This window comes from Maniola jurtina, chromosome 2 (assembly GCF_905333055.1).
Source record: "Maniola jurtina chromosome 2, ilManJurt1.1, whole genome shotgun sequence".
Taxonomy (NCBI): Eukaryota; Metazoa; Arthropoda; class Insecta; order Lepidoptera; family Nymphalidae; genus Maniola; species Maniola jurtina.
In genome coordinates this window covers 5,916,663-6,031,904 of record NC_060030.1, presented here as the reverse complement: position 1 = coordinate 6,031,904, position 115,242 = coordinate 5,916,663, and the positions used below count along the sequence as shown (strand labels likewise).

Below are 115,242 nucleotides of genomic sequence, written 5' to 3'. Positions count from 1 at the left end.
ATGCAAGTTAATACAGACGTAAACTGCCCATAATGCCAATGTATTGTACTTGCTGCAATTTGTGTCAAACGATTGTTTTTTTTTTAAGTCTTCAGTTACTAGGTAAAAAAAAGCTTCAGCATACAACGCATTTCACATGCGGTAGTGAAACGAAAGACTTATTACGAAAACAGTATCTTCCAGTGATGATTTTCAAAATGTCAAAATCCCAATTCCAGTGATAAATCCCAATTTCTAATTAAATTAGTTACCTAACTTTAGGTGGTACCTAATTTTCGTTTTTAGATCTAAGCTGTACATTATATTCCGAAACTGGAACTGATCAAAACCAATTATAATTTTAAGAACAACATTTAACATACTTATCTAGGTAAGTAGAGTCCAGTATGCTCATTTGTTATGTTGTCATGAAATACATAAATTAACATACGAATGTGTGTCAGACTGTCTGATAGCTTTTTACGATCCATCCGTTTAACCGATGAGATTGTGTACAGTACATCCCTGGGACGGACATTTACCTACAGGCCGGGCTACTTTTTATCCCAGAAAATCAAAGATTTCCACGGGAGCTTTGGCGTTCATCGACTAGAAACGACACCGACGACCTAATTAGGAAACTTAAATGGAAATTTTAAGAAGCAGTGAGGAAAGATCTCCTCAGAAAAGCTTTGAAGAAAGATCTTAGTTAAAGGAAAACAGGATAGTTGACAACTTGGTTATATTAAGTCTTAAATCCTAATTACAAGTAGAATCTTAAAAGGTTTCTTGAAAGAGATAAAATATTAAAAGGTCTCAAACATGGATTTTCTCAGTTTACATATTATGTAATCACGTAATAATTAAAAACCCTAAATAATTACCCGCTTTTTATTCATATATGAATAATTGAAATCCGAGTGACTAAAGCCCCGGCTTCAGTCACTCGGATTTCTAGGAAACTACTTTCGGTAGATTTCTAATCAAATGATATGATGATGATTTTTTACTGTATTCAGCGTATACCTACGTATTTTAAATCATTTCCCTGATGTAATAAGAATTAAAAAAAACGTATTATGTTTCTATTAATTATGTTATTATAGATAAATTGATATTACATACTATAGGTATTATTGAATGAGCCTTATCAGTTGTCATATCCCTGTAAATTTTTAATTTCCATGCTGAGAGTTGTACTGTAAGAAAAATATGTGAATGTTAGTAAATATTATATTTTAATTGTGTTTTAATGATTTATGTATAAGATGATATTTCGGTATAAAAAGAGACGTATAAAAAATTAAAAAATCATTTAATTTATCATAAAACCATTTATTTTACCCAACGTTGAGATAATGAACGAATACTCAAAAGTAATAAACAAAAGCCTAACAAACATTTAAGTATGTCCAGTTCTTAACGCCCTTGTTAACTCGTCATTTCATAATTAATTATTGTAACATTAACATTAATTAAAATACTAATTTATATACAATTTTTTTTGGCTATTCAATTTTTAACTCAATTTCGTTTTCCTATCCATGTACTTTTCTGCGGCTGAGGCGATTGCGTTGGTTACTTTTTTCGTTAATCCCTGAAGGTTTTCATGTGAGAGGTACTCGTCTACTGACCTTTTTGCAAAGAAAGTTGCCGTCGTTGTGTTTGGTCTCCAACTATTAGGATAAACAATTTTGTGTCGCAAGACAGCCTTAATTATTAAAGCTCCTACGTAAATAATGAAGTATACGCTAAAATATAATGGCAGATAATACAATTTCTTTCCTAAATAGTAGTAACTGAAACGGTTAACTCGAGGCGTTTCCGTCGTTGTCGTGGGATGTTCAACAATGTGGTAATGTTCATGTTCGTGATCATGATAATGGTCGTCAAAATCTGGAGGGAATTTGAAATCCGTGGGAAAATCGCTGGGAAATCCGTGATCGTTGGGTGAGGGTCCGTAAGCGCCTGGTTTGTTGTCAGATTGAAACGATGGCGGCGAAGGTGGCTTCATTCCCATATCATAGCTTTTCATATCATCTTCCCCTTTTATAGGGCCATATGGTTTATCGTAAGTCATATCTTCATCAGGATCATGAATATGAGGAGGAGAGTCATCATGTTCTCCTATATGTGGCGGAGTATCGTCGTGTTCGTAGACATGTGGAGGAGAATCGTCATGTTCGTATATGTCAGGAGGAAAATCATCGTGACCATAAGAAGGTGGAGATCGGCTCGGTGGTTTACTGTCGGCAGGTGGTTTATGATATACTGGCTTGCTGTAGTGATATCCTTGAAATTCTGGCTTATCAGCTACTGGAGAGGTGTCTGCGGTCATGCTGGGCTTATTGTATGAATAGCCTTGAAATGGTTTACTCGGTGGTACAGGCGTAGGATAGAACTGAGATGTCGGACCTGAAGGTTGTTTGTAGTGATATACTGTATTCATTACAGGAGCACCATTATCACTATCTCCATTATCAGATGGTGCTTTATAACGATAGCCTGTATCCATTATAAGGCCATCATCACTGGGACTTGGACCAGATGTCTCAAAATCGCTAGTAAAATCTGCACTTTTTGAAGGTATCATTGATACAGAGACAGGTGGCGACGGCCGTGGTGCAGGCGCAGGTGCAGGACTAAAGTCAGGCGCAGACGGTGCGTATGGAGGAAAAGCTTCATAACTAGTTGGAACCGGGAAATCATTTCCAGTAAGTGGTGGCGGAGGAGGTGGCACTAAGCTTGCTGTTGCTTTCGGTGGGCTTGACTGTTGTGACAAATTATTACCGTATTTCTGTTGCGGTAAGTATGGTTGGGCTGGATTGTAACGATCAATGGCTGGAGATGAAGGTACGACATCTTGAGCTTCACCTCTTACGGGATTTTTTAAGTCGTAGAAATTATCTACATTTGTATATACGTTACTCTTTTTACCGTTCGATATATTATTTACTGCTGGTTTCTTCGATGACTTTATTTGAAACGGTTTTAAATTAATGTACGGAAATCTTATGTTTTGTTCAGTTCGTATAGCTCTTGACTCATTTTCAGCTCCGTTTCCAGGATTTGTGGCAAATCTGCAAAGAAAATGATAACATTATAGCTGTTCATTTGTAAAATTAATAAGAAATTATTTCCTAATAAGTTTTAAGTAAATTAATATGTAATTGAAAAATGTCCTAAGAGTGAAATTTGGTAAAGCAGAATTTGAAATCAAAATGCTAGATAATTACCCTGGTAAAGCAAAATTGTCGTCGATCGTTACATCGTCAGAGTCATATTCTTGTTTGAAGCTATCGCTGTCTGGACGGTGATTCTTTTCATCTCCGCTTTCATCATTTGTGATTTCTTCTTTTTTAGAATCAAGTGATATTTCTTCCCATTTATTCGAATACTGATCAGATTTTTCGCTATTAATTATATGCCATATATTTTGTATATCGTTATGATTGGTTGGTATTATATTGATTGGAGAAAGAGTAGTTGTCGTAATTTTTGGTGTTGTGGTAGGTAAAGTCGTTGGCGGAATTGTAACATACGTTGGCGCAGGCAAGTTATTGTAATAATCATCATGAGATATATAAGAATATTTATTTTCAGTGGAATTTTCGTTATGGTTTATTGTATTCACTGGCAAACCATAATTAACCACACGAGTGATTTTGTTATCCTCTTCATCGGGTACGTATATGGGCCTCAGAGTAGTTATTGTTTCCTTTTCTAATAATTTTCTTATTGATTTCTGCTTAGAATCATCGGAATCAAATTCCGCAAATATTAAATCGGGTGTCTTTACTTCTGATATGGTTTTCTCTGTGGTCGTGGTTGAAGTTGAATCCGATCCTGTGTCCATCCTTCTCATCCAGTTATGATAATAGAACGAAGATGGCTTCCCTTCATCTTTTTTCAATATTCGTGCCGATGGAGTAACTACATACACTCGAGGTCCAGGAAAACTTAACGTGCTAGCACTGTATTCACATAAAACTGCATACAACGTAAATATAACTATTTTTGATTTCATCTTAAATTTTATCTATGCATTTGTAAACTGCACTTGTCTCAAGTGTCCCACTCGAATTCTAATAAGAAAATGTTAGATGTTACTCAAAGCACCCGTTTGCGTTAGTTTTTGAATTGACAAGTCGGTACAAAATTGTGCTAATTTATAGCGGTACTGCAGTAGGTATGTAGAACGCCTGAAGCACGATTTAGATGACCCAAGTCTGAGTAAAATTTACACTATTAGCGGGATAATCAATGTCACTCGCCACCATCACGAAGTGTCTGTAGAAAGTGTCACATATTTTGGTAGACGAGTCGAAAAGAGGGTAATGATGGATAATATAGGTTTTTACGTCAATGCATTTCTCACATTTCTAGTGTTCTATTTATCGAAGAGCCTTCATCTACCTACCTATTCATCATCAATTCATATATAGTACGTACCTTCATTCATACTTATCTAATAATATTATAAAAGCGATCTGTCTGTTTTCACAGCTCAACTGCTACATCGATTTTGATGATATAGAAATAGCTTAGGTAAATCGTGGAATCTCGCAAAAAATGCTTTTTATACCGGAAAACGAAATAATTAAAATTGATATTTTTAAAAACCAACAACCTCGTGCGGTCAAGCCATGAGCTTCAGGTGAGTGGTTTTAATAAAACCAAAATCCATCTTTTAGAAAGTTCTTTAATAATAATAAATATAAACATACGATTTATACAATATTTTACACTTATGATATCTCAGTAAGCTAATTAATTGTAGTCCTAACATAATACTTATTTATCACATGATATCAAACACTAGGTTTGTCGTTTTTTTTAACGTCATCCACAGAATTTTCGCTATCGTTCTCATTATACGCAGGATTATCAAATCCAGAGTCGCTACTGCCATCTGTACTTTCCGGTACTATCAGAAGTTTAGGGCTTTTAGGCTTATTTGAGTCGACGTTTGTTTCAGTGTCACAATTCTTAACTTCAGTCTTAGTGGCGACATCTAGCGGCGTATTCATTTTTTCAGTCTCCTTGTTTGTAATTTCATGACTTGCATCGCGACCCTCAATGTCTAACGAAGGCTTCTTTTTACAGATGTCGCTCTCGTCGATCAGTTTAGTTCTCTTTCGGATATAAAACTGATTGAATAGGTAGTAGAGACAACCGGTGACAAACATTGCAGCAGCGAAAAGTTGATATGTAGGTCTTGTTCCGAAGAATTTCATCAAGTAACCCCCGATAAGACTGCCTGATCCTTTGCCTGGAATGAATAAAAGTTAAAGTTAGAAACTTGCATATTAATATTATAAACTGCTATTCGAATTTTCAAGAATGTCTAAACCAATTTTGATAAAATTTTAATGATGCTTCAAGATCGAGACTCATTAGGGTACCTATATCGACCTGGAAATCTGTGGATTTAGTTTTAAATCTGAATCTATGGACCTGCTTTTTAAAGACACGTTTGGTTTTTGGTTTTAGAATAATGGAAGCGTTAGGTGAAAGGAAGAAAGTCTCCCTTTGGTTAGTTTTTCATTTTTAGGGTTCCGTACCTCAAAAGGAAAAAAGAAACCCTTATAGGATCACTTCGTTGTCTGGCTGTCTGTCTGCCTGTCGTGGCAGTCAAGAAACCTATTATATATGGCACTTCCCGTTGACGTAGAATTATGAAATTTAGCAGATAGGTACTGGGTACATAGATCTTATAGCGAAAAATCCGAAAACCGTGAATTTGTGTTACATCACAAAAAAAATGTATATTTTTTGTAGTATGGTACGGAATCCTCGAGTCCGACGCACACTTGACCAGATTTTTGCCCTTTAGGTTCCCGTCTAAAAGCTTCATTTCAAAAAGAATCATGAGAGTAATAAGTTGTGGGGCTCGTCTCGCCGACCTGATGATTTGCTTAAATTCTGGAGTAATCCAAAGAGTCGATGTCGGGATACTGCAGGAGCGGCCTATTCTGTATGTCTAAGCGCTGAATTATGGTGAGAGCTCGGCTAAATAAAATGATCAGGCAGGGAGTTTGATACAAAGAACGATAATCTCCAAGTGCGGAAAAGAACCAGAATAGAACAAGAAGACGTAAAGGAACTCACCAACTCCGTAGTATATTCCTCCCAGTAGTCCTTGTACGGAGGTGTCAGTGGTGGTGGACGACAGGCTTGCTGCGTATGTGACGGCCGCCGTAAAAGACAGCGATGACGTCACGGACTCCAACGCCTCGAACACCAGACACAGCCACGGGTTGTAGATCAGCGAGTAGCCTGTCATAATGGTCCAAGGTATCATAATGGCAGTGAATAAAAGGCGATTGACTGCACAAATTCAAATTCTATATGAGTAACAACTAGGCCTTCTGCCACAGGTATATTTATCATCTTACTACTTCTTACCTACTTACTTACCTATAAGAAGGCCTCAGATTCACAAACAAAATCACACATTGTAAATGAATGCATTAACAAAGAAACAGTGATTTTTGGAAGAGAACTAAAATAACTACAGGAAAACGAAATTGTACAGATTTGTCTGTTTCAGCGGAGTATAGCAAAAAAGATTCCAAGAATTTACAAAACCCTGATTCGTTCAGTGACTGACTCGTGAACGCCCAGCCCAAAGAAAAATCGCATGCTCCCTATCGCATGGCTTAAAGGGGATTTATATTTTAGGCGAGCGATAGGTATGGCTAGAAGTCGCTAGTGTTGAAAAACGAAAAATCTATATGAGAGCCAATAAAAGAAGAAAGATATTGGATATCTTCAGTTTACGTGACAACAAAATTACATAACGGTACTTCTGTTAATAAAGAATTTTATTAATCACAATTTTTTACGGGCTACATTTTTGTCTGTATAAAGAGCATGCCACTGTCCATACTCCATAACCTTTTGTATCAGTGACTGATCTTTATGATTTAGACTCAACTATTAAGTTTTGAGTTTTGCATATAACCAAATTAATACCAATACGTAGTTTCTATCAAAAATATATTACATAGGTACAAAATTTCTTCATTAATTACTTACCAAGAAGTCTAATAGCATAAAAGAGAAAACCGATGAACAGAACATTAGCATGGCCAAGTTTTTTAATGATTGGTCCAGAAAGCACCAACAGAGGCAAGCCAGCGATTCCTGCCACTGTGATGGTGATGCCCATCAAGGAGCGAGACGCTCCCAGGTCCTGAAGCAACCAGAACAGGAAGCTTTCGATGTAGCCCCACGCGGTACCTGGAATTGATAAATATGAATACTGACTAGACTATGAAAATATAATGATGACCTCGGTTATCCGGATTCGCGATTATCCGCATTGCAAACAGCCTCGAAGTTATTTAGTAAACTTAGTAACTTGAAAAACAAATATTTTAAACTAAATTAAAGATAATTGAGTTTGAAATATTTTAAAGAGAATGTGTTTAAGTAGATACATAATATGTACCAGATTTTCGATTATCCTAATGCCTTACGACAACAATTAGTCCGGTTAATTGAGTCTCTACTGTAGATGGATAAATTGAATCGATATTTGGTGGTCAAAATATTTAAAAATTAAAGATCTTTGATTATAAAGTTCTGATACATTTAAAACTACCGATAGACTACGTAAGTGAGATTTTGAAATTATATAAAAGAAACCTAACAAGTAACAACATAGTGGCATTAGTAACCTTTAGAAGGATGGCCCTCCGTTCTGGCGGAAGATATGAGGATAGAAATAACGAGGTTGAGTTCTTAGCTCAAACTACGCGGGATAGCGCAACCCTATAGCTCTATGCGCCCCAGGGAAGACAGACTTTAACATATGTAGGCAATGACTAACGAAGTTTCCATTCAAAATTAAAAGTCGATTCCGCTACTAGGTATGAATAAAATTAATGAAAAGACTATAACTTACCCATAAGAAAGCAAGCAATAAAGAGCGCCACAAGTTCAACATTTCGAAACACAGAAATAAAATCGTCCAGCAGATTCTGTGCGGGCTGTTTGAACTCAAGATCGATACTCAGCATCAAAACACCGGAGAGGACTTTCAGAACTGCATACAGGTAAAAAGCGGGCCTGAAATATAAACAAGTAGATTTTAAATCTGATATATTTGTAATTGTATCTAGATATTACAAGCACGCGATATCCGATATCTCCGGTTACGGATGACATAATGATACCGATTTGGTACCTATATATTATATCTAATTTTTAACCGACTTCAAAAACGCCTTTCCTTGTAGTTTTGTCACACCTCACAGGTCGATAATGTTAATAGAATTTTTATGGTACGAACGGCAGTAAACAAGTTAAAAGTGACAATAATCTACCTGAATCATATTTCCATCAACAAAAGAACGATCTCCTTCCACCTAGATGCCATAATTATGAAGAAACATGTGCTTACCTAAAAATATAATATTAATAAAATTATTTCAAGTAAAGAGGTACGTACCTGAAATCTGTATACCCTTTCCCTCTACTAGCATAATCAATAAGTAATCCGGAGAGCGGCGAAGAAATCATGCCGCCTATACTGCCATAGACTCTCTGAAGGCCGTAGTCTGCCTTCTGATCCCTCACGATCGCAATCACTGCTCCCTCAAACATAGCGAATGCTGTGCCGCCGATGATTCCGATGAATACACGAACCTGCAAGATTTAATAGGAATGGTCATTATTGTTGCAGCACCTTCACCGTATAGTAAAATACCTATTTAGGTATAAGTAAAGGGTATGTAGGTATTAATGTAATATAGTCAGCAATGCTGACAATCGTTGCTAAGTATAGTACTCGTAAGATGAACGTGGGTACTCCTAAGATGAATGGCATTGTGCACAGAACGTGGGAGAGTAATACTTGTAAGATGATTAAAGAATGATCAATTTTGCAATTGCGTAACACTGGACGCAATTAAAGCTTTTCCCCTGTAAATATAATTTACAAGAATATTTACGATTATTTGAGTAGAGGTGCTGTCTTGCAGGTATGAGGTAAGTGTACAGTATCTAATTTGTAGCAGCAGATCTCCAAATTATTAGGTATTTATTTATTAGAAAAACTAGATACTTAAAAGACTATTGAGGAGACTTCATCTTTACTAAAATGCAGTTTACTATGAGTGAATACTGAATAATATCGAATAAAAATAATTATTGTTCGTAAACGCAGTATTTAACTTAGAATGTGTGCCTGTAACTTGGTATAAACGATCACAGACGAGGCAAGCTCTCATACATCGGGTACAAGGTCAGTGTAGATCACGTCTCGTACATACGATTATGAAACACCTGACATATACGGCCTTAAGCCACTCAAGCTGTATGTGAGCTTACAGGCTACAGCTTCGATTTATTATGTCGAATGACACGCAATGTACGCAACCAATGACATAACAGAAAGTACAAATAAAATGATTAAAATCGACGCCAGCCAAGTTTGCTAGGTCAGATTACCTATAGATACCTAATTAGGCAATATTAACTGTTGCAAGACGTTGCTAGACGATGTTGTACTTGACGAGTACAATCTCTGCTTACAAATAGGTACTTAATTGCTCAATAAAGCTTCAAAAGTAAACTGAAAGTACGCAGAAAATTCTATGTAAGATTATATAAAGTGTAAGTTCGTTAAACCGTAGACGGCAGGGAGTACAGAACGGGGACAGAGCGGCAATGGGTCAGGCCGCAGCGTTGAGTATCAAGTTCGCGATTACGCAGTTAGTGACGATTATCCGGCAATCTTCCTATCAAGATATCCGCTTCCTAATCTGCATGTGTTTTCTTCACGTGACTTTACCAAATTTTCATACTACATTATTATACTAGGACCTAGGTACAACTTACAAGCTGTTGTGAGGACAACCATTGCGTTGTACCTACCTAGTTTATTAGTAGGTGGAGTAGTCATCACACTGACTCACCTCTACGCACAGGTCTACTCCCAGAATGAGAAGGGCTTGGCCATAGTCTACCACGCTTGCCAAGTGCGAATTGGCAAACTTTACACACCTTTGAGAACATTATGGAGAATTCCTAGCCATGCAGATTACCTCACGATGTTTTCCTGCACCACTAAAGCAAGTGATACATTGCAACGCACATACCACCGAAAAGAAAGAAGTGCGTGCCAAGGATAGAACCCTGGAGCCCCCGACTAGGAGGACAACACCTTAACCACTAGGCTATCACAGCTTTCAGCTACTTCAGACTTTTAAGAAAGAAAAATAAATCAGCACCTTCATTTACATTTAACGAAAGTGTGGGATGACCTCCAACCTGCTAGACTGGCGACCTCAAGAAGATAGCGAGAAGTGGGCGAATGACGAAGGCGGCGGATCGTGTATGATGGCGCTCTCTTGGGAAGCCCTATGTCCAGCACTGGACGCAAACAGCCTGATTGATTGATTGATTTACATTTAACTTAACTTTAACTTTGAAATAGCTATAAGTTCTTTATTTGATAACGTGCATTTAAAATGCATAATAAAGTTACCCCCTACTTACCAGTAAACGTAGACAGTAATAGTGTAAAGGTGACGGTTGCGCTTTTTACATTAGGTAAATAGAGCAATTATATTTTTTAACTTACAGCCAAGTAAGCCCAAAAGGTTAATGATGGGTCCAACTCAATCTGCTGTTCATGGTTATCACAAAGGCTTTTTCTAGGTGCCGTCGCTGCACAAGCGACCGAACACTTGGTCAGAGTCTTCAATGCTGCGTTTACCCAGACAGTGTCACCCTCGACTTTCTGAAAAAATTTAACCTCTGATGACATAAACTCATACAAAGCAGGTATAAAAAAGTTAAAACTTTAAAAAGGAAGCCCTTTTTAACCGACTTCCAAAAGCACTACGAAGTAAAAAATATTTTTTTGTTTCTACACGTGTTTGTATGTAATATACTATAAAGTCGGGCGAGCCTCACGTTAGATTTCTAGTTCCTTTTATTATCCCATATCGGTTTTTAAATATATTTTGTGGTTACGAAGGAAACATTGATATCTCGAAGGAATTTACATATATGCATCTGCATCATGGACCCATCTAGATTGTTGAAGATTAAGCTCTACAAAGATGAAATACTTTCTATTAAAAAGGCAACTTTTTCAAAAGAATAAATAAGATAAATAAATACCCACCCTACAGATCTTACCTACGAGTATGTGCGTCGTTGACATTCCATCTACACGCACGAAACGCTTTGCGTCATCATTCCTCATACGCATGGCTAGAGTTTGGAATACTGTTCCGCGATCTGTGTTTTCTACTATCAACTACAATCCAATCCAGTATCTTTATAAAAAATAAGAGTGAATAAGCATCTTCCAGGAAAAGGCGTCCCAACTCAGGCCATATCACTTCACTTCCCATCAGAGTTCAGACCGTGTTACTGTGGTCAAGTGTGTGCCTGTATTAAATAATAAAAAAACTATTCCTTAACACAAAAGATTATTATAAGTACTCGTACCTCATCAAAATTGTTTTTACACACTGTTGAGTCAATTCCTTCGTAGTCTTCATCTAATTTTGTATCATTGCTTAGAGATATAGCATTCACCCAATAATTTCGAACTTCCGCAGCATTTTTCTGAGCGTCGTGAGTTATTCGAATACGAAACATCTTCATTTCTTTGATTTCTTCGATAGAATCATTGATGTAGTTCTTTTTTCCAAATAAACACGTGGCATTGTTTCCCTCATGATAACAATCTATTTGATACAGTTGCGGCGAAGGAAAGAATATTCTATTACCAGCCGCTTTAGTCGCAGTGGAGTTAAAATAGGGATCATTAATCATAATTCGCGATGTACTCTGGTCTGTTATCGGCCTTTCTTTCCGAGCTAACAATGAGGAAACCGTGTTGCGGTACACAAGGCGCTGTGACTCAGTTTGTGATTTCAAATGCACGTCGTACGAGTTTGCATGGACAATAGCCTCTATTTCTTCTGAAGAAATTCCATGTGGTAACTCGCAAACAAAACCGCACGATAACACTCTGTGAAAACATGATATGGCACGTTAACGCAATTAGAAATTTCAAAACAGTTTTTCTTATCTCAATTTTTTTACTAACTTTCTATCTTTTCAGAACTTTTGATACAATATTACAACTTAAAATCCATGAATCTGAACAGCTATCTTATTTTATTGAAAACTAGATGATGCCCGCGACTTCGTCTGTGCGGATTTAGTTTTTTTAAAGTCCTGTGGGAACTCTTTGATTTCCCAGGATAAAAAGTTGCTAATGTCAATTTCCGGAGTGCAAGCTACCTCTGTACCAAACATCAAAATCGGTTAAACTGTTGCACCGTGAAAAGGTAGCAGACAGACAGACAGACACACTTTCTCATTCATAATATTAGTATGGATAGTAAGAATAATATAATTAGAGCGGATCCATTTATTGAGACAATACTTACGTAAGGTTGACATCGTACGCAAAAGGATGAAGGGGGCTGCAAGGATGGTCTCGAACTTGTTGCAGACGTAGGGAGCCACTGTCACACGACGCCAGCAAGTCAACGTTAAGGGGAAACGTCACGGTGATGCGCCCCACTGGAACAGCTAGCAGGAATAGCGCTGAAGCCCCGCCGAGTGCAGAGAATAATGCTAAGAGTAACTAGAAAAAATAGCATATCATACTTCTGATATAAAAAATCAATTTCCAAATGATGGTGCTATAAAATACCATTTTGTCAACGATCACGATCACAAAATGGTGCTTTTAAAATTACATACCTACCAAAAATTGAAAATACTCGATATAAAAATACAGATATTTAATAGCGTTTTCGATATACTGGATAGGTATGCCTCATAATAATGATTTACCTACCGGTAGTGGTGGATAGTGAAAGTTCAGGATAAACTATCCCAAGTAGGCTTCTATTTATTATGTATATATTTATTTTGGGGTCCAGGATGGTTTTTAGTTTAAAAATTATATATTTTCTTTTGGAACAAGTACGATTATTACTACTATCAGGTTTAAAATATTATTAAAACACAAAAATTTAACTAAATAGGTAAGAGACTGAAAGCATTCTTATAACAGTCAAACTGTATAAACAGTTTGGAGGCTCTTATTTGTAAGTACATACCTATTAATGTACCTGCCTAATTGTTTTTAAGATATTATTAAATAAGTATCTACATAATTTATTTTTCCAGTGAATTTCAAAGGTTTATTATCCATTGATAAAAACCATATAACAACTTAAATTGCAAAATTATTTTCAATTTTTTTATAAGCAATAATAAATTTAGTGACCAATCCATGTTCAGTTGCATAACATTCAGGAAAATAAAACAGCATCTGAATAAGCTTATTAATGGCTAAAAGAATAACAGGATGTAGCGTTTAAGAAGCATGATCAGCGTAAACGATTGAACCGTCATTTTGTGCGGCAATTGAAGGTGTCCAGCAATGACAGCCGTGAATAAAGACGTGGACGACGATGTGCAAACACCGTGGTTCGCGGAAAAAATTAATTGCGCACCTAACATGTGTCGTTATGCAATACAATAGTTATTATCATTGCGATCAAGTGTTAATAATTATACAATAGCTGCAATAGATTCTTTGAAAATATTTTTGTAGAACAAAGGTCACCCTTTGTATAATAGTAATTTCATATAGGCATGTAAATGTTAAGTAAGTAGGTATGTTATGTAAGTAAGTACCTAGTTGAATAAGAATTGGTCATGGACCTAGCGGCCTATTATTTGCTCGTGCAGACTACGAGTTGATATACTATTGTTATAAAGTATGGGTATGATACCGAGTATAAAAGCAATGATCCCTAGCCAATGTAGGTATACGCCAATAAAAGTCAGAGTCGCTTCCGGCACTGTGACAGTGTGGTGACGCAAACGCATCGTCCGTCGACTCTCGACTCGCTCTGATACCAACAGTACGGGCCCTAATATGAGTTTAATATTTTGTAAACTTATATGGCTTCGTGAGTTTTGATAACAGATATAACGTCAGAGTAAAATAAATCTAAGAAACTCGCCCCGGTTGCGCCCGGTCGACGATTTTTCCGATTGTATAATTATATCAATATCAATTATATCAATCAATTGCACCTAGATGTATCTGAAAAAGTATATTCAACACCGAATTGCGTTTTCAAACACTATAAAAACCTGTACTAGCGGTACCTACCTACAGCTGATGCATAGGATAACATTCGACATTGGAATCATACGAACACAATACAAGGTAATGGCTATTGTAATCAGAATTGGACAAAATTCCCGTCATTGAGGATTAGCTTCAATTAACCAGGCCTTTTGAATCGTAGAATGTGCATCCATCTGGATTCAACTACCTAAGTACCTACCTATCACGAGTTTATTTTTAAATTGATTAAAAATATTAGTGAATTTTTCATTACATTAACCAATTTCTGAAAGCAACAGCAGATTATAGGTAGGTATGTATTAGGTAATAGGACTGTGTCTGATTACAAAAGTAGTTAAAACATTTATATAAACCCTAATATAAGCTCATTTAACTCGGGCTATAACGAATTTTACCTTCTGGACCCTCTAGAGTCTAGACTGTAGGCATTTAGTCAGAAAAATTCAGCCCTGCACAGGTCCGTAAAAAACTTCACTTCAAAAAATTTGGAGTCGTTCTATGGTAAGTATTATTATTATGTGGTTGTATCTACCTCGAAAGTAATAACTTTTGACTAACCCTGAAGTTTCCGATCTTGTCAGCCAGCATGCCGGCGAGAGGGGGCATCACTATAGAGACGACCGGAGTCACTGCAGACATGATGGCCGTCTCTTCCACATTGATGCCAAGCTCTCGCATATGTATTGTGAGGTACGGGTACAAGACGAGCAAAGCTAAAAATATATACCAATGTTTACTATAAGTAACTCTGGGAACCCTTCCGGGGCAATATTGAGGATAGGCTATGCTCGATTTGTGTATCGGTGTGGCATCCACATGCCTACAACTTGCTTTCTCGTCGAACATTCTAACCATCTAGTGGAAACGCAGCTTTGTACACCCGCAATAACTAGTGAATGCCAAATAAAATGGAAGATTAGGTCCATCTGTTAGAAGAAGGCGGACTTCTCTTGCTCTACATAAAAGTAACATTCATGTACTTGGAGCAAAAAATGCCCTAATTGTTCATTAGGTATCTTGTAGCTTAATAATATAAATAGTAATAGTAATATAATAATATAAATATAATTAAATTCAAAATTATTATAGCATTAATATTATAATTCTAATATGTTGAGCAACGTATATAGGTTAACTGGTAACATTAAAGCATTAAAAATGTGCATTCTTAGAATCGGTTAAACTTAAATAACTAAATAACCTTTGATACTTTCAAGGTAACGTGTGCCAGTTGCAAAAGCTAAGTAAATCCAAATTATACTTACTTGAAGCGTGAACGAAAAATAGTATTTTAAGAGGTATAAGCTTCTTTTGTTTGAGATCATCTGTGATCCTTTTGAAGAAGGAGCGTACGAACTGCATTTTGCCGTGTTATGTTGCTGCAGTTCAAAATAAATCTGTTTTTCCACACGAGGGCGAGTCCTACGTGGGAAAATGTTTTGTTATCCAATCCCCCGCATGTATTCTCACTAGTTGATTTTCGTGATGCATGGAAATGTTCTTTTACCTGAAAGAAAAATTTTATTTTTCCGTTTTAAATTCAGTTATGCTTATCATCCATTACTACCCATTTTACAAACGCGAAAGTATGTTTATTTGTTGGTTTTGGTTTATCTTTCAATCACGTCGCAACGGACCGGTCCGTTGCGACGGTCTCTCTGTCTGTATATCTGTTAGCGGAATATATCTCATGAACTGTAATATGTAGAGAGTTGAAATTATTTGTGTGTTTAACAAAATGGCTGCCATGCAAATTAGAAAAAAATAAAAGTACATTAAGTACTTGAAGAAGAATTAGGAATACTAGGCTCTACCAATGGGCTTCACCGCTGAAGTTTTGACAGCTCCACCTCGTACAACGCAATGATTACACAGACTGGCTGACACTCTTTCACTATTTGCACAGTTGTTGTAGCAATGATTAATAAGTATCCCATTTTAGCCAATGACAACCAAATTGCGATTGCAAAATGCAATAGCAATACCTAATTAAAATACAAGTACTTAGTTTGTTAGAGATATCTCGTAAACTACTTATAAAATCAAATGCAATCCATGGCCTTCAGTCAATCTTATCTTAAACCAAACCAATTTTTGACCTACATTTCTACCTCTATGGGTCAAACAAGTCGTACTTAATTAAAAAAAATAAAAACACGAGTGTCATGCCAAAAAACGAACTAAAAAGAAAATGTTTCATAATTGAAAATGGCGAAATACAGCCGCTATATTAATTCGTTCCGTTGAAATTTGTTCAGGGCATATAAAAGTTATGGTGGAATTAAGAAACTCGCATATGTATGCGAATCCTCATCCCTTCATATGAACCCTAAAAACATTAAATTTCTTTTTTTGAGCGTCGTATAAAAATGGCATTTTATATTATAATAAGTAGGTAATTTTCCGATAAAAGTAATCATTAACCGTATGGTGCGTGCTCGCATTGCTGGTGTCTAATAGCAACCTGTACAGGAAGCATGGGTTAGTCTACCGACTCTGATAGGCGGAACACGATTATTTAAAACATGGCCTGTGGGCTAACTCGACACCACTGCAAGTTGCATAGTAATTCCAGAACCTGGCATAGTGTTTACTATGTGCACGATACAGAGAAAAGGCGGGGGACGTAGAAGGCAAGAGACCATGAGAAAGATCTTCGATCCGGTGGTCAGCCCAACTAAAGAAAATTGGCGCGCTCACCTTTTACGACACTGTACAGATTCCTAAAAATCGATCCAAGCGTTTAGTCACTAGAGCGCCACAAAGGAACAAAAAGGAATCATAACATAATATAGACTGATGAACATTTAACCACTTCTTCGTGTTACGCAGTCAGGTAAAAACATGACCCGATGGAAGGACATCATTTAGCGCAAGAAGTTAACTCGCTAGGGAGGTGATCACGATCCTCAGTTATGAATTGAGCACTTAAATATGTTTTAATCTAATTCCATTTATGAAATCAAAATATAACAATCGGACATTTTATATTAAAAGTTGTTTAAACTTTTTTATGTAAAAATATTAAGTTTTGTAAAATGTTACAAGTCAATCTCCAGTTTAACACTTCGGTGTAATGTATCGAGGTTTTGTAACTCAAACCGAAGACTCACTTATAAAGCTGGAGATTGACTTGTAACAGTGTACGTTTTAATATACAAAAACTCGATAGAGTTAATAAGAGATAAATGTTTTTGGATGAAAACACCGCACCATACTTTTAGTTTCCCATAGAAAAAAATATCTCGAGTACGTTTCCACGCTACATTTTATATTCCAAAATCTGGATAGTTTTAGGACGGACAATTATTATTAATGACAGTAATATTATGAATATTCGTGACTATTATGATAATAGTTAAAATTGAATCGTCAGTTTTATCATATGATGGAAATACAATAAAATAATGATGAGAAAAATGTTGGTCTAACAATTGCGTCGGAGTCGTTACGTCGTTGCGCAAACTCACGCTCACCGCGGTTTAAAGGTTTCATAACTTGGTACCTATTCAAATTTGAAACAACTGAATAGGTAGATACAAATTGAATTTATACTATCATCTCCTATCGTTGTTATTAACAAAACTATTTAACTTACGTCCGCGATTTTATTTGCTGGTTTAAGGGTTTCCCGCCGAAACTCTGATTTATCAGGACAAAAAATATCATGTGTCCGTCTCCAGGATGTAAGCTATCTTTGTGTTTGTGCCCACTTTTGTATCGATTGGTTTAGCAAGTCAGTCGTGAAAAGGTTAACAACAGACAGACAAACAGAATTACATGATACTTTCGCACTTCGACATGCTTTCGGTTTTTTTAATGTTAAATAAGTCAGTAGTAGTAAGTACAGGTACCAGCCTTTTGGCATATGGAGTTGAATTTTGTACGCTTTCCATGTGGAAAACACAATTAGGTGTTATCGAATTCATCTGTACTTTTCAATTCAAGCTACAGCTGTATCAAATATCGTCAGATTCGGTTAAACGAATGAGCCTTGAGAGAGTAACAGACAGACGGATAGACAAACACACTTTCGCATTGAATATGAAGTACCTAATTATTATTATTATGGATTTAGAAACAGTAAACAAGAAGCTTTGGGAGGAAAGTCTGCATGACTGAAACTTTAACACAAGTATAATATTATGAATCTTTGAAGACAGTACCTACAGGACCTAGTTACATAATGTTATGTTTTGGATAGAAGCCTCTGATTGAAGAATTATTACCTACTAGCTGATGCCCGCGACTTCGTTCGCGTGGATGTAGGTTTTTCAAAATTCCCGTGGGAACTCTTTGATTTTCCGGGATAAAAAGTAGCCTATGTGCTAATCCAGGGTATAATCTATCTCCATTTTAAATTTCAGCCCAATCCGTCCAGTAGTTTTTGCGTGAAGGAGTAACAAACATACACACACACACACACACACACACACACACACACACATACAAACTTTCGCCTTTATAATATTAGTGTGATTTGAATGCGAAATTCCGTAGGTGTAGACTGTAGGTACTTAAACCTGTCCTGTACTCGAATACTAGATTCAATTACGGGACAAGTTTGCTGAGGTACTAAGTTAGGTACAGTAAGTAACATAGACACACGCTATGCACCATATAAATATATATGCACGATATAAATGCACACACTATACACAAGAGTAGGGGACAAATCTGTCCGGTAAAATGTGACATTGGTATTGAAATGTTACAGGAACACGTCCGTTTCTACGCAGACATGACAGAAAAAATTTGGCGTAATCTAAGAATGTTAATCGTTTTAGTCTTCGTCTTTTTATTGATCAAAATCTCAAGAAACTATCGCTTAGGCACATGAGTAGATGCTTAGCTTAGTGAGGAGTCAGAAGGTCCTCACTCTGGAGCCCTGACAACCGGCAAATAGGACTCCAGCTTTTCTTCATGACAACGTTTCATCATACACATAGATATGATCATACATGATCTAGGCCCAGATAAGAGAGATGAAAGGTGGCTACAGGAACTCCCTAATTTAACATGACAGAGCAGTCATTTTTGGATTCATTTGTGTACAAATTTTAAAAGTACTTTTCACAGTTTTTTTTTTTTGCTAAATGATTTGTCTACCGCACCTATAATGAGCTAAGCTATATGAATGAAGTGATTCCGGGTTTTACACATATTCCTCGCTTCGTATCTTCGCACATCTGGTGGAAAGCCATCAATTGGTACCAAAAATGACTCATTCAGGATGCATCATTCATTTCGGCTTAATATGACGATAAGGTCATTCACATAATTATGTTACGTTAATTAGGTATATTGTTATCATAATTATGTTTACGCCTTAACTATTATCAAAATAATAACAATCCCTTTATTGAATCTTCTGTTTTTCTGTTCTATTTAACCGATTTAGTGACTATGATAGGTAGTAACTTTATAATTTCCATCAATATCTACACATAATAATTTAGTGGAAAAAGCCGTGATAACCTAGTCGTTGAGTCGCCTCCGAAGTCGGGGGTTCGAACCCGTGCACGCACCTCTAACTTTTAGGAGTTATGTGCATTTTCAGTAATTAAGTATCACTTGCTTTAACGGTGAAGGAAAATATGAGAAAATCTGCATGCCTGGGAATAATTCTCTATAATGTTCTCACAGGCGCGTGCAGTCTGCCAATCTGCATTTGGTCAGCGTGGTGGACTAAGGCTTACACCCTTCTCATCCCGAGAGGATACCCAGTGCCGGTGGCGTGTGATCATGATAATGATAACATTATGGCACCGTTTAGGTAAAACTCTTCCTTAGGTATAAAATTAGTAGTGTATTTCCTCATCACATTTTACCTGCCTATCATTTTCGCACTAGTAGAGCCTAATGTGATATTTATTTGAAAATCACCGAATTCCCTTCAAAACATCTCGCTTCTAGAATTTTTTTTGCATAAAATATCATTTTCTGGGTGACAACTTTTATCATTTACTATTTTTATTCTGAACTTATATTAAGTATTACTATACTAAAAAATTTATCGAAAGATTTGGTCAATAAAATTTCCAATCAGAGGAATCATAAAAAGAAAACCTTTTTAAATCACACTCACCGCATTCGCAAATAAACAATAAGTCTTCTCGTAAATAACTTCACTCTTAATTTACACTAAAAACTTTTATTATTTATTTGGAATTAAAAATCTAAAATTTTAAAATACAGTTCAGTTTTTTTAAGTCTTCGTCTTGTGGAGAGTTGTACTCGCGCTACTTCGCGTTTTGCACGCGTCTCGGATTCAACGAGATTTGCGCGACACTGTCGCACCCGCTGCAGCCCTGTGTACTTCCCACCATAGTAGATACCGACTTACTTGACGTCAAGCGCCATTCGTACCACGAGGCCGAAACCATTCAAAAAGCGTATCGTACCAAAGCATCGTCAAACTTCACAGCAGACACAGCAACGCTCTTTCGCGGTGAAAGCATATGAACCGACCGCAATAGTTTCCAGTCACGTACTTAGTGCGCACAGTGACCTAAAGCTATTGTTTTGTTGTTAGTCCGTACTCCGTACGCCTACATTTCTGACGAAATTCGACATGAGACGATTAGTAAAATAATTTCTTTTTTCTACTAACTATGTAGTCTACGTCTCCTCTCCAGAAATGCTACGAGGCTCGTAGCATTTTGTGTAGAGTACCGAATACCGATACGTTATTTGTAAAATAATAATTGCGTTCTTATTAGTCGAAGAATCGGGTACGTCTTCAACACAGTACCTTCCTTATGTTTGAAATAAAATTTTAATGCCACTTAAGCCATATGAGTGCCACATATGATTATGTCAAACTCTACGACCGGTTCGGAAAGAACATTCTACTGAGAAGAGCCCGCAAGAAAATTAGTTCAGTTTCTGTTATTAAATATATCTATTGGTGTTTTGTAGCATCGCGGGTCGTGACGATAGTATATTATCAATACTTACACCATGGAATATAGACATATAACTTTGCTTTTGTAGTTAAAAGTTTCCATATTTACTTTCCTATGTACCTACTTATTAGGTTTTCTCTTGCTTGAATGTAAACATCGTGAGGACACGGTCTGCAATGTCGGAAAAATACTAAGCACGGGTTTCCCCCTCAGAATAAAAAGGATTTAGGCCATAGTTTGCCACATTGCCCTAGTGCGGATTGGCAAACTTTACACACCTTGGAGAACATTAAGGAGAACTCTCAGACATGCAGGTTTCCTCGCGAATTTTAAATTTAATTTCTCAAAACGCACATAAGTCCGAAAAGTTAGGTATAGGTGCGTGCCTGGGACTTAACCCCCGACCTCCCGAATAGAAGATTGCCGCTTCCTATTCTAAAATACTTACACTAAGGCCTAGCCCGCACAGCAATTTTTACTCTCGCGATTTATTTTCTTCGTACGGAATTTTACCTGGCCCACACTGCGAATGTGTTGAGCGGCAATACAACTCTATACTGCACAAAATATTTGCGCGAATTTAATTCGCACCGCACCGTGTGTTTGTACACAGATTTTTCCCGCGCGATTTTTAAATCGCAAGTGCGGGACTCTATGATTGCAAGTGTTACAGAATTGCGAACAAGATAAAGTTGAAAACTAAAACCCGACTGCGATCGTCTTAGTAAACGCTGAAACTTACTTAGTAAAATTATTTTTCTGTCGCTTGGTATATTTTAATGTTATAGTACATTTATATCTATGAACTCAGAATTTTCTCCTCTTTCATTTGACACCCTCTCGATACAATAGCAAAAAAATTTTTGGAGAACTCCTCTTTTTTTATGTAACATCCGTTAGGTCAATTTTTTCGTATAAAATGTAGCCTATATCACCTGAACCTTTACGACGAATCGATTGACACCTAATTCATCAAAATCGGCCCAGTAGTTTAGGCGCTACGGTTGAACACACAGAATCTAAATACAAACATACACACACGCCTTCCTTTTGGCTTTGCCGTAGTTGGTTAAAAAAAAATAGCTGGATTTTTATTCGCTGTGCGGGCTAGCTCTAATAATACCTACAGAGTTATCAATGGGTGATACAAACCGTTCCGCTCGGCTTTTTTGGATAGTCATATTTTAGCCTTCACAGGTCGTGCCCCGTACCTGTGAGTCGCACCGTGAAGTGCAGAATCACAAACAATGTCATTGTTGCCAACAATCGGTGTGATTACGTCTGTATATAGCATTGATTTAACAATCTATAACCCAGACGTGTCGATACGTCCGTATGTGTCGCAACTCGCATGGCCGAGCTGGGTAGATCACGTTACCTACAAACAATATTATATTCATTCCACATTCTTATGTTCAATGGCTAGACGACAGGAAACTTACACACTGACGTAAATGTGCAACTTCTTCTTGTATAAACCAGAGTAGCCCAGTTCAAAACCTATATCTATAGTGCACGACAGGTCGAGATGGCAATCGTGGTAATCGCGCACACCTGTGCTATCCCGCACCGGGTTAGCGCGGGGGCCATGCGGGTTTGCGAAGCGTCCCGACCCTGATTGCCATTTCAACCTATGCTGTACACTCTTTAGTTCATAAAACAGGAGTTAAGTCAAGTTAACTAGTCTATATGTATAAGGACTAGATACTCATCGTCATCATCAGACATCAATCATTCTTCGGCCCACTACTGAGCACGGGTATCCTCTCAGAACGGAAAGGGTGGCCATTAGCAATGGATGGGGATTGGTAATTGATAACTTCGAAGAGGTCTCGATCAAAAGGTCCCGGGATCGAAGCCCAGACCTCCTGAATAGGAGGCCGATCGCTTAACCACTAGGCTATCACCGCTTTTTTATCACTAGTTACCTACCTAAGGAAGGTGTCTATTTAAATTATTTAGGTGGACCCTAGAAGGTAGTCCTTGAAGGCAGCTTTTCTACTATGAAGAACCTATATTACTTGTTTATTTTGCTATGAGGTACCTATACACTATAGTGCAGTGGTTTTCCAATGTGTTAGTAACTGTCTCTACTAGGTAAATAAGCAACGCCATTATTACTTAGGTAAGTATTAAAAAAGATTGATATTAAATCGTCCACCAACCAACCAAGTAATACGAACTAAGAACATTCTGCAGTATTCATAGAAATTGTGATGTGGTTATGGGCTTCTTGGGCTAGCGGGAAGAGCATTCGATCGTTGTTCGTGCAGCAAATGGCAAAATCTCATCAGACGCGTTCTGACCTAGGCAGAAGGGCAAATATCAATAAGGTCGCGACGTGCTTTAGTCAAATGCCTATGTATGCCTACATTGCCTACTATGTAAACCTACCTAAGTGCCGACCTATCTCAAGATTTATGTGATATTGTAACAACAACCATAGACATACCTACTTTGCCAAGGATAACAACTCATTATTACCTATATTGTAAGTAAATATGTATATAATAAATTAATTACAAATATCAATTACTTAGAATTAGCGTTGTAGGTATTGAAATGTAAGTAGGTACCTATTACTATAGGTAATCGCGACTGGTCGAAATGGCAATTAGGGTATGATGCGGGGGGACGCCCCGCACACCCACGTCATCCCGCAACGGGATAGCGCGACAGCTGTGCGGGTGTGCGGGGCGTCCCCACCCCGATTGCCATCTCGATCTGTCGCGTACTATACATAATATATTATAATAGTCGACCCGCCCCGGCTTCGCACGAGGTAGACTTACCGTTCTTGAATTCCACGGAGTTTAAATACCAATTTGTTTTTACCGCCTTGAGCCTATATTACCTACTGGTAATATTCCTTATTAGGAAGGAATGAAAATGTGTAAAATAATACCATGTATTATGGTTAGTCTAAAACCACACCTACCGTTAAAGTAGTTTTGGGTAAGAGCACCGCATAAGAGTTCTGACTGTAACTATCTATGGTAGCATAGATAGATATTTACATACTAAATACTTACTACGACTTGCTGTGACTTGCTACCATGACAAGAATTTTCTCAACATCATAATAATTCATTATTATAAATGTAGCTAATAACTAGCTGAACACACGTGATTAGTCAAAGTAAGCTCGACAGCGATCCGTGCGGGCCGCAGCCCGCAGTCTCATACGCGGCGTGTCACGAGCAGAGGCCCTTTGACAAAGGACCCCGGATGGGTTTGAAACTAGTCGGGCTTACTTACAAGTCCAGCCGGTTATTAGCTACATTTATAATGGCTATCCCTCACGATAGTTTACACACTATCTTGTATTGTTTAAAGTAGATTCCGCTCTGGATAAGTAAGAATAAGCCACTTAGATTATTCAAGATGTTTAATTATATTTTGTAGCTAAATAAAACAAAATATTTTGTTTAAAAAATGCCATTTATTTTCATCATGTCGGAAGTTAGAATTAAAATTTGACCAGTCTTTAATTTTATAAAAACGTAACTTTAGGCGAACAAAATCGATCGATGACTATGGTTAGACTTTGTGCAAATTATTATAAAACATCTTTCAAATCGTGAAAAAAAGCACTTGGTGCCTGAACCAGAAAAAACATATGATACAAAAATCCAGCAGTAAGTACTGTATACCTATTACAATAATTATGGATTATTCTAAATAATTTTTGAGTACATTATGTACATATCAAAACTTGCGGAACCGGCAGAATTGAAACCTGCGTCTCGTTGTCTGGGATTCGCGCCCAACGCCTTGAGTGCTAAAGCCACGGTTCACTTTGTTGCCAGTGCCGAAATTCGAGATACGTTCACTCGGTACTGAAGCGACTGTTAATGCCATCTAGTACCGGCACCGTGCATTTATCGAAACTACTTTCAAAGACCCCAATTATTACAATATGGCTGTTCTTTGAACAACAAATGACAATGCTCTCTTACTATTTTATAATTTTTATGATAGTGCTATCATAAAAATCAAACACTATCATAAAAATTATAAAATATGTAGGTATATTCTTCTTCTTTAAATATATTACCTTCGAGTAAAGATTGTTTACATGACATAATATCTGAAAATAGGTATTAAGGCTTAGACCAGCGGGCGGCAATTTTTCAACAGAATCCGAGCTCCACTTAAAATTTCTTGCCGTCGTCCCCTGGCCTAGACACATATTGCAAAGTGCGACGTTAACTGCACAGCAAGACATCCACACATTGTTTACTATTTGTTATACAATGCACAAACGAAAGGACGTGAAACTAGACTCAAAATATTACTTCTTCGGCTTCATTAGCTTCAATTATTCACACTTTCCAAAAAGAAAGTTTCCTTGAAGTGTAGGTAAAAACACTTTCATAAGAATTTTCACACTTTGACATGAACCTACTGCTCAAGAAGGGTAAGCTTTACTAATATTATAAATGCGAAAGTCTGTCTGTCATCTGCTAGCTTTTCATGGCCCATCCATTTAACCGATTTTGACGAGTACAGAGATAGCTTAAATCTTGGGGAAGGATATAGGCTTTTTATCCCGGCAAATCAAAAAGTTCCCACGGAATTTTTAAAACCAAAATCTGCGGATGAAGCGTGGGCATTATCTAGTATTTAATAAGTTAGGAATTCATGTACCATTTTGGCAAAGTTTTTTTATATAAAAAGTTTTCCATCGACCAGCGAATAAAACTTACCTACTCAGAGAAGTATTCTCCAAATACTTATACCTAAAGACAATAGAAAGATCATTCAAACCTTGAAAATAAATTAATGTAGGTATTATTTACTTAGAAGGAAATTCTGCAGTCCGGAAAACTTGTATCAATCATTATCACAATCGCAATTGTTCTGATTAGCTGAATTTATGCTATCTTGGTAGGATATTTATATTTACGGTATTTAGAGGTGTTTATGGTATTTTTTTCTTATGTTGACGCTCGCTCACTTTGAGCTTCAATGCATTGTTGTAATAAGAATACTATAAATTCAGCCAATCACAACAATTATTGCGATTGTAGTAATGATTAATGCAGGTTTTAGCAATGCATATATATTTCAGACAAATACCAGCCTAATGTAGAACTCTGTTTCGGATCAAACAGCTCTTTGTGCTTACTGCAGGTATTGTGTGATCTCCTTTACTCACATATCCATCCACAATAGAAGAATTAAGTAATCAGCCTTTAAAGATTTAAAATCTTGAAGAAATATTCTACTTCTAGCAAACCATCCTCGGCTAAGTCACTGCAATGTATTGCGTTCTGAACTTTCGTTTTTCCTAGCTTAGCTCTCAAGGTGTGGGGGCGTAGTAACCTGGCGATTTCCTGAAATGAAATGATCAAAAACAAATAATAGTATCTGACAGATATAATAGTCGTGGCATCGTTATCCACACGGAATAATGAGCAGGATAAGCACTATTCATTACTTTGAAGTTTCCACATGTTAGTGTGTATGAGATACTGCTTTTTGGCTACAAGCTGACTGCAAATTGCAGTTGGGACGCAGTTTTATTGCAGTTGACACAACTGCATCGCAACTGCCGCGTGCATAAAGCTTGCAAAAAGTAATTTTTGAGCTATCGCCAAAAATCGTTGGAATTTTAACACCGATGTTCCTAAAAAAATAATGCTACACAGTCCCAAGGATTTTAGATAGTTTTTAACCGACTTCCAAAAAAGGAGGAGGTTCTCAATTCGTCGGAATCTTTTTTTTTGTTTAATCCTACGTAGCATTTTCCAGCTTTTTTTGTTTCAGCCTTTACTTACCGGGTCTGAAGGGCCGACCAGCTTCCTGAATTCTACAGCCGTGTTCACATTCTTGTCTTTAGCAACCACCTCCATGGCTACGCAAAGACCGCTCGACAACTCTTCCACCATGCCCTAGAAACCCAATTTTTGATAAGTATTATAATCAGAATATGAAAGGTATTTGTCTATTTAGAAATAGTTCACTGTGTAACTTCCAAACTATCTTCTCACTAGATTTTATCAAATGAGCTGTTGCTTGCTCTACAGGAGTCATAAACCAAGTGATGTCAAGGCATCAGTCAGTTTACTACACATTAAAAACTGGAAAAATTGTAGCCTTTTTGAAGTTAGATAAATTTTACTATCGATAGTCTATGCTATTACCTGGTATTCCTGGACAATGCCTTTGTACACTTCATAGAATTCGGCAGCGTTAATATTCTCAACAATGAACATATTTAACGCGGTAACATGGAAGCCTCCCTCGTCAATGGCCTCCAAGGCCGCTCCCAGCTTGCCCTCGCGCACGGCGTGTGGCTTCACTATACACAGGGAGCAGTTGGATAGAGTAGCTGTCAACCGAAGCCGAATGGACGATAAAGGAGGCGGTGGAAACACATACTCTAGATCCTGAAATTTTTCATTAATGTAACAAAGAATCAAAAGCTTAATGTGCTATAATCTGGTAAAAATGCACAATTGCAAAGACTTTGTAAGATGATATAATGGTGATGATTAATTACGTTAACTGTAGACTAAAGCTATGAGGGTTCCAAACGCGCGCAGGTCTGAGAAGAGCCCACAACAAACTCAGCCAGATATTTTTTTTACACATTGTCTATTTGATACACTTTGTCTTTTTTTTGTAAGTTATTAACTTACTGTACCACCTTTGTGGAAGAATTGTTTTTTTTAGAGAAATATTAGAATTAATAATATGTAAATTGAATATAATAATCCTATAATAATAATATTAATGTATTTTTTACCGTTACTTTAGTTTTTTGTTGTTTATGTTATTTTATTTCTCTTTTGTTTCTGTTATTTTTTCTATGTTTCTGTTATTTTTTCTGTGTTTCTGTTATTTTTTCTGTTGTTTCTGTTATTTTTTCTGTGTTTCTGTTATTTTTTCTGTTGTTTTTGTTATTTTATTATTTGTTGTTTAAAAATAGGATAAAATGGGAAAAATAAATAAATGAGAGAATATTAAAAATATTGTATACCTCTATTGCAGCCTCAGCATTGGGGGAGACATGTGCACAATTTCTTACAGAATCAGTTCCATACAATGCTCTAATAGTGCCTGGTTCAGCTTTCAGTGGATCCCTATCTCCAAGGATTTTCACGCAGGCAGTTACGGATTCTTTACCTACAAGTTCCAAACAAAGCACTGGCTGTCCAGTTAGATGATCGAGGAGGAAGCTAAAAAATAGATTATCCATGCTAATACATATTATAAATTCGAAAGTATGTGTCTATCTGTCTGTTACTGTGTATTTTACTGTGTATTTAATTTTGACCATATTGACCAATGGTACAGAGATAACATGCAACCTGGAGATTGGCGTAGGCCATTTTATTCCAGAAAATCCAGAGTTCCCACATGATTTTTAAAAGCTTACATCTATGTGGATGAAATTGTCTGAACCATCTCATATTTTATAATAGGCAACTCATTACTGTAATTCCCTACATGATACAACATCATGTGTATCTCACACTGACCTCTACTTATACAAGTATGCTGGACCTAGGATTGCTGATTTGTTTTTAAACAACTCTATTTTTGCGATTTTGGCACTGATAGCAGCAATGAGTATCAAGTGAATTTAGTCAAAACTTACTGTTAGTGAAAAGAAATTTGTCAATATAGTGTCAACACAAAGACCATTTGACATAGTTTCAATTTTGATTCCCAGTATGCTGTGGGGCATTTGGAATCAGCCAAAAACTAACTTATTTTATATGGCACACCTCTTCCAGCATACTTGTATAATATGTCCATTTCATCGAATTTAACACTTACGGGAAAGTTGCATCTGTCAGTTGTTGTCTGTATATAAAGTTTATATCATCAACTGTCAAGTTTGTTTTCTTCATTTTAGTTATTTTCATACCTTTTTCATGAAGATGTGTTATAATCTTGCCTGCTATGTGGGTAGGCATTGGTTTAATCATTGCAAATGTTCTGAAATCCACCAAAATAAATATTAAAACAAATGTTTTACAGACAAGACTGTGTTCAAACTAATGAAGGGAAATCATGTCTGCCTTATATGTGACATCCTAGCTAGAAATATATTTTGATTCAACATTTTTAATATATTTTCAATGGATTTACAATATGGCAGACACAATTTTCATTTCTTAGTGCGGGCACATTATACATACTTTTAATAAAATAAGAAACAAATGTCTTACATTTGTACATCCTTGTGCAATTTATTTCTTGTGTCTTCACATGCAAAGTCAACAATTTTTACTAATCGCCCTAAAATGGGTAAAGTTGATCCAATGAAAAAATTGTCTAGAGTAACGCCAGTCACTTTAACTCTTCGCAGGAATGTCTTTCGATTCTTGAGGTCATACATCTCTACAGTGTCGTCAGTAGGGTAGTAGAAAACGTTGAACCGGCGGATCAGGCTGGCCTGATTGTCGTACCATTCCCCGATAAATGAATATTTGTCTTTATACGCACCTTCCTGATGACAACAATAATTACTTATACCTTGAAACTTAATGATAATAATTATGCACCTATATGCAATAATAAAGTTTTAATTACCATTTTAAATAGATAGCAAATTACGAAACTTTTTTAAATTAAAATGGATACGCAGAGTTTGTTCTCTATTTAAATCAATAAAATCAACTGTTGATGGTTGAAATTCTGACCACTTTGAATAAACGAATCAAAAATTCAAACTCCTATATTTTGTAATTTAAATTTTCAGATGGTTCAAGATTCAAACCCAACAGTGAGACAAACAAGTAAACAAATCAAAGAAACATTCAAATTTCAAAATACCTAGATACCTATGTAATTTTAAATCGCTGTCATCGTCAAACATGTCAAAGTCCATTGCAGCATAGATGCACATAGACTATATTATGCTTAGAAATGGGTAACATTGATAAACAGTGAGTGTTTTAACATTATTTTAAGAGCTTTGCGTATATAAATGTGCTACGTTTTAGGGAGTTTTCATTAGGGAACAATTTCAAATTCAAAAGAAAAGGTAAATAAATTAGAAGTGATTTTATGGCTGCACCTAACTGCACAGTTTGGGCTAACCTTGGCTTTCTAATCAAAGGGGCTAACTTTATAAAATAAATATGCCTTCAATCGTGCTTCAATCATAGAGATAAAATATTCAATTATTCATATTATAATGAAGAAAAAAAGCAATTGACATTTGAATGAAACAGCCAGAGGCCAGAGTACTAACTACAATCAATGAGTTGCACAGTACACAAGGTAATGTGTATGTAACTAATTACCTACCTAATACCTAAAAATAGGTACTTACTACTTACCTACTTGACATAAAAACTGGCGATGTCAATGGTCATAACTCTTATCGTTCCTTTCAGTTTTCCAGTTTCCTATTATTCAAACTACGTTAGAAACTAGTTAAAAAGACTATTCTGCACTTCTGAAGAAGTCGAAAAGTCAATTTTTTGTTCATTTTCACCACTGCATTTTCTTTAAGAAGTCACTAAGCCTACCTATACTTACCCAATACTTTTTCGTTATTATTATTATTGTGGGTCATATTTTATCCTCCGCTTACTTAGAACTTGTGAAGCCCGTTCGAGGATTAAGTACCTAGGTACTAAAAACATCGAAATGGTAAGTATTATGGTTTTAATATATACCTACATAACTATATACAAGGCAGAAGGCTTGATAACCGCGTAATTTTTAGGGTTCCGTACCTCAAAAGGAAAAAATAAACTCATAAAGGATCACTTCCTTGTATGTCTGTCGTGTCGGTCAAGAAACCTTTAGGGTAGGTAGGTAGGTAGGTAGGTAGGTAGTTAGGTACCTACTTCCCGTTGACCTAGAATCATGCAGGTAGGTAGGTCCCAAAGCACACATAAGGGTAAAAATCCGAAAACCGTAAATTTTGTGGTTACATCACAAAAAAAATTTATTAAAATATGGTCATGAACAAATAATAATTTGTTCATGTCGACCATATTCAACTTTCAAAGTACGATTACGATACCAAGTGAGGTATCACATAAAAGGACATTACGTGTACATTTTGAAACAGATTTTTTAACCCCCGACCCAAAAAGAGGGATGTTATAAGTTTGACGTGTGTATCAGCTGTGTATCTGTCTGTGGCACCGTAGCGCCTAAACTAATGAACCGATTTTAAATTAGTTTTTTTTTGTTTGAAAGGTAGCTTGATCGAGTGTTCTTAGCTATCCAAGAAAATCGGTTCAGCCGTTTGAAAGTTATCAGCTCTTTTCTAGTTACTGTAACCTTCACTTGTCGGGGGTGTTATAAATTTTTAATTTACACTTGTATTTATTGCTATGCATAATAGTTTCTGATTTATCCTGGAAAATGTCGAAAAATACCACTGTAGTGTGTACCTACCCTAGGTGCGGTTGCACCCTACCCTACCCTTGCACTTGACCGGTTGTTCACACTAATTTATATTATTGCTAAATTCTTGTAGGTTTACGATTATTTTGACAAATACACATTTCTGTGTGAAATGTTCGACGAAGAAGCGGATGAAGTAAAGGAATTAGTGTTAAACTTTTTTCCGTTTGATAATTCTGTACAAATCATCAATACTAAGGAAGCCAAAAACCTACTTAAACGGGTTCAGTTCCCACCGTTAAAACGGGAAATGCTTCAAATTGGAAATATCATCAACATTTTTTCCAAATTGTTATATATCAAAGACTGCGCACCAGCAACTCGAAATCTTCTTTATCATAACGTTCAAAGGTAAAAATATGCAAGGTACCTCACTACTCGTAGCTCGATTAAGGTGTTCTACACTAAAACTTAATTTCCTTTAGTAAACTCATTTATACACCTTCTGTATCTTAATTTCCTTAGCTGATGGAGACGTCGCTCGGCCTAATCGGAAGGGTCGCAGGTACAGTTGGCACGCACCTCTAACTTTTTGAAGTTATGTGTGTTTTCAGCAATTACGAGTACCTACAATAATAGCACTTGCTTCAACGGTGAAGGAGAACATCGCGAGGAAACCTGCACACCTGAGACAGAGTTCTTTATAGTATTCTCAAGAGTATATGAATCTGCTAATCCGCATCTGGCCAGCGCAGTCTAACTCTTCTCTTCTCTTTTTTTAGACTTTCTGCACCTAGTGGTAAGTGATGATGCAGTCTAAGATGGAAGCGGACTAACCTGGAAGGGGTATAGCAATTTTTATTAAACCCATACTCCTTTGGTTTCTACACGGCATCGTACCAGACCGCTAAATCGCTTGGCGGCAAGGTTTGCCAGTAGAGTGGTAACTAGCCACGGCCGAAGCCTCCCGCCACACCAGAAATTTAGAAATTATGAAATTCTTAACTCCCACTAATAAGACCACAGCGCTTACCTACTACTGCGCCAGGGTCATCAAATTCCTCGTTCCGAGAAATGATCCGTGGCTCAGTAGTGACAAGTGAACCGGCGATGGGTTAGTGATGAATGATGATGATGACGATCTTAATTTCAGCACTTTTGCCCTGATAAAGCCAGTTCCACCGAGTGCCCATGGCAAGATTATTACGTTCATCATGAAAAAAGGGTTCCGTATTGTACGTATGAAAAATGGAAAAATTGATAAAGATTTTGCAATGGAATTGTACCAGAATGTTGCTGGTAGTAACTTATTGCCGTAAGAAACTTGCCTGTCAATTGTTTAAAAAACAACGCAACGTCACTAAAAGCGTAGTGGTTCAACACTTCAGCCTCCTCATTTGGGGGTTCGTTCGGGGTTTGATGCCTGGTCGACTAGTAACTTTCCAGAGTTATGTGTGTTTAACAATTAAAAAATAAGAAAAGGAAACATCTGCATCGTGAGGAAACCTCTATGCCTGAGAGTTCTTTTTTTATTTTTTATTCAGATACAAGTTAGCCTTTGACTGCAATCTCATCTGGTGGTAAGTGATGATGCAGTCTAAGATGGTAGCTTTATAATGTTCTCAAAGGCGTGGGAAATCTGCTAATCCGCAATCAGTCATCGTGGTGGAATATGGTCTAAATTTTTCTCATTCTGAGTAGACCCGTACCTACTCAGCAGTGGGCCGGCACTGGGTTAAGATGATGAATGATGATGATAACAATCGCAACTGAGTAGGATTCGACTATGGATACTTTTGGGACTAAGCAAACTACAACTTCTCATTGATACAACTGCAGATGGGTTGGCTTAGTAGTTAGTATTACCCATTCGAACTTGACATTTGTGCTTCGGAGAGCACGTTAAGTCCTTGATCTCGGATAGTCATTAATCGCTAACATATTTTTTTTAAAGAATATAACTATATTAGCCATTTTAATCATGACTAACATTCCCCTGCCCCCTCCGTTTAAGCGTACCTAAAGCTCGGACTAGTAGTGGGTACGACAATAGTGCAACAGATGGGATTTGAACAGCCGACCTTTCAGATTTCAGTCTGCTCCTATAACCGTTGAACTATTAAGGCTTCTAACCAAAGGGCGAGTGTAAAAGACACAAAACCTAATCTGAAAAATGGCTGTTTCCAGAATTATAATAAATTACATAACAACTGGCGAAGTAATCGGCTTAGAACTTGTTGCGCCCGATGCTGTGAAAAAGTGGCGCGAGTGTTTGGGCACCACCGACCCGGCCACAGCAGCTCCCGGCACGCTGCGAAGACTTTATGGCGAAGACAAGCTTAGAAACGTTGCCCACGGTTGCGTTACGGTCGAAGATGCCACTGTGGTTGGCAGCTGATTTAGTATCTGTCTCTTCTGTCGAAGTTCCCTCTATAAATATTTACCTTGGAGGTTATTGTCCTGAGTCTGGTCTACGGAGTACGGACGAAGGAAAACATTTGCTTTTTAGGGTTCCGCAATATAACAAAAACCCAGACGAGTCGAACTCGCACATTAAGGTTTCCTCACAGTCATTAATTTTTTCTATCTAATTCTATAGGTTTATTTAGACTCTTTTGACAGGACGAGACAGACAGACACGGCGGTCAAGACGGACGGACGGTAGACAATTTTTGGAAGAAAATTCATCGCCGCTAAGAAAATATAACGGCCGCTATGGCGCCTGAAACCTTGATTTCCTATTTTATTACTTACCTTACCTAATTTAGCCTTGATGGTCAGTGGTACCTACTTAATCGCACGTTAACGCAAAGAGTTATATTATCGGCTTCGAGTTCTAGTTAGGAACCTCTCGAATCACACTAATATTATAAAGGCGAAAGTTTGTATGTGTGTGTGTGTGTGTATGTTTGTTACTCGTTCACGCAAAAACCACTGGACGGATTTGGCTGAAATTCAGAATGTAGATAGATAATATCCTGGATTAGCACATAGGCTACTTTTTATCCCGGAAAATCAAAGAGTTCCCACGGGATTTCGAAAGACCTAAATCCACGCGGACGAAGTCGCGGGCGTCAGCTAGTTTTCTATAAACCTTTGAGCTAAAACATTCGATATCACGCTACTAGGCATCTGCATGACGCTGTGAAGGCGTAACATAATAACTAAATTTTTTTAAACCCAACGGACGTCTTTTTAGATGCTAGACAAGTTTTTCGGTTACGAAAATGGTATTCCCAGAATCGCTTTTCGTGCAACTTTCAAAAACTGCACTTGTTGTATTATAAAGCCACATGTGATAATCGATGGCAATGTTGGAGCGATCTTGGAACAAATCGCAACATCTGAAAAGTTTTACATATCAGCCATAGCCATGTTTTCTGTAAAGCTATCCAATGCTCAGGAGTTTTTTGAAGTATATAAGGAAGTGTTACCAGAGTACGAGGTAATTTTCATTATTGCATTGTAAGTAGGTAAAATACCTGTAGGAAGATTTACGACGACACGGACGGACATAGTATGCAAAGTCTTTGGCCGTGATGTTAGGTTGTCAAATTCAGTAGGTAGGTAGATAGGTATAGTTTGACATGGCAATCGGGGTATGATGTAAGTCATGGAGGGGACACCCCGCACACCCGCACCGGGCTTGGCCATGTCGACCTGTCGCAAACTATAGATACTGTTGTATACCTTTGATTGTCAATTGTTGGATTTGGCTTGGATGAATTAAACACAGTAATGGTGATAATTAAAGTTGAATGTTGAAATACCTGTAATTCAACTAAATTCTGCTCTGGGTTTAAAGGTATGTAAGTAGTTATAAGGTACAATTAGAAATCAGTAGTGTTGCAGAGGCACGTCGCCTGCTGCTGCTGTCTGCAGATGGCTACAGACTTGTACCTTATACCACTTATCTCTAGTCTCTAGACCATGATTAGAATTTGGCTTCCTACACACAAGTCTTGCATCCAATCCTTAGAATAAGAACCCAGATCCCATCATAGATTAAAAAAATACTGCACCTAATTGAATCCATTTAACTTATTAAAACTTAAACTGTTCAATCAAAATTATTGTGTTCCAGGCCATGTGTATTCATTTGGCGGAAGGAAAATGTATCGCACTGGAGGTAAAATGCAATGATCCTAGTCTAAACTGTGTGTGTGAATTCAGGAAATTATGTGGGCCAAGAGATCCTGTGAGTATTTGCCTCCATGTTTCTAATTTGAACCACTATGATATGGAACAACATCCTTCCAACATCAGTTCTCGCCTCCGTTTTAAATATGGCCATCATTACTTGCCAGCAGGCTGATTGCAGCCAAATGCTAGTCTATAAATTAAAAAAAGTGTCAAAAGATGATGCATGCCTGAGAGTTCTTCATAATGTTCTTGTGTGTGTGAAGTATGCCAATCTGCACTGGGCCAGCGTGGCAAGCTATGGCCTCTAACCCTTGTCATTTTGAGAGATGTCTATTTAGTAGTGTGCTGTCAATGAGTTGATCATGACGATGATATATACAATATCTTTCTAGTTTAAACACATTATACAGGTACTTTGTGATACATAATGTTACTTTAAAACATTATAATTTCAAAAAGAAAACACACAGTTCTATCAGTACACAAACTTATATTAACAAGTCAAATACAAAAAACCCCAAATTTTTATTATCAATGTTTTGCAGGATCTAAGCCGTCAATTGTATCCAGATTCCATAAGAGCCCTCTATGGAAAAGATATTGTACACAATGCAGTTCATTGCACAGATCTTCCAGAAGATGGTGAACTGGAGGTTGAATACTTTTTCAAATTGCTAGCCAATGAGTGAGTTCTATTGTTTTGCCAATTTCTATATTTGCGCTTGTTATTGTGACTTAGGTCTGCTGTCTTTTCTTTCAATAAAGCAAGTTTCCATTAGTAAGTAATTCTTGATCTCTTATTTCAAATCAAACAAACATTGAATGTCCCTTTTTCTGAATTCTGGAATCACTTTTTTTTATAATCATTCTTGATGACAAAATCATTGCCTTCTATTTCAATTTTTTCCACCATCCAGTTTCTATTAACTCTAAAATACACAAACATGGTTGAGTAACTATAAATATACTATATATATTTAAAAACTTCATGAATGATAGTATTTGGTGCAAATACTACAGATACTTAAAATATTTTATTACACATGGAAAAAAGAAGTAGATATGTTACATGTGTCTAAAGACTCACTCTCTCTTCTAGTGTTTTGTTTACTAATTTATCACCAAATATGAATTTACGTACATCATATAATATGAATGTAACATGTCTATGATGTAATTTCATGTCATTGGAGGTAAACACAAAAATTTTAAGTGCCAATACCACCATCACACATTTCACGAATGCATCCAGAAGTGTGTGGCTACCTATATACTTCTGCCTTTTTATGAACTCACATACCCTTGGATGGAAAATAAAGATGATTCTTTTCTTGAAAAAGTAAGCACTATTAAACTGAAGAATGGACTAATTATTATTATTTCTTTACCTTTTTTCCACCCTATATTAAATCAAAGTTAAATACCTGCATTCATGCCCACATTTATTGGAGCTACACTTATCACAAGGATAATGGCAACCAGGACATGCTTCATCTAAGCAGTCGCATAGGTCTATTCCCGAAGCAGCTAGCAGACCTCGTTCATTGTATAGTTTTTTCGATTTGCGACTGAAATTAACAATATCGATTAAAGTAACAGTATTCCTAATAAAATGATAGTCCTAAATAGTTCCTAATAAATACCTACGATAAGAAAAATACTTACTTCATGAAATAACTTTTGCGATTTAGTTTGCGACGCTCACGGGCTGATGTTTCGGGATCAAAGTTTTCTAGAAAACGCATTTTCATGTTTTAATAGCAATTATATAATTTAATAACAAGAAAGAAGTTAATTACTTGAAAAAATAAGAGACAATCCGTTTTAATCCTCAACCAAATCACAATATAGGTGATTATTTACCTATTTATTACAGCCACAGAGTAATATACAGGTAAGCGAATTTTTTATGTTATTAGTTATTAGTCTGTGATATAGCTTTATGGTGATATGATAGCAAACATCGCGAACATAACACATTCTAGACTTCGTCTGTGTTGGTGTTGGCTGGTGGGCGCGCTTTGCTTTTTTGGAATGTTTTTTTTTTTTTTGTTGTTGAAAGTGGTTGGTTTTTGTGTTTTACTGGTGTTTTTTGGTGGTGGAACTGACTGGGAAGCGCTCTAAAGGGGCGCCGCGCATGTGTTGGCGAGCGCCGGCACAGATGAAGTCCATACTTATATAGTTTGTTGTTAGTTGTTGTTAGTTAGTGAAGTTAGTTGTAATTGTAAATAACTACAAACTTGACATTGGCTCATCTGTGTAAAGCCAGACGAGAGAAAAAAAAAGAGACCTGGCTTCATACCATAGACAATACACTAAATTGCTTAATACAAAAACGATAATATGTATGAAATGGATAGCATGCTTCCATACCAACACACTAAAGAAAAACAGCACTGCCACAACAAACAAGTACCTAGGTAGCTATGGTACCTAGCTCTGCTATTCTAGGAGCCAGAGCCAGTTAAAAAAAAAAATTGACATTTGACATCTTTTTTTTTTTTAATTTACTCTACGGCCCTGGACGTTTGATACCACTGTGATTTGACCACAGACGAGTAAGTAGAGTTCTTAGACCAAAATTCAACCGAATAAAAATCTTTGAGGACTTCGTCTGTGATGGCGTGCTGTGCTTGTTTGGAGTGTTTTTTTTGTTAAGAGTGGCTGGTTTTTGTGTTAGTTGGTGTTTTTTGGTGGTGGAATTGACTGGGAAGCGCTCTAAAGGGGCGCCGCGCGTATGTCGGCGGGCACCGGCGCAGACGGAGTCCATACTTGTATAGATTGAATAACTTGAAAATAATTACAAACTTGACATTGGCTAATCAGAGTAAAGCCAGATTTAAAGAAAAAAAAATCTTTGAGGACTTGTCTGTGGATTTGACACACATATTGGTCTGTGATCTTTAGACTGGTTTAGTGATCTGATCTGTGGTCTGTGATTTGACATTTGACATTAATTTCGTAATTTCATGAAAACTTTGTTGCTTTTTCATGTTTTTCGTTAGATTAAAGTCAATGTTTTCATGATTTTAGCTTTTAAAGCGCGCCGCTTATACTCGTTATACAGTATCTATTTCAGCGGAAGTTTTCCAAAGTGTCTAGCCGACCGATCCAAGGTTTCAGGTATTTATGTTCTGGTTGGAATAGTGAATAAATCTGTAAAACACGTGTATATAAGAAATTACTTATTTAATTTCTTCTTTTTTTTTAGATTCCTTCCAGTTTCCACGTCTTCAAGAATAGAGGCTCAATCATGGCTGACACAAGTGCTAAAGAACCGTCCGTGACTAAAGTGCCCATGATATACGTTTGTGGCGGTAATTATTATAAAAATATTATTTTAGTAGGTGATGCCCCTGACTTGGCGTGGAATAAGTTTTTAAAAATTTTGCGGGAACTTATTTTCCGGATAAAAAGTATTGTTTGCATCCCGCAAATCGGAGGTCCCACAGGAATCTGTTTCGACAAAATTGGTTAATATGTGCATTGAGAAGATACACTTTTACATATTTTATAATATTAATTTAAATATTTTTATCAGTTAATGCTCTTAGTCCGAAGTTCCTTCAAAGTCTGACACTCATTTAAGCTATTTTAGTAAACAAATAAATCATAATTTTGATGTTCCAGTAAAAGAATCTTGCCACCCTAAAGTGGATGTTAAGTTATCAATTGACTAATAGCCTTGGACACTTTCTTTTTCTTCTCTTTTATAACACAGTGGCGGATTTTCAACTTTCAGCAGTAAAAGTAAAAGGTAGTTTGGCTCTTGTTCCATTTCACATTAGTAAATGTGCAACTGAACATAGATGGCTGAATGTTATTATTATTATTTTTTATTTTCAAAATCATGCACTATAGTGCTACATAATAGGATAAGATAATTTATTTGCCAGAAGCTGGTACAAGAAAGATGGAAATTTATAATTAGTTAGAGGCCTTAAATTTCTACTAAATTAATAGTGTGCAAATATTTAGGATAAACAAAATAAATTAAATTAATGTCAAACAAAATTATGAGCCAATTACATTACGTCAAATTTCTTGATTCGTAATATTGATATTTCTCACTATTCTATAGTGATTAGCTAAACATATTTTTTGTACTGTCTGGAGTTATATCCTACCATTAAAAATACTTTTTTCAGAATGCCACAGGGAAAATGAAATTAAGCCTAGAGATCCAATCAGATGCAGAGAATGTGGTTACCGCATTATGTACAAGAAGAGAACAAAGAGATGTATCCTTTTCAACACTTTCTTTTTTTTACTCCTTTTTTATGTGCCCATCACAGTGATCCATGTAATGCTTAGTATTTTAAACTTTACTTATTATCTGAAGAACTACTTGATGCGCTTCAGCTGTCCAATTTTAAAACCTAGCAAGGGACTTTTTTCTTTAAATATCTTTTTGCGTAATATCTTACTAGATAAGAATATTCTTATAGAACTACATATTAAAATTTTAAGTAAATGCTTACAAATCAAAGTAATACATATTATTTTACATAGCAAGTATGCATATATATAAGTATGCATAATTTAACCGGTTGAGTTTGTTGTGGGCTCTTCTCAGACCTGGGCGTGTTTGGAACCCTCTAAGCTTTAGTTTTTCATATTATCACCAATATATCATCTTACAAATCTTCAGACAATCAAATGGTGTACAATAGTACCTACTTTGAATAAATGATTTTGATTTGATTTGATTTGATACTAAAAAAGATTGAAGAACCTTGCCACATTTTGAAACGATCAGTGTGCCTTTTAGGCTTCTCTGTATCTCCAGATAAAAAAAGGAACCCTTATAGGATCATTTCACTGTCTGTTAAGATCCATCCAGGGAATCAAAATGTCTTATAGCATAAATAAAGGGGAAAATCCAGAAACCGTGAATTGGTGGTTACATTATGAGAAAAATTAAGTACTGTTAATTCTTATATGTAAATATATAAATGTTGTGTGTGTATGTACTGAAGGTCAACAAACTTATGATATTCTTGGGATCTTTTGCAAAAATACAATACATATAAGTATCAAAGTATAGTGAGAACACTCTATCTTTCTCAGTTTTATAAAATTACATTCAAGCCCCTTGCTATGTTTTGAATTTGCTAACTTAAGTTACTAACCCACTAGCTTATTGGGTAGTCCATATTTATTTTAAATAATCCTGCAGATTTTAATTTATGGTGCTTAGTTTTCTGTTAATAAAAAAAAATAGATTTAATTTTCATAGTAGCTAGGTAGCCAACACTAAACATATTTATCACTTCCATAGAAGTGCACTCCATTTTAAGACATCATCATTTTACCTTCAGGTGGAATAATAAATTATTTATTAGTCAAGTGTAAGAAAACTAACATTAACCACATGCAAATTACAATTTACACCTTCATAAATACTTATTTTTGACACCATAGCTGGCTGCTAGTCTGGTTCCCTTCTAATACCATTTTGCTTGCGAATTTTCTGTATGCAATTGACAATATACCCTCCTCCCCTACTCTACTCCCTTTACAACCTCTCACACCGCCAAGGGTCACTGGTAGAGATCTCTTATAGAGATAAGTGCTTCCCTGTCCACTTTTTCTTTCTTTTTATTTATATTGTTACAACTTTCTGGTACAAATAAAAAAATATACAAGGCTGGGTTCTACCTAATTTTTTGTACAAAGCATGTGAATCTTGTTAGTTTGGATGCTCATTTTAATGGTGTAATGATAAAGCATGGCTTCAAAGGAGCAAATAATGAGGTCAGTTAAATTTCAACAGATTGAATTGGTAAGTAATCTGTAGTATGGACTCTATAATATTTTCTCCATCACATCCATACTAACTGAGACTTACTGGATAATAATAGTAGTTTTTGCTGTTCGGCTGGCACCTAAAGTCACAAGGTTTGAAAATTCTAAATTAAATTAAGTTGTCTGCCCTATTCTAAAAATGTGAATAGATACTATAAAAATTAGTTGCGGTCAGAATAGATACCATATTAGGTCACATCAATATTGGTCATGATAACCATAATAATATAAGGTTACATCAATATTGGGTTTGTTTTTAGGGTGCCCTACCAAAATGGTAAAAAAAGGAACGATATACTTCCTTCCTCCCTTGTCACAGCTGCAGCTTTGCAAATAGTGCAGGAATAGGGGAGTGGGATCGAAATTTTAAAAGTGGAGTGATGAGGTTAAGTGTGCATATGATAGCCCATTTAATATGGGCTTCACTTGCACATTCTAAAACAGATTTTCATTTAAGAATTTTAAAATTTTTAAGCTGCATAGTTTTTTACTAATCATTTAATCAAAAATCCATACCTACTAATATTATAAATGCGAAAACCTGTCGACATTAATTGAACATTTGTCTGTCTGTCTGCTGGCTTTTCACACCCCATAAGTTAAACAGATTTGACGAAATTTGGTACAGAGCTAGCTTGCATCCCGGGAATGGACATTTTTTATAACGGGAAATCAAAAGGCTCCCAAATTATTCTTAAAAAATAAATTAGTTAATTTCATAATAATAAAGTATGTAAGTTCTCGCGGGAAGAAACTAGAAGATGTCGAATGAAGTTCGGTCTTGCCTAGGTTCCTTTTATGTAACTTTTCAAAGACGTAATTGAGTACCTACTTACAAAAACAAGAGATAATATCTCAAAATATCCAACATACACCAACCTTCAAAAGAATTAGCTATATTTTTGGTTTGCAAAATTCTGAACATGCATGGCTTTGCAAAAGCATAAAATAACTTAATAACAAGGCTTGGGAATGAGTTGCTCTAACAGTTATGATAGTTGAATAAGTTTTAAGTGGTATTGTGAAATGGTGGTAGTAATAAAATACCTGGCTAACATTGTTGCGGGCTTCTTCTCAGACCAAGGCGCGCACTGTTGGAACCCTCATAGCTTTAAAATTACGTACCTCGTCTATTCTGACTTTCAAAAGTATGCAATATAACAATAATCATATTATTTTAAAATATACTTAATTGATTTAATTGTGATTTGATTAAGTTGCCGCACGTATATTAATTATAACATGAAGCATGTGTGACTTCGATGCTTTTGAAACAATTACATATTTACAAAAATACATCAAAATTTGTTCTATGTTTTTTTTTTTAAATATTAAATACTACGATATAGAATATGTATAATACAACAATTTCCTTAATAAAATTTTCAGTGGTTGTGTTTGACGCCCGATAAGAAGAAATAAAAAAATTGTATAAGTATTTCATTTTACATTTACTTTAATCTTATCATTATAAAATATCTACATAATATAATGTATAGTAAACAATAAATGGGCAAATATTTGACATGTTTGTAATTATTATTAAAATACCAGTGCCTTATCTAGATCTTGTAATATAAAAATACAATATCTAATAATTTATTTACTTACTTTTTCAGTATCATGTTATAGGCTTATAATATAGCAAATGTCAGATGATCAAATTTAGCAAACTAAATATTGTAGGTTTACCATTAATATGAGCAATTTTCTTATGTCACAGTTTATAATAAACACGGTACGCTCTATTTGCGTAACCGATTCTGACTAAAGGTACAGCGTTAGTTCGCATCCCAGAGACGAACATAAGCTATATTTGATTCTGGAAAGTCAAAGAGTTCCCACGGGTCTTTGAAAAACATAAATCAATACAGCCGAAGTCTGGGCACTATACTAGATCATTCATCTATGATTTTATAAAATCCCAAATAAAACTGTTTCCAATTAAGGCTAGGGACATAATATGTAGCGAGATTCCGCAAACGTTATAGTACAATTACAATATAACACTCGTATGAGAGCGTCACATCTGCGCAGCAAGTATTCCGAAGGAAAATTTTACGCTCGCGGAATTCCGCTAGATTTATCACTAGCCTTAACAGAAAATCGGCAACTGACCTTTTTTTTAACTTGCGCTATTACAATAAATAGGTACCTACTGCTAATACAATGTATATTTAATAGTAATAAAAATATAAAGGCAGAACTTAAAAAAAAAAAAACATGAAATCGTGACATTATCATTAGATGGTTACCTAATTATTACGTTTAATTAGAAAAGATCTGGAAATACTTCCTTGTTTAACTTAACGACATTTTTTAACCCCCGACCAAAAAAGAGGGGTGTTATAAGTTTGACGTGTGTATCTGTGTATCTGTCTGTGGCATGGTAGCTCCTAAACTAATGAACCGATTTTAATTTAGTTTTTTTTGTTTGAAAGGTGGCTTGATCGAGAGTGTTCTTAGCTACAATCCAAGAAAATCGGTTCAGCCGTTTAAAAGTTATCAGCTCTTTTCTAGTTATTACTGTAACCTTCACTTGTCGGGGGTGTTATAAATTTTTAATTTAGACTTGTTTAAATATGAGATATAAATATGCGATTTTTTAAATTAACTTTAATACATAGGTACCTATTAAATAAAAAAGTGAACATAAAAAAAATTACTGGCAATAGGGCTAAATACGAGTATGTGCAACTGTTATTTAGTATTTTATTTATGTTATATATATGTAATAATAAACGTTCATATATGTATACACTACAATAATTATAAACTAAAATTAATTTATTCGGAACGTTATCCATCTAAAATTAAAAAAATATGTAAAAGGTTAAAACATTGTCGAGAAATATCTCTTATATTGATCTTGTAATTTACTTATTTTAGATATCTTAAAATGTAAACAAGTCCTTTTAGCTCTATGAAAATGTACAATCCTCAAAATATAAAAAACCCGAAGGTACTATTATACTGCAACTGCATAAATTAATATTAGAATAATACGCCACACTAAAGACCATACGACGGCCTTACATCTGAAAATAATTTTTAGTCACTACACTCGTACTTAGGTCACTAGTCCTTTTGATAAATTAGGTGTTTATTTAGCACGCGGGAATTAATATTTATGTACCGCAGTAATTTATTATTAGGCATAACATCACACAAGTCAAATATTTACCCAATTGAAGAGTAAGTAACTAGTATTTAAAACAAATATCTAGCACAAGTACTATTTTTTCGATATGGAAGACTCTTCAAAACATCTTTAGGCTAAATTTCGTTTATGGAAGTTGATATGCCAATTACATTATGATACTATAAAAGGATTTTGGAAGTAATAGTTGTTCAGTGTAAATACATTGTTATATATTTTATAAAAATACATACAAAAGAGTAATAACTATACTACACTTTTCAATATGTAATATGTTTCAATGATATTTTATACATTCTTTAACCTTAATCATGGACCACATAATATTACTGTTTTGAAAAACTGAATGTGTTGTACCTATTGAGTTATCCTTTCTTGCCTCAAATTCAAGAAGATTTAACAAATATCGTAATATTCCTTATTTAGAGCTGTATATTATAACAATAATAACTAAGCCTAATATGGAAGCAAATATAACAACATTAAAACTACTTCAATTTAAGATATTTACATGATAGTCGCCAGAACTATACACATATTATATATAAAATAAAATAGAACCATGGATATAGTTAAAGCGCATCATTTTGTTTTCACAAATAACTGAGTTAAACCCCAGTAAGAATAATTACAGTTTAAATTAAAAAATAAAAACAAAATTGCACATTATAATAATCTACTTACATTAATTTTGGCACTAATTATCTGTGGCACTATAATTAACTCTTAGTTCGGTATCATGACCTTTATTATTTTCAATAGTCTTTATCTCACTATCATTTACACTGTCACAAGTCTTTTCTGTAATCATACCTAAATCTTCGTCTTCCGAAGAGTCCCTGCCTGTCTGAGGTAGAGCCGGTAACGAATCGCTAGGTTCTCTGTATTCCAGCTTCGTGGGATCTTTTTCGTGCAACTTCCTTGCCAGCGACTGCAGACTGGCTAGCGAACTGGCGCAATCTGTCGTGTCGATATCCGTTAAACTGAGGCCTGCTCGCTCAATTTCGGTAAAAGTACCGAACGGTAATTTAAACAAACACTCGAGACGCATCACATGCATTTTGCTTCTAAGATGTTTAGCTAAATGTCCGTGTATTCTAAATGCTATATTACAATCTGAACAGCGAAAAGGTCGCGGATTGAATGATGTCGCTGCACCGAATGTAGATGTCATTGAAACTTTATTGTGATGAGAGGCTGAACGCTCATGTTTCTGAAGATGACCTCTCGTTCGAAAACTTACAGCGCATACACTACATCTAAATGGCCTCTCCATGTAGTGTATATTCAGATGAAGTCTTAGTTGAGATGGTTTTGTGAACGTTTTGTTGCAAAAATCACAAACTCTTCGCCCATCTTCCATTAGTTTTCCTGGAGAGTAAGAAGTGCCTTCAAATTCTTTTCCTTTCGTTACTTTGAATGCTACACCTCCCACCCCAATTACTACTTTAGGTGCTACGGAGTCAAATTGGTTGCCATCGTATTCTGTTGGAGTTAATTTCATTCCGTCACCTTCCGAACTTTCATCTAATCTTGTTTTTTCTTCCAACGGAATCTTACCTGCATTGCTGTCGTCACTTGACATCTCTGGTTGAACGTGTAAAGGATCATCCAAATTTTTTATGGGATTTAATCGGGCATGTTTTAAATATTCTGAAACTACATATTTAGCGTTTTCTGAATTGGGTTTCTTTGTAACTTTATTACTATGATAGGATGAACGATCATGTTTTTGAAGATACCCTTTAGTCCGATTACTAACAGCACAAACACTACATCTAAACGGCCTCTCCATGTAATGTATATTCAAATGCAATTTTAATTGTGCCGGTTCTCGGAACATTTTGTTACAGAAATCACAGTCTCTCCAATCGTCTTCTGTTTCGATTTTTTTTCCTTCAGTAACGTCGTTAGATGCCATGGCCTCATACTCAGATAAAGGCAATTTCATTCCCTCGCCGTCCATATTATTGTCCATCCTAGTTTTTTCTTGCAAGGGTGTCTTGCTCCCATCGCATTCGTCGCTTGATATATCTCGATGATTTTGAACAGAATCATCAAGGGATATCATGGGATTTATTCTGGAATGCTTTAAATATTCCGAAACCACGTGTTTAGCATTGTCCGAATTGGGTGCCATTGAAATTTTAATATTATGGGATGCTGAACGTTCATGTACTAATAGATGACCTCTCGTACGAAAACTTACAGCACATATATTACATCTAAAGGGCCTCGGTGGTTTAGTGAATGTTTCTTTACAAAAAAAACATACACGCTGGTCATCTTCCATCAGTTTTTCAGATGAATAAGAAGTACTGTCTAAATTCGTTCCTTCAGTATCTACATTACTTGCCCCCAAATCATATTCTGATAGAGGTGGTTTTATTTCATTGACTTCACGGTGCTCGTCCGATCTTGCTTTTTCTTCTACTTGTATTTTACCCCCGTTACTTTCGTCACTTGCTATACTATCTGGATGACTTTCTAAAGAGTTATCAAACGCTTTTAAAAGTTTAATTCTACCGTGTTTTGCATGTTCAACATTGGGTTGAGCATTTTCTAAACGCAGATTACTAGGAGATTTATCTATAGTTTCATTGTTAAGGGTCATTGTCGAACTTTGTGAAATTTCCTTAATGATAGTATCGTTTTTAGTAACAGGCCCCCTGTCGATCATTTCATGAGTATTTATTTTTACTGGAAAAGTATTTAAAGTCTTTTTATGCCCTTTTTCATATCCATCGGTATTCGGAAACATGGCGCTCTCCAAATCAATTTTTCTTGTTTTAGGATTACATGTTAGTTGACTTTGTTTTATTTTAGAGTCTAATAGAGCCCGTTCTGTTAAATACGTGTGCAGCATTGGTTCTCCATTGACCCACTGGCTCTGATGTTGAGGTAGCTTAGCTGTATTTGAAGCTAACGATGCCAAAACACTGGATTCTCTCGCAGTTGGTATTTCTGGTACGTTATTGGGTGTTTTTAATTCATTTTTGCTAAGATCCATTGGCTCGTTATCAACATCCATTCTTGAGTCTACCAAGGTTTGTAGTTTCTCTGAAGTATTATCTGCTTCACTGTCTATTGAGACGGGTGTATAAGGATAAGTAGTAGGCCTGGCACTAGTTATTAACCCAGGAGTCGCCGATGTAGCCGGTCTACTGCCACCTAACGATAGTAAACAGTGAGCAGCTTCGTGTTCTGGTAGTCGAGATTTACAAATCTCTGTATCTGAAAAACGAAAAATTATGATGCTTAGTAAGTACAAAGTATTTTTATATGTATGGATTTTATATACGTCTCAATAAAAACTTATACCTATTATTGTTAATATACTAGCGATATTATTAAATTGGGATTCCTATTTCCCTTGATAGGTGAATAAATAATAAATAATAACTACTGTTAATTTGATACTAGTCACTACCAACAAATCATAATAATAAGCAGCAGTTCACATTTATTTATACTTTTCATTCGGTTTAAAGAATTTATTCTCAAAAAGAACATACTGTTCACTTACATTAAGATTACAACATACATTTCAGTACTTTTCATTAATTAGTTTAAAATCGTTTACTACGATTTATTATTGTTAGACATAAATGTTTTATAGTTCGATTATTTATTATATTAATAACGTAGTTGGCATGCCTTAAAGCAGCCTCATTAAGAAAAGATAATTAATAGATCACATACCACTTGACTCTGTTTCGCCTTCATTCCCTTCATCGCCGTCCGAATCAGTTTCGTCATCGGTTTCACCTGAGCACTGCGCCATTTCGACACCTTCGCCGTCATTCCCGTCATTTGGATTTATTCCTAACTCGCAGCATTTTTTGTAATGAGCTTTACTTTTCATGTGTTTTGTCAAGTTGCCCTTTGTTTTAAAGCTGAAATGTCTGCTATTGTTAATAATATAATAAATGATTTTTAAAACAATAACCTTTTATATAGTATATTTACCTAAAAACGCAATGAACGCATGTGTAAGGTCGGACATCAGTGTGAGTTCGAATGTGTTTCTTCAGCATAGAGGGCTTTTTACAACGAATCCCACATTCAGAACAAACGTAACGTCCTCTGCCACGACCACGTACATATGTATATTCTTCATTACTTTCGAATCCACCAGTTACTTCTTTTTTGGATGTTGCAATATTTTCAGCAATATTTCTCAATTCGTCGGACCTTCTTGTATCCATAAAAGGTATAATCTGAAATTTTAAAATTGTGTAACTTACGATTACATCCTAGCATCCCAGGTAGCACAAACGCTATCTAATAAGCATTTTCTTAATGACATAGAGTTAAAAGTTATGTAAATGTTGTCGTGATTTACGAAATTTATAATTAGGATACAGACATGATTAATAGTTTATTTTCTTTACAGCATAGCAAGCTTGATAACAGCTATATAGACGTTTATTATAACGACATTGTATAAAGCAATAATTTTAAACAAGCTACATTTATATTTTCATTATTTCTGGAGATTACCCCTACATACTAACTTTTATTTTTTTTGTGATATTAGATTAAATTAAGTCAAGCAAATCAGTTGTGTACATGTTTACAGTAAACAATGTTTTATACAGTAAACAGATGAATAGTTACAAAAGTTGCTTTTTTACGAGTACTATATATACAGATTGGAAAAATTATGGGCCCAGGATGGAAACTACCTTAAATCCTTAACTTAGATAATTTTACTTAAGGGACACACTCTCTTATTTATGAAAAGAAACAAAACTGCATTCAAATATTTTCTAAACCATCTAAAAATTCCGAAAATAAACCGATTGTAAAAGATAAAAATATTTAGTAGTTTGTCGTCTGAAAAGTAAGCTTCTAATAAATGGAATTGTTCTTGATACGCTATTATTACACAATTACTAAATGGAAGCAAAACAAAACAAAATCGATAAAAATGATCAAAATGTAAGAAGGAAATTTTGCATACAAAATTATTATTAGCATTAAACAATTTTCTTATTCAACAAGCTACTTAGTGATAATTAGCAATCTTGTACTTCAAACAATGTCTTTGGATGTTAGTTACAAGAAAATTATAACGTGTTTTTTACTTGTTGAAAGTAATCAGTTGTAGGTAGGTAATATTGATTAAAGAAATTGTATAAATACTAAATATGTATTTGATTTTATGAATATCTTTCTTATACGATAGACGAGTAGGTAGACCTAATGCTTCCTGGAGAAATAAATATCTTTAACATTGACTGTATCGACTGGTGGAATAAAATATAAGTCCTCCCTGTATATTAATGCTATAACCGTCTAGAAAGCTTATTTTAAAAACTACTATACACAGCCAATTTTCAACTACCGTAAAAAAAACAGCTTAGTCACATATCGATACTTAACACGATTTTGCCGTTAAAAAATTTAAATCGAGTGTCCTTGGGAGTGTCCCATAAAATATACGTAAAAAGTAGCAATTATTATTAGTCATAATATTACTAGCGTATTTTTATGCTATAAAGCTAATTAATTATAAATTACTATCTAACTACATAATATATTCAAGTAATTAATCGCGACAACATAACTTTTATATGACTCTATGCTATTAATAAATGCTTACATAGCGTTTGTGCTACCTCGATGCACATTTTGTGGTACACAATAAAAGTATATATTCATTCATTCATTCTGTTAACTCTGGATTTTATTATTATATTTTAATATCCATTTTTAAGAATATAGTTTTACAAAATATGATGCTCTTCTGCTATCTGACTAAATCGTTGAAGTTTTATCTTATAGAAATTACAGGAAAAAACTAAATAAAATCTAAGTCAACCGGTATAATGTTGAATACAAAACTACATTAACAAAAATGAATAATTGTAAAATATTGCAGTAGCTTATGTTTTATACCTGTTTATTGTCCTTCGGATTTTTGTTCCATTGCGATGAATGAGTCAATATGAGATCCTGTTTAATCACAGCTACAGCCACGTTTTGCGGTCGATGACGTGAGTCATATAGAGACATAGCAGACGATGCTGACAGTCCCAGCGGGTCTGGCGTCAGCTCAGATAATAACTGTAAATATAGTTACTCATTTACTACACAATCGACCAACAAACACATATTACATTCAAGATTACATTTTGTTGTAATTACCTGCCAATTACTATACATCGATAGGAAATGTTGATTCGGTACATAAGTTGGCTGTGGACGATTGATAGTGCAGTAAAAAACTTTAGTTGAGCATTTCAAACCCAAGTACGTGTAAGCATTGCCATTTAGATAGAGTTGCCCATAAGCTTTTGCTGGGCGGGGAGTTTCGGGAGATATTAATGGCATTGTATTGGCATTAGGTGTTATTCCATGGTGTTTTTTTGGAGTAAATGTGCCGGGTTTTAGAGGCAATGTTGATGGTCTTAAAAACTTAGGTTTTCTCTCATCGCTTAGTGTCTTTGCTGCTAAATTTTTTTGAAAGTAGGATGTTTCTGATCTTTCGTTCTGAATTGATGTGGCGCATGTTTCCAGAGTTTTACAATTTTTCTGGGGCTCTGAAGAATTTTGTAGTTGATTGTTATATATTTCTACTTTAGTTATCAGATTTTCGAAATTGAATTTTTTTATTTCATTTTCAGGTTTACTATCGGCATTTTTAGAAGATTGAAAATTAGAATCCTTGACTTTGCTCTTAATAAATAAATAATTTGTATTTTCTTTCAATACAGGCATTCTTGGAAACCCCTCAGCATTTCGTTTAACAGCACCTTCAGTTCGTAAAGCTACTCTGACATTATTGTTAGCTGGAAATGAAGTAGTAGGAACAGGTTCATCTACGTGTTTAATTTTTATAATTGGCACGGTTGAAATGCTTTGTAATTCTGCATTGTAACTATCTTTATTTTGGCTATGTCTCTCTATTTCGTTAGTAGAAAATTTTGTATTAGGACTTTTCGAATTAAAAATTCTGTCGTAATTTGTACTTCCTTTTCTGGGCATGTTAACTGATGAATTATCTGAAATGTTCTCTAACTTGCCCACGTTCTTAATAGACTCATTGTTTTTTATTTGTATGTTATTATTTCCGACCAGTAAGCCAGGGGTATTGGGACCAGGTATTCCTGGGACATGAGGTATCAGTTTGCCCCCGTGAAATATAGTTGTAGCGCCGTTAGGTGACGAAGAGGGACTAAGCGGAGGCAGCGTTAAGGGATTATATGCTGTAATGGCACTTAACGGTGGAAATTGGAAGTGAGTTATGTCATGAATATTTAGCAAGTTTGAACTTTGGGCGGTCGGAGTTGACGCTGAAATCCTGGAGGTTTGAATCTGAGGCGTGCTAACAGTTTCTTTTGGTGTAGGAGGATTATGGACAATTGTGCCTCCAGAATGAAGACCTGATCTTACGACAACGCTGCTTGCTTCTAAATCATTAGCGTACTTTGAAGGTGAAAGATTTTGATGTATTAAAATGGGAGATAGTTGAGTTTTACTGGGTTCAATGCGTAGAGTTGTAGTACTGCCAGAGTGATCAACAATTTTTACTTCACCTCCAAACATTTGAAGCGACGTAGAATTATGCCTTATGTGTGGTGACATTTCCTCCATTAATCTCAAAGAAGACGTATTTATTTCCATACATCTCATTTTAGGTTGAGAATATATGTCTGCAGACCGAGGTGATGAGTTATCAAGTAGACGTGGACTGTATGTTTCTGATCTGCTATCAAGTCGTCGCTTTGGACTAGATTCTTTAGGCCTTATTTTTAATGTCTCAGTCTTTTTATTGAATTCAGACGGTAATCTAGAATCCACAAGTCTCGTGTTACCAAGTAGTGGTCCTGGAGATGGTAACGGGGCAATCACGTCATTACAATCTGGCTTTAAAATCACAAGATTATCAGGTTTATTTTTTAAAGGTGGCGATTTAATCGAAATGTTAGTTCTGGAACCTGGAGTCATCGTATTTTCAGGCAATCGAACATTAATGGAATTACTTCTAAAAAATATGTTTTCTGGTCTTGCACTTTTTACTTCTTTTTGAGCATTATTTACTACTGTGGAATTGTTCGATAGGGCACCTTTGCAATAATATAACCTGTGAACGTCTAAGTTATCAGCACTTCTATATACTATTTGACATACAGGACAAACATAGAGAGGTCCCAACCCATCAACTATTTCATTTGTCACAGGGTTAAGTGCATTGGCCTTAGTTTTCAGAAGCAGATCTTTAATTATTGAACCTTCGGGATTTAGTGGATGCTTTTGATCTTCAAGGATCTGTGCAAAACTTTCTGAGTGAGACCTCTTTCGTATCAAATTGTCCGTATCGTAACAATTTTTCGTTAAATTTAATGGTGTCAGTTCTGGTGTAATTTCTATTTCATTTAAAAATTGCTTACTTTCCGCAATTTGTTTAATTTTGCCATACTTTTTTTGTAAAGGAGTTTCAATAACATCAATAATGGCCTCATTATCTGATATAATTTTAGAGATATGTTCCGTAAAAAAGTCAGCATTCTGTGAAATAGTCTTTTTTATCTTATCTTTCTCATCCATTCCATGATAAAAAGCTGCTCTGAACTTGGGTTTATAAATAGTTTTCGATTTGTTGTCATTTAAAGTAGAAAGTATGTGTAGTGTCATATTGTTACTGTCATTGGTTAACTCTGGAGAGGAAAACTCATTAGGTCTCTTTTCTGATCGAATCATTGAAGTATCCGAACTCTGATCCCTATCTGAACCTGATAAGGACGTTGGTGGAATTGAAGTGTCACTTTCGGAATCACCGGACAGCTCATCATCGTTAATTGCGCTGGCAATATCAGCACCTTGTAATCGCAAAGCATGCGTTCTTGATCTTCTATGTTTATATAAATTTGATTTTGTTTTAAAAGCAAATCCACAAGGTATACATGGAAACGGTCTCTCATTTGTATGAGCTCTGATATGTTTTTGTAGAACTGAAGGCTTGGCACATGATATCTTACAATATGGGCATATATATCGTCCTGTACCTCCACTGTAAGTTTCCTTTATAAAATCATTTTCAAGGTTTTCAGTCTTATTTAAAAATTCTTCAGAAAAACTGGTTTTACCAGGTATTTGAACAAAACTATTTACATCACTTAAGCTAAAGTTTTCATCGTTAAAATTAGTTTGTACATTTTTTTCCACATCCATGCTGCGTTTATCGTATATATTTTTAATTTTTTCTATTTCTGGGTGAGCTGCTGCAATACTTCCGTTGCTTATAGTAGAACTACTAGTAACTTGTAAAAGACTGGTTTCATGATATCCACTTTCTTCCCCCTTGATCGAACTACTCGGAAGCATTGACATAGTAGATGCCATCTTTTTGAACTTTTTATGAAGATAGCTGTGGTCATTGTTGTTAGAGAAATTATCCAAGCGTTTTTCTTGAGTTAGCGGCATCTTTTACGCGACTTTCGGACCTGTAATAGAATGCAAAAATAAATCAATAAACACAAAAGAATCCTATCTTCTACCTATACAAGGGCAAACTAACTGATTTACATATCAACGTGCAGTAGGTACAGCTCAAAACACTATGGTTCTAGAAACTAGATTTTGCATATAGGTCTTTAGGTGTAAATAGATCGTAGACCTTCACTTTAAGAATTTCCAACAGGATTTTTAAAATCACTAAATCCACTCGCATAAAGTCGTAAGTAAAAGTTAGTATTTGTGTACATTTTAGTGATTAGTAGTAACTCAGACTCAAACCATTTAGTTATCTTACTTTAAAAATTGAAAATACAAATTATTTGTTCATGAACACATTTTAATTTTTTTGTGATGTTAACTACAAGTTCACAGTTTTCGGATTCCTCCCTTTATTTGTGCTGTAAGACCTACCTACCTGCCAAATTTCATGATTCTAGGTCAAGGGGAAGTACCCTATAGGTTTCTTGACAGACATGACGATAGACAGACAGACAACGAAGTAATCCTATAAATGACGTATTTTCAGAGGTGGAATTTCCAAAAATTCTTATTGCGTGCCTAAGTTAAAAAGGAACCTATTGACAAAATATCAAGTTTATAACCCTAGCGATTTAGGCTGTGTGTTGATAGATAAGTCAGTCAGGACAAGTCTTTTATGTGGAGGATAGAAGTTCTTTCTATTGGAATATCAATTCTTTCTTATTGGAATTGGAATACCAAGAGAACCTACATGCAAAATCTAAGTTTCTGAATGCAGTGGTGAGTGCAGAGTTTGAGCTATTCGTTGATGTCAGTCAGTCGGTTTCATTTCTTAAAATTAATCAAATCAAATCATTCAAAGTAGGTAGGTACTATTGTACTCTTTTTGATGATCACAATTGTTAGATTTATAAGTTGATATAGCGGCGATAATTAATTACGTAAACTTAAAACTAAAGTTACGATAATATTATATGCTTAATAGAATATTAACTTCGCAAAATCTGATAAAATATAGCAATTGTAATTTAAGAAAATAATTATAATGTAGTTATGTTGGTATAATATATTTGCAACGATATTGTATATACGTATTTTATCATACATCATTTGAAGAACATTGCGGCGACTGTTTGACGCAAGACGCCTGTGCTATGTTATGTCCTATGTGTTTAATAGTACGTAGTGACATCATCATGACGTAAGCACGAACTTGCGTTCTACACACGAGGATATCCCCGTAACTATTTTCCTATTGCTTTTTCGTTTAGTTATTATCTTACAAAAAATAATATCGACTTTAAAACATGTTATGATTAATAATTCAGTTTGCTAAGATTACTTAATAGAAAGTAGAAACAAAATAAATACATACTTAATTAAATTTAAGAATATAAGCTAAAGGTTACTAAAGTATTGTATTTACGAGACTTTTATACCTACGTAGAAATTAACTATGACACTAAGTGCATAATAGGTACATAACACATATTACCTATATCAAATCTTAAAAAGAGCAAGATGTTAAAGAATGCTTGATTGCATGTGTGGGTGTTTAATGTTTATCTAGATACAATCCAAACGCGTGTAGTGGTAAGAATGACGACCTCGGTTTGCGCTCACTCGAGGCATTTTGTAGAGGGCTGCGTTGCTACTTGCTACGTTCTAAGAAGGCGTTACAATTTCTGAGAACCGGAGACAAGCAAGCCGCTCCACTCGTTTATAACGAACGAGCAAATAAGCGCAGTACGCATTACGCACACAGACGTAGCGAATTGTTCAAATCGGCGTAGAATACACTTGAGTCGCTTGATACTGTATAAGTGTACTTATTAACGAGACCGTATGATATCCAAGTAAAAATTATTATTGCCTGCCCTCTTTTAACCTAAGCACATATTTGTAAAATGTTGAATTAAACCTTCAAAGAATTTTAATTCTTTGTTAGTAGGTATCTAACCAGTTTCTAAATTTATAATCGAAGGAATAATAATAATAAAACGAGAATCACATTTTGATGTGTTATAGAAATCTATAGATGTGTTAGAGACAAAGGAATCCCGATGATCGGCCGCCGCCCGCCGGCCTGGCGCCAAGCCAGGCGGCCCTGGCGACGCCTGTGTCTGCCGCCAGCACGCCGCTACCAGCCTGTTTCGCCCCCTACTTAACTATCTGTGCATAGCATTAAAATATGGCCTATAGTCGGCAGACAGTGAGAAACAAAACTTTACCTGAGACTGACAAAACCTGTCATGTAAATATAAGACATAACCCCTTTTCGTTAAAATATTGAAAGTTCTATTGCAAACCACGGAATCTATGCAGAATATATAGCCTGAGTCTTATCGGACTTTTACTTCTTTGAAGATGGTCAGAGAATTAAGTTAATTTTTTTTCAATTAAGTACAGTGATGAGATATAAAATAGGCTAGCTAATGCCCGGCATGCGTTGCAAATTGCGATGCCACTTTGTATGAATGACAACCGTTGATAATGCTATATCAGTAACTTTCCGCAAGTCCCAAGAACAACTACCTAGTAATAGGAATGGATTTTTAAAAAACAAACAAAAATATACTTTCATTTAATGTACATAACGTACATTGATTTTGTACGCAGATATAGGTAGGTAGCTAACAACAGCAAGACATTTACCTAGGTATTGCTTTTGTGTCCTAGGTCTAACCATATTAGCGATTATAATATTATGTAGGTATCTGGTTAGGTATAAGTATTACATTTAATAACTTATTTATTTAAAATTTTAATAGAGCGATGCCTAAATTACTACAGAATACGACGCTTGTGTCTTATTCACTAAATACCTACATAGGTTCTGAGACCTAAAACATTATAGGTAGCCACTTCCACTGGTTATAATTTACTGAATAAATCTAATTATAATACTTTTTGTTACTACTACTAGTAGTTATAGACGTTTACATAAATCTCAATTTGTGTATCAGCTGAATTTTCGACTAAAAAATGCTAAATATATGCCAAAATAGTTACCTTTTTGTGTATTTATTACTATCAATAAGAAACATTAAGCTTGTGATTAGATAGGGGTGCCCACTTAGGTTGTATTTTGAATGAATTATAATTATTCATAGTTAAGTACCTAGGTTCCTAGTGGAATTTGGCAAACGTCATCCTTCCTAATCGTAATACATAGATAGCTCAAATATATTACAAATCTTAATAAAGATGTCTTACCGGCCGCGGGACAATGAATCAATCCACCATTATATTAGGAGTATTCTTGATATCATTTGTTTACTCCTCCTGAACATATGTCAACAAGTCCGATAGGCTGCATTTCACCCGCGCGCAAGTGAATCATCGTTAATAATTGCGCGACGATCCACGCCACGACACACACACTCGCATAGGTAGGTACACCTCTGTTAACGTCACACTTACACTCCAACTCAAATACCACTCTCTTTCGCTTATGATAATAATTATTCACACGTAAGTAATTTCCTATTTAATCTAAGAGCCGTGAATGTATTTCGGATGAACGTACATTACAGAAACGAGCGACGCACGTTACCACGCCGCGGTTGTCTGTTAAACTGTTTTTAGTTGTACTTTGTCGCTCGTATCGTTTCGTTCCGTTCGGGCATAGCTCCCCGCCCCCGCTGTCCGCGACCTCTCCGCGCGGCTCTCGGATTGTGCGAGTGTGCGCCTCGTGTGCGGCTGTTTGCTCACGGCGAAGTGATTCATGGCGCGTTCTATCTATCTCCTTCCTTCGCCGCAACCGGATCGGTCGCGCGTCCTATTCTATTTATACCTATCTATATATGCACGGACTTTAACACTGCGATTACAGTGCCATCTTTACGAATTATGATAAAAATATGCAAAATATGTGCTTACTGCTTAGTCAACACAATCTCGTACACATGTATCTAACTATAACTTCTGATCTGGTATCAAATCTATCAAACTTATCAAGGTAATCAAATTATAAAATTAATGGGACACAAGCACATTGTGTTCCCTTAATTTTATAATTTACCTATATTCAATACCTACTCTATTAATCTACTTATTGAATATGAATTATGAATGGGTACATACCTAGGTATTTAATCATAATACTTAGGCACATCGATTGTGGCTGTGGTTATTAATATTAAGTAGGTAAGTACCTACATAAGTACTAATTATTTAAAATATTATGTTGAGATTGCACGTTTAATTTCGTTATACCTACTATAGGTAGAGAACTAAGTATCGGTAGCTCCAACCAATCTTAGGTGCCTACCTAGGTACCTACTTAATACCTACCTATAAGTAATTTTCATGCAGCAGTGATTTCGTAACGGTTGCGCTCGACTAGAACGGGTATTGCCTTTACATGCCACTGTTCATTTAATGATTTAAAATTCTCTAAGTAGGTAAGTATACAAAAATTATCTTAACACATTCGTATTAATTACATTACAAGTAGGTACAGGTAAGTACTTACTAGCTGATTCGCCGGACTTGGCTCGGGTAGATTTGATATAAGTATACCTATACCTATAATAAGTCTATTTTTATCTGAAATACTGTAAATACCTAGGTACGTAAGTCTAAATACCTTTCAAATAGATGTAGTGCTTCCGGAGATTACCTACTCTCCAGAAACACAAAATTCGCACTCTTTTTCTTTATAGATACTTACTATTATTTAAAGGTACTACCTACCTACTAGATTTCACTCTATGAAATAAAATGTATCAAGTATACCTACTTACCTAATTAGCTTGAAACCTGGTAGGTATCTACTACTAGCCACATAATATTATGCTATTTAATTTTAAATATTATTATTTTCATCTCAAAGAGACTGACACATACCTAATATAGGTAGTGGCATTTTCCTATATTTAACTTATCGCGTGAACTCGCTATCACGACCTCTTTATCAAATTTCTGTTAGCACTTGGCATAATATACCTACCTATATGATATTTCGCTCAAAGACAAATAACGGCCGCGTCATTGTGGATATTAATCTTACTTATTTAGTCGGTAAACTGTGAGATGATAACTTCTAGTGGAGAAACTCCTCGACACTCGACTCAGATATGAATGTATAAACACATTATTTGCAATGATAATTCAAGGCGCTTATCAGTAGTGCGGAGGCGATGACGCACGCGCTATGTTGATAGCGCCCAGTCGCTCGATTGTTGCTTGTTGGTCAGGAAACTAGTGATATACGGAATTGACGAATGTCAATTACACTTGAAGTATCCATTAAATTCACAAATCCCATGATCTGCTATTAACTTAATATCATCTATTTCATTAAGTAGCTACCCTCTCTATAAGTTAATTCAAGCCGACAAGTTAAGAAGTGAAAGAATTTTTCAATTAAGTAAGTGCAGTGGTTCTGGAGATAACCCTCCACATAGGTAGATATAGTCCGTACAAAATGAGTTCTCACGCGCCATTTTAACTCTATGGGTCAACTGTCATGTCAAATATACGGTTCGCCTTTAAAATAAGGACTGAATCGTACCTACTTTTGACATGATATTTGACACATAAAGTTAAATGGCGCGTGAGAAGTCATTTTTACACACACACTGTTTGTTTATAACATTAGTATACAAGCTGAAACTACATAGGTAATAGGTATTTACTCAGCCAAAAAAAAAAAAGTTGCCAACCCTAGATGTAACACCGAGAGTTACGAAAACGAATAGGTAGGTAAGTACTAGGTACTAGGTAGGTATGTACTCGTAGGTAGCTATCAACCAACAAAATATTATAATATTAAGCTAAATGTGTGTATGTATACCTTAACTACCTATCTAAGCTAAAATATTTGTGTTATGCTTATTAACTCTTTATGTAAAAAAACTACATAGATACGAGTTTTTATACATCCATGATTGGTACCTACCTTGTTTATAAGTAGGTACTTTCCTACTTACTTAATCAAACAGTGTAGCTAAGGTTACTAATAGCAGTTTCTATCGAATATACATAATAATAATATATAGTCTAGGCACATAAAGTTAGGGTACCTACTAGTTATGACATATGTAACAGAAGCGCTCGTGTATTATAAAAAAAAATATAACATCAGAAGCAAGCAGTTATTCAGACAGGGCGGCGGGGCGCGGGCACTTGTTGCGTTGTTGTGTCGGCATTCTTGCAGACTTGCCTGTTGCTGGCCAGCCATGTCACTTCACGACCTTGAGAACACTACGGGGGTAGACAGACATTCCTTAACAGTTTCACCATCAATGGCTCTGATTCAGTAGTACACAAATCTCTACCTACTTACTAAATTAAACGGACAGAAGTACATAGAATGTGTACCTACTCGTACCTATTAAACCTATAATTACGTCTATTCGATATTATTCTATTGTATATAAATACTAACTTTTCAAACTTTTGCTTCTCAATTTCAAATCAATCGAGTAAAAAGTGAGTGGTCTTCATAGCTGTAATGATGTAATAATATTCATCCGATCTTTAATAATAACATCAAACGTTGAATCGTTGGAAACGTAGCCTCTATTGAGTAAATTGTTGGTCCGGTCAGGCGCCATAAAGTCGCGTGGGCGGGAAACCCGTCTTGGTGGCAAGCGTTGAAATGAACACACAATATTTACCTACCTATTTATATGTATACGTATCTACTCTCGCCTGCTTTTTACATAAAGACTTTGAAATTGCTTCGCTAGGTATTTAAATAGTCATGTAATCTAACAATAAGTATATGGTGCACCCAATGACGTCTATGTCATAGAAGTTATTGGGTGCATTGGGCACGTAGTGTTTTAAGTAGGTATAGAAGAAAGTAAATATGGAGAGGATTGTATTATGTGGCACTGAGAGAAAACCTCGAAGTGAGCAAATATTCCCCCACCTAGTCGGGCTTCCCTCAAATCCAGGTCATCGGCTGGCTGGCCTGCCGCCTGACCGCTATGCCGATTGCCGACGCATTGCTGTGACGGGCCGCTCGCTCGGCCGCGCCCCGCCGCCGCCACCGTGCTCCTTGTTAGGTGTTCTGTACACTGACTACGTAACGCCTTCTTATTTAAACCAAGCTAATCGATAGCGAATGAATGGCACGCAAACGCAAAGGAATTTAATGAAAGTTCAACCATATGGCAGATACAAGGTGTACGTACGCCAGCACGTCTAATTCTTAAAGTGTGCTGATCTGTATACTCTGCAGTCTACTTATAAGTATAAATTATTAGGTGTATCATCGATAATAATGCTGCCTGTGTTAGAGTTACAATCAGTTATGACATTAGGAGATACTCAACTCATATCATAGACTTGTTACACTTCTAACGCGCTTCTGCGTATACCTATAATAATCTGCTCTAAAACAATTTTTAATATTATTTTGAAAGGTGTGAGTTGTGACCTTTAAACCATCTCTATTTTAAGCCAAATCTAAACTTTACTCAATAATAATTTTAAAGGTCTTTAGTTTATTAAAAAATGTTACTTATTTTGCAAAAAATAAACGTATATCTACCAAACTTCGATTCGCATTGTTCATACATCACTCCATCCCCCTTTTGAGTAAATGTTGATTGCAATAGCATGCTCTCGCGCTCGACTTGGAGCGACCATGGAGATCACAATCACAAATCACAATACATAATATCTTGAAAGGGAACTATGAAATCACAATTCCCAGTGTTTCCAATGTAGTAGGATTATTCGTTTGATGATGAGCTGTGGGATCTCCCGCATTTAAGCAAATAAAATAATTTGATTTGATTTGATCTCTCCATTTCTTCCAGAAATATATACGCAAAGACGAGATGGAATGGAACGCGAGGCAGGCAGTTTACTGATGACGCTGACTCGTAAGCGCGCGAGATTATTGCCAAAAATATTTCTGTTCACAATCGTTATTATTTGTACAGCGCTCAACTTTCATTTGCAATTTGAAACTTTTTAAGCACCAACCTATCTATATACATAATCAAGAATGATTCAACTAAGTACTAAACTTTATATTCTGTAAAATGGAGAAAAAAGCGCGAATAATGGGTGACCGTTAAAGTTATTGCATATTATCTAATAATATGTAGAATCCTTCTCCGGCAGACATTATTTTAGTTTCGGAAAACTTAATTAAAATCCGTTAATCAATTTCTGAGATAACCGCTTTTAAATTAACATTCGCGGCGCGCTGATTTTATTTTTATAGTGATTTATCAGTGTACAACGTGGCTAAATATAATAGGTAGGTACCCACCAGAGAAATATTATTATCTTTTAGGCAATAAGTAATATCTTGTTGTTTGAACGCCAATTGTTAATATTCTATAAACACCTGTATAAAGACAAATGAAGTCACCTTTTCATATATGTGCGATATTATGTGATAAAGGTAATAATAATCGTGAGTCAGCGGATCCAAGTTCCACTTGACCAAATAAATAGCCATTCATTGTCGCTACCGCTTGATTTTCCTCATTAGAATTCGCATGCAAAAGTAAATGATGATGATTATCTAAGATAAAATATTATTTTATTTTACACTTTCCACCCAGGCCATGTAATAAAATAGTCCTTCAATTTTTTTTTTTGATTTTTAAAGTACTATCTACCTACAACTACATATATTATAAAGTAATAAGTATTTACTTTGATGTCCAAGAACTTTTTTACACAGGTAGGTACCTAACATAAACAGTCATCATAATTCTAAAGATATTGAAGTTCTTAAACTTTTACTCAAGCGAAATGTTATGTTCTTTAAATATAGATTTGGCTTTCATCACAAATACAGCAGTGTGACACAAGCGGCTTGAGAGCAACGTTTGGTAATTTGCCAGAATTCAATTTTAGGAAGGTGTTCCTGCTTCCGAGATACATTCTTCGCACCTACACACGATAACCAAAATATTTTTGTGATGACATGCCACTTGGAAAAAGTTTGCTACAAACAAATCAGTCGCTTTTACATTCTTGAAATAAGTATTATATCTATTGTCTTGTCGTCTCAGCTGATGGATTGCTGTTGGAAATAGATCTCTTGAAGGGGAAGGGGGAGACTTTAGGTCTACTCTACGTAGACCTAAAGTCTCAATCTTATCGGTTATGAGCTGAATAACTACAAATAACATTTACAAATCAGGAAGAAAAAGAGAATCAGTAGAAATAATTTTTGCAGTTTATGAAATAAGTACCTCCAATACAAAATCCAATAACAAAAATTGTGACTGTTACCTTATTAGGTCATTAGGTACCAACTACCAACGGTACCAAGTACTTATTTTACTAATTTATTTATTTCTGCTTTAAGCCCTTAAACATCTGATGGCGCATAATGTGGATACTTCTAATCTCCAATTTATGATTCCTGCGCAACAGACATGGTATGTAATGATCAAGGTTAACGCTTTCAGTTCTGCTTCTAAGGACCGCTGCCACCTTTCCTTTGGCTTGCCACGTTTTCGTAAACCCTCTACATAACCTCTGGCTCATATAATTTTATGTTCCCTATTATCTAATTTGCTTTTATAGCTAGCTACATTACGTAATGCTTTAGTTTACTCTTTTAGCCTTTGTTTAATTTCTTCGATGTCTAAATTCTACACTCTGATGCTTTCAATTGTTGAATCAGTGGTAAGAAACATGATCAAACAACCAGCTGGTAATAATTTTGTACCTAGGTACATTTCATTTGCATTAGAAACAATTTTTTCCGCAATCATATATTTTTATTAACGTTCTAAGATAGGCGTAACTTGAATGACAAAGTTTCAAAGTTCCGAGAAGTTTATAAAATTATACACCAGACAGGTTGTTCTTAAAATTAAGTATTTAAAACGCTTATTAATTGCTTGTTTTTTTGGAAAGTTTGCATCCAAGTATCCATTAATTTTTTTTGAAAGATCTGATTGTTCTTACTAAAACCACTGTTAATCTTTTGATAATGCTTGCTTACGTTGAGTTACCTGCCTGTTTTACAATAGTACTTTTATTATTTGCATGTTTTTAAAAACTCATCGATAGACGATGACTTCAAGAAGGTGGCGGCAAGCGGGCGGATGAGGAAGACGGAGGTTTGTTTTCATGGCAAGCTCTCGAAATGGCCTAGCTGTGCCTATGTGTGTCTGCAGTGGGCGCATGCAGGCTGATGCATTAATTGATTGGTAGGTCTTTGCTCTTAATACATTTCATATCATCATGCACTTATTGACATCACATTGAAGTTGATGCCTATCCAGTCATTTCAGTATAGTACCTATAGTACCCAGTTCCCACCTACTAATTTATTTATTCTACCGGTATGCCCGCATTATGGAACCACTGATTCATTCATCTTATTCAGAAAATTCCTTGGTGTAATTACCTACTACCATAGTATTTAGTGAGTAGATAGTAGATACCTATTGGTCTCCGTTCGCAGTGGAGAAAGTATGTACTTATTATAAATCGAATGATTATTATACTACATGTGGAGAACTAACCATAATGAGTACTGACGCATCCTAAGTTTTTTATTAAAGATCACAAAAAGCGCAAATCTTAAAAAAAATTCGGCTAAGTGGAACCGGAACATTACACTCTGGTATTACTCGGGTATTTTTTCCGACATTTGGTACGATAAATCAAAGAGCATAAAAATAAATAAAAATCTGTTTTAGAATGTAGGAGGTAAAGCCTTTTCATAATATGATACCTCACTTGGTATAGTTAATAGTTATCTTACTTTGGAAATTGTAACACATTTTTTTTAAATTTGTGATGAGACCATAAATTCACGGTTCCCAGATTTTTCCTTTACTTGTGCTATCAGACCTACCCATGATTCTAGGTCAACGGGAAGTAGGTACCTACCCTATAAGTTTTATTGACAGACATGACAGACGGACAGACATACAACAAAGTGATCCTATATGGGGTCCGATTTTCCTTTTGAGGTACGGAACCCTAAAAAGCGAAAATCTTACAAAAAATGTTAATATAGGTAGGTACCTACTTAATTATGTAGGTACATAAACTTGCGTAAACGCTACTTTATTACGTAATGTCTTAAGATTGCTCAGCTATATTTCTAAGCAAGACCCATAAACAAGGACGGAGCTATCGGCGTTGCGTCGGCGCAGTCACAATGACATAGCCGCGGCCGGGGAGCCGTAAGTTGTGTTGAACCGGTATTACGATTCTCGGAATCACCTCGAGCACGCGCCACCACCTCCCGCGCCGCCTCGGGTTACCAACTTTTTCACATTTACCATTCCGATATTTCCAAGAACTGTCTCGCTTCCCACTACCGTGTCGACCGGGCCACAAGGGGGTTTCGTCTGCAAAATAATACGAGGACCGCGATTTGTCTTATTGGTTCTTAAAAAATTATGACGTCATCGATTTTTATGTGGAATTAAAAAAATACCCATCATGGGGGGTATGCAAAAAAAAGGATTTCATTAGATTAGGTACATTTCAGCCACTTTTAGGCATAATTTTGTAACCTTTCCTGAACTGAGAATTCGCGACTTAGTAAGTCTGAAAAATCATTGACTAAAACTGTAAGTAAGCATTTTAACCTCTTGGATTAAACGAAAAACCACATCGATCTGATACCAACGATGACTTATTTAACTAAAGTCCTTACCTACCAGGCATTGGATATCCAAATTCCTCCACTCTAACTTTTTTATGATAAAAAGGCGTTTTTCCTACTATTGTCGGGTATAACTGCTTGGGTGCATTTCCTAGTAAATATTGAGTACCTACTACCGATATATTATATTTCCATCCTGGAAATATGTGAGCGGGAATTAATTATATCATAGCATAGCATCATTATTGTAGGTATCTATTATCTATGTGACCTCCCGGACGGCGCAGCGGCGGCGCCCACGAGCCTAGCCTAGCGTTCGTTGCCATAGTGACCCTTGTGAATATGATGATAGTATGATAGGTCCCATAGCGTATACCTACCTCGGTATCTAATATCTATCTTCTGTTACAGGTCAATGGATACTGGGTAGTAGATGCTAGATAAAGTCGAAGATAGGTAAATACTTTCTTGGACCCCATAGGCTACAACTACTTGCGGTTGACAAAGGTCTGATCTTAAGATTTAATAATTCAAAAATCTCGAAAAATAGAAAAATTGGTCAAGTGCCAGTCGGACTCGAACACGAAGGGTTCCGTACAATCGTACAAGAACTATAATTTTTAATTTTCATTGCGACAATTTTGAAATTTTTATTATTATTAGGGTTCTGATAGCAACCTTCGGGTAAGGAACCCTAAAAATTGGGTATAATTAGATATTTAGACAAGCTTTGCTATCACCACAATCCGTGGTCCGTCCGTCCGTCGTGTCTGTCAGAAAACCTATAGAGTACTACCTGTTGACCTAGAATCATGAAAGACAGGTAGGTAGGTCTTATAGCACAAGTAAAGGAATAAATCTGAAAACCGTGAATTTGTGGTAACATCCTTTAAAAAAAATTAAAATGTGTTTCAATTTTCAAAGTAAGATAACTATACCAAGTGAGGTATCATATTAAAGGGATTCACCTGCACATTCTAAAACAGATTTTCATTTGTTTTATGCATAATCGTTTTGATTTATCGTGCAAAATGTCGAAAAAAATACCCGAGTACGGAACCCGCGGTGCGCGAGTCTGACTCGCACTTGGGCGGTTTTTTAGAATGGCTATCCTGCAGTGGGAAGCTCATTATTAGTAGATAGACAGCATACTCCTAAGTTCTAACGAGTCTCAGGGAACTGCTGGACAAAAGCGGCCCTAAACCGTAGACTTATAAACTCTCAATAGTGAACCTAGGTCCAGCCGAAGACGTCTATCGGTTGAGATAACGACGACGCACAGCTCTTTAAACTTCGTAATGGACGTTCGCTCATATTAATATACCTAATACGTATCTCATAAAAAATCTGAGAAGGAAAAACCAAAAATATTTTAAAAGTTGGCAGTGCTATGCTTTAATCTATAAAATAAATTAATTATTCCTAAAATATTCAGTGACGTTTAGAAATAACAAGGTGATGTCGTCAGATCAAACACATTGCATCATGAGTCATAAGATGAACGTAAACAGCTACGATCTTTTGCTCGAGAGGAATTAACTGGCTTGGAAAAATCTCATGTTTGGGAATAGATGTTAAAGTAAAGGTACGAGTAATTTGGTACCTAATACATAGATCATTCTAAACAAATGCCCAATTTTCTATGAGAATTTGAGAACTTATTTCATTGAAGTTTTCTTTGTTTAGAAATAGTAGGAAGGTAAGCAAGGTCAGACTTTCTGTTTACTATAAATGTGTTAGCTTATATCTACTGGTCGTAGAATCGAGTTGGTGGGAATCTTTCTGGTCATGATCATGTCTTGAGGCTTGGGAATTTATAAAGGGCCAACATGTCCAACGCTCCTAAAAGTTGTAATAAGTACAAGGCACTGTTGTGAGGTCCTGCAATAATAGACACCTATATTATAAAAAAAAGAGAATCAATGCCGTCGCGCTCAATACAGCTTGAAAATAGCAATCCTAAGATTAGGTAAGTGGGCAAACCGCGAACTGATACTGTACCTATTTTGATAGTAAAAAAGTGTAACTACCTACCTACTTATAATCTATACAAGTTTATGTAAGTTAGTAGCTGAGGTAATTTAATTCTTATTTGGGTGGACGTCAACGCGGCAACGACCGTAATGACGTGGACAAGTAAATTCAATAAGGGTCGCTCTACATTGTGTTACCGTTGACCTGTAAGACACTTGCATATTTAATTATTTTACATAAGCAGAATTATTATTTCATTCTACGCATCGGTACGTACCTACTCGTTTTATGTGTAGGTATGATCTAGTTTTCTTCACCCGACTCAAAAGGTGAACAAATAGCTAAAAACTTCCCGAAAAAACGCGTAAACAACCCGTTTTGCCTGGAGCTTTTAGATGTTCTAAGGTTAAGTGTTCTACCAATATCACAGTTTCATTGCTCGCGGTAAGAACGTCCTATACGCCATACATTTGCAAGAAGCGACTTATTTTTTTCTCCTAGAGTCAGTTTAAACCACAAGCTAAGCTAGGTCCTATTCCTAGGCTTGGATGAATAAAGTTCCTAGGTCCGTGTTTTGAACAGCTACACTCCGCAACCCCATATTGCTTGAACAAGCGACTCTAAAACTGGAAATCTTTAGCAATGCCCAGCAGTGGTTGTCAAATGTCACTCAAATTGTACATCAGTTGATGCGTATTATCTGAAGTATACCAAAACAGTAGACACTGACTAATTCTAATCTCTACTATAAAATGTATTGCTATCCCTTTCATAATGCCCTCTGCGGAAAAGGATAACTAGATTTAGATGGAACCTGTCAATTTAGAATACCTAACAGAGTTGCCTGCATTGTTTGAAACGTTGCGTTTGAATTGATGGGATTTATTTCTTTAGTTGAAAATTAGACACTAAAATGACCAGAGTTTAGGTACACCTAAAATTATTTCGTCACAAGACCATTAAAATGGCTCGCACTGTTGTTAGTATAAGATCAAAAACCGAATGCAATTTATAGCACATTGACTTTTGGCTCGCCAAAAGTTACTAAACCAGTAAGTAGGTAGGTAACCAGGCGCGGTGCGCTACACCTGCCTTCTCTTACTCTGTTGTAATGACGTTCGTACTGTTTCATATAGGTAATAAGTATATTGTAACTGTTGCCAGCTATGCCAGCTGCAGTCTGAAATACCTACTTACACATCATTAATTTATGGCTAGGTATATCAAAGTTATTAAACTAGTAGCTAGTAGGTAGATTGTTAAATTATATACTGATTTCGCAACGTCATAGTTGAGATCGACAAATTCAACCCTGTTGACAAAAATATTGGTCTACAATAAGTGCTTACCTACCCTTCATTAATTTTTAAACTACTTAGGTACACGTCATAGCTTTTTAAAATCTTCACACTGTAATCCTCCACTGGAAAACGCTAAATTACATTTTAATACTGAATTATTTAATATGCTACATCTAGGCATGCATACTAGTTCGAAATTACAGTATTTGTAATACTGTAATTTCGAACTAACAGTAATTACCTATCTATGGTTTTATGGTACTTACACTTATACACGTGATCAAATTCAAACACCCAGTTTTTGAATTTTGTCTGTCCGGGCTAATCTTCGAAACAGATTTTGATGCAAGTGGGTAGAGGCACTGCGATCTAGACTAGGTACCTACTTTTATTCCCAGGAAAACCAATATCCACGTGAAAAATGGAGTTTGAAGAGTTTTACTAGGATATGGAGTTTACTTTTTAAGGTATTTCATGTGCATTTTGAGAATGGGTTCAATTGAAGTACCGACCGAACTGAACATGTAAAAAACTAAAACGAAAAAATTACTACTTGGTCTTACTTGGTGTAATTAACCTTAAAATATATCAAATAGCCTGAGCCTAATGTGATAAGTACCTACCTGGTGTAATACAAAACCTGCGTTATGTGTAAGAAACAAAACCTATTAAATCCGTTTAAGCCTATTGATAAAAGCCACAGAGATAGCTTGCATCCCGGGAACGGATATAGGCTACTTATTGTCCTGGAGTAGTAGAGTTCCCACGGAATTTTTAAAAACCTAGGCAAAACCACGCGTACAAGTTACTGATATCATCTAGTTGATAATATGATTGTTTTTCTTATAGCGCCGGCTCTTATCGGAGGTTGGCAACCATTAGGGCTATCTGCGCCTTGGACGCTGGAATGGAGATTGGGTGACTCTTCCCGTACCATTGGCATAAATTCTTGAATAAATGATTTGATTTGAGCCACGATGTTCTTCTTCGACCAGGTGGTCGAATTTACCCTGAATTATGAGCTGCGGAGGTCGTATTTGCTATTTTTCATAATATGGCCAAAGTACTGCAACTTCCACACTTACCTACTTGTATAACAAGATACAAACATAAAAGTGGTAGAATTATTGGGAAAGCAGTTATGGTACTTAGAGTATGTATGGTATAATATGAAGTAGACGTGATGAATGAAGGAGAGGGCACAAGAACCTGTGGGACGAGTAAACCGGTCCTCTGTCGGCGCTTTTTGCCACAGACGCGTTCGCCCAGCCGCTGCGCCAGTGCCAGCATTGGTCCGATTATGAACGCTCTTGCATGTGAATTGACGGTTAAATTGAAACTGAACAATCATGCCGCTTTAAAACCCACATTGATTCTCATATTGTGTACTTATTTGAAATAGCGGCGCTCGCGCTCTCGCTTTTTGCACAGGTAGGCGTAGGAAAGTTACGTCGCGTCGCTCAGATATCATACAGAAATCACTTATCTTTTATGTTCCTTTTTTTGTTTTCCTTATTTTTATGTTCCTTCAATTGCATACGAAATCTCATAAATGAATTAAAACGTTGGGTAGGCAAGTAGCGAAGTTTTGAGACCAGCAGAGTGCTTTAGGGTTCCGTGCCTCAAAAGGAAAAACGGAACCCTTATAGGATCACTTTGTTGTCTGTCTGTCTGTCTGTCCGTCCGTCCGTCCGTCCGTCATGTCTGTCAAGAAACCTATAGGGTACTTCCCGTTGACCTAGAATCATAAAATTTGGCAGGTAGGTAGATATTATAGCACAAGTACGAATCTGTGGTTACATAATTAAAAAAAAAATTAAAATAGCAATATTGACTAGTTAACATACAACTTAATCAAGTGCTTATTTAACAATCAAGGAAGCAATTTTTATAACTTGCAAATACCTCAGAAATCTTTTTCCCCATTTTTGTAAAACTCACATTCTCTCTGATGCGTCATATGTAATCCACTCCGGCATTACGATTAAAGCATAGGTACCTACGTAGACCAAGAACAGGTTACAAGCAGTTTAATTTTATGTCAATGTCCATTGATGGTATCGCTATATGAGTTTTGTGTGGTTTTGTGCTTCCTGACTAGGGTCGCCACTCGCCAGGTCCCTATAATAACAAAACCAGATTCGGCCCTTATACCTACCTAAGATTTGACATTTTGCTCGAAAAGCCGGAAAAACGGAACCCTTATTATAGGGTATTTTATATAATCATCATCATTTTAAAAAAATGTGTTTCAATTTTCAAAATAAGAAAACTAGTTATACCAAGTGAGGTATCATGAAAGGGCTTTACCTGTACATCCTAAAACAGATTTTTATTTATCTTTCATTCATTTACATTTCATTTTCCAGGACTATCTACTGCAACCATGCAAAAAATCACGTACGTCCGTTGCGGCGTGATTGTAGGACAAACCAACACGCTTTCCCATAGTAATCAATCATCTCAGGTCCAGTGTTTACATCGACGGTCTCGATGGTGTTACCTAATGGCCCGCGTTGTTGATAACGTGGATTCGCGCTGACGTCACGGCTAGGTAGGTTTCATTTCATTTATTTGCATACCTAATAAATGATGTAACAAGGTACCTACCTACCTAAGTTAAATTTTTTTGAATTTTCCATGATCGATTAGAAATTAAGTAACTACCTACCTATCAGCTAGGTATGCAGCGTAGATATGCTATGGAAAACAATGTTTAAAACAATATTAGGTACTTACTCGAGCTGTAGAGCTATTTGGAAATCTCTTAAAAAGCCAACATCACCTTGCCCGCGCTATAGTCCGCGTCGTTACGCTTTGTTCACAATAAACGAGTCCTACGTCATAACGTTCCACGCATGCATTCTGTTGGAGACGTGGTGGGTCGCGAGCCGCGACTATTCGCCCGCGATCGCGATACACTGCTACATGTTAAGCGGAGAGCGGCGGCGGCGCGGCGCGGGCGACAGCTCGCGGGGTCGGGCGGCGGGAAAGCGAACGGACATGCCAAGATAGGCAGGCAAGCTGTATATTTACACTCATACGGCTGAGGCGTAAATCACCGTGCATCTATTTCGAGTGAGCGGTGGGACGCGGCGCGGGGCGCGGGCAGACGCCGTTGCCGGTCTGGCGCCAGAAGGATTCCCCAGCGCCTCGCTCCCCGCTCGCCGCCTCCTCTCGAGGTCACGCGCGACCATGCAGCCCAAGCCACCTACCTGCCCGAGCTGATCTTAATTTAGGGTTGCCTTTAAAATTAAACACTTTTAACAGTTTTACTAAGCACAGCGCAACATCCATAGGATGTAGGTGTATCAGTTTGATTTAGTTACATATAAAATACCTACCAAAAATGACTTCCTTACCACCTGTTTTCTAACACCATTTAATGCTCAATGGGTTAGGTCAGTTTTACAGATATATGTGTACCTAGTTGCAGATTGCCTGCCTACAATTTTATTCTTTATACCTAAAATCTATCTATTATTACCTCCTGCTGAAGACTTTCAAGTTCCCACCCATCTATAGGTAGGTACACCTACTTAATGCTACCTAACTTACTAATATTTAGGTACTTAGTAAAAATAACAGTAACTAGGTACCTATTGTTAAATGTATGTGTACGTAATGAATAATGATACTTACTGTGATAGCCTTGTGGTTAGGACGTCCGTCTCCTAATCGGAGGTCGGAGGTTCGATTCCGGGCACGCACCTCCAACTTTTCAATTGAACTAAGATATTTCACCAGCTAAGCTGTCATAATGTAGCGGAAAGTCATCCCTATTCTTAGTTTGAATGGATTAAAAGTTTCATTTTAAATTCTTTTAAAACTGGAGAGGAGGCAACCCTACCTAATGTGAAATCCGGGTTTGTCAAACGTAGGTAGCCAATTATTATCACTGACATCATTATGAACCACGATCTACCTAATACAAGATTACCGGTATTCCTTACCCATAGAGAATATTAAGCTGGAGACTGACTTGTTACATTTTGGTGTAATGTATCGAGTTTTTGTAACTCAAACCAAAGATTGACTTGTAACGTTAGTTTGTAATGTAATTCGCGGCGAGCGCGCACCACGCGACTGACAGTTTTTCGCGAATTACAAGTTAGGGCAGGTGCAGCGTAATCACGTCATTTTGAGTAAAAATGGAGCACACTTGAGTCTAGCGCTCGAATGTACATTACAAACACACACTACAAGTCAGTATGTGTCGCCGTATTGTAACTACATAACCTCGAGTGGTACATTACAAACAAACAGTACATTACAAGTCCGTCTCCAGCTTTAACGTGTCCTTCCCCAAATACTTGAACATAGGTACATTAAGAAATCGCAGATTAAAAATTATACTTATCCAACCGCCAGCGAATCCACGACCGTTTCAGAAAAATGTGTTGATATTGATAGTCCAGGTGGGAGAGAGATAAATCTAATACATTAAAAAAAATCGCCATTTTGCAGCAGGCCATATTGAATTTAAGATGACGTCACATATAATGACAGTTGGTATTTAAAAAAGTTCAAGTGCAAGCTCTAATAAAAAGAAACTAAAAACTTACAAATATGCGCATTTTAATTATGGCCTTACTCTATGAAGGTTAACGGGAAATAGTGTAGAGAAACTTGGGTTGAAAACATCATTTTAGTAAATATAAATAGGTAGTCTTTAATCTATATCTAATAACAATATCTGCTGGTTACTGGTCAATTTCTGTAAATTAAATATAAGTATTTTGAATTTGATACGTAGAATACTGAAAAGCTGAAATTAGTATTTTTTTTTACTTTTGTCTGTTTGTGCAGACATTACTGAAAGGACAATATTATGATTGCAACTTGGCAAACATATCTACTCTGGGGTTTTTTTTAAATAAAAATAGCAAACGAGTTGGCAGGTCACCTGACGTTTAGTGATTACCGCCAATGCGTTTCCGGCCTTTCCGGAATTTGTTGGTCCGCCCCTTGAATAACCCCATGTTGTAATCTAGTGGGAACAATGTCGATGGGAGTTGCATGTGCGTGGAGCAAAGGATCTGGCACAGTGAAGGTGAAATTAAGTACGGTGCTGTTGTAGAAAAAGGAGGGTGAATGAGGTCAAAAAGCTCTTCAGAGCCCTCCTCATTATAAAGGCGATAGAACACGCATAGAGGGCTTACATCTCTGCGGTGCTCCAGGCGTTCCAAAGAGCTAGTTATTTTGGGATCGTCCACAAGTCAAACAGCCCGCCTTTGGATCCGATCAAATGGACGGAGTTGCTCCGGCCCAAAGGTGTGAGCCTATGAGTTCTCCATATGTGGGCAAACTTGCGCTTTATAAAAAAAACCTGTGCTCAGGTGCGAAACAGGACTTTGCTCTGTTGAGCACCCCAAGCTTTTTGGAGGCTAATTTGATCCATTGCGCATAGTCTTCTGTTTCGGGTTTGTCTTTTATGTATCTTCTAAAACGAGATATTGCCCATACTATGGCCAGTGCCTCTTTCTCGGTTACACTATAGTTGCGTTCTGCTGGCGAGAGTAGTCGACTTGCATATTCAATAGGATATTCATCAGCATCCTCCCCCTGCATTAAAGCTGCTCCTACAGCATAATTGCTTCCATATCCAAGTGACTTTCTTCTTTATGGTATTTTCGTTGGGCGCCAAATATGTAGGGGAGGTGAAAGTAAACACACGTAAAGTTGGTATTCACTATATTCTTCCCTTACACAAACTTAAAATATATCGGCCGTATTCACAAACGTTACTATGAGGTCTCACAGTAAGCTCGAACGCATAATGTAGGTTCCACCAATCAAATCATTGTAAATTGACGTGATACAGTCATCTGATTGGTGGAACGGACACTATGCGTTCGAGCGCACTATAAAACCTCATAGTGACGACCTCATCGATGACGTATCGTAGAACGGCGCAGACAGTGTTGTGTGAGTGAGAAAGTATTCGACCGCGCGGCGTCCTGGCTGCACTATATAAATATTCGTTACATGTTTTAATTTTCAAAGTAAGATAACTATACCAAGTGGAGTATCATATGAAAGGGCTTTACCTGCACAGCATAAAAATCTTTACTTGAAAGGGTACAGTTTAAGAAACTAGCTCTAGTATCGACTATTCTCAAAAATAGAGCTAATTTCTTAAAGTGGACCTTTTCAAGTAAAGTTTTTTATATAAACCTGTGAGGATGATACTGCCATTGTCGCAATTAAAATGCCATAAGCCTACGTTGTCGTATTAGTTTAAAAATTGCGAAAAACGAAATTAAATTTGAATTTCACGGGCAGGCCCGTCAGATGGCCCTTAATTTTATTGCATTTTATGAAGACTCGATCACAAACAGTAAAAGTAGGAATTGTTAATCTAAAAGACAGTTTCCTTCAAAAATTCACTACATACAACTATCATGCTTTGTTTACTTCACCATCAAATTTTTTTTTATACCAAAACAATATAAATGATAAATGAAGAGGAATTTCAATTAATTTCATTTCATAGGACTTGTATAATTTTTAATCTTTTCAGAGTTACCTTCAAAAATTCACCCTTAGCAAGAACCTTAAATATCAGCAAGTGCACAACTATCATGCTTTGTTTACTTCACCATCAAAATTATTTTTATACCAAAAAAATATAAATGATAAATGAAGAGAAATTTCAATTAATTTTATTTCATAGGACTTGTATAATTCTTACATCTTTTTCGAAAATGCCTTTAGTTGCTGTCTAGTCGCTGCTAGTGTTCTACGTCTTGCCTTACGATATTAAAGTGAAAAATAGAAAGAACTACAAATAATAATATTCTTGCGTAAGTGCAAGTTTTAATCGAGTGACATTCCAGCGTCACCGTCTTTGTCATTTTTGTCGTCTTGCGGCTTTTCCTTCTTTTTGTCAGCGTCCTGTGACTTGCTGCCTTCGGAGCCCGACGAAGCGCTTTCCAAGGCCTTGAAAAATGCCTTCATGTCGCCAGAGTTGGCGGCTGCAGTCACATCGGCCGGCAGACCGAACTGCGACACCACTGGACCCATTTGCCCCGAGGTTAGGGCTGAGGAAAACTGATTTGCCGCCTGTAATTTCATTAAAATTGAATCGATTGAAGAGCCAATAAGCCCATTCACACACGGGAAAAATCTGTGTTCCATCCGATAGTACCTAGTTTCTGGTAGCTGCGTCGCCGTTGAAAACTAGGGACAAGCACGAAAGTAGGTTGTAATTGGCTTTTTCAGGTAATCTTACATCTGTGTATATAACATTAACAACTGTGCTAATAGTGAGAGTGCCAGCCAATATACGAGATTTTGCGCTTTGTGTAGACTAAAGTGTAGGTAAGCGAAAAAGACGTTGCGTCGGAGTTGAAGACTGATTTTCCCTCGTGTTTAAATGGGCAAATGTTTTGTACACTTTGGAGTGTCAGGCGTTTATTTAAAAATTCGAAATTTTCAGATAGTCTTCAGTTTTCGGGGGGCAAACAGAATTGATTTACAGTAACCCTATCTTTAAACTAGGCCTACAAATATTTTTTAAAGGCTTAAAACACATATGGACCAGGAGCATTCAATTGTATCAGCTCGGATTTGAGTGTTACATTGGTGAACACATCAAGCCAAGCATTACATGACACACTTTTGTAATGAATGATTGTAATGAACAATTGCTGTTTTCAGCGAGAGTTACAAAAACGAATGTTTTTACACCATTGTAATGTAATATTACACACCATCAAGGCCAAACAATCGATTGCGATTGTTAGGCAATATTGACCTAACGGTAGCTGGAGGTCTGAATTTGGCTATTATCCTGTGTGTCCTGTGTGTGTATTATCATTCACATTGAATGAACATTCAAACAACTCAAAATTTGACAATGACTCTAAGAAACCGAGTTGTCTGTTCTCTTAGTGGCGTTGTATGAGAGGATCTGGGAATCCACTGTGTTATTTACTATCCCAAGAAAACTGCTATTGTGATTAATAAAAAGGGGTCACGACTTACGACCCTCAGCAATGAGGAATACACGCGAAGAGAGAGACAATTAGTATGGGGATAATTAATCATTTCGAGTCAGTGTCGCCGCTCGCATGCACTGAGGCGGAAGGCGCGAGGGTTCACCTGAGCAAACTGCGGTGAGAGCAGGGTGGTCCTTACATCGTCCGCGGCGGCGGTGGCGGCGGGCGCGGGCGGCAGCAGCGGCGCCAGGCGCTCCGCGTGCGGCGGCTCGCTGGCCGTGCTCAGCACGTCGGGCGCCGCCAGCGCCGCGCCCAGGTCCACGCGCGCCTCGCCGCCCTCGCCCTCGGGCGCCGTGCCCAGCGCAGAGAAGTAGCGCTGCAGGTCCGACAGGAAGATCTGCCCGCCTGGCACAGTTGCGTTACCTTACTATTTCTACCAGACTAATGATAATAGGGCTAGAGACTAAAAATAGGGATAGATATTGCTTCCTTTACGACTACCCTCTCATTCGATTTTGATGAACGAGGCGACCTTAGCTTTGACAGCATCGCAGGCTATATGGTATTATGACAAATCCAATATGCAGATATGACAAGCAAAAATTAAAACAAAAGCACTTATAAAAATAGAAAATAAAAATAATATTTCTTTAACTCTTTGCTGCAGCTTGCTGTTTGCTCTTTCTTAATGCAGGTAGCAAAACGTTCTTACCACGAGGAGTAGCGGCAGCCGAGGCGGCGGTGGCGGCGGAGGCGGGGGTGGGCGCGGGCGTGGCGGCGGCCGGAGCGGGCGCGGCGGCGGCGGCGGGAGCGGCGGCAGGCGCGGCGGCTGGGGCGGCGGCGGGAGCGGCGGCCGCCGCGGCCGGATAGCGCGGGCGCGCCGGCGTGCGCGCGCTGGGCTCCGTAGTGCGCGGGGCTGAGCCGCCGCGCGAGCTGTTGCCGCTGCTACTCGATTGGCGACTGCCGCCCGTACCGCTGCTGCTATTGTTGCTAAGCATGTCAAACAATATCAGGTTGCAGCAGATGGTACAAAACAATGTTACTAACCTATTTTGGACTACCAGCTATTTTAAGGATGCGACCAGTATGGCACGCTTCACCCATTATTATATTTCCGATGCTTACTGTAAGTGCGATGCACTAAGTTGTAGATTAATTTTGGTCAGGCTATTATGCTTTTTCAATGTATTTCAGAAGATATTAAGTATTAAGTATTCTAGTACTCCAACCAGTCAGCTTAAAGTGCTACGTTATCACTAACAATAGTTTCATTACATGTACTGTCAACACCCAGATAAATTATGTTCAGATCTAGCAATACAAGTTTACCTACTCCAAAACCGTGTATAAGAATCTAATTGTTCAATACCCCATGGTGCCGAGGAGTGATGACAGTCCCCCAATCTGGCCGACCCCTCCAAACAGCTGCATCAGTTGCTGCTGCGACATGTTGTTGAGCAGGTTCTGCAGCTCTCCGTCTTGGCCGCCGGTGCCGCCGCCGCCGCGCTCGCCCGACGTCGGTGGGTTGTTCAAAGCCTCATTGATGCGGCGGCAGTACTCATCGTCCTTGTCAGTTTTTGGCTCCTAAAATATTTTTAATTCAAGACTTTGTAAAATGTTTGATATTTGTAAAATCATTTTTAAATTAAGTATTTGAAGAAAAGAAACAAGTAGCTTTTGCCATCTCTCTAAATCGAAACGGTTTCCAAACCATGAAACATGAAAGTCTAAAATTACAACAGTATTATTTATGAGTAAACTTCAAAAAGTATTTGAAATTTAGTTCATGATCACCAAATTTTGACAAGCAAATAAGTTCACTACGATTGGTATAATAATACCAAATAAAGTATAATGATCCCAACTTTACTTTCTGAATAATAATATAATAAATCAATACAATCAATCAATATAATTATAATTATAATATATAATTGACAAAATCTGAAGTTAGGTGAGGTTAGATTAGAACACAAATATTCATGTGCCCCCCCAGCACTTAGGTTTTATTTGGTTACTTAACTGAGTTAAAATGTAGCAATTTTGAGGTAAATGTTTTACCCAGCTAGTAGGGAAGTATTCATACTGCCCAGTTCACATATCTAATAAATTCCAGCTAACTAACTAGTAACTAGTAACTAATTATCTCAAACCTTGATTTTTGTATTGTAATGTTTGGGTATACAACAATTTGTCTGAGGTAATTTTATTTTTTAGGATGTCATGTCAAATATTTGGATGGCATTTTAAGTTAAATTGTGGATCAAAGTTTAGTAATCTTTAACTATGTGCTTTAATAACTAATAACTAATAACAATAAGTAATAATTTTGGTAGTCATTTGCTTTCACAAGAGAGAAAGATATACATTTTGTTTGTACTTTCATATTAAATTGATCTTATATTCTGCAATATCTGGTGATATGTAAAACATAAGCCTTAAGCAATCTGCCTATTACAGATTTATATTAGTACAGATTAAGAAGTATAAATAATGTAAAAACTATGCATAATAAAAACACAATAAAATGCCACAATCAATTTTAGACTTGCCTTTACACAAGTTTAAAAAATCTATTAAAAGTATGCTCCTCAAAAAAGCTTATTATGCAATCGAAGATTATGTAAATGACAAAAAAGCTTGGATCTTACTCGCTCCAGCAATACACAGCGCTGCAATTGCTTGTATACAGAATGGCATATTATTGTAAATTGAATACTTGAAAAGAGCAACCGCCGAGTTTCTTGCTGCTTCTTCTCGTTAGGAACAGCATTCCGAACCAGTGGTAGATTATTTTGACGATTCGAAAGCACTTGTAAAAGTTTACTTGAATAAAAATAATTTGAATACTATTATGAACTTATGAAATACTAGCTGATGCCCGTGACTTCGTTCGCGTGGATGTAGGTTTTTTAAATTCCCGTGGGAACTCTTTGATTTTCCGGGATAAAAAGTAGCCTATGTGCTAATCCAGGGTATAATCTATCTCCATTCTAAATTTCCAGTAGTTTTTGCATGAAGGAGTAACATACACATACACACACACACACACACACATACACATACAACTTTCTCCTTTATAATATTAGTGTGATGTGACAAGTAACAAACATTTTTCATGTCATCAATATTGTACAGAAAACTAATAATGTGAACACGTCTGGTGGGAAGTTTCAGCAAAGGCTATATTTAGCTTTCCACCAGCCACATGTCCCCAAATGGTGAGCATACAAATATGATGTTTATATAATAAGTTTAATGCCATACCCACTCATGATTAGCCTGCTTCCTAGTTACACTACATCATTTACCAGCAAGTGAGATCACAAAGGCTAACTTGTCATCAAATAAAAAAACTTACTGTAAATGACAGTCAGTTTAGAAAAATTCATTTATGCAATCACATTGTATATTTTATAAATATCATAATATATATTCATAGTATATTTAAGTACTTAAGTAATACCTTATCTATCTTAGTTGTACCTAGTCTTCCTTTAGAAACTCTCTTACTACTAAGAGTCACTTATAATCATCTCTTATAGAGATAAGGCTACCTTGGCCTTTTTACTAAGTACTAATTTGTGGTAAGATTAAATAAATAAAAAACAAACAAACCTGCATCCAAAAGAAGTACTTCTTTGAGAATGACTTGAATTTGAGTACATACACCCTCCCAGTTGTACATTCGTTAACCCGCTTGAATTCGCAATCGTCAGGGAAGATCAAAAGGTCATCCTCTACTTCGCCAGTTGTACGGTCCTTCCAACAAAAATGCATCAACGAATCTTCTCCTTGGTACACATACAATAAGCCCTTTCTTTTATCCGGATGCACCATACGACCTTTGAGAGTCATTCTGCCTGCCCGAAACTCTACCAAGTGTTTATTCCCTCCTGAACTGCCACCAAGACCAGAGGTGTTTCCAAACAGTGCGGTTGAAGACATCGTGTAATTAAAGCTTTGGCGTCGATTTGCTTCTGCTTCGTAAGTATCTATGTTTTAAACAAGAGAATGTTAAACTGATACTTATTACTTATCTTAGTTTCGATATTTTTATCAAAAGTTTTGACTGTGTAAATTCATAAATAGCAATGTCATCATCATTATTTTGATATAATTGGTTAGATTCAAGATTAATAAATAAATCGCAATTTATACTCACCACTTTTAACTCCTAATTTAAGTCCAACAAGTAGTAATTTTCTATCAATGTTAATACCTAACATTAATTGCGGATTTTGGAAAGGAAGAATTTAATAATTTGCCAATCATGTCACATCGCCACAGACAAGACAGCGACCACAGACCAATAACTTAAAACAGCGACACAGGCAGGGCAGGGCAGAGCCTTTTTTTTAAACTAGTTTACGTAGTGATTACATACTCTTTGATTGGTTTTACGGCTCTGGGCTCTCACCACAGACCAATAACATAAATAGCAAAGAGTGTAATCCAGAGACGTGCTACCTAAACATGATTGTGCACTTCAGCTTTAATTCCCTGCAAAAATAAATTCTATTGCATTAGCATAAAGTCCAATTTCTAATACAATTATGCTGAGCGGAAAAACGAGCCGAGCGAGAGGTCTATAAATTGGAGTGTGTCACTGTCTAATGGATTGCAAGCATAAAAAAATATTTTCAATGGTACGAATTATGATGTAGCTCACAAAGTTCTTATTCATTGTTTATTTAATTTCAAACAACAAGATTACTTTCTTTTGTTTTCGCAGTAATTTTCATACTGTTATCTTTATTTTATAATGTCATTAAAATATCATTTAGTTTAAAAAGTATTATAAATATTTTTTTAAATTAATAGGATGACAACACTGGGTGTCAAGCAAAACAATATGGCGAACATTCTGTACTATACTATACAGAAGTAGTAAGGTAACCATAATTTGATTGTTTAATGGAAGTGTTTTTTTCTGTTTATCGATAGATTTCTCAAAAATGAAGACTTAAGGCAAAAATGGATCGCTGTCGTTCCAGGAAATATCACCAAATATTCGGCAGTTTGCGGAATGCATTTTAAAGCGGAAGATTTTGCTACGGCTTCGTGTGCACTGAATTTTTTTTAAAAAGAAACGCTGTACCATCAATTTTCCCAAAAGTATGCCCTGCTTACGAACTTCCTAAAACTGTTTAGGACCTAAACACATGCACCAGATTATACAAAATAATTTTACTTACCTATATTATAGGTACCCATACTTAACATGACTGGTACTTTTTCGCAGAACAAAAAAAAATTGAATTTCTCTACTTTTATAACTACAGCGCGGCAGACTATGGCCTAAACCTTTATCATTCTGAGAAGAGACCCGTGCTCAGTAGTGAGCGGCGATGGGTTATCATGATGATTCATCCTCTCCTATTCTCATATAATCCGTCAAATGTCTTACATTATCAAATCGTGTTGTCACCCTAATAGAAAGGGACACAATCCAATTTAGCGCTATCTCAATAGGCTCGTTTTTGGTGTCTCAGTGCACAATCTTGTTTAGGTAGCATGTCTCTGGTGTAATCACTACGTTTGAGACGGGGCTTCCATACAAAAACGAAAATTATGAACACAGATTACTCAGTATGTTATGAAGCCCTCTTTTCGGACATCGGCTTTTTATTCCAAAAACGTGTAGATTTAATCATTTAAAACGATAGAGTAGAACCCTCGTGTGACAAATATGCTTAAGTTATGAGAAAAAAAAAATTGAAATTCGATAAATTTTTGTCGGGTACCTATAAGTGAAAAAAAATTCCTACACTTTAACTAATCGCAATATTAATAAATGACAAAAGTACGAAAAGTAGCTTAAAAGGTTATCTTAAGCTTCATATATCAAAACTTTTACGCACCTTGTAACTTTCTTAAAACTAGAAATACACTGATTTTTTGATTTTTCGTTTTCATTTTTTTTCGCCGTTATTCCGCAGTATTAGGAAAAGTTATTTCTCTGGAAATACTGGTTTTTAATATTGCTACTTATCATAAAAAAATGAAGTCCATGCATAAATAGTTTCCATAACTTTTTTTTTTCTCTTTCGTCTGACTTTACAACAGCTTTACAAAGATTAGCCAATGTCAAGTTTGTAGTTATTTGTAACAAGTTATTTAAACTATACAAGTATGGACCCCGTCTGTGCCGGCGCTCGCCGACATACGCACGGCACCCCCTTAGAGCGCTTTCCAGTCAGTTTTAACAAAAAAAACACTCCAAAAAAGCAGAGCACGCCCGCCAGCTAACACCAACAGACGAAATCATTCCATAACTTGTAAATAACTACAAACTTGATATTGGCTAATCTTTGTAAAGCCAGACGAGAGAAAAAGAATACCTAATCTGTGGCCGTATATAAAAAGTACTCCTATAATATTGTAGACTGTAGTTTGTAGTCTTTGGCTTCGCCTGGGTTGTAAAATTGTACTATTTTTCATTCTTCTGACTTTTGAGCTGAGGCTTGAGAAATTCTTAAAGAAAACTCTTTGAGCTGAGACATTTACCTCAACGAATAACAAGATAATATAATTATCCTAGAATTCATATTTTCAATAGTGAATAGACCTTTACAACTTCGAGCTGAATTTTACTCAAATTGATAAATTATTCGTATTGAAGACTGAAACTTTTTCTGCAAACAATGAGTGGTGTTCAAACAGGTAAGTAGGTACCTAGTTTTTACATTATTACAGTCCGGCATTTATGTTGAAACATTTTGTAAGATTTATTACATTTCCAATTATTTATTAGAAGCTATGTTACTTTATGTTAGATGCCAGAATTATTGTTACTATACTTTAATGTTAGTATTGCAAGAATTAAATGCGCCTCTAAGTAGGGTAAGTTAAATGTGACACCAAGTTTATTAAGTGCTCTGAAGTTCTTCACTAAACACAAAACCCTTTAAGAGGAATATGCAGGGCAACTGTGGGTTTATGCTCGGCTCCACCTCAGAGAATCGTCTCCATCTCAGAGAATTCAAAAAGTGTGGTGTCACCTACAACTTACTATTTTACTTCACTTATTATTTTATACTTGCAGACTTGCCCAGTTTCACAATGGTAGACTTGCCTATTTTATTGATTTAAGGGGATTCTCTGAGCCGTTCCCTCCCTCTGAGCTATTTTTGAGCAATTTTGACCCCTTATATTTTGTTAATCCCTGCATTTACTTAAAAACTTATTTATACTGAAAAAAAACAACACTTCCTGTCTTACCCGGGTCAAAATTGCTCAAAATTGACTCAGGGGGTATGAAGCCTCTTAATGTGAATATTATACAAAGTAGTACAAACTACAACTGTACCAACTGTAATTTTCTCAATATTGATAAACTATAGAAAACTATGCAATTCCACTCACCCAGTTTTTGAGGACTTTCCTGGCACAGTGGTGAGTGATGTGGTCGTATAAGTGGGAGATCCTGAGTTCAATTCTTGGCAGGGGCAATTTAGAAAAATATAATTTTTCTTTTTGGGTGGGAAGCTTTGGCCATAGCTTGTTACCACTTTATGGACAAAACTGTGCTACCAAGCACAGATTTGTTTGGGGTTCTAGTACAATGTTGCATAGAAACCAATAAAGGGTATGGGTTTTATAAAGAAACTGCTCTAACCCTTCTAAGTTAGACTGCTTTCATCTTTAATATAAATCCACAGAAGTTTTAAGTTTATAAGAGAATACACAAACAAATGTGGATTATAACTTTGTTTTATATTGTTTAGACATACTAATTAGTAAATTACCCATGTTCATTGCACAGTTGTAGTACACTTTAAGTTTTCAGTATCCAATTGAATTGAATTGTTGAAATTTAAAAAAAAAAAAACTGTTGTTGGACTCAAAATAATTGCCATTTTACACATTCCTAGCACAAGAATTGCATTGATATTACAGTAAAACTTTAATCAAACTCAGTGCTATGCACTTTTTTACCTCAGACCCAATACCAGTCATAAAAATTAAAATATTAAAAATATTGCCATTTTTCCCTACACCTATAGTTCCTTCTAACATAGGCGGGAAGTCACCTTGCAGCACCAGGATTAAGGAGTTGGATCCAGATTTTTATGGAACCATCTTGCAAACTCTATCCATTAAAAAAAAATTGAAATAGGTTCAGAAATCTTGAACAAATTGGTCTACCTACTTATCAAAAATATTGGTGATACATAAGCGACTGAGTGTACATTTATGTGTGTTACTTCATACCTAAGAATGATACCTGGTTGTTTTTATACAGTGTGTTTTTTTACCTGGGACAGAATGTGGAAAATGGAAATCCAAAACCATAGGAGATACAGGGAAACTGTTTTAGGAAACAGATCTCTTTCTGTGAAAAAAGTGTTGCTTTCTGCTGTCCATAATGATAAACGAAACTGACTAAATTTTTTAAAATTCTAATTGACTTGTTTCATGTAACGATCATTTCATTTTATCGAACAAAAAAAAAACGGGACAGTAGTTAGTCAACAATTAAATATTTTCTAATACAATAAAAGAATGTAATATTATAAAAATCATAGCCGAATTTCTTACTCATGCACACAAATTACTTACTCATGCACACGTCATACAAAAAGTGTTCCATAATTGAATTTCATGTTTATAAGTACTATATAATCTAGTGCTTAAGACTTCAGCTTCCTATTTGGGGGGTCTGGGATTCAATCTCGGGCACGCCTCTCTAATTTTTTGGAGTTAAGTACATTTTGAACATTAAATATCACTTGCTTTAATGATGAAAGCAAAACATCATGAGGAAAGTAGGTAATTAGACAAAATCAGCTCTATTAATTAATTATGAAGTTAATTTTCTCAACATATTATTAAAATAAGTAGGTAACATGCATGGCATGCTAAATGAATCCAGATTTTTTAACTCAAAAGATGTACAAAAGTTCTAATTTTTTAGTCAATAACTAAAATATGTTAGAAATCATAAAATTGTGACTGAAAAACTTCTTTATTACTTAAATAAGTAAAGTATCTATCTATCTATCATCATATCTATCATTTTTGTCGCGAGTGTATTCAGAAATAAAATAAATTATTTTAAAACATTTTTACAAAACATTTTTGATTCTTTTCAGTATTTTATAATGAGTACATAGTTGTATTCATTTATAGTGAATTCATTTTTTTCGTTTATTTCTTTATTTAAATTTCTCAAGAGGAAAATGTATGAATCATTGTAATTTGCGCAATCAGCAGTTTTTTGTGGCGTATCGTCAAGCAGAGGATGACGTAATATGCCTCTTGTATTCAAAGTCGATGGACCAGTGCTGAGCGCGCGCCGCTCACCCGCCGCCGGCGCTGTCAATAAACTTTGGCCAAACGGACGAACTTGGTTTTAAGTTGTTTTGTTCTCCGACCACGCGCCCATCTCACGGCATTTTCGCCGTATGTTTCAAACTTTGAAAGCGTGGTTTTATGTGATAGTTACAAATAAACCTCCACGATTAGAGGTCAAGATCGTGAATTTAAACTGACAGAATCTAGCTCGTACAGTTGTCGGTGAAAGTGGCAAATACGAGCACTCAGGCAGCGACGCGAGACGAACGCGGGCGCGCGTGCTCGTGGAGCCCGACGTGGCGGAAGAAACGAAAACACATATTGCGCGCTATTTGTCATACGAGACAGTTTTATTTGTGCTAAAAACACAGAACGATGACAGTAGAGTGAAGAACCGATGAAATGTTTAGCAAGTGGACATAATATTGCATATTGTAGCCAATGTGTCTTATATTGTATATTTGGAGAATATTCTGTGCGAACCGATCGGTCGTCCCTGTGAGGAATATGTGTGAGTGCCGCGGAAGACTAGGTAGATAGATTGAATGGAATGGCGAGCCATGCGGAGGCGAGCGTGGAGCCAACGAGTTTGGAGTACATGGAGGATCCGTACTTCCTGCCCCCGGATGACGATTCCACTCCGAGCTTCGACGTGGCCGTCGACGAACTGGACGAGCTGGAGGACATCGTGAACTGGCCGCAGGATGACACCGAGGCCGAGTGGCGCGCGCTGCCCGACCTCGCCGAGTCCGCCCTTTGTATTGAAACTGAATTTTACATGGACAATCGCCGGCGGCGTTTGCGGATATTTAGGAAAAAAATGCGTGAAGTTCGGGTCACATTTCAAGATTTATCGAAGCCTTATCTTGCCAGAATGTCTAGCCACACGAATTACAAAAAGTTCCTCGGTATTACTCCTGGAGGTTCGTGCACTCATAAGATATTTTATTTATTAAAAAAAATCCTGGACTAATATAGTTTATTCAAGATTATTAATTATAATACAAAATTTCCATTAAAGTGAGTATATATTATTTATTTAATGAAATTACAACCTTGTCACTCACAACCTACTTGTACCTAGGTACCTAGGTACAAGTAGGTTGTGAGAGACGTCAATTCACGTGTTGCCAGTTAGGATTGTGATCATTGTCTTAAATACCCAATACTACTATTAAACCCAAAAAAAAAATATTAATAAAAAAATAATGATCGAAGAGTTTCGAAACAATGTTTCATTACTGGTAGCTGGTTTATTAAAATACCTACCAAAACTTTTCACAACAGCTTGTGAAAAGTTTTTGTAGGTATTTTTTTTACATTAAGTATATGTAAACATTCAATACATAGGTATGATCTTCAGCTCTTGTTCCATTGTTTTTGCTTAGTGATTTACATGATTTCCTGCCTACTCTGCAAACGGGTACATACCTACTTGATTTTATGAATATGTTATAATATAGTCTTGTCAATTTGCTTACAGGATTATTTTATAACTTGATCAATTATCGCAAGTTGTGTATGTTTATCGGTTCATCGTTCCCTTCCAAATTGTCAAACTACTCCTTCAATTTTAATGAATGGAATGAACGGATTAAGCAAATTAATCTTGTAGTTCCTTGTATAGTGATCATCATCAACTAATTGCCGGCTTTCTACAGGGCACGGGTTTCCTCTCAGAATGAGAAGGGTTCTGGCCATAGTCTACCATGCTGGCTAAGTACGGATTGGCAGACTTTACATAACTTTAAAAAAGTTATGGAGAACTCTCATGGCATGCAGGTTTTCTGACGATATTTTCCTTCGCCGTTAAAGCAAGTGATATTTAATTGCTTAAAACGGACGTAACTTTGAAAAGTTATAGGTGTGTGCTCGGGATCGAAGTGATTGAACCGACCCCCGACCTCTCGAATAGGATGCCGACAACCCTCCACTTTCCACCTCCCAAGGCCCCACCAACCTCTCGGTTATTAGGCCGAATCATGGGAGAGCCCTCCGGTACTTGATCTTGGCCTGCATCCCAGGGGCGCTTTCTTGACTTCCTACAAGTTGTTTATCTCTGTCCTTGTCCCGTGAGTCTTTCTTTTCTTTCTGGGGCAGACGTGCACGAAAACGCAGATCCCCGCGTGCCACGCGGTCGTATCCTCTCTCTCTCTCGAGCACCTCTGGGCACTGATCCACGATCACGTTGTCAAGCTGTTTCGCCTCTTATAGAAGGCGGACAGTCTTAACCGCTGGGCTATCACGGCTTCAAGTATAGTACCGACATTGAATTTTAAAATAATATTTGTTTTAGCTGAAGAGGCGATGGGGCCCGCGGGCGCCGGCGACGCGAACACGCCGGACGAGCTGGCGGGGCTGACGCCCGAGCAGGCCGAGCAGCTGCGCGCCGAGTGGAGCCGCGAGCTTGCCAGGGTCGAGGACGAAATCGCCACGCTTCGCACGGTTTTGCAGAGCAAAGTAAGCATTGTTTACATTTACCTGTCTTAAGGTTAATGTCTTAAGGTTAAGGTCTGTGTGACTATTGTGTATGTGTTACAGTAAAGGCTAAATGCAGAACTCTGAACACTATGCTACGCCTTACTGTTGAGAACATAGTGAAAATGATAGAACTCTTTTTAGGCCTGATAAAGTTAAGTTAAGTTAAAGTAAAGTTAAGAAAGTATCGTGTCTCTAAATCTCCGGAAATAGGTAGGTAGGTGTGTGCGCTTTAAGAAATTAAACAGCACTAGTTTTAAGTTAGGAGAACTCTCAGACTTTCTAGCTTTAACCTGCAAGCCTGAGAGTTCTCTATAGTGTTTTCAATGTTGTGTGGAGTCTGCCAATCCGCACTTGGCCAGCGTGGTGGACTATGGCCTATTACCTATCTTTGCCTACCTAAACTTGGTTATTAGACTACGTCAGAATATCTTGCATACAACACAAGTTTTGTTTTTTAATAATGAGAACACAAAATATTGCTTTGAGTACCTACCTATGTAATTTGATAAAACTAATACATAAAAATATATGCTTAAACTATTATCGCCGCGGACTAGTAATATCTTCTCACGGTCATTGTGATCATTGCACCTTTAGTTCATAACATTATTGTTTTTGTACAACAATGTGAATTGAAACTGATACTTATTTACAACTCTGTTTACTAGTCTACCTATTTTACAACTAACTCGTAGATGCTCGCGATTTCGCTTGCATAGAATGCCTTGAAGGCACTTGCACATTATTTATAGGGGTTACATGCAGCTCTTTCGATTCGAACCTATAACGGCAGTATGCGATCAACTTATAACTAAATATATTGTGTGTTTAGATACGTCAAAGCTCCGAATTAAAACGGAAACTTGGCATCACAGTGTGGAAGGAGATCACTGAAGACGTCAACCAGGGTTTGAAAAACGTCAAAGAGAGCCAAGTGTAAGTAAAATTGCGTGGTTTTTAATACACCTTGTTTAAGCGTATCACATTTTCTCGAGGGTTAGAACATCACTTTCACTTCTCTTGTTGAAATTTTATTTTGCTTGTATCTCATCTCATTTTTACCAAAGCAGTGGTGATGGTGGCATATTAAAGGCCTGGGCAGACACAGAGCGCGGCGGCACCAACGTAGTATGGTATGCTAGCAGCACGCCAGTATCTCGCATTAAATGTGTGGTATTAGCCTGTCGAAATGCTAACAGACGCGGCTTTGCGCCTCATGCTAACTTCACTGTTAAATTCGTTACGTTACCAACCAAAGGACAAAATAAATGCCGTGTTACCAACATTATTAGAATGCGAAGTTAGCGGAAGCCGTCAGGCCGTGCTTTTAACAGTTATAGTGCGCAAAACAATTAGTCCGATCTGAAAACGACGGGTATGACTTGACATTGTACAAAAAAAAGATCTCACCTGGGCTGATGTATTTAATATATTTAGTTCATATGCACATGTTGCAACATTTGCACAGGATATAGACTAATAACCATGTTGCAACTTCAGACTGGACAAGTTGTTTCGAACGCACTATTTAAAAGTTAATTTGTAAAATAAGAAAATGTGTGTAGAACGTAATACTACCGAGTTCGATAGCGAGTACAACATCGCTACTCCTTTGCACGCTCCGCTGTAGGTATTAACGCCTTCATACAGTTTCTTGATTTCGCCACAACTTGAAGTTAGACCGCATTGGACACGTTTCCGTCGCGCGTTGTGTTTGTCCAAGCCTTAATAGTTTCTTTCTTTTGATTTTTGATTTGTTACATAACAGTTATCAAACGATAGAAACTCGCGTGGCTGCGCTTACACAAGCTGTGACTGAATCACCCATGTAAGTACAGTTATAGTTTGCACTATTCCGGAAAACATTAACTAATATTATGGTTCTAGGAATATATTTATCGATAGTTTTAATCATAGTCCATAGTTATTTTGGATGTGGTGGCACTTGAATGATAAAATATGCTACATAACACAAGTAGTATAGTGTAAATACTCGTACATATTATTTTACATTATTTTTATTTTATTTTTGATACTATTGTAGTTAGTGCTGAACTTTGTTTTACTTAATAATATCTATTATGTTCTAACCCAAAAGAAACGCGATTTGCTACATAAGCGCATACGCATTGATAATTTCTATAGTTGGGAGATTCCGGTAGATACTTCGAATTTCAGAAGGAATTGCTCTGAGAAACCAACATATCTAGGTACTCAGTTTATTTATTTATTGATTTGTGTCAACTGATATTTTACTACATTATTCTTACTCCACATTTTATTAATCATAAAATTCTCACCAAAGAGAATGTGCGGTTATCATTTTATGAATTATGGTATAAAAGTGCGAAGTTCATATACCTATCTAACTCTAAAAATATTATTTACTTGCTACATTTTTTAAAAGAAGAAACTGACTAACATCACCGAAGGTATAAATCTACAAATTGCTGTTGGGTCTAAAAACTTGAGATTTGACATAAATAAAACAATATGTGGAGCATATTATGTAGGTTTTCTCTGTAACACATTATAATCCCATAAGAAAACAATTACGCGATCTTTAATACACCAAATCCACGTGGAGTCGCGGAATAAGCTAGTCAGAGCATAAATTGTTAAAATGCCTAATTTATGCGGACAAAAATGTAATCAATGCAATACTAAACTCGATAGGTATCGACCACTGTATATTTCGACACCAGAGTTGCATTTTTTCTACTCCATTAACATTTATGTGCGATACGATTTTAAAATTCGTAATGTAAGACCGTCGCATATGATAACAATTGATGTCATACGTTCATTGATATTTGATGTGAAGTGTGGATGACTCATTTTTGTGAAAACTAACTTTATCGTCGCATGTTGTGATAATTCGATAGTTTTATTGTGACTAATCTTGTTGAAGATAATTTAATCTAATTTATCGGTTTGTGTTGTCCATACTGACCTATTTTATCTGATTTGTATAGAATGTAACAACCTGTAGGTATCTGGTATACATGGGTATCCACTGCCTACATTTTATAAAATTTTATTTTAATTAATTATTGTCAATTACATAAAAATTCAAGCAAATGGAGGACAATTTTTTTTATCATAAACTTGTCGCGTATTGTTGAAATTTCAAATTTCTCTTCAATGCTTTGTCCCGGCGTCTATCTCAAGAACGGGGTTGCAAGTTCAAAAGTTCAGGAATTCGCCTCGATTCGCTGTCAATGTGAATCGACCAATAGCGTGAACGTGACCCACTTAGGTAACTTCACTTTACGCGGTTTGTGTTTTGTTGCGCAGATACCAAAAAACTGAATCTGTGATAAAATCGACTGCCGAGAAGACGACGTCGATCTTCGGCGGCATCACGGCCGGCGTGTCCAGCAAGCTGGGCCAGATGCGCAACTCGGAGTCCTTCCGCTCCATCGAGGAGCGCGTCGGCACCGCTTATGAAAACGTTAAGGTATCGAACGTGAGGCATAGTTATGACAACGTATATCAATCTGAGTTGAGGCTCATTTTGTTGTGGGCTCTTCTCACACTTGGGCGCGTTTGGAACCCTCGTAGCTTTAGTTTTAAGTTTACGTAATTAATTATCACCATCATATAAATCTAATAATTCCGACCATCAAAAGGTGTACAACAATCCGTAACCGATTGCGATAATTAAGCAATGTTAACTCAACTCGGTAACAGGATGGGTGACCTACTTTGGAGGCCCGAATTCATCATTTTCGCGTCCTCCATGTCTCGGAGAGCACGTCCAGCCATCGGTCCCGATTAATCATTATCTCTAACATCTGATAATGTTCCTGATTTTGATAGCAACTAAATTTTAGAGTCTTCGCATCTTTTTCTTACCAATGTTATAAGAAAAGGACAGACCAACCAACTTTAAAACAGATAAAACAAAAAATTGTTAAGACATCAAGTTGGTAATTTGTGCATTTGTGCAATTAATTTGACATCAAGTGCCCGATTTTCATGTTTTGTTCATTGTTCGCAAATATCATAGGACATTATAATATTATGTACTATCACATCGGATATATAATACACCATTAAAGGCGATTCAAGTCATGAAAGGTTAGTCAATGCTCGTAATTTTTCCGCTTTACCAGTTACTTTAATCTCTTATATGGTTTCTGTGATGTCGGAACATACGTTTTAGCCCTAAATATCGTAATTGAAGCTGGATTAAGCACGCTAGTCATTTTGCGGATTTATATAACAATGTCGGACAGTCTCGAAACGACAGATTGTTACAAAGCACATTAGTGCGCGCACAATAAACCACCAAATTCGACACCACTTACATAAGCTCAGGTTTGGTAATAAAATTGTTTTATGATGTTGTGTGCGAATATTAAAATAAGTTACTCAACTTTTAAAGTCGGATTTTTACTTTCCACTTTCGATCTACATCCATACTAATATAATGCGAAAGTGTATCTGTCTGTCTGTCTGCTAGCTTTTCACGGCCCAGAAGTTTAACCGACTTTGTTGAAAGGTACAGAGTTAGCTTACATCCCGGGGACGGACATAGGCTACTTTTTATCCCGAAAAATCGAAGAGTTTCCACGGGATTGTCAAAGACCCATGCGTTGAACCGATTTATATGAAAGATAAAGGGCATGCATCCCAGAAATTGACATAGACTTACTGCACTGGACGCCCATAATTATTATTATACTAAATGACATATAGATGGCGCTGTTCGACGTCTGTCTTTAACATGCAGTGTCCTAATAAAGTTGTTAGGTATATCTTGTACGATAGTACGGAACCTTTCGTGTGCGAGCCAGACTTGCACTTGACCGGGTTTTTACGTAACTTAACATTATGAAATAACGTTGCAGGGTAAAGTGGCATCCCGGTCCAATTCAACTCAGAGCTTCGACGAGGCGCTCCGCGATGCCAGCCGCTCCGCCAGCGGCGCCACCTCGCCCACCATCCCCGAGAACAAGCCGCTGCCCTAGTGACTCACGTCACACACCACACGCACTCTCGCGCCCTCACCGCACCATGCCGCGCCCCACGTGATAGGGACAATTTCATACTTTTTTTTCTACCATAAAGTACCATTTTTTTTATATGATGGCTGCTTCAATCCTGCTACCATCTAACCTGTGGGCAACCAAGTAATATTAAATTAGCTTAAGTTAAGTTCTAAATCTAATTTACAGTCCAATGACTGTCCTTAGTTAATTCTATTAGGTACTTAAAATTCACTGTTTTTGTGACCTAGTATTTCATACATGACAATTTTTAGGGGTTTTTTCAATGGCATCCATAATGATCTTATCTAAGATTCATAGAGTTCATTTCGACTTTGCTCAGACTTAACAAACTGTTAAAACGAGACAGCGTTATTCGCTGGCATAAATCTTGTCTCGTTTTAATTGAAAATTAAGTCAAAGTACGTTCTATAGACCTCAGCCGAGAGGCCTTCTCGAACATAACGCGTACTTAGCGTGCGTCAAGACTACGCGTCGCATACTAGCGCCATGCTATAGCATTGTACTATTCAAGTTTGAACTCTGTCACAGAGTGCGATGCTAGAAGTACGCAACTCTCTAACGCTACGTTAAAATGCTGTATTGAAAAAAATACAGAGTTGTTATTGTACGCTAGGCGTTATTGCGTAAATTATTCATAATGATGCTGTTTGACGTCCAAAATACGCGACGTTACTACGCCACGTTATTTGACGCAACTTTTTTTATCAAAGGTCAAAACGTGGAATTAAGGTAATTGCTATTTGACAAATCGCAAAAATGCTGTACTTTGAAGTAAATTGTTTATTTTTCTAAAGCATTAACAGCTATTAAATACATGCAATTAAAAACTTCAGTTTGTGAAGATTATAAGGGCCTTTTTTAATTTAGTATACATTATCCCAATAATAAAAAAAAACCAAGTTGAAAACATTGCTGTTCGCAACTTGTTCTGTAAAAGTTTTCTTTAACATCTTGATACTTTGAAGCCAACCTCCAGAAAATGATATGTTTAGGTTTAGCAATCAATTTTAACTGTTAGTTTTATACTAAATGTTTTTCGTTTCTTAAATAATCTAAAACTAACCAAAAAACTTCCTGTGCTATTTATTTTCTTGCAGGCGCTCTATGGAATTCAGTGTCCACTGGACTGTCATGGCGGAAGGACTGTGCGCGTCATTTCGTCGCAAAATATTATTTAAAATGAATATAAGCTTATTATTTTTGAATGAAAGTTGTGTTTATAATCGTTGAAAAATAAAATAGGGATTTTTTCATTTCTAAATGAAGCCTGCTTATATACTAAAATTTATTCGAAAGTTACGGTTTTACCAGGTAAATACTCGGAGGTTGTCATAGATTATGATGACAGATAGTAAGTGTTCTAAATAGGTATTATACCTATGTTAGGAGATAGCGCGCCTCGTTCCGGGTGCCGTGTTCCGAAATGGATTTCGTAGTAGTGCAAGTTTGGTGCAAGCCCCACATGACGGAGGGGTATGCGTCAGGCATTTCCTGTGTACAAAAAAAAGACCTATATTTCGGATCCATATTTCATCACTGACAATATGCACTATTCAAAGACTGTTCTTCAAGCATTGAGGAATTTTGGACAGAGACATCTCGAAGGTTCCCGAAGGCTGCCTGAGTTAGATTTGTCGGCTAGCTAGCTTTTTTCGAAATTGGACTTACTTAGCTGGATTGTGTGTTAGAGATTTCTTATGAGATATTATATGTACATAATATAACCATCATAAGGAAGCTCAGATTCATGCTGCGGGCAATGGGGAGAGCCTAAAGGTTGGAACGCCATTTCGGCGGCCGTGTTTCCTGCCATATATACCATAGATACCTGCAAGCCAAGAGTGAATAGGCATCTTCCAGGTAAGCGTGCTCCAACTTGGACCTCATCATTGCTTTCTTTAAAGCATGATTGTCGTCAAGCGCAAGCGCAAAGATTCAGGCGGCGCAAACCCGTAGCATGTGGAAGACCCTATTAAAGACCTATGTTCACTGTGGACGTCTGTCGGTTGATGTTGATGATTATGTCTTTAGTGCAAGTAGTTCAGTAGTTTCATAGTTTATCGATAACAAACAAACAAACCTTTCCTCTTCATAATATATGTACTTAGTAGCGCAAACTTGGAAAAAATCTCGTGGAAACTCTTTGATTTTCCGAGATAAATGTCATTTTACCTGGCAGCCCTAATCAATTTTATCACTGATAATAATAACTAATTCATAACCGTTAAAACTAAGAGTCAAAATCTCGTTTTTCTAGTCGAGTTCCGTAGGCTCTTTGAACCCACCGCATTATTATCCCAAGAAAACCTACCATTAGATGTAGGAATAATGGAAAGAGGTCACAACCCTCAGCAATAAAGAATACGATGCGGAGAGAGATGTCACTCTCAAGGTCTTTAAATGTATCCATGCAAAAAACCACGTCGACTGGTTGCTCCGTTGCAGCGTGATTGAATATTAAACCAACAAACACACTTTCGCATTTGAAATATGGCCAGTGATTATAAGAAACAGTTTAAATCTCTCTCTGCTCTCCGAGAGACGTTAGGCAAAGTGAACACGAATTATGACACTTCTGTGTTCTTATACAAGCTTAGGTCTCTCAATTTTGTCAATTAATGTCAAATTTCTTTCTCAGATCAAAACCTAGTAAGTGGTTTAAATTCAAGAGAAGTTTAGGCCGTAGTCTTCAACAAGAAACTCGGCGGTTGCTCTTTTCAAAGATTTGATATACAATATTAAATTGCTTAAAACGCACATAACTGAAAAGTTAGTAGTGCGTGATTCCAGGATCGAACCCCCGACCTTCGATTAGGAGGCGGACGTTCTAACCACTAGGCTATGACAGTTTTTAAATTAAAGGGGTTTAAATATTTTAGTGTGAAGACTGGCCTACACATTTATTCATTAGATGTGCATCACTTTCTTTTTTAGGGTTCCGTACCTCAAAATGAAAAACGGAGCTCTTAAAGGATCACTTCGTTGTCTGTCCATTTGTCCGTCCGTCCGTCAAGAAAACCTATACAGTACTTCCCGTTGATCTAGAATCACGAAATTTGTTCTCGGATTTATTCCTTTACTTGGGCTATGAGAGTTGAGACCTATCTACCTGCCCATAATTCTAGGTTAACGGGAAATACCCTATCGGTTTTCTTGACAGACACGACAGACGGACAGACGGACAGAAAGACAGACAACAAAGTGATCCTATAAGGGTCCCGTGTTTCCTTTTGAGATATGGAACCTTAAAAACATTATGTAAGTATGCAAAGTATTTCCCTTGCAAGCCATATTTAACAGTTGACATGTAGAGGTCATTGACTTTTCCTATCTTACTTTTAAGTTTTAATGCATCATTAAGTATTTACTGTTTTGACATGGTATTTAGATAATGGGTGATATTTATTTTATTTTATCTAATTCCTTTGAAAAACTTAGTAAGGCGCATTAATCTATAAAAAACCTAGCCAGTTCATAGACTTACTATGTTTTAAAATGGTCAAAGCGACTTACTAGCTTTTAATTTTACTTTAATGTGGGTGTCCTTACAATACAACGGGACATACTATGAAAGTTAGGCTTATGACATAAAACGATTTTCGGAAAAATGACATTTACTTTGTTTTGATATGGGGCGGTCGATATAATTAGGTACTAGGGTAAAGGCTCAAGTAAATGAACAGATTGGACGTTTTTACATGTATTAAGAGCTGGAATAAAAAACCGGCTGATATACCTTTTTTAAATATTTTCTTACAAATTCTTAGACTTTTTTCAATTTCAATTTCAAAACCGTGTTCCGTTCAAACCGTTCAAAAGTGCGTGTGCGTGCGTCCATGTGTGTGTGTGAGTGTGTGTGAGTATATACTTGTCTGTATGTTTGTACGAGTGTTTGTTAGTGTGGTATTGCGTTGTATAACCACATGTGTAGCGAACAGAGTCAAAGCTTCATACAAGCGCGCTACGATAGGTACACTACTACAAGCTTGAGGCGCGTGTGTGCGTGAGCACAGGCGCTACGTCGCGTACGGAGAGAAATCGGTTTATACCGGCTCGGCCTGTGCTCAAGCTCAGGGGCTGCAGTACACGTCGCGCGTCGTGTTTTCATTTAATTTAATGTTAATGATAATAATTTAAATAGTGTTTAAAATCTATTTTCTTGAACTGTCATAGATTTTGTTCAAAATCAATATCTGAGGATCCCTAGGATCACAAAACAGGATATTGTTACCAAATTTAAAAAAATCGACGCCATTTTGAAATTCTTTGTTAATTGACCGATTTCGTTCAAAATCGATATTTAGAGCTCCCTGGGATCACAAAATAAGAAACTGTTACCAAAATTTAAAAAAGTCGACGCCATTTTGAAATTCTTTGTAAATTGACCGATTTCGTTCAAAATCGATATTTAGAGCTCCCTGGGATCACGAAATAAGAAACTGTTACCAAAATTTAAAAAAGTCGACGCCATTTTGAAATTCTTTGTTAATTGACCGATTTCGTTCAAAATCGATATTTAGAGCTCCCTGGGATCACGAAATAAGAAACTGTTACCAAAATTTAAAAAAGTCGACGCCATTTTGAAATTCTTTGTAAATTGACCGATTTCGTTCAAAATCGATATTTAGAGCTCCCTGGGATCACGAAATAAGAAACTGTTACCAAAATTTAAAAAAGTCGACGCCATTTTGAAATTCTTTGTTAATTGACCGATTTCGTTCAAAATCGATATTTAGAGCTCCCTGGGATCACGAAATAAGAAACTGTTACCAAAATTTAAAAAAGTCGACGCCATTTTGAAATTCTTTGTTAATTGACCGATTTCGTTCAAAATCGATATTTAGAGCTCCCTGGGATCACGAAATAAGAAACTGTTACCAAAATTTAAAAAAGTCGACGCCATTTTGAAATTCTTTGTTAATTGACCGATTTCGTTCAAAATCGATATTTAGAGCTCCCTGCGATCACAAAATAAGAAACTGTTACCAAAATTTAAAAAAGTCGACGCCATTTTGAAATTCTTTGTTAATTGACCGATTTCGTTCAAAATCGATATTTAGAGCTCCCTGGGATCACAAAATAAGAAACTGTTATCAAAATTTAAAAAAGTCGACGCCATTTTGAAATTCTTTGTTAATTGACCGATTTCGTTCAAAATCGATATTTAGAGCTCCCTGCGATCACAAAATAAGAAACTGTTACCAAAATTTAAAAAAGTCGACGCCATTTTGAAATTCTTTGTTAATTGACCGATTTCGTTCAAAATCGATATTTAGAGCTCCCTGGGATCACAAAATAAGAAACTGTTACCAAAATTTAAAAAAGTCGACGCCATTTTGAAATTCTTTGTTAATTGACCGATTTTGTTCAAAATCGATATTTAGAGCTCCCTGGGATCACAAAATAGGAACCTGTAACCAAAATTTAAAAAAGTTGGCACCATTTATAATTCTTTCTAAATTGACTGATTTCGTTCAAAATCGATATTTAGATCTATCGATCGATATTTAAAGATCGATATTTAAACTAGGCAATCACAACAAAAACAAACTTTACCATCTTGTTGAACAAATAACTATTGTTAATTAAATTGTATCCTCCAGTGCCAGCCCTACCAAAATAGTTATAAATTTTGCTCGCTTCTTAGAAGCTTTGCCTCTGTTTGCTACTCTATGGTATAACACCATGTTAGTAAATCTTAGTATATTTTTAACCGACTTTAAAAAAAGGAAGAGGTTCTGAATTCGTTGGTATCTTTTTTTTTATGTATGTTCCCCGATTACTCAAAGACGCCTGGACCGATTTGGATTTTTTTTTTGTTTGATAGGGTATACTTTGCAAGTGGTCCCATATAAATTTGGTAAAGATCTGATGAATATCTTTGAAGATGGAGAACAGAACTCCTCAATGGATAAGAGCAAATTCAATTTTTTTTTTAATGTATGTTCACCGATTGCTCAAAGACGCCTGGACCGATCTGGATTTTTTTTTTTTTTGAAAAGCTAGGTATACTTTGCAGGTGGTCCCATATAAATTTGATGAAGTTCTGATGAATATCTTCTGAGATGGAGAACAGAACTCCTCAATGGATAAGAGCAAATTGCTCGCGATCAGTGTAATTGCTTAGTAAACAGTAGGGTTTTAGCTGGGCATGGCATATTATTATAGTACAGTGGGGCCACTAAAAATTTTGAAATAAAAAATTTTCAAAATAAAAATAAAACCGACTTCAAAAACCACAATAACTTAAATTATTTTTTACTTTTTAGTGTTTGTGATTTTGAAGTCGGTTTTTTTCTTTTGAATTTTTTTTATATTTATTCTGGTATTCTGCTTTCTTGGATATGGATCCCTCTTGGGTATCCCCATTTCTCTCTGTCTTTGGTACTATCAAGCTAATTTTCTCTCGCGATTTGCACAATAGCATTAGACCAACGCGTCTTCGGTCTACCTACCTGTCTTTCTTTCATCTGTAAAAATCGATACAATATGACCATTTGCATTTCAGTTTTAGGGCATGTCTCAAGGTGTCTGTAGGCTTTGTCTTTTTTCTTATGTCTTCAATTCTCACTTTGAATATTTTTTGCTTAATTTATGCACCTTGCCATCGCCCTTTAGCAAGTCACTATTTCTTTTTATATTCTTTGTCTGGACCCATGTTTGGCTGGCATAGGTAAGGCATGGCAGGATGCATGTATCTATAACGGATCTTTTAAGATGTACTGGGTAAGCTCCTTTCATTCTTTCCTTTTGTGCCCAGTAAAACAAGCATACTCGGGCTACTTTGAGAACCCATTAGCAGCTAACAGCAAGGCCTGGACTCAAATTTTTATATGTGGAAGCTGTATTTCCTCGTTGCGTTTATGAGCAAATAAGAATAGTTAACTACTTTTACTAAAAAAAAATTTATAATTTGGCGCAAACCATCTAAACACCATGATGATTATTATTTCTGCATTGTGAATATTACCAGAAGAAACAGCAAAAAAAAATTGTTCCAAGCGGCTCTATTGTAACTTGCAGTCTTCTAAAACAGGTTTTATTTATTATTATTATGTAAAATAGTTTTTGATTTATCGCGCAAAATGTAGAAAAAAATATACAATAAGTCAAAAACTGAAAATCTGACATTTTTTTTAAAATTCCAAGGCGAAAATATACTTAAGATTTTATTAATAGGAATGGAGAGTTTATGCACTAGATAGAGTTCGTTCATTCACTGAAATTCCCAGTTCATTTACTGGCAATTTATCCTTTTGTTAAATAAAATAATTTATAATAATTAATACCACGCATTTTTTTGCGTTTTTGATATTTAAATAATTTAAGAGTGTATACCTACTGTGTATAGACACAGATAAAAAAAAATATAAAAATTATATATAGAACGATATCTTAATTTTAGGTCAAAGTCAGGGTAGTCCTTATTCGTTCATGTACTGGATCTTTTACCCTCCTACGTCAAAATACTAAAAGTCCGCGTAAATTTCGCAGATTGAAATGTCTGCTTGATTAATTGTCAATAGAGGGTCATGACATGTCAAAATTGCTAGTTTGAAGGGGAAATCGTCAATGTCATTCGCATAGGTTTTCCTCTTAATATGAGAGCTTGTATGAAATACTTAAATGTGACGTCATAAGCATGACTAGTTTTGAATTTCGATAATTTAGAATGGTAATTAAAATAACTGAGAACGTGGATTTGACGTATTTTGGACGACACTCTTTTTTTTCTCAATAATTTCAAAATTGACGTATTTTGGACGACCCTCTTTTTAATTGGGTTTTTTTATCATTAATACTGCTATTATTTGTATTGGAGGCAAATGTCATAGACACAGCTTCGTTGGCTGTCAATTTATTTTTAACGAACTTCCAAAAAGGACGACCTCCTTTTTGTTTAAGTTTTAACACTGATTTTTCTGGAACGGTTTGCAAATTTTTTTAATCCAAAAAGTCCCTACTTCTCAATCCTGATCCTGCAAGGTATTTAATTCGTAATCCGTAGGGATTCGGGAAGTTTTGTTGGTGAATTGGTATTTTAGGTATCAATCAATGATTTCAAAATTGAACTTCAAGTCCCAACTCCTCAATCCTGATGATGCATGGTACAGTACTCTGGAATACAGAAATTCAAGAACTGTTAATGGTCAAATAATATTGCTATATAAATAATATGCTGAGCATTGACTTCATCATATTATAACTGTGTCCTAACCCTCAATCCAGATGCTGCACATTACTGCACTAAGCTATGGGAACTGAGATGCTGATTGTGAAATTATTTATGTACTTACACTAAAAACTTAAAATGAAAATTATTTTCGAAAAACCGAGTTTCAAAGTCATTACAAAGTAAAAAAGTATGCATATAAACAAATACATAAAATATATGAAAAAAAAATGACTTTGTTTATGGAATCTAAGTGGCTAAAATCCGACAAGGCTCTTTTGGAGCTTGAGTGAGGGCGCTGTTGTAGCTTTATGCCGACACACGAACTATCAACGAGTGCACTTCTGAAGATGGCGGCTTTAGTTCCAGCTAGTTAAGATTTTGGCCATGCGCCAAAAGAGCCTTGTCGGACTGTATGAAAGTCGGTTGAAAATAATTTTTGTTATTAACTTACGTATTCTTGTTTGTTACAAAAAGCTGTCTTTATTTAACTGCAGTTTAAAAAGAAGGCGAAAATATTATATTTTTACTGCTCTCATTTTAAGGCAAACCAAATAAAAAAACGCGGGCGCGCGGCGTGGTCATTTCAAAGCAACATATTACACGAAATCTTTATAGTTTCCGGCAGAAAATATTCCACATTGAACTTTAAAAAAAGATGTGTTTTGTAGAGTGTTGTCTCTGTCGATGAAACCGACGAAACGTCACAGGTATGAGTGACCGAGATTTCACGGAAGCAGAAATCTCTTCCTGAAGTTCTGTGTACGATATTTTCTGCCGGTACCTATACTTACTCGTACCTATGGTTCTTGAAATATTATATTCACTCCTTTTCTATCAACGATTTTGTTACACAGCATTCCATGTTTGTTCTACTTGTTATGGTGTCTATTTCGTATGTTTAGTGTGAAACTATATGTAAGGAAAGAATATGTTTTGAATCGCTTCGCGGTGAGCACTTTTATATAAATATATACTTGTTGAATTCACAAAGTTGTAAATTTATATAACGACTAGGAGACTTTGTACGATGTACTTGCCGACGCCTGTTGAGTCCAGTTCAAAAGAAGATATTTTTATAAGATGCTTAGCTTTTCCTTTGATTAAAATAATCCCATTATTTACATTAAATACATATAATATGAAGATGGTAAATAAATTTATGTATTTAAATCGAATGGTCTTTTCGTTGTCCCCCTGCGTTCAAATCTGTTCAATAGTTGCAGCGTGAAGCATACAGACAAACAAAAAATTTTAAATTTTTTAAATTTTTTTTTTTTTAAATCTGGGCTCTATCGATAGTAAATCTTCCTTCAATTAAAATTTTCATGTAAGTACAGTACTCGTCCAGTTGCCTACTTTTATTATAAAATATGTACTTAGATACGAATATTTATTTAGGAATTTGAATTCGGAAATAAAGAAACTTTATTCAATTAACATAATATTGTATTTCGACCGAAGACTATTAAACTTGATGTCGATCCATACACAATATGCAATTCATCCACAATAATTACAATTACTGCTAGTGTTTGCTAGACCTTAACGAATAAATGAATATTATAAAAAGTAACAAAATTAATATTGCCATTATTAATTGATTTTCAATTGAATAAAATTAAAATTCATGATTCATGAGACACAGGGGACGTCACATTGTATTCGTGTATAATTTTATGTGAATTTTTAAGTAAATTATAGCCTCCAGATAATGCATTTTACATTAAAACCATTACATGTATTAGGGTTGCTATATATTTGGTATGACTGATATCTAAAACAATATACATAATAATATATTATAATCTATTTTGCCTTGGCCGACTTAAAAGGTAAACAAATCGCGTTTTCACTTCAAGGACCATCACGGCTTCATTGTTAACTCGCGGTAAGAACCAGGCATGGCGACGCAAACGCCAAGTTTCCGTGTTGCACACATCCACACAAACTTAAATAGGTAAATAAAACCTCGTACGCATGCGCTTACTACTATTATCGTACTGTACTGGTAAAATTCGCTTTTCGCTAGAGATTGCGTTTGCCATAAATTCTCGATATTGTTAGAGCTAGCCCGCACAGCGAATGAAAATCGCACGATTTGTTTTCGCCATTGACGCTTCGTAACACTTACAATCATAATATAGAGATGCCCGCACTGCGATTCAAAATTCGCGCGGAAAAAGTGAATTGATACAAATTGCGGTGTCAAATTCGCGCGAATATTTTGTACAGATTTATTTTCCGCGTACGGAATCTTAGAGCTAGTTCAGACATGGCGGATTCCGCGCGGATGCAAATCGCGCGGTTGAACCGCGCGGATCCTAATTACATTAGCGCCTTACAAATCGTTCATACCTGTCCGCACGGATTGACAATCCGCGCGGCTCAACCGAGAAAATGAATTCGCGCGGTCGCCGCTCGGTTTTATTTACTTGACGTACCTAGAGGGCGTTCAGTTGCTCCGCGGAAGCCGCGCGTATCGGACGGTGACAATGGATCGCTTCGACACCGAGCTATTCATCGATGAGGTGGAAAAAAGACCTGCTTTGTGGAACATCCAATGTGCAGAATATTCTAACAAAACGATTAAAAACGGAGCTTGGCAGGAGCTGGTGGAGATTTTTGGAGAAAATGAGGATTCTTTGGAAAAGAAGGTTCTTTTTGGTCAGTAGACATTTAATTATACATTTTACCAGGGTAGTTTACATGTTTTGTAATAGACAGTCCACCCCAAATAACTGAAATGTGTATAACGTTGTTTGGCGGTACGTAACGAGCGCGGGAAAACTATCACGTTACCACAGTAACGTATAGCTATTAACTGTAATATGTACAACCCACCAACGCGACGCGCCATCTTGAGTTTAGTTATTTGGCGCGAACTGTAACAATTTTAATTTCATATTTTCGTGTCTTGCCATTCTACACGACCCTCATTCACAAAGTAATTAGCATATTTGTCTCTAATGTTTAATGATGATGGTGTACCCCTTCCTGCATGTAATGTAATAAGATTACTCATTGGCGCAGTATGTAAAGTATCTTCATACTGTATACCATCTCTAGTTCTAACAAAATTGTGTAGCACGCAACAGGCCTTTATTATGTCTTCGGCAAAGTCTATATTCACGTTTATAGGCCTATGAAAAATGCGCCACTTGTTTGCCAGAATTCCGAAAGTGCATTCAATAAAACGTCGAGCTCTTGATAACCTGTAATTAAATATTTTTTTTTCATATGATAGCCCTTTACCTGCATAGGGTCGCATTACATTTTCGGATAAACCAAACGCTTCATCGCCAACTATGACGTATGGCAATGGTTTAGGATCTGTTTCAGATATTGGTTTAGGTTTTGGTATGTGTAATGACTTTTCTATTAACCTTTTATAAAATGCTGAATTTTTAAAAATTGCAGAATCACTACTTTTTCCGTAAGATCCGATATCTATGAAAGTAAAACAATAGTTACTATCACAAAGTGCCAACAGTACTATGGAAAAAAAAGTTTTGTAATTATAATACAAAGAACCCGAATCTTTGGGTTTTGTAATCCTTATATGCTTGCCATCTATGGCGCCTATGCAATTGGGAAAATTTGCATATTTTTCAAAATCTTTAGCTATTTTCTTCCATATATCTTCGCTGGGTTCAGGCATGACGTTTTTTGTGACTTTTTCCCACAGAGTTTCACATACTTCACGGACAATTCCTGTGATTGTAGATTTGCCAAGACGAAAGTTGTAATGTAGTTCTCCAAAGGAACAACCAGTACCCAGATATCTGAAAAATAAAATATTAATCTGTATCGTTTTGAAAGTCTGCCGGGTCCGCTAGTTAAAGCATAATGAGTGTCTTGAATTACCTAACCGCTACTGTATTTATATTTGTTAAAGATAGTGATTTCTGTTCCAGGTGTATCATTACAAAAAAAATGGAAGAACATCCGTGATGCTTATAATAAGGAATTCAAGAAAGGCAAATCAATTCCTTCTGGTTCTGGTGCATGTAAAGGTTCAAAATACATGTATTTCGACCGGCTTTCTTTTCTTCAGAAGACGATAGAAAACAAAGAAACTATCACAAACATAGATGAAGCCAAAAATGAAGAAATTCGGAACATTGACCAAAAGCTAGATAATTTTGTAAATGCACGTGAAATACAACCGGTACCCAATAAAAGGAAGAAAACTAAAATTACTTCAGAAGAGCGATTGGCTAACATATTAGAAAATAGTATTGAATCAAGAGATAAAATACAAAGACAAATACAAGAAAGTATGTCAAAGCAAGATGATGATGATAAACTTTTTTGCATGTCATTGTATAAAGAGTTAAAGAAAGTTCCAGAAAATAAACGATTGGCTACTAAAATTGAATTGCTCCAGGTAATACAGAAAGGGCAGAAATTACCATCGCCTATTCATATCACGAGCCAGCAAAACACGCCTAATGCAGTATTTTGGCAAAACCAACAATATTCAAACCCACAAGGATATTTCACTGGATATTCTACAATAGTACCAGGAGAGTCTCCATCGCCTTTATCATGCAATAGCACTGACGATTCACAGTCTTCTATAGTACAAAATATATATTCTGACGTATAAAATAAATATCTTACCTTAATGTGATCACGAGTTTTTCTTCTGGGGACACGCTTGACCTCATATGGGTATCATTAGATTCAATTTGTTTACTCATCATTTCTAATAATTCATCAAATGAATTTATCGACATTCTCAAATAATTGAAGAATTTTGGTTCAAAACTTCTTAATTTTGGATATAAAGTCTGAAACTGACCATGAGTAAACCGATCGCGTAATATTGGATGCACCCAATACTGCCGTTTCTTCTTTCTTTCTTTTTTACGGAGCAACAAGTACACACATATTGCTTCTTCGACTTCCATGATTGGACTGTCACCCTATGCGAATAACGGCACTCCGCATGTACATCCGCGCCTGTCTGAACACTTGCGTTTAGAACCGCGCGATTTGCATCCGCGCGGAATCCGCCATGTCTGAACTAGCTCTTACCTGCCCGCACTGCGGATGCGGTGAGCGCCCCACAAGTCACAACTCCATACTGCACAAAGTATTCGCCAGAGTTGAATACCGCAATTTGTATCAAATCACGATTTTTTCCGCGCGAATTTTAAATCGCAGTGATTATGATTCGTGATTGAGTGATTATGACGCATCTCTATATGATTGCAACTGTTACAGAATTGCGAAAAAAAACGCGCGATTTTTATTCGCTGTGCTAGCTAGCTTCAAATGCAATAGTTGATAGCACAAAATACTTTAAAACAGAGAAATAATTTAAAACACAGAAATTAAAAGAAACCAGTTGATTTTTTGGCATTAATCATAAATGACCTAAGCATTATTTTGGCGACATGAATACGGCTCCAAACAACCTGCCGTGTTATTCTACTGTTAGTATTGAACTTCCTATGCCCCACTGCCAGCGTAATGCGCGTTTCTGTGGGAAGCGACTTGTAAACATTTTAAGTCATGCTTAAAGGAAAACTAGGTAGTAGATGTGTGAAGTAAAAACTCATTACAATTTTGAACTCCTTATTCTGAAAGCTATTTTAAAAATAGAGATCACGGTGCGCGTTGTCAAATACCCTTTTGCCATGATGCCAGACGCAAATTCTTATTGGATTATTATTGTACATGCACTTCTAAACCCATAGCCTAATACCTACTTGAATTGAAACTTTATCGTTATCCCACTTCGACAGCCGAGCGAGAGTAAGAAGTTTGACATCAATAGCACTAGTGTCCGACCCCTCGCTCTACTTTGTTAGTAGAAGTGAGATAGCGATAAGTAGGTAGGTATTGGCTTCAAGTAGATATTAAGAGCGCACGATCCCTTTTTAATATACTTATTGTATTCTTGGGTGAATCCTAGGAATTTGCAATAAAGCCTAGAATTTACAAGTCTTACAGTCCAAAATTAACGACTATTACTAAACAATAGTTGACTCTTACCATTAAGACTTGGTAAATCTTAGGTTTTACTGGAAAATCCTAGAAAATAGGTGATTCTAATAAGATCCAAGGGAAACTGCGGCTGGCAAACAATATGAAGATAATCCTATTAAAATAACATTTGAAAGTCAAAATTGAGTTATTTGGTCAAACATCTTTGAAGATATGTATGTAAGTAAGTGTTTGCTTTTATCGGACGAGTACACTTTCTAATAATTAATAGTAAAGGCGGACTTGTTTACAACATACAAAATATGGGACGTACGTAGATTAAAATTAAGATTTTAATATATTATAGACACTTTTAGCTAAAAGAATTACATAAAAACAAATAAGTACAATAAATATGTACTTAGTAAGTTTTAAAATATTTTATTCTTTAGGTTTTAACATAAGGGTACTGACTTTGCTTTTATATATTTTATTAAAGCGATTATACTATACATAGATATAAAGCGATTGTAGTATAGATACAAGGTCCTGTCAAAATATTAGCCTAAATTTTAAATCTATGTTTACTGATGAATACGCAAAGATTGGAGACAACAAACTTACTAACGCAAAGGTCTTCAAATTCCAGTACAAGGCGTTTCTGTTGGATTTGGGTATCCAATGGGCTTGATGAATAAACTAATTAATAATGTGAGTTTCGAAGATAGGTGCGATATTTTGACAGCACTTCATGTATATTATTTACAGCTATTAAACAACATAAAATAATTAAAATCATAATAAAAGGGTGCCAGCATCTTGCTGTCCCACACAATTGAGTGTCGTGGACGCGTATTTTCAGGTCAAAGTAAACCATTAACCAATATTTCGATTTTAGAACCAACTTACGCTGCGCATGACTGAACTATAAGGTGGAAGCGACGGGCCTGCCCGCGAAATTCAAATTTAATTTGGTTTTTCGCAATTTGTGAACTAGAATGCCATAAGCCTACGTTGTCGTATTAGTTTACAAATTGCGAAAAACCAAATTAAATTTCGCGGGCAGGCCGGTCTCATGCCCCTTAAGGAAGCAAATCCCCGAATATGCGCGAACACAATGCACTCGAACAATGCATACAACATTTTAAAGGGCAATAGATCACCTGCAATCACTGCTCACCACAAAGAATAAATAACAATTATATTCAATATGTACGCCCATTGAGCGCAACAATTACAATATTTAAAAGTGTCCGCATACCCTGCACGAAGAAATTTGGAATCTATTATACAAATCTATATCGAAACCTTAATTGGTGGAGTCTACACGATAAACAAATTATGTGCAAATTATATTAAAACTATATGCTAGATACCTATTATACTACGACTATTACTACTCACATAGTGTATTGGCTGCATCGTAGATTTTATGGTCCAATAAATAATAACATTACTATTGAATACAAGCAAAAGGCCAAAATGGATTCTTTATACAATATCCATCCACATTAATATATACCTACCTATTTATTTTAAACTAGCTGATGCCCACAACTTCGTTTGGGTGGATGTAGTTTTTTAAAAATCCCTTGGGAACTTTTTGATTTACCGGGATAAAAGAAGCCCATGTCACTCTCCAGGTCTCTAAATTATAATAATCATGCAAAAATTACGTTAATATGTTGCCCGTGGCGACGTGATTGAAGGACAAACAAACCAATAAAATATTAATATGGGTAGTGATGCGAAAGTGTGTCTGTCTTTCTACTCTTTCTGTCTATTACTTTTTGGCAACTCATCTACTAATCGATTTGGGCTGGTAGAAATTGCTTGCATCCTGGATACGATAATAGGTTACTTTTTTAATACCACGCAGACGAAGACGCAGACATAATCTAGTTAAAAAATAGACAAAATCAGTTAACATTTTAGGGTCTAAACCGACGGACTGCAAAATTGCAGTTGGGATGCAGTTTTATTTTGACGCGACTGCTGACCGACTGCGCTGTACGCATATGTCGGCGTGTAGATCTATTTGTCTTGTCCGCATTAAACGAATGTACGACACCTTTGAACATGTCCCGAGTGCGAGCGGGTGCGCGAGCGGGCGCACTTGTCACGGCACATACTAAATTCGGCGTGTAAATCCGCTCCGCAATGCGCCATACGCGTCGCGCTGTCGCTCACGACACAGACTTATTATTAGGACATTAATTGGTGTAGACTGCGCAGTTGATCAGCAGTTGCGATGCAGTTGTGTACAATACAATAATACGCATCATTTTTATGAATGTAAATACATATATTTCTACAATATAAATATTATATTTATCTGACCCAACATGTTATGAATGAAAAAAAGTTATATTTTATTACACAAAGAAAACGATTTCGAACTTTTGCCTCTTAAACTGATATTTCATACCAGAAAAATAGGAAAGCTATAAGTAGAATCCATTAAATGTCATATTATCACTACAGGCGGTACAATCAGAGCCAGAAACTTTTGGTATCACGGTATGTAGAGATGAATACATTAATATTGCATTTTTGGACTAAACTTCTAATTTAATTATTCATAATACCTAACAATTAAGTGTTGAATATAACTTAAGCCTACATAGAATCCTCGGTATTTACGTTAGCGACCCACAACATTTAGAATACGAGACCATACATTTAAATTACTTTACCATACATTTAGATAATTTAAGTGAAATAGTTGACGTGGATTTTAGTCCTATATGATTTCTAGAGATTTAAATCGTTATATGCCCAGACACCGAAAAGCTAAAGTATTGTTTTCGAGTGTGTGCGAAAACAAGCTAAATTAGTGAAATGACTATGCCCATCAGCTGTAGATGATCACTACTAGACCGCGTACACATACTTTTCAATCCACTTGCTCGAAAAATGCACTTACAATGGTAAAAAATTTATCGCACTAGTGTCTTCGTAGCCTTTTAAATTTCTATGTCCAATTTACTTCTAAAAAGTTTACTAGAAGTACCTAAATCGAGGGTGATCTAATTTCTATCTCTTCGTACCTATGGCACCAGATCAGGCAGTAGAATCACAACAATATTGATAACTAAAAACATGGCGCTCACCGCATTACCAGTGCGGGCAGGTGAAATTCCGTACGCGGAAAATAAATCGCTGGAATAAAATTCGCGAGAATAAAAATCGCTGTGTGGGCTAGGCTAGGTAGGTAATATTGTTGTGATACACATATGTAAAGTCATTTTTTTTTTAATGATCCAACCGATTTATTTCCCTGTGAAAACCGCGAAATTTTTCCCGTGAAATTTTTCATTTATAATACAAGTGTGGTTTGATGAAAATTATTCGAGGCGCAAAATTTTATTCCCGAGCCCCAAGCGAGAGTATTAAAATTTAGGGTACCAAGGTGCAGGTCCCCACTAGGTGTACCGACGACATCAAATGGCCGCAGGGAGCCGCTGAATCCAGGCGGTGCAAGACCGCAACGTGTAGAGGTCTCTACAAGGCGTGTCTAGCTGTGGACGTCTACCAGTTGATGAAGACAACAAATATTTTTATCGCTCAAGTGAGATAAAAGTAGTTTATAATTTAAATAGCGATGAAGTAAGAGTTGCTTTATGAGCAAATGTAAAATTGATTTATTTTACTATGATAACCATGATTTTTAAACATAATGAATATACAAAAAGCAACGAAAGCGGAGCACACATGAACTTCAAAATGCAGTACATTAGACAAAGAACACATTTTTATTTACTTTAATATTATAAACCCTTAGCCATTTCATTGTTGTGTTTTGTCCGTAAGTTTTCAATTTTAGCTTTTAATATTATAACATCTATTTAGACGTTTCCCTATATATAGATAGTAGGTGCTTATATATTCTTATAGAATATAGTTAATTTCAAGAAAATACACATGCCTTTCTATAGTTTACATGTCAAATTTAGTACAATCATTATAAATTGTATGTGTAATATTATATTACTACAAAAATATTGTCCACTAAGTACCTGTTGGAAATAAATAAATGAATTTGTCTGCTAACAAATGACTAAAGCATGAAGTCAATCACGGTTTCTCGAATTATAAATGCGAGCAGATTCTAATTTTATACATATTACATTCCTACTTAGAGTATTTAAATATTTGTATGGATTCATTTAGATCTGGTTGACTTTAATGGTCATCGTTTCGATTAAAAAGATAAAATTTTCTTACATCTAACATAATAATAACATTCTATCATTGTGGCCCGTTCTTAAGAATCTTAATGTTAAAATAATTTCTATTAAAGTCGCTTTTAATGTAAATCGTTCTATGCAGGTGAAATGCATGCATATAAATACAACCGGACAGATAGGGTGCACTCAGTATCACAGGGCCCGGGGGTATCATAGAGTCAGAGCTCAGACGAAAGAGACATATCTGAAAGGTCATTGCGTTGGTGGCACTAAACGAATGTCTCGTCATGAGTGCAAGCACCACCACTCGACAGCTCTCAAACTAATGCTATCCTGTTCAGTAATGAACATTGTAAAAAGGTTGGAACTACATTTAAACCTGCCAATTTAGTTTAGAGATTGTGTACAGCAGAATTAGCTATATCGCATTACTTATTTAGTTTAAGATTAAGTATCAATATTGATTTAAAAAGACAATTATTAATAAAAAAAAATAACTTATTTTGCTAAGCTTAAAAGACAACAATCAGCATCAAAAGCGACGATAATATAGACTAATCTACCCACAATCTACCTTACATCTATTTACGCCATATATGTATTATACGCCACTAGATAAATCAAGTTCTTGAAGCACACTCGCGTCAAAAATTAAAGCGGATATCGTCGGGTGAACGAGGTATTTAACTTTACCTTACCAAAAATAAATATTACTTTGTATATTGATTTATATACTAATTAGTATAATAAAAAAAACTATTTTTCAAAGCTCATAATGATCAAATTCATTCATTACATAATAATATTCACTAAAGTATTTCGCATATCGTTCGTATCTATTCATGATTTATTGTTAAACTTGTTAGTAAAATAAAAAAATCCTATTATTAGTTAAATGAAATAGTCAAATACTTTTTTCGTATAATATCTTTTATAAATTATAACAATAAAAACAACCTCATCCGTGTAGCTAAAATAACAAATGTTAGTGGAGCCGTTTTTCGTGATGACGGCACCATGTACACTGTACAGCTTACAGCCGTGTTAACAAGAGCTGGAAAGTACAACACATTCACTTGTACAGTCTGTGAACGAGTGCAAGTGTCCTTGCGCTCATTCATAGACTATACAACTTCCAAGACAATGAAAAGTCAGTCTCTATCGCCCACGCGGCTAAGCTTATGAGCGTGACTGAAAAAGTTGTTTGTTTTTACGTTTTTAGTACAGAAATACCGTGTGATTTTTTTTTTGAACCTATCCGTCAGTCTACAGAAAACAGCTTTAAAATAGCATAAATCGACTTTTTTTAAACATTCTGTATAATAAAATTGCGTTTTTGTAAGTTCTGTGAAGATTCCACCTCTTGTTAATGACCTGTAACTTTTTTTGACAACAGTCATTCACTAATTAAGTTAATTGTGTTAAGGTTGTAAGTAATGGTTAAGGTAATTATTTTCGAGATGTTTTAGATCACCCCTTAATTATAACAACCTAGTATCATGTTTTTGACAAATTGTGTTATAATCATTTTTATAGCAAATATATTTAAAGGTCTACTGAGGTCCACTATCTTTAAATATTCTTATTGTCACTACATGAAACTGTAGGTATACCTGCAGCAACTAATTTACCGATAAACCAGTCAAACAGAATAAAATAGCCTTATGGCTTTGTCACAGCGAAATGGTATAAGCTGGGAGTTGGCCATATCTCTCAAGGATATGGCCAACTCTCGGGAGATGTTAAAACGACAACTCAATTAGACCATTTCACTAAACAAATCTTGTGATACCATAGAATACTGAGCATAGTTTATGAAATCTGACGATGCGACTGATCTTACTGGCCGACTTTCTTCTTCACGAAAATACCTACTCTAGGGGCAGGATAGATAAGACTGCATGAGGTCGGAATGATTAGATTTCGATTCTAGTCTAGTGAAAGTCTAATTGAGTTTTCGTTTTAACATCTCCCGCGAGTTAGCCATTTCCCTGAGGAACAGGGTCAACTCCCGATTTATGCCATTTCGCTGCGTCATATAGATTAACATGATTCGTGAGTGCATTACAAATTACTTCCTTTATATCTTTGCTTAGGCGCTACATGATTTAATAATAACTTGTACTGAAGAGTTTGACCAATAGATTGAAATAGACGTAGAAAAAGTTATATGTCTATTTGGGACTGTTGTTTTAATTGTTTCATTTGGTTACGTTTTAACGAAGACCAACCGTTCATAAGATATCATTGTATTTATTTTTACAAGATCGAGGTATATAGATATCAGCTATAATATTTTCATCATATCAAAATTCATACTCAGTGAGTTTCAGATATGCTCATGATATAAGTTAATTGTAGAAGTTTGTATGAGAACTTATATAGGGTATTAGGTTGTTTTTGGGGGTGAACAAAGTACACAATTTTAAAGGACAGGAGTTTACAGGCCAAAGCCGGCAGTCAAAAGTTGCTAGACACAACTTGAATTCAATCTTTTGTATAGAAAATCAAAACCGACAACATTTTCTTATAGCCGGCAGGCCATCGTCTTTTAGTATTTCACATAGATTAGGCAGTGAGACAATGCACGGGACTGGACAGACTGATACTGTTATCATTTAAACGTTCACAAAAGCCTTTTTTGCGCATCAAAACATCGAGTCGATAGCTCATTATTATCAACTATTCTGCAGAACGCAAAACGCACCAGAAATCGAAGCAATTATGACTAACTCCGTACTACGGCGTAGTACTACGGCTTTTACGGTGTGAACTTTCGCGGATTCGCATCAGACTAGTACAAAGTCTCACTACCCAGTAAAAATAAAATACGGCAGTACGGCCTGAACTGTAACGCAATAAAAATTGAATTCCCCATTGTACTGCGCTTCTACTTGGCAATAGCCACTGACCTTTTTATCTTAGTCCTATATCTGATGGCACAAGGCTAGACAGTCAATAGAATATATTGTAACACTCATTATACCGTCATACTCGCTCATAAAAAAATACATCAGTAATGACGGTTCCACTATCGGGATATAAAGCAACGTGTGAATTTTACGATAATTTCAGCAACCTAAGTACATTCGGCAAATCAGCTGGCCACACTATATACGGCGAATGTTTTGTGTGTAATGATTTTTAATAAATAAGTTTGGCAAATTAGCCGACCGGCAGACACAACATCCTGTTCTGTGACAGTGAATAGTCTTGTTGTGTACTAGATATATCCCCGAAAAACAAAGAATTCCTGCGACAACCTATATTCGCCATTTGGGTTAATGTGTACGTCTTAAATTATTATTAGAATACCACTGACGTCGATGAACTATTTGCCTAATATCGATAGTGGAGCCGAACCATAAATTATTTATTGACGGGATCACGAATATCGCATTTTATTAACCATCTGAACCTTGCCAATTAAAAGAAATCATTCGCA

The 115,242-nt window shown here is 36.2% G+C and overlaps 10 protein-coding genes and 1 long non-coding RNA gene across 24 annotated transcripts; 3 read left to right on the top strand and 8 right to left on the bottom strand.

Annotated features, from left to right (window-relative positions):
• Positions 1 to 1,498: 1,498 nt before the first annotated feature.
• On the bottom strand, positions 1,499 to 4,006 carry LOC123875982 (COPII coat assembly protein sec16-like). Its single transcript, XM_045922125.1, has 2 exons — positions 3,216 to 4,006; positions 1,499 to 3,059 (listed from the first exon to the last, which is right to left on the bottom strand). The coding sequence occupies exons 1-2, from the start codon at positions 4,004 to 4,006 to the stop codon at positions 1,499 to 1,501; spliced, it is 2,352 nt and encodes a 783-aa protein (XP_045778081.1).
• A 657-nt stretch (positions 4,007 to 4,663) lies between these two features.
• On the bottom strand, positions 4,664 to 20,459 carry LOC123875991. The gene is made up of 11 exons (XM_045922133.1): positions 20,220 to 20,459; positions 15,397 to 15,638; positions 14,690 to 14,844; positions 12,405 to 12,604; positions 11,452 to 11,980; positions 10,574 to 10,732; positions 8,438 to 8,634; positions 7,892 to 8,055; positions 7,021 to 7,224; positions 6,091 to 6,258; positions 4,664 to 5,251 (listed from the first exon to the last, which is right to left on the bottom strand). Exons 2-11 carry the CDS (start codon positions 15,491 to 15,493, stop codon positions 4,791 to 4,793), a joined length of 2,334 nt encoding a protein of 777 aa, XP_045778089.1. The 5' UTR covers positions 15,494 to 15,638; positions 20,220 to 20,459; the 3' UTR covers positions 4,664 to 4,790.
• LOC123876022 (nucleoside diphosphate kinase 7) lies at positions 12,050 to 29,824 on the bottom strand. 3 transcript variants are annotated; one of them, XM_045922171.1, is made up of 9 exons: positions 29,590 to 29,824; positions 29,226 to 29,506; positions 28,831 to 28,992; positions 28,028 to 28,226; positions 27,189 to 27,434; positions 26,823 to 26,936; positions 26,201 to 26,378; positions 19,831 to 19,836; positions 12,050 to 12,061 (listed from the first exon to the last, which is right to left on the bottom strand). In XM_045922171.1, the coding sequence occupies exons 1-7, from the start codon at positions 29,590 to 29,592 to the stop codon at positions 26,238 to 26,240; spliced, it is 1,146 nt and encodes a 381-aa protein (XP_045778127.1). In that variant the 5' UTR covers positions 29,593 to 29,824; the 3' UTR covers positions 12,050 to 12,061; positions 19,831 to 19,836; positions 26,201 to 26,237. The 3 variants fall into 3 exon arrangements, with proteins under 3 accessions (XP_045778127.1, XP_045778129.1, XP_045778126.1); XM_045922173.1 differs by lacking the exons at positions 12,050 to 12,061; positions 19,831 to 19,836 and adding an exon at positions 24,483 to 25,781; XM_045922170.1 differs by lacking the exons at positions 12,050 to 12,061; positions 19,831 to 19,836 and having other exon boundaries at positions 24,483 to 26,378.
• Positions 29,825 to 30,366: 542 nt separating this feature from the next.
• LOC123876053 (nucleoside diphosphate kinase 7-like) lies at positions 30,367 to 36,294 on the top strand. The gene is made up of 7 exons (XM_045922184.1): positions 30,367 to 30,657; positions 31,499 to 31,776; positions 32,519 to 32,680; positions 33,553 to 33,751; positions 34,565 to 34,810; positions 35,450 to 35,563; positions 36,054 to 36,294. Exons 1-7 carry the CDS (start codon positions 30,655 to 30,657, stop codon positions 36,195 to 36,197), a joined length of 1,146 nt encoding a protein of 381 aa, XP_045778140.1. The 5' UTR covers positions 30,367 to 30,654; the 3' UTR covers positions 36,198 to 36,294.
• LOC123876071 (ARL14 effector protein) lies at positions 36,216 to 37,379 on the bottom strand. Its single transcript, XM_045922203.1, has 3 exons — positions 37,174 to 37,379; positions 36,933 to 37,076; positions 36,216 to 36,437 (listed from the first exon to the last, which is right to left on the bottom strand). The coding sequence occupies exons 1-3, from the start codon at positions 37,257 to 37,259 to the stop codon at positions 36,356 to 36,358; spliced, it is 312 nt and encodes a 103-aa protein (XP_045778159.1). The 5' UTR covers positions 37,260 to 37,379; the 3' UTR covers positions 36,216 to 36,355.
• On the bottom strand, positions 37,174 to 71,728 carry LOC123875952. Of its 6 annotated transcripts, none has more exons than XM_045922083.1 (7): positions 71,495 to 71,728; positions 50,630 to 53,928; positions 50,381 to 50,548; positions 48,446 to 48,696; positions 48,179 to 48,384; positions 45,175 to 47,710; positions 37,174 to 37,306 (listed from the first exon to the last, which is right to left on the bottom strand). In XM_045922083.1, the coding sequence occupies exons 2-7, from the start codon at positions 53,906 to 53,908 to the stop codon at positions 37,300 to 37,302; spliced, it is 6,447 nt and encodes a 2,148-aa protein (XP_045778039.1). In that variant the 5' UTR covers positions 53,909 to 53,928; positions 71,495 to 71,728; the 3' UTR covers positions 37,174 to 37,299. The 6 variants fall into 6 exon arrangements, with proteins under 6 accessions (XP_045778039.1, XP_045778029.1, XP_045778047.1 ...); XM_045922073.1 differs by lacking the exon at positions 71,495 to 71,728 and adding an exon at positions 57,137 to 57,642; XM_045922091.1 differs by lacking the exon at positions 71,495 to 71,728 and adding an exon at positions 57,137 to 57,642 and having other exon boundaries at positions 48,179 to 48,381.
• Positions 38,444 to 42,841, top strand: LOC123876077 (DNA-directed RNA polymerases I, II, and III subunit RPABC4). 2 transcript variants are annotated; one of them, XM_045922224.1, is made up of 4 exons: positions 38,444 to 38,631; positions 38,731 to 38,825; positions 39,657 to 39,749; positions 42,706 to 42,841. In XM_045922224.1, the coding sequence occupies exons 2-4, from the start codon at positions 38,762 to 38,764 to the stop codon at positions 42,726 to 42,728; spliced, it is 180 nt and encodes a 59-aa protein (XP_045778180.1). In that variant the 5' UTR covers positions 38,444 to 38,631; positions 38,731 to 38,761; the 3' UTR covers positions 42,729 to 42,841. The 2 variants fall into 2 exon arrangements, with proteins under 2 accessions (XP_045778180.1, XP_045778172.1); XM_045922216.1 differs by having other exon boundaries at positions 38,720 to 38,825.
• A 3,118-nt stretch (positions 71,729 to 74,846) lies between the features above and the next one.
• Positions 74,847 to 81,023, bottom strand: LOC123876002 (proteasomal ubiquitin receptor ADRM1). 3 transcript variants are annotated; one of them, XM_045922159.1, is made up of 6 exons: positions 80,864 to 81,023; positions 80,317 to 80,693; positions 78,068 to 78,282; positions 77,411 to 77,688; positions 76,783 to 77,103; positions 74,847 to 74,857 (listed from the first exon to the last, which is right to left on the bottom strand). In XM_045922159.1, exons 1-5 carry the CDS (start codon positions 80,925 to 80,927, stop codon positions 76,814 to 76,816), a joined length of 1,224 nt encoding a protein of 407 aa, XP_045778115.1. In that variant the 5' UTR covers positions 80,928 to 81,023; the 3' UTR covers positions 74,847 to 74,857; positions 76,783 to 76,813. The 3 variants fall into 3 exon arrangements, with proteins under 3 accessions (XP_045778115.1, XP_045778098.1, XP_045778107.1); XM_045922142.1 differs by lacking the exon at positions 74,847 to 74,857 and adding an exon at positions 75,405 to 75,820 and having other exon boundaries at positions 76,862 to 77,103; XM_045922151.1 differs by lacking the exon at positions 74,847 to 74,857 and adding an exon at positions 75,405 to 75,820 and having other exon boundaries at positions 76,898 to 77,103.
• Positions 81,024 to 83,090: 2,067 nt separating this feature from the next.
• LOC123877407 (tumor protein D54) lies at positions 83,091 to 94,219 on the top strand. 3 transcript variants are annotated; one of them, XM_045924186.1, is made up of 6 exons: positions 83,091 to 83,364; positions 88,295 to 88,458; positions 89,312 to 89,415; positions 90,248 to 90,307; positions 91,777 to 91,939; positions 93,336 to 94,219. In XM_045924186.1, the coding sequence occupies exons 1-6, from the start codon at positions 83,346 to 83,348 to the stop codon at positions 93,453 to 93,455; spliced, it is 630 nt and encodes a 209-aa protein (XP_045780142.1). In that variant the 5' UTR covers positions 83,091 to 83,345; the 3' UTR covers positions 93,456 to 94,219. The 3 variants fall into 3 exon arrangements, with proteins under 3 accessions (XP_045780142.1, XP_045780132.1, XP_045780133.1); XM_045924176.1 differs by lacking the exon at positions 83,091 to 83,364 and adding an exon at positions 86,219 to 86,921; XM_045924177.1 differs by lacking the exons at positions 83,091 to 83,364; positions 90,248 to 90,307 and adding an exon at positions 86,226 to 86,921.
• Positions 94,220 to 103,101: 8,882 nt separating this feature from the next.
• Positions 103,102 to 106,708, bottom strand: LOC123877397 (protein ALP1-like). 2 transcript variants are annotated; one of them, XM_045924164.1, is made up of 3 exons: positions 106,297 to 106,708; positions 105,057 to 105,455; positions 103,102 to 104,885 (listed from the first exon to the last, which is right to left on the bottom strand). In XM_045924164.1, exons 1-3 carry the CDS (start codon positions 106,584 to 106,586, stop codon positions 104,573 to 104,575), a joined length of 1,002 nt encoding a protein of 333 aa, XP_045780120.1. In that variant the 5' UTR covers positions 106,587 to 106,708; the 3' UTR covers positions 103,102 to 104,572. The 2 variants fall into 2 exon arrangements, with proteins under 2 accessions (XP_045780120.1, XP_045780111.1); XM_045924155.1 differs by having other exon boundaries at positions 103,102 to 105,455.
• Positions 103,102 to 106,834, bottom strand: LOC123877424. Its single transcript, XR_006798590.1, has 2 exons — positions 106,704 to 106,834; positions 103,102 to 103,927 (listed from the first exon to the last, which is right to left on the bottom strand). It is a non-coding gene; the product is annotated as an uncharacterized LOC123877424 (long non-coding RNA).
• Positions 106,835 to 115,242: the final 8,408 nt, after the last annotated feature.

Excerpts from the sequence above, each read along its gene's own strand:
- LOC123876053 (XM_045922184.1), top strand. Across the intron at positions 34,811-35,449 it reads AAGTGTTACCAGAGTACGAG|GCCATGTGTATTCATTTGGC; the intron begins GTAATTTTCATT and ends ATTGTGTTCCAG. Across the intron at positions 35,564-36,053 it reads TATGTGGGCCAAGAGATCCT|GATCTAAGCCGTCAATTGTA; the intron begins GTGAGTATTTGC and ends AATGTTTTGCAG.
- LOC123875952 (XM_045922083.1), bottom strand. The coding sequence starts at position 53,908 with ATGCCGCTAACTCAAGAAAAACGCTTGGATAATTTCTCTAACAACAAT. Across the intron at positions 50,549-50,629 it reads CGATGTATAGTAATTGGCAG|TTATTATCTGAGCTGACGCC; the intron begins GTAATTACAACA and ends CTATATTTACAG. Across the intron at positions 47,711-48,178 it reads AGGCGAAACAGAGTCAAGTG|ATACAGAGATTTGTAAATCT; the intron begins GTATGTGATCTA and ends TTCGTTTTTCAG.
- LOC123876071 (XM_045922203.1), bottom strand. The coding sequence starts at position 37,259 with ATGAAAATGCGTTTTCTAGAAAACTTTGATCCCGAAACATCAGCCCGT. Across the intron at positions 37,077-37,173 it reads CGCAAAAGTTATTTCATGAA|TCGCAAATCGAAAAAACTAT; the intron begins GTAAGTATTTTT and ends TGTTAATTTCAG. Across the intron at positions 36,438-36,932 it reads AAATGTGGGCATGAATGCAG|AGTTAATAGAAACTGGATGG; the intron begins GTATTTAACTTT and ends TGTGTATTTTAG.
- LOC123877407 (XM_045924176.1), top strand. The coding sequence starts at position 86,549 with ATGGCGAGCCATGCGGAGGCGAGCGTGGAGCCAACGAGTTTGGAGTAC. Across the intron at positions 88,459-89,311 it reads GCACGGTTTTGCAGAGCAAA|ATACGTCAAAGCTCCGAATT; the intron begins GTAAGCATTGTT and ends TTGTGTGTTTAG. Across the intron at positions 91,940-93,335 it reads CCGCTTATGAAAACGTTAAG|GGTAAAGTGGCATCCCGGTC; the intron begins GTATCGAACGTG and ends ATAACGTTGCAG.
- LOC123876077 (XM_045922224.1), top strand. The coding sequence starts at position 38,762 with ATGGCTGACACAAGTGCTAAAGAACCGTCCGTGACTAAAGTGCCCATG. Across the intron at positions 38,826-39,656 it reads CATGATATACGTTTGTGGCG|AATGCCACAGGGAAAATGAA; the intron begins GTAATTATTATA and ends TACTTTTTTCAG. Across the intron at positions 39,750-42,705 it reads CAAGAAGAGAACAAAGAGAT|TGGTTGTGTTTGACGCCCGA; the intron begins GTATCCTTTTCA and ends TAAAATTTTCAG.
- LOC123877397 (XM_045924155.1), bottom strand. The coding sequence starts at position 106,586 with ATGGAAGTCGAAGAAGCAATATGTGTGTACTTGTTGCTCCGTAAAAAA. Across the intron at positions 105,456-106,296 it reads AAACTCGTGATCACATTAAG|ATATCTGGGTACTGGTTGTT; the intron begins GTAAGATATTTA and ends TTTATTTTTCAG.
- LOC123875982 (XM_045922125.1), bottom strand. The coding sequence starts at position 4,006 with ATGAAATCAAAAATAGTTATATTTACGTTGTATGCAGTTTTATGTGAA. Across the intron at positions 3,060-3,215 it reads GACAATTTTGCTTTACCAGG|ATTTGCCACAAATCCTGGAA; the intron begins GTAATTATCTAG and ends TTTTCTTTGCAG.
- LOC123876002 (XM_045922142.1), bottom strand. The coding sequence starts at position 80,927 with ATGTTAGGTATTAACATTGATAGAAAATTACTACTTGTTGGACTTAAA. Across the intron at positions 80,694-80,863 it reads TAAATTAGGAGTTAAAAGTG|ATACTTACGAAGCAGAAGCA; the intron begins GTGAGTATAAAT and ends TTTAAAACATAG. Across the intron at positions 77,104-77,410 it reads GGCTGCCGCTACTCCTCGTG|GCGGGCAGATCTTCCTGTCG; the intron begins GTAAGAACGTTT and ends CAACTGTGCCAG.
- LOC123876022 (XM_045922171.1), bottom strand. Across the intron at positions 28,227-28,830 it reads CTGACAGATGCAACTTTCCC|CTTCCTCCTCGATCATCTAA; the intron begins GTAAGTGTTAAA and ends TCTATTTTTTAG. Across the intron at positions 26,937-27,188 it reads GCATTGTCCAGGAATACCAG|GGCATGGTGGAAGAGTTGTC; the intron begins GTAATAGCATAG and ends TTGGGTTTCTAG.
- LOC123875991 (XM_045922133.1), bottom strand. The coding sequence starts at position 15,493 with ATGCAGTTCGTACGCTCCTTCTTCAAAAGGATCACAGATGATCTCAAA. Across the intron at positions 8,635-10,573 it reads CCTTTTGGGCTTACTTGGCT|GTTCGTGTATTCATCGGAAT; the intron begins GTAAGTTAAAAA and ends TAAATCTTGCAG. Across the intron at positions 8,056-8,437 it reads AAAGGGTATACAGATTTCAG|GCCCGCTTTTTACCTGTATG; the intron begins GTACGTACCTCT and ends TTTATATTTCAG.